The following is a 140,940-nucleotide window of genomic DNA, read 5'->3' as shown; positions in this document are numbered from 1 at the left end:
TTTTTAAATTGCCACTTTTTTCTTTGGTGGTAGGGATATCTAACATAAACAAAAAGAACAAAAAAGGGGAATGTGAAGTCCCACAACTAGTGTATGTGACTAGTAAAATTATTCTGCTGATACTGAGTTTATCTATCAGAACAAATCTCAAATTCATCTTTATAGAAACTAGTCAGGATCGAAAAATTTGCTAAATACCAGCCACTTGTGAGTTTAGAAGATGACTCAGCTGGACATGGTGTTGTGCCTGTGTACAAAATATTTTATGTGCGTGTAGTGGATAGCTGAGTTAACAGGCAGCTGAGCCTTGGGTTTCTGTAAAAGAAATAGAAGAGATTTGCCCTATCCTGTCTTCCTGTGGGTTTGGAAGAGCTTTGGGGAGTGCTGGGTTAAAATACCTGGGGGTCTTTGCTGAGCTTTGGGGTTTCAGTTTCTCTAGCAGGGGCAGAGGCTCTGCACAGTGCACTGCACTCTGCGGCCTTGTCTTCAGATATGGATGCACCAGAAAGCACATCCAGGCTCTCCCACAAACTGAGCTGCTGCCTTGCTGCTCCTGCTTGTCTCAGTTCTGGATCCTGGGTGTCCCTCTCCTTCCTGTCCTCCTCTGCTTCTGCCTTTTTTTATCCTTGTCTAAAAATCTGTGTAGCCATTTGCTCTTAACTTCTGCTTTGTCATTCCTGCACTCTACTGTGCCTGGTCTGTCCCCTTAAGTAAATGACTTAAATATCACTGTACTGAATAAAAGGGAGTAAGTCCTCTTATCTGCCTCTGCACTGACACTTGGACTTTTTCTTTGAGAGGGAAAAAAACCCATTTCAGGTAAGATATGAATCTTACAGGCAAGTACAGCTCATTACCTTTGTGAGATTTGCCTTGTGCCCTGATGTGCTGATGCTCTTGCAGCTTTGAAATGTGCACTGGTCTGTTTTCCCTTTGCTTTTCCTAGACTCCTCCAATAGTTGCAGTCCTCCTCTAGAGATGCTCAGTTTGCAGCTCCCCCAGTTTTCATGTCCTCCTGATTTTTCCTTTGCTTTCCTTTCTGTCCTTCACTACATATTTCAGGCTTCAGTCAGTCTTCTTCCAAGCATTAGGTTTCTACTTGGCTAGGTCTCAGGCCAGCAGTTTAGTCCAGCCAAGATCCCACTTTCCTAACCTACCTGAGGAAATTCTGCCCTTCTAATCCAGTTTAACATAATGGTAAAGACACCTGTGTGATACCAAGTAAGTCAGGAGATGGCTTTGGATAAATGGCACAGGCAGATATGGCTGGAGTGGCTGGAAAATCAGCATGGTTTGGTTAGTTCAAATCAAAGGGAGCAGTGGAAAAGGCATTTCACTTCAGTTTGCTTCCTCAAAAGGACTGCAGGGAAATGGCATGGAAAGCAGCAGGAAAGAAAGGAGGTGATGGGAAATGTCCCAGCTTTGTGTGTTTAGGGAGCGCCAGTGCAAACATCCTGGCATCTGTTGTGTCAGGTACTGCTGCTGGGGAAGGCACTGAGCCATGGCAGCCCACAGGTTTGGGTCTTGGCTAAAAATAAGCCAGAATGTGCCCATGGGAAGGGTCTAGGGAGAAGAGGTTCACCTCTGCAGTGAGCTGGTGCTGTGGAAGTGTTTGGTGCCAGGCTGATAAGCACAGCAGGTCACATAACTGAGGAGAAAGTGGGAGTTGTGCTTCTCCCCCAGCCACAGCAGAGAAGGCTCTGTCCTGGATAATGCAGCTGTGAGGGAAAGAAGGGCTTTGGTGAAGAATTGTCCCCATCACCACCCATTCTTCCAGTTAGTTTTATTTTCAGCATTTTAATGGCACCTGGCTGATTTAAAATCTGTTTGGGGTATTTAAGGCAAATAATTTACTAGGAGCCATCCAGTGCATAGCAAAACACCGTGTTCATCTCTCTTGTGTGTGTGTATGTAAAAGTCACTTCTCTCTATATGCAGAGATCAGCTTTTTCCTTCAGAGGAATCATTTTAAGGCCAAACAGTGTAGAAAAGAGTGCAGCCACAAGCAGTGAAGCAGTGCTGGAGCTCTCCAGTGTCACTGCTCTAGTTAATAGAGGTGACTTGGCCATCTACTGCTCTTAACATCTTGTTTCCTGACAGGTGCTGAGGTGTACGTTCAGTTATTCAGGTGCCAAAATACATAAACTCCTCTGCATCTTGTAAAAAGGGCTTGAAATTACACTGACACAGGCAGCTGCTTCACTTAGAGGTCTTAAGTAAATCCCATAAAATCAGATTTCAAGGTGTGGTCAGTGGTTACTGAAGTCATTTTGGAGGGAAAACCCAAGCAGTGGTATATAGCAGTGTATTCTTCACACACAACTCATGTCTGCACAGAAGTCCCTGGGCTTGTTTGGCTTGCAGGTATGTTTTTGTCTTGATGGATGTCACCCAAAGGACAAAGGGACTGCTCCTCCTTTTAGTGAGCTCCTGACAGAGCACTGCTAGAAACACCACCTGCTCAGGTAAAGCTCATTTTGGTAGTGCACCCTGGTTTTAGGGGTTATGAAATTACTTCCTATATATTTTGTAGGGTGAATGTCATGGGTTTTTTATATGCAAAACGTCTCACTTGTCCACATATGTTGTTTTTTAGAAACTATTTATCTATGATTTTGGAAAATAGGTGGCATCTAAAAAAGCAGCTCAGTAGTGCAGTATACAGAGGTGAGGTGTTTACTCTTTGCCCAGCCATGATCTGTTCAAGGTTGAATGTTCCCTAAATCAGTTTTTGGAAGGCTGCTTGTCATGGGGACTATAGACAATCAACCACTTTTCAGACATCTTTGACCAGGCCCTATCCAATGCAGTCTGAAATCAGATTCAAGTCAATCCCCTGGCATAAGGGACAATGGACATCGAGTGCTGTGAGTCAAATTCCTGTGTCATCTTACCCAAATAAGAGAAATGGAAGTGGAATGATCAACTTCCAGTGCAGTCTTTGGAGATGTTACTGCTTTTCATGGGATTCTCTGAGGTTTTTTTCCCCAGCCATGTGTGATGCCACTTGTTCAGTTAACTCCTCAGTCTTCCTTTTATTCTAGTACCTGAGGGTGAAGGAAAGAGCCTAGACTCCATAATTAAGTTTATTGAGGAATGCATTGTTGAAGTCTCGTGGCTCTGGCTCATTGCCTGCATAACAGGCTTGAATCCCAGTGTGGAAACCTGTAAATTGTACTGCTACCTCCCTGAAATTACTGTCTTGTTCTCTCTTTGCTTTCTTTGTGTGCTGCAGGACACTGCTAACCATCACCACTCCTTCCCTTGCCTAGTTTTAGGAATCTGGATGGGGTGGTTGTCAGAGTCGCAGTGTTTTGCTGTCCCTGGGTCATGGTCTGTCCATAGTGGACACATGGATCCTGGCCAGTATCTCAGACTGCTAACAACTCAAGCATAATCCTGGAGTTGAACAAATCCTAAAACTGCTTGAGAAAGTCCTGGTAGATCTAATGCTTGGGATTTAAGGTGCTGTTATACACTTGATGGGAATGGCATATGGCTTTTTTTACTATGAGTGGCAAATACTTGGGTATTAAGGCTAAGTATGAAGTAGTCAAAATATGGTGTAGTGAGCCCTCAGCTTGACTGTCCCAGCCTGTGTCACTCAGCCAACTAAAGCTTTGTGCCTGATTACTATTCCATCTTTTGTAGTAGCAGTAGTGGATGTATTTACTTTTTTTTCACCTTTTGCTTAGATTCATCTCTTCTGAGTAAATGAAGAAAGTGACTATGAAGGGACAGCATCTGCCTTCTGTTTTCATCAATGAAGAGAAGTTTGTAACCAGGTAAAATATTAAAACCCTGAATATTTAATGAGTTTGCTGCTTTCTTTCAAGTGATTCCACATGTATTCCTTGACAGGGGATCCTGTAGACAGCTGAGTCTGTAGCCACAGCAATCCCTACCACTTCGTTTAAGCTGTCTACAGAGTGGAGATGGCCTTCACATGGAATCAAAAGAACAGAGCATTAAGCCTTAGAGTCTGTGGAATTTGTTCCTTAAGGAGAACAGCCCCTCTAGAGGATTCTGAAATAAAATTACAAGTTAAGGAAGAAGACCTTCTTGTCTTGGCAATCTGTTGAAATTTATCCTAAGTTCCAGAGTTGAGCTCAGCTTGTCTGCAGCCTGGGTTTTGGCAGCCCTGGATGGCAGTGTATCTGTGCAGAAAGAATTTTGGGCTGCTAGCTCCCTGCTGTGGTCAGAGGAAGTGTCTCTTTCACCTACTTGTAGAAAAAGCTCAGAATTGCAGTCTAACTGTCATTTGTGGCATGCTTTTCCACAGTTCAGTCTCCCTGGGAGGAGTTTTTCCTACTGCTGGCCCAAACTCTGAGCTACCTGGCCTTTAGCTCCATCCTCTTTCTTAGGGAATTGTTTTTTGCCTAGTGACAAGAGTGCAGGAGCTGGAAGGAGCCTCTCTTCTCTCCCCCTTCTTCACTTCCATGGCTCTTAGTCCTCCCATGGGAAAGAAACTACCTGTGGATTCAGCCAGGGATGGGTCTGCAATGCAATTTATTGTGCTGCAGGAGAGATCTGTTCCTGACTCCTGATACTTTCCTGTGTGGCCTGGGCAATGCTGGTTTCTCCCTTTCCAAGGAAGGCTGTCAGGGATTTGCCCAGAGCACAAAGGCAGCAGATGCATCACTCCCTTTCTCTTCAAGAGTTGTTCCCTTTATGCTGCCGTTAGTTTGGGACACAGTGCTTTTGTGTCAGAGGTAATTCATGTGTGTAAACTTGGCATGCAGAAGCCTTTGGAAATGTACCAGGTGAACCAGAGTCTTTGGGGCTTTATTCCTCTATGTACTTGCCTGTTCCTGTGGTGAAATGTGCATCCCAGTTGAGACCTTTCTGCATGACAGCCATGGTTTAAACTTTCTTCACCTTGCATCAAGGGAAATAAGTGTTTCAAGAACCACTGACATTCCATATGCACTCAGGCTTGCTTCCAATGCAATTTCCAGGCTGTCATCCCTCATCTCTGCCTTGAATCTGCTGTTGCACTGCTTCTCTTCCAGGTCTATCCTGCAATCTTGCTGATGGGGCAAGCTTGCTGTTTGGGAATTGCACAATGGCTGGATCAAAAGGCTGACCAAAGGTTGTGGGATGATTTGGCTGGCTGAACTGCTGCCTCTCCAGCAAAACTGCCATAAATATTCAGGGATTGTGTGTAGGGCTTGGGCAGGAGAGAGCACAGGTGAGCTGTCCTGGTTTAGTGTTTCCAGAGAGCAGCCTGGGCTCTGTTGTGGTTCACCACTGGGGCACTTGACATTGCAGCTCCTTTGTATCCTGCATTTGCTACTATTGGATAAAGTGGTGAATCTGCAGTGCATGTTATGTTTTTGGGCTGAGTTGTTCTGCCAGTTACTTGGCTTTGGTTTCTGTTTATGGCTGTTTTTGGCTGTTGTCACAACAGCTGCTGATTTTCCAGACACCAAACTCAGCAGAGATGGCATCTGTCTCTAGGTTAGGGCAGCAGGAAGACGTGTTACAGTAAGGCCACTCCTGGAACTGGGCTGGTGTACAAATTCCCTTATAGGGCAAAAAGAAGGAAAATGTTTTTTTTCTCTTATGTTTCTACTACACAAGGACAAACAAGTCAGAGTGAGCTGCTGGTAGTCTCTCCCTCAGGGCTTTTCTAATTGCTTGTGTGGTTTGTCACTGTTGGTTGCACTAATGCAAGGCTGAAACCTGAAAGACCTACTTATGCAAACTCCTGAGGAAGGTAATGGCAAGTTTTTCTAGAGAAGGCAAGAAACTCTGTGGAAATCTTGAGGGCTTGCTCTGAGAAACAGAACCTGTTTCAGAGATGACCCTTACCAGACCACTAACTGCTGTTAGTCTATGATTTTATTTTCCTTTGCATTCACCGTGGACTGAGAGTAATAGGTGAACCTCAGAGTGTGCCCCAAGTCCTTAAGTATTTCTAATCCATCTTCAGGGAGCTCACCTTCCCAACTTCCTACTTGGAAAAAACCTGTGAGATAACAGCTGTCAATAAATGATTGCCAAATGCTGTGAAGTGCAGAGACTTGAGTTTGAAGCACCTCTGGAGCAGGACCAGCAGGTCTGTCACAACATCTGTCAGACAGAACTGCAGATCTATCTCCTACTTGCCTGGTAATCCTGAGCTGCATCTGGAGCTTGCCCGTGTACAAGGCCAAGGCGTGCTTCATCTTGCTTTCATTTGTCTGTAGCCAGTTCTGTGATGAGAGCTGGGCTTGCTTCTGATTCACATCCAAACCTCCTTGCATTCCCTTTTGGTGGGATGGCCTGAATGTGGTCCCTCACAGAGACACAAAGAACCTGGAATGAGCTATCTCAACCCAGTGCAAAGAAGGACTTTTGCCACCAGTATTATGAGGATTAAAGAACAAAGTAAGTTAATGTTGAGAATCCTTGTTTAGAATCCAGTTAATAAAACTAGTTAAAAATATTTTTTGTGTGTGGGATTGCAATAATGTAAAATAAATAATTTACATCCACAAAATTAGCAGGGATTGCAATGAACCTTGAGTTTAGTGCTGCAGCCCCTGTCTTCGTGTTACCTGCTAGGTAAAAGCCCAGTTGATCTTTTCCCTTCTCACCATGGGAAAAGGCTGTCTGAAGCAATAGGACACTGTCCTGTTTATTAAGTGGAGAGGGAGGGATAGGTGTGCCAGGGAAAGCTCTCCACGTTCATCTCTGCTTGGCCATGTGCCCCAAGCACAGCCTGGACGTGTTACCTGCCCTCCTGGCTGTCCTTGGTTCCTCTCTGGTGTGTGCACACCTGGGCCCTGGGGAAAGCCACATTCCTGGGGCCTGTCCCCATGCTGAGCTGTCAGTTCTCTGAGGCACTTCTTTATTTAAAATTTGTGGAGGAATTTTAATAATGTTTCTGATGGTACATGAGTTGTGAACAGCTCCAGCAGCTCTCTAAGGAACGTGTGCTGCAGAGTTTGCAGGTGCTGTGTGTTCCATCTGTGGGCCTGCTGTTCCAACAGCTCCCACAAACATGGAAATAACAGGCAGTATTTGGAAACAAACTCAGTGTCCTCACACCTCACTGCGAGGCAGGACATGAAACCATTGTAATCCTTAGTCCACAAGGAAGGATTTGTACAGTTCAATGCAGTTGTTCCCCATGGTTAACCACCTCTGCTGCTGGGAATTGCTTGCCTGAATTACAGTCTGAGCCATCTTTAAATGGTGTGGGGAAGAGTGTTTCATTCTCATGGCCTCTAAATGCATTTCAATAATTCTGTCATTGCTCAGCCCTCCACAGCCTGAGCTGCAGCTGGCTTTGTCTCCATGGCTCCTTGTTCTTGGCAGAGGTTCTCCTCATCTCCTTCCTTTCTCCTCTCAGCAAAGACATGGTGCAAAGCTGTTTTGTTTCAGACAGAGGGAAATAGAAATGTTAGACACCCTGTAGATGTTTGGAGATAGGAAAAGTATCTGCAGCAGTATGAGGACTGAATGGAAGCCAGCATGTAAGGAAAACAAAGTGCAGCCTAGTTAAAGCAACGTGCAGCACTGGTGCATGGGGATGTTGTTCTGTTTGCTTCCTCCTCATGACTGCTACAGAGGTGCAAAGTACAAGCTATGCTGGGGCAGCATTATTAATGTCATGTGAGGCTGACTAATTAATTTCCTCTGGGTCATTAAAGGAGCAACTTATGAGCAACCCAGTAACCTGGCAAAACTTTTCTCTCAGAAAATGATGTATGGATCATTAATAAACCTATACAAGGGTGCAGAGGGTAGCACAGTTACGGGGTGTTACCCTGCCATGTACCACCTGCATTTTACAGAGATGTTAAAAACATTTCTTTTTCATTGTGATCTTCATTCTAGAGAGCAGCTCAGTTCTCTTCTGAGGAATTATAACTCTTACTATTCAGATCAAGAGAATCTGCAACTGTCATACAAGCAGGTAAGGATTTAGGGGTGAGAAACTCCACTAATCTGGATATCACAAATTAGTGCTCCCTTCTCGTCACAGCACTGGACTCCAGCTCCACTCGCTGTGGTGTTGTTATTGCACGACAGGTTCCATCTAATGTAATAAACCAGAACTGGTTTCCTGAACTGATCAGGTCAGCCTGCAGCTTTGGCTGTTTTGGAAATTGCTCAAAACTGAGGTTACACATTCTCCAGGTAATCTGTTCCAGGGCTGTGCCAGCCTCAGAGATTTCATTTTAGTCCTGTTACTTTGAGGGGAGACAGGTTATTATTAGTTGATTATTTTTACTCCATTATTATGCAGCACTGAGTATTTCCCTGTTTTTCTCCAGCAGGAAGGAAGCACCCCCTTCATTGAAGGAATCCTGTCGATATTCTGGGGCGTGCAGCATCCTATCAGATTAAAGATTCAAGATGAGAAGCAAATACCCTCTTTTGTAACCCTGAAGTCAACAGAGAATGTGGGCTTTTTCCCCAGTAAAAGGTAATGGATGGACTTCCCTAGGGAGGCTAGCATGCAAGATAGCTTGTATTGTGGCTTCAATGGCTGTGGCTGGCTGCCCTGGATATCCCAGATTCCCCAAGGCCGTGGTGGTTGCTGGACAGCAGAGCCTTTGAGCAGCCTCTGCTGGGCTGGAAGGTGTGTGTTTGTAGCACCTTTGTTTGGCCCTCAGCCTGAGGATCTGGAAGGAGGCTGCTCTTTTTCATGGGAACTGACAATTCCTATACAAGGACTGGGAAATTGGTGTATATAAATGTATAGGAAAAGAGCCAAACAATTCCCCTGTGTTTCCATGTGCACCTGATACTGGTAGCCCCTGAGAGGCCTCATGTTGGTGCACACACTAGAGCATGAAGCCAGAATCTGGTGGGTAGTGCTGAGGGATTGTCTGTCCCAGCTTACAGGTATGTGAGGTCTGCAACCATTGCTGCTCAGGTGAAGTTCAAGTGAGGGAATGGATACTGGCTTTGTCTGTGCAAAATTTGGTCTAAAAACCCCTTAAAATACTCACAGACCAGCTGTTCCATAAAATGACATTTTATATCCCAGTGTGTTGTGCTCAGCTGATACAGGTACTCCGTGTACTTTTCCCTTGTTTTGTACGCTGTTTCCCCAGCCTTGGTTGGTGAATTTGATGAGCTGAATCTGAATCTTGTGATACAGAGACAGAGCCAATGTTCACCCTGAATGACTCCCTGATAAATTGAGTACTGCAGAGTTTATTTTTCTTATGACTTATTGTCTTAGGTTGCATGTGAGGCATGTTGGAACTGAACTGGGGATTTAATTCTGCCACCTTTGAAGCTACAGAGTTCCAGTAAAGTCTTCTTCCCCATCTCTGGCTGCTGAAATTCAGGGATGAATTTTGACAGGAGTAACTAGGAAAGAACCTGAGTTTTAGGCAAATCTGGCTCTCAGTTTACCTCAACCAGGTCTGCTGGTGTGGGGTGCACATGGCCTGCAGGGCAATTCTTAAAAATCTTCTGGCTGGTGGAAATCTGTATGCTAAAGTAAACATTCACTCATGATCCCAGAAACGTGGGGCTGCCCTGACATGCTTTAAGGTGTGCAGAGCAGCTTGGCTGTCTGATCTTAAAGGAACTTGGTAAATGTGTGCAATACAACCAAGATCTTGTTTGGCATGTAAGTTGGGGCTAGCTGAGTATTGTTGGGAATACATACATATATATATATATATATATATATATATATATATATATATATATATATATACATATGAAATTAATTTTTAATATTGCACTACAATCTGGTTTATTCTCAATCAGAGCAATAACTGGATGAAGACCTTATGCTGAAGAGTTTGGGCATAAGTTTGAGTTAGCGTTTGAGTTAGCATGATTTAATATTGACATCTGAAAGACTGGATGGAACTTCCTGCTCTCATACATAGCTGGTTTGGACAGCATAAGTGTAACCTGTGTAACTCTGTTCTGTAATTATTAAACCACAATATGTGTGTTTTGTGTGCTTGCCTGGTAGTCTGAGTGTGATTAATCCAGGATGTTGCTGTAAAACAGATCAGGAATTACTGCAAGTTGTTTAGGTTGTGTCCTGGTTGATGTTCAACAGGTTTTACATTGGATGTGTTACATTTGGGATCCCTGGTCATACCATATTTTAATATGAAGTTGTTATGACTTAAACTAAAATTACCATGCTGAAGTCTGTATGTTGAGCAGGGATAGGAATATATGACATGACCCCCGGGCACAGGATAAACTGCAGTCACTGAGTTACTGAGGAGCAGTCAATGGTAACTCTGTGTTTGTCTTTCAGGGGAATGACTCGCTGGGGAGAGTTTGATGACCTCCATCACATTAGTGGGGACACACTGAAATCTACCGAGGAGCAGCCAGACCTCAAGCAAAGTTAGTGTCGGTGCTCTCAGGTTAACCAGGTTAAAATTCTGTGTTCTGTGACAGTGCAAAAGGCCCCTCACACACATCAGCCCTTCCCTGCCAGCTAAGGGAAATCTCTTTGCTGTGTGTCACATGCCCTGCAAGCTGGGGAAACACCCACCTAGGGCTGCTTAGGGCTGTGCAGGTGACTTGGTGAACAGCCAGTGGCAATGAGCTGTGCTTTCATCCAAGAAATCATTCCCAAGGGAGCAAATCAGCAAACTGCAACCCCTGCAAGCAGCCTGTTCTTCATCGTATGCCTCTGCCTTGTTCCTTTCCTGCTCCACCCCCCCAAAAATAATAAATAGTAAACAGTAAATGAAGCCCCTCACTGAGAGCCTCCCTCCTCTGGGGTGCTGGCAGCTGCACAGGACGCGTGGTTCTCTTCTGTCCAGGTTATCCATGCTATGAAAGTCACACTCTCAGGTCCAGGAGGGAGCAGGAGCTCGACTGTGCCACCCTGCCCCGCACCAACAGCGATGCCACGGCCGTGCGCAGGAGGACCAAGCTCCCCACCATCGCCAGGACAGAAGTAGAAACTCACAGGTTCTCTATCAATGGCCACTTCTACAACCACGAGGTAGGAAATTTTAGGCTTGGCTTTGTCACCTGAGGGACAGGGAGCCCTGCCCAGTGAGGTGTGCCTCAGGCTCAGGCCGTGGTGTGGCTGCTTTTGTTCCCAGACGTCCGTTTTCACTCCGGCTTTTGGGTCAGAAACCAAAATAAGAATCAACAGCCAGATGAGAACCAGACAAGTGATAGAGCAGTTGCTTCGGAAGTTTAAGGTAAGTCTGCTGGCAGGAGGAAGCGTGGCCGTGTTCTGGAAGCGTTCATTCCCATGTGCACTCCCCCCAGCACTGCGGGAAAGATGTGGAATAGCTGGGCGAGGACAGTGCATGGAGCGGAGTGTAAAAAAACCCAGATGGACAATTTTAACCCTGGCGGTGCTGCCCTCCCGCGGACAGCCCCGGAACTGCGGCTCGCCTGAAACAGCAGCGATTATCCCAGCGCCGGTCTGGGACCGGCTCTCCCTGGGAGCCGGGCATGTGGGAAGATGGGAAGGTTACAGCTGTAAGTACTGCTCGAGGCCAGTGCCATGCTGCCTGAAACTACTTTTTTTTTTTAAATTTCCTTGGAACCATCTCCCACCAACAATGTCGTATGTGGTCAGAAGTAGCTTTGCCCTTACTGCTGATATTTCTCAAATATCTTGATTTTTCATGGCTGCTTAGTGTTTAATTTATACTTTAATGGTCTTGAACTTCCCTTTTAACTTGTCTGGAGACTTCACTATTGCAGAATTACTTTGTGTGGTTAGTAAGACTTGTGAGTGTCTTGGAAGGAAAACAACTTCTAGGAGTAGCAAGGAAGGGAATTACAGAGCAGGGAGTAGAGTTGTAGGGAATACATTGCAAAGAAGGTGTTCAAAAGCTGTGCTGTTCTCTGAATGTGGCTGTCAGGCACGAGGGTAGGTCACAGAGGTTTACCTTGATGGCAGCACAAACAGCAGATCTACGTGTGAGGGGAGAATAAGCTCTAGGAAGCAGTTAAGGATGCTGCAAGGAAAGCAGGCAGGACAGATCTGGGTTTGCAGTGTGTTACTGGTTTGGGCACATGGGAACACAATGGTTAGGGCTGGCCCAGGGACAGTGAACGTGGCAGCACAGCTTTCGGCCTTATGCAGATCCACTATCTTTAGCTCTTGTACAGACAGGATCCCTGTCTCAGGCTTTGATCCAAATCTCTGAGCTGAGACACACAGGGAAAATGTGCTGAGAGGGAAGTGCTGGGAAGGTCTGTGAGTCTGAATGGAATTTCTTTTTTTTTCACAGATAGAAAACAGCCCCCATGAATTTGCACTTTACGTTATCCATGCATCTGGAGGTAAGCCAGCCACTGTGCCTGAGCACTTCAGCTCTGATCATTGTCTGTGTGTGTGGAATGTGTCCCTTGGAGTAACAGGACTTGTGCCAGGCCTCTGTCCTTGTTTGTGCACTGTGTGTGTGCTGTGGCATTTTGCCTTCTCAGGGACCCTTCAGAGATGTCTCCTCTGGAGAGAAAAAGCTGAATAATTGTGTGTATTTCAGCTGACAGTTTGCATTGCATATGCTGAGTTCAATGTACTCACTGGTCAGTGGAAAAAGGTTACTTCCATAGCAGTTTACTTTTCCAGGAAAAGGGAGATTTGATCTTTATTAAAGGGAACACTTGAGAGAATAGGAGGGAACTGGGGGAGAAGGTATTTTAAATGGCACAACATCAGGGACCTGTTGGGTATCTGGTCATTGCACTCAAGTCAGTATGGGATCCTCGTCAGGTAAAAAGGCTCGTGACTGCAGGTGGTAGATGGAGCCCCTGTGGCTGGTTCTGTGTTTTGTGACACTGCTTATACATTCCAGAAAAGAAGCAGCTGAGGAGTAGAGATGTTCCCTTGCTGCACAGGCTGCTGCAGGGGCCCTCTGAGAAGGTTGCCAAGTTCTTTCTCATGGATAGGGACGTGGAAGAGATCAGCAGTGATGTATGTATATCCTCACTTCTCATAGCTCGTGGAGTTTTCCTCGGTGACCACAGTCAGCAGTGCCTTTCTTGTCTTCTCCTTGGTAGGTGGCTCAGTACATTTCATTCCATCTTCCCTTCTTGGAATCCATTCTGCACAGAATAAATGAAGAGGAGAAGCAGGAGATTCAACAGACAACTGCAAGGTAAACAGACACAGAATGAGGTGTCACAGAGTCCAGGGCAATCTGTACAATTGGCTCATGAGGAGAAGATATGAATGTAGCAGAGTACAGGTGGAACACTGTGACGGGAAGGCTGGAGGGATTGGGAGGGTTTGTAATCCTTTCCCTATCCTGCTGCTCTTAAAGATTCCATAATTAACATTGACTACACACAGAGTAGGGTCTTCAGAAAATTTGGACCTTCAGGTAACTTCTCTTTATTTTGTTTGCTGTTTGCTTTCTGGGCTTTCAACTGTCTCGGTCGGTACTTGCTGCTGTTCCCTTGGAAAGGGTAAATGCAGTACCACACGTAGTACCATTTTGGTTCTGTAGCATTTCAGCCGCATCACTGCCTGATGTCGCCTTAAAACTTGAGGTGAGTGATGGAAATGCCCCTGGCAAAAAGGGAGATTGTCCCACAGGTACAAGCCAGAGGAGTGCCATATTTGTAAGCCTCTCCTGAGTCCAGGAGCACCAAGAGGCTGCAGCAGCCACAGATCTGTTACTGCACGATGGGCTGATAATCACCTTGAATCCAAGTGTCAGGAAACATTTAGAAAATACCAGACTTGCCTGCATTGGGAAAGTGGGACAGGGCCACAAAGGTTGGGAATGGACCCACATGTGAGCAGCTGGTTGGAATTTGTGCTGAAGGTTTGCAGAGGTTGTTTCAATGCCTTCTCCCTCTCAGGTACACACGAGAGAAGAGGCTGATCCAGCAGCACCTGCGCAGTCGGAGCGTTCAGAAAACAGAGACCACGGTGTGAGGGGACGGCCCTGGAGAGCACTGGGAATGTCCCTGGAACGCCTGGGCTGCTGAAGGACAGTCCTGCTGCCTTCTGGGCTGGGACTGAGCAGTGACAGTGCCCCGTGGGAGAAGTGTCCCCTCACCATTAACCCCTGCAGCGCTGGGGTGCGGGCTGCAAGCGCCCACGGAGATGCACATTGCCCAAACTGCAGATGCTGGCTCTGACTTGGAACTTGGGCAAAAACTCCCCTGAAAAGCCCAAGGCTTTAAATCCTGCTGACGTGTGACCTGGCACCAAGAGGCTGGCATAGAAAATTGCTGCAATAACCAATGTGCTGATAGAAAATGTGCAAACTAGGAATGTGGTTATCCCTCTGTTAAAGAAATGTTGTGTTATATCAGCAGAAAGCTTTTCAGTAGAGCCAAGTGGCAGAAGATATTTATGTATTTAAGACTGCAGGTAGGATTTCCATTTAAGTTATAAAACATCCATGCAAGATGCCTGAAATCCACGGGCTTCAGGCTGGTGGATGCTGAAACTGCTTAAGCTTTGAGCTGCTGTTAGAAAAACATAACTGGAAACCCTCCCACTGAGGAGCTGCTGAGCTCTTAGCAATGACAGGGAATTTATTGCTGAAATACCTCGTGCACTGCAAAGTAAGAACTGACTGAACACTGTGGGGTCCTGAAAGGCACCTCAGTGGTTTCTGTAGTTGGAATTGCTGATTGTGTTCCTTCCTGAGTGTACTGTTTGACAGGGAATGGAGGTGCTCAGTGAGAGGCCGCGTGTCACAGCCAGGGAGGGCTGGGCCCACGGCCGCCCCAGGGATGCAGTTTGGCTCCAGCCCAGCCCCACGCAGGGCACTGCAGCCCCTGCCAGGTCCTTCCTGGCTGAGCTGTGCTCCATCTTAGAGCTCCAGTTACAGAGATGTAAATAAAATAAAGCTGTGCACAGCTCCTTGTCCTCCTGCACTACCTGGTTGTCTTTACCTGGTGTCTGTGCCTTACCTCACTGCCTTTGTCTCATGCAGGTAACAAATGCTTGTGAGGGAGGAAAGGGATGTGCAGAATATGTGGCCTCGAAATTGTATGGAGTAAATCAAATTGTAAAACTTTACACTGCCCAAAATCCTGTTACTGGGATGAGAATTCAGAAAATGAAGGTCAAGGTGCTGATATTGAAGCTCCTCAGGTTGCAGCAAGTGTGTTATTTCAAAGTAAAGTTTATAATCCTGCCCAGGAGAATGGGTAGGGACAAGGGAGCACAAAGGGCAGAAATAACAATAACTCATGGTTAAGAGGTAGGAATTAAATAGGCCGTTTTTGTCACCATCTGATGTTCAAGACTTGAATACTTTTCAATTCTCTTGTCTTGCTGAATTGGGACTGAAAACTTTGGGCAGACAGAAGTGTGGGAATAGGGCACAGAGCTGGTGCTGTTGGCCAGGATTTCAGGGTGAGGGCAATGGTGCTGTGACTCCTGCGGGGCTGGTTCTTTGTGAGTGCTGTGCTGTCTAAATGAAACATTTCTGCCAAAAGCAGGCAGGAGCAGGGGAAGAATCTCTTCCAAAGTATTCTGGGACACTCAAGGAAACACAGCAAGGACACCCAGGTGACAGAGGAGAGGGAGGTCACTCAGGTTCGAACATGAACCATTAACCACAGAAACAGTGATTACAGTCCATATCTTACCTGAATTTGTGCATTTGATCTCATTTGCACTTAGACTTCATAAGCTTAGGATTTAAAATGCCTCTCTTTATCTTGTTCTGTGACTATTTGGGATAAGATGATAACATTTCATACCACAGCCAAATCCTGAATTTCCATCACTTAGCTTATTGTTCAGTGGATTTCCTTACAGGAATTCAGCCTCTCTCAGACCTAAAGGTGGCTTTTTGTCACTTGGTTTGCTTTAAATGCTCCCTGTGCCCTTTGTGTCACTTGTCCAGCGAGGACCTTGCCAAGAACTGTGCAGCTCCTTATGCCGACAGCATTTTCTCACTCCTTTGGGTGAGTTCTGGACCCTGGAAAAAGGAAAATCCCTGGGAGCATCAGTGTCAGGAGGGTGGCTGGTGTGTCTGTGACACGTTCAGTGCTCATTAGGCTGTGGCTGCACTCGCGCTAATTAATGGGCACGAGAGCAGCAGGCCGGGTTCGGCCGAGCTCGGCTCGGTTCGGCTGAACTCGGAGCCGCTCGCTGCATTTGGAGCTCAGCTCGGTTCGGTTCGACCGACCCCGTAATGTTCAGGACGGTTCCGCTGATCTCGCCTTGGTTCGGCTTACCTAGTTCGGTTCCGCTTATCTAGCTCCGTTCGGCTGAACGCGGTTCCGTCCCGTTCCGTTCAGTTCACCTCAGCTAAACTCGGATCGATTCGGCAAATCGCGGCCAGAGTCGGCCCTTCGGGTACGCTCTGCTGTTCTCGGCCGCACTCGGCTGTTGTCGGCTCCACTCGGCCCCACTCGGCTCTTCGGCCGTCCCTGACTCTGCTCCGCGGTGCAATGGCGGCCGGTGGCGGGGCCCCGCTCCCCGGCCTGAGCCCCGTGAGGGGACAGAGCGCTGGCACAGCCGCCTCAGCCCGGGTCACCCTGTCCCTGCCCGGGCCCGCGTTCCCCGGAGCGCGCCCTGCAGCGCAGAACGCGGCCTCAGAGCCAGGAGCGGGGCCAATGCCCTCGGCTCGGCAGCGGCGCCGGGAGGCGGCGGGCGGTGCCCTCAGGTGAGCGGCCGGAGCGGAGGGAGCGGGGCCGGGGGCACCGGGGCCGGGCACCCACAGCGGGACGGGGCTGCTTCGGGCGCTGCTGCTGCGGGGGTCCCGCTGTGGGTGGGACGGGGCTGTCCCGGGCCTTGCGGCTCTCTGGGATCGCGTTCCGTGGGATAAAGCTGGGGCTCGTCCCGGCTGCGGGGGCAGCGCTTTGTTGTGTGAGAAACAAAGTTCACTCTTTAGAATTTGTACACGTTTGTTAAGGGATAAAAGGCAGCGCTGGGGTGCTTGGCTGTTTGCCAGGAGCACCCGGTCACCTTAAACCGTGTTCTCTAGGTTCTGTTCCATTGCAGTGGTGTGTGCATATTCATTAGAGTTTATACATGTTCAAACAGTCCTTGGAGTTTAGATGTTCTTTTGCTTGGTTTTAACCTTCGTGCCATCTTGTGGATTAAACCAATATACTTTATTTCTTCCTGTGGTGCCATCCTGTTTTATTTTCACTCCCTCGTTATTTGATAACGAGGATCAATAATATTTTTTTTCTCGGTGCTCTGGTTTCTGTTTCTGTTATCTTGTGTTTCAGATAAGATTGTCCCCAGATGTGGGAAATCACCTAATTACCTTACACCATTTTCTGAGTTCCTTACATGTAAAAGCATTTTAACATTTCACAGTCTCTATTATGCTACAGTCTAAAATAGTATCTCTTACACTGCTGTTTACAAAAGCTCTGCAGTGCATACACGAACTGACAGATGATACTTTAACAGGAGCAGTAGTTACAGATTGTACTCTCTCAGGAGTTCTGTGGTCAATAACACTGTGCCAGAGCTAATACACGAATGGCAGAGGCAATAACTGCATTTGTTATGTTTCATTCTGGGCTGGGCTGGGCTCTGTGTCCCGGGAAGCAGCGGGATGGGGGTCCCTGTGCCCCCCCTGGGTCCCAGAGAGAAGCTGCTCCTGTGGCTGCAGCTGAGGGGCAGTGGGAGCCCTGAACAGTCCTGATGGAAACCGATGGCAAACCAGGTTTTGTTGGTTTTGGGACTTGCCATTTTCCCCTGCTCCATGTGTTTTGCCTTACAAAACAGGAGCTGGGCACCGAGACATTTTGTTACCCTAGAAGGGATGAGTTTATTTGTATTTATTTCCTGAGGCACTGGAACGATCTGGGTCTCAGCTGGCACCTGAGAGCCTCCTCCTGTGTCCTGGGTGGGGTGGTGGCAATCAAAGGGGTGAAAGCTGGGGCAGGAGGGTGGGCAGAGAGGAGAGCAGTGGTTCTTTGGGTATTGCATCTGGAAAGGGCCCTCAGGTTCCTGCTGGGAGTCCTGGAAACAGAGCTGGGAGTGGCTGAGCAGTGAGGGCAGTGCAGCTGGAGTGCTGAGAGTACAGAGGCTGCAGTGGGTGTTGTCTGCTGCTCTCCTGGTGTCCCATATCCAGTGCTGGGCTGGCACCCTCGGGGCAGAGGTGGCTTTTAAATGTTTTAAATGCTGCAGCAGCTCCCTCAGATTGGATGGGTGTGAGGATATCCAGCTCTTCCTTAGGGCTGGGAGCATGGCAAGGGTGCAGAGCTCATGGTCAGTCTTGTTTAAACACTTGGAATAGCAAAATACATTAAAACAGAGACTTTGAGGAAATAACATAGGCGAGTCTGTTGCAAGGATAGGTACAAGCTGTCTTTATTACAGATCCACACTGCTGGATGTTTTGTCAAACCCCTCTGGGGACAGACATGTCCCCAAAGGTCCATGAACCCCTTGTTTCCTGCTGCAGGGCAGGGTGTGAGCCCAGTCTCGGGGCTGTGTGGCTCCTCCTGCCTGGAGCAGGGACAGCCTGAGCTGAGTCACAGAGGTTCAGTTGTTGGAGCAGCTGGGGATCTCTCTGTGCCTGGGAATTGTTGTTGCTGCATTGCTGTCACAGCTGCAGGGCTCCCTCAGAGCCTGGGCCTGCAGCAGCACTTGGAGCTGCTGTGCTGGGCAGGGAGAAGCAGCTCTGGGCTGGGGCTCTCAGTGCCATCAGTGCCCATGGAAATGCAGCGTTGGTTTCACTTCCAGCAGCCTCTCTGCTGTGCCACCCTCGGTGCCAGGGCACAGAGCTGTGGGAAGGCTTTATCCCATCTGTGCCAGGGGCTGCCAGCGCTTCCAGCAGCAGTGCTGGGGCACCAGGGGCTGCCTTTGGAGCCTGGCTTTCACACAGGGTCACACACTCTGCCCTGCAGCATCCAGCTGGATCCTACAGCTGGACAGTTCAGCCAGCAGGGATTGGAGTCAGCTCTGGGGCCCAGAGCAGGTTTGTCCCACAGAGAGGGACTGAGCTCCCTGGGACAGCTCAGAGATGGGCACTGGCCTTTGGGGCTGATGGTGAGTGCTGCCAGGTGATTGTGGTAAGGGGGAACTGAAGCTTTCTTAGAAAAGCCATCAGCTGTGAGGAGAATCTGTGGAAAACAGGTGCTTGGTGCACTGGCTGGTAGCAGGTCCTGGGCTTTTCTTCTTCTTTCCTTTAACCTGTTCTTAAGAGGACCCCAAAACTGCAAAATCTAAAGGAAGGGAGATGTGGGGGTGAAAGTTGCTTTTCATTTTTTGAAGTGTTGCTGTGGATTTTGGTGTGTCAAGTGGCACTACCAAAACAGCATTGGAATAACCAAACTTCAGGGCTCTGCACTTCATTCCTTTAATGTGTTTGTGTGGGTGCAGGAAATGCCAAATCCCAAAGCAATTCCATGTCTGTAACTTCAAGTGCAACATCTTTAAAACCAAGTGCTCAGTGTGGGCTTTGCACATGGATGCAAATGGTCAAAGGCTTTCTTGTGTCCCAAAAGCAAAAATCCTTTCTCTGTGAGGTTTTGAAGGGGATTCTCTTTGGGATTTCTTGTGGTGCAGCATCTCAGGTGTCCCTTCCTTTGTGGCAAGTCCAGTGGTAAAGGATGGAATGGCTGACACGTGGGTCTGGGATAAAAATGGTTCTGTTCAAATTAGACAGAGAATGCAATATGAAAAATGAGCATCCTTTTATTGTCTGAAATAGTCAGGAATAAAAATGCTGTTTGTGTTTGAATTGGTGTCACCTGTCATGGGTAAAACCCCATAGGGAGCAATCAGAGCAGAAGTATGAGAGCTGGGATCCTTTGACTTCCACAGTGGACTTAATTTTCTTTTTCTCCTCTCTTTCAGGGCAGGAAAAATCATCAAACTCCTCCCATCTTTGCCAAAAGCTTTGGTGTTTGGGCAGCCAAAGGCAAGAGGCTTCAGCACCAGGGCTCTGCTGGAGGGCTCTGGTCCTGCCCACGCTGTGGGGTAAGTCAGAGGGACACAGGGCTCCCCTTTTCCTCTCTGCTGGGACTAACTGCCATGGGAATGCCATTCCTGACAGCCCAGCCCCAGCTGTGTTTGCTGGACAAGGGCAGAGGTGAAGGGACAAATGCCAGAGTTCCCTGGGGATGATGGAGCTGTGGTGTTGGCTGTGCCCTGAGGGGCAGCTTGGGCACTGCCTGTGCCCCCAGGGCTGCTGTGCCCTGAGGGGCAGCTTGGGCACTGCCTGTGCCCCCAGGGCTGCTGTGCCCTGAGGGGTAGCTTGGGCACTGCCTGTGCCCCCAGGGCTGCTGTGCCCTGAGGGGCAGCTTGGGCACTGCCTGTGCCCCCAGGGCTGCTCTGGGGTCAGGAGCTCTCGGTGCATTCCCAGCCCTGCCAGGGGGGGCAGCTGCTGCAGGGCTGGGTGACAGCCTCTGCTGGGGCTGGGGCAGGGCCTGGCACAGGGGCAGGGCTGGGATGGTTTGGGAGCACTGGGAGGAGAATGAGGGATGGTGTGGGCACAGAGCTCAGCCTGTGCTCTGTCAGCACAGCCCTGCAGGGCCCTGGGATCTGGGAACAGCTCCAGCTCTCCTGGTGCCCAGGGATGGGCTCTGAGGGACTGGGCTCACCTGTGGCCTCCCAGGTCAGCAGGGACAAGGGGAATGTGGTGCCAGAGCTGGGGTCCATCAGGCTCTGTTTCCCTCTGGGAAAGCACAACAGTCTCTGGGCTGAGGTGAGTTTCCTGCAAGTGCTTAGAAGAGCAATCCAGGGAAAAGGGAGTTCAGGAATTGCATCTGCTGCTGGGAACAATGCCTCAGGCTTGCTCAGTTTGTGTCTGTGAGAAGTGGGCTTTGGGCTGGAGACTGAGTGGGAGGGAAGGGGAGTATTTAGAAATGATGTCAGCATTTCTCCCAAAACTGGGGTGGAGCAGTGATGGGGGTGGTTGGGTTTGCTCTGGGCCTTGTTATTCCTTGTGCAGTTTTTCAATTCTGTTGCATGATTTACTGTCCAGTATCTTTCTAACAAAAACTGACAGGAATTTAGGTTCGGGATTAGAACTTAGGTTCATTCACTGCAAATCTTGCCAAGGCTGGGGGACTGGGGTGATGGCTGCTCTCAGCAAAGATTATTTATAATGCTGTGTCAGATTTCCCTCAGTGCTGGGCAGGAAAGGTGAGGGTTTGGAGCAGGAATTCTGCAAACAAGGCCTGTGTGATGGTTGATTTGTTTTGTTTTTCAGTGAGCCAGGGCTGGCACAGGGAATGGTGCAGGTGCTGGTCTGGCAGTGGAGCTGCTGCCCTTTGGAGCCATTTTAAAGGTGTGATCATGGAACATTTTGGGGGCTGTTTTCAGCAATCTGGGTTTAGAGCTCCTGTCCCCAGCCCGTTGCTGACCCTGACACATCTGCTCTGGTTTCAGGCTGTCCTTGCTGGAGCACCCTGGTCCCTGCCATCCCCTGAGACACAGAGGGAGCCCTGTCCCAAGTGGCTTTGGTACCTTGACAGGAATGTGGCAGCAGCCCCAGAGCAGCTGGAGGTGAGAGCTGGGTGTGTGAAACTGAGCAGTGCTTACCTGGGGCTGGGGGAAGGGGAGGAGTTTCCATCCCCCCTGGAGCTTTCCTGCTGGGATGGGGCAGCACAGGGAGCAGCATTAATTGTGCCCCTCCCTGGGCACTGCTGCCCTTGGTGTCTCTGCTGTGCCACCAGACCGTGGCACTTTGCTGCTGTCACTGCCACTGCCACCCCACTGGGGCTGTGCCCTCCTGCCAGCCCCACCCAGGAGCTCCAGGGGGGCCTCTGTGCTCTGTTGGGAGCGTTGGCTGGGAATGTGCCTCATCCCTGGCAGTGTCCCTTTGTCCCTGGGCTGCCAGCCAGAGCTTTGGGCTGCTCAGGCTCAGGGCTGGATTGCCCAGGGCACTGAGAGGGAGCAGCACAGGGAGGGTGACAGAGAGGGGCTGGCAGAGCCCAGCTGGCAGCCTGTGCTGGTGCTGCAGGTGGGCTGGGGGCACTGCAGGGAGTGCATGTCCCCTTCCCTAAGCAGCTCTGCAGATCCCAGGGGCTCCTAGAGCAGGATTTTATTCCTTACTTCCTTTGTGGAAATTCATTCTCCCAATTGCCATGAGCAATTCTTTGATTTCTCTAGGAGAAAACCTCCCAGCAGAGACAGATTGCAATGGAGGCCAGAGTTGTGTTTGGAGCAGGGAGTGCTGAGAGCTGCATCTGCCTGTGCTGCCACAGTCTGAGCACAGCCTGGGAAAGGGACTGGGGCAATTTCTGATGCCCCAGTGAGGAGAACACAAACTCAGCCATTCAGCCTGACAGGCCCCTCCACCCAGAGGTCAGCACTGTGAAGCTGTTGGCATTAATGCCATTCGCTCTAATGCCTCCTCAATGGTCCAATTTGCCCCTAAAGTAGCTAACACTCTTTGTGTTGCTGGATTGCTATTTTGTAATGCACACTGCTTTAATAGTGCCCCTTTCATGTAGTCCGCAACACCAGCCCGATCTATGGCAGCAGCTGCCCTATCGATAAAACTTCCAAAAAATGATTCTTCTCTACCCTGTTTAATACCCATTTAAGCCGGTAACCCTCCTGGCTCTTTAACCATGTCTATTGCAGCACGCACTAATCGCATAGACTCTCTAAGCTTATCTGCTCCCGATATCATCTGTGCCTCTGTACGCAAATATGCCCCTAAGCCCATAAGCTCCTCTACTGTTACTCCATGTAATGGATCTCCCTGAGCTCGTTGTACAGCAACCGACTCATTAACCATAGCTTGCCAATGTGCATTAAACAATAACTGCTGGTGCTGAGTGAATATCAAACACACTATTCCTCTTAAATCATTTGGGCATAAAACCTGAGTATTAAAAAGGTAATCTAGCATTTGCCTAACAGGTTCACTTTTTACTCCAAACTGACTAACCGTAGAATGTAACTGGGCTAACAACTTCCAATCTAAGGGAGTATATTCCGCTATATTATGCGTAAGGTTCCCCTGTGCATCATACTGTGGTGTGTATGTGACCAGACATGCAAGACTAGAAGCTACTTCCACCGCCTTGCCATCCCCCATTTGCATTACTTCTTTTGCCAAAGCAGCCCAAGCTTCCCTCCTCTGTTTAGCCATTTCCCCCCATAGGTAACTGTGTATCTCTGGGATAGGGTCTGACTTTTTAAGGGTGCTATGCTGCTGGCACTTCGGTACAGACACCGAGCTTTCCGGCGGGGGGGGCGGTGAAACCGGAGCTGGCTCGCGCGGGGGAAGCGGCCCCCCCGCCGGAGCTGGCTTGCTCGGGGGGAGTGGCGGAGGCAAAGCTGGCGGCGGAGGCGAAGCTGGCTTGCTCCCACCCCCACCATCCAACCCGCCTGAAGCTGGCGGCGGAGGCAAAGCTGGCTTGCTCTTACCTCCACCATCCAACTCGCCCTCCCCCCCTAACAGGAAGGGTGCAGACGGTTCCACTGTGTCTATAGGAAAATCCTCCACACCACTTTGCTGGGGACTCTTAGGCATAAGTATCTTAGTTACAGAAGGTGCCAGGGGATCATCCTCACGACCATACCCTATATTCCTCTTATGAGCTTCTGTCGCCCTTTCTGCTGCCTTTCTCTCAGAGACATGCTGAAGCAACATGTTATACACCATCCGCCATAGCTTGCCTAATTTCTTTGCTGACTTATCATCGTCTAACACTGTATCCCACAGGATATCCCCAAACTTTGTCCACTCTGCTAGCTCACGAACTGTATGTGGGTTAGCGAAAATCCCTTTAGCATGGCTGTAAGCCAGTAACCCTGGTAATTCCTTTTTAAAATCTATCCCCTTTACTCCTCGCTGTTCTAAATACAGGGCGAAAAGATCGTATGCTGCTTGCCTATCCATACCTATTCGTCAGCGCGCGCTGTTGCAGCTCTCCAGGCTCCTGCAGTATGTATTGGCACGAGTCACCATTGAACCTCGAGGGTGCTTCAAATTCCGGCACTGTCCCGGCTGCAAGAACCCAAACCCAACTTCCTCGACCGTGGTGCGTTCCCCCCTTTTGTCGATGGAAGGAGACCCGGACACCAATTGGTTCATCGCAGGTCCAATTTATTGATCAATACAGCGGGTTAAATACAGTTCATCATAAGCTTCATACATATTGCAAAAGCTGAGCTCAGGATTGGTTAGTTACATATCAGCAACTACGCCTACTTCTGCATTTTTTTGGATATTCTTTTGATACCTTCTGCATATTTTCAGCAAGAATCTCTCTTCCCTATCCTCATGTTGCGGCAAGGGCATCATGTCCTTGCCTGTCATTGGTCACTGACTGCTGGCTTCCCTTTCAAGCTTAACCAGCGGCATTATGTCGATATGGCCTTTCTCAGCTAACCAACTGTTAACAAAACTCTCCACGTGAGGGGATGTCAGGGGGAGTGAGGTGGCGTTTGTGAGGGAATTGCTGAGGTCATTGAAGGGAGCCCAGCAGACAATTCCCCTAGGAAATCCGAGGCTCCTCGGGCCCACAGCCAGGACTCTCCAGGGCTGAGGGGTCAGCCCTGGGACTCACTGTGTCCTCCTTCCTTGGCAGCAGCCAGCAGGGAAGGGACAAGAGGATCCCTGTGGGATGAGGCTGGAGAGAGCGAGCAGAGGAGCAGCCTCGGGCTGGAGAAGGGCAAAGGGACCAACATGGTGTCACCAGGGCACCTGTGAGGAGCAGAATGGACACCTGGAAGCCACGTGGAGGTGAGGAGTGGATGGTTTGGGGCCAAGTCTGATTAATCTACAGGGAAATAAGTAGGGGATATTTAGGAGGGAAAAGCTGAGGTGATGAGCTCACCCACCCTGGCACAAGGTGTGTTTGCACAGGCTGGGACCAGAGGTGAAGGTCAATCCAAAGCCAGCCCTGCTCAACCTCTAAATCCCAGGATAAGTTGTACAGGCTGCCCACTGAGGGATTAAAACTACATAAAAATGAAACCAAGAGCATTGATGAGATTGCTGGGAATCCCATTAACTTGTTGTCAGAACTCCTAACACAGTTTTGAGCTTTGATGACAAGAATGCAAGCTTTGATGACAAGATGCAAGAATGCAAGTTTTCACCTTATGAGAACAGAGACTAAATATTGCATTTTTTGGGCCTTGAAACCAAGGGGGATGATTTTGAGTCCCAGCAGCACAGCCCAATGTTTGTGAAGCTCAGAAAAAGTAAAGTAAGTCTTGCATTTTCTTTTCTTGAAAATGCAGGTCTAGTCCAGTGTTTCTGGGACTCAGAAAAATGACCAAGGGGCACTTCCCAGAAACATGGAAACAGCAGCTCAGCTGGCTGCTTTCAGCCCCCAGAGCAGAGGCTGGGGAGGGCCTTTGGGGGGGAGGGCTGGGAATGAGGCCCCTTCTCTGGAGGAGGGGTCCGGTCGCCTTGGTCCCCAAACGTAGGGACACCGGCACGGCCCAGGCTGTTTCAGGGGTCTGAGACAGTCTCGGGAAAGAAAAGCACTTTTCAGCCCCTTTTCCACATGCAACTGTTTATTGTGCACAACCACTACAACAGTTATGACTTCTATTTAAACAATAACTTTATGACAATAAATAGTTAACAGTTATAACAAAGTTAATAGTTATATGTAATTGATGACAGTGAGTCATGTACAACTTGGCCAAAAGCCCAGATAACTGCAATTAGCTGGAGCTTTAAAGTGGCTTGTAACAAAAAGCAGCAGTTATTAAGGCAGAGCTGGAAGGAACTGGAGCAGCCATCACCTGCAGCATCTCAGTTCCAGAGCTGGAATGAAGAACACACCACAGCCAGAGCTGGAGGTTCAGCAAGCTGCACTGGGTAACACCTGCAAGTGAAACAAGCAGAAGGAACAGACATCACCTGGGCCCTCAGATATCCTGAGCAATAAGTCAGCAGGGGTCCATCAGCAGGAGCTGTGAGCACCAGGAACAGCTCTCGTCCGGTGTCCATCAGCTGGAGCTGTCACAGGCACAGGCGTCCCTGAGGGAGAGCTGAGCTCACCTGCAGCTGCAGCAGGAACCTCTCGTGGCTGGGTCTGGAACTGGTGCACCCCGGATTCCCAGCCAGGCGCAGGCGTGGATGTCCCTAATCAGGAGCTCTGAGCAGCCTCTTCCCTCGGGGAGTGAAGCCAGACCAGGGGCCGCTCTCTGTCTGCACGGAGGTGGCTCCCAGTCCCAGCCCTGAGAGCAGAAGGGAGGGGGGCTCTGCAGGGACGTGGTGCAGCAGCGTCTCCTCTGTCTGTGCACAAAGGGGGTCAGTCAGCATCCCCGGGGTGCACAGCACAGCCCCACACGAGATGCCTGTCCCCCCTCCCAGGCAGGGGCAGCCCTTCCCTCCCTGCTGCCCCTGCTTTGGGCACAGACCATGCACCGAGGACAGGGAGGCAGAAATCTCAACGGGAGAGCTCAGGGCTCAGCCCCAAAAATGCACGTTTCTGCCCAGAGGAGCAGAGGAGGAGGCACAGATTGCTGCAAGCCCTCTGCTCAGTGAGGGCCACTGTGGGAACCAGCCACCAAACAACACTGGGGCTGAACCTGGCCTGGCCCAGCACCTTCCCCCAGCCACCCTCACCCTGCCCCAGAGCAGGACTGGGGAGCCACAGACTGTGCTGCCCATCCTGACAAACACCACTGGGCCAGGCACAGCACAACCCTGATCCCAGCCTGAACACGCCACAGGGCACGTCCCTCAAACAACGCTGAGCCAAGGCCAGCACTAAGGAGCAAATGCCACCGGCCACCAAGGGTCCAGAACAACGAGAAGCCCCCCGGGAGGGAGAGCGGGGCAGGATCGTCCCCAGCCCATCTGGGACCAGAAGCCAAAGCAGCAGCAGCCCTGGGTGGCTGCTGATGGTGTGAGGAGAAGCCACCCCCGGGCAGCTCTGGTGCAGCCCCTTCTCCCAGCTCCCTTCACAGTGACGGCTCCCACCATTGTCAGGCACAGCTGAATCCCAGCCCCAGTTCCTGTCCCAGCCCCCCTGCAGCCAGGGCCCTGTCCAGGAGCACTGCCAGTGCAGCCCCAAACCATGGCAGGACAGGACAGGCCACACAACCAGAAACCACAGCACAACCATGTTCTTCCCAAGGAACAGCCAAGCACAGTGCAGAGGCACAGCCGTGACCCTGGCCCTGCTGCAGCCTGCTGCCAGCCCCAAATGGGCCCCCAGCGGGGCCAGCACCAGAACCAGCACAGCGCATTCCCCTCAGCCATAGCCCGGCACAACTTCCTCAGGTCATGTGTGTCGGGGCATTCCTTCCTTCCTGCCTGATCCCGCAACCTTCCCCAAAGCTGCCCAGGTCAGAGCACTCACCTGGGCTCATCCTCCTGTGCCAGCCTCTCTTGGTGCCACGCTGGGGCCGTGCTCCTCACCTGGGCTCATCCTCCTGTGCCAGTGTGCCCAGGGCTGCTCCTGCTGGGGCCGTGCCCAGGCTGAGCCCCTCGGCCAGTCCCCTGTGCTGCTTCCTGTATGGAGGCAGTCCCTGGTGAGGAAGAGGCTGCAGCTTTGCCCCTTGGAAGACAAAGCTTTTGCCCCAGCAGGAGCTCCCAATGCACACCACAGGTCCCTGCAGGCAGCACAATGCAGTGGTGAAAGCAGACCCTGCTTCTAAGGACTGCAGCCGACCCCTGTGCACCCTCACCTGCCCCCTTTCCTTTTCCCGGGGCACCCCCCTGAGCCTCCCTGGAGCTCCTGAGCTTTCTGGACAAACACGAGCCCCCGCTGCCTCTCAGAAGCTTCTCCTGGGCCCAGGGCGGGTGCAGAGGCTTTGCCTCCTCTCCCTCCTCCTGCCGTGGCTGCAGGCCGCACCTGCCCCTTCCTTTGGTGGCTCTGCCTCCCTCCGGTGAGCCTGGGAGCAGGGACCCAGCTGTGCCGAGCCGGCTGCCCAGGCAGGGCCGCTGGACAAGGCACAGCTGGCTCGGACACAGGGACAGTCAGGAAAGCCTTCCCCAGACTGACCGAATTTCACAGCAATGACCGGGTGGCTGCAATTGCTCCATCCTCTGCGAGACCCCATTCGGGGAGGGTCCATTTTTTTCACAGCAATGACCGGGTGGCTGCAATTGCTCCATCCTCTGCGAGACCCCATTCGGGGAGGGTCCATTTTGGGGAGCAGTGCCGGGCAGCCTTCTCTGCAGCTTCCCCGGAGCTGAACCCCTGCGAGTATGTTTGGAAAACACTGGTGTAGGTTCCAAGTTCCAGAGCACCCTTGACTCCCTTCTCTGCCATGTCACACTTTGCCGCGGGATAGGCCCAGGCCGGGGCAGCCCTGAGCTCCCGGCACAGCCCCGGCACGGCTGCTCCTGCCCTCGGCTGGGAACCGCAGTTCGGGACAGCCCCGAGGTGGGAGAGCACGTACTCACCCTGGGCCCGAGCTCCGGAACGCCCCGTCCATGCCCGCAGACACCCAAAGGTCTCCCCAAGCGCACAGCGCAGCCCGGAAAGGGCGGGGACCCCGGCCCCTTTGCCAGCAGCCAGCCCCGACCTCACGGCCGGGCAGCGTCCGGCTCCCCGTTACAGCCCAGTCACGGCCGCGGGGACCGTGCCCGTCTCCCCGAGGCGCTGCCAAACCACAGCCCCGCCAGGGCCCCGCCGCCCTCCCAGAAAAGGCCGCGGGGCGCGCACGGCTCCGGCCCCGGGCGGGGCTCGCCCCCGGCGCTCCGCCCCGGCCCCGCCCCGCAGCCCCCGCCGAGGCGCCCCCTGCGGGACGCGCCCCGGTACTGCAGGCAGCGGCCCCCGAGCGCATCCCAACGCAGCCGAGCCGGTGCTGCGGCCCCACGGCGGCGCTTCCCGAGCTACGGCTCCCTGTGTCCCTGTAGGGCCCTGCCCGCTCCCGGAACGGGACCCGTGTCACCCACACGGCAGCCAGGTTTGGTCCCTGATCATTCCCGGTGAGAAGCGATCCCAGCTCTTCCCCGTTCCCGAACGGCCGCTGCTGTCAGAGGCCCGGCGTGGAGAGGGGGCAGCCGAGCCGCATTTCACACCAGACCAGTTCGTGGTCCGAAGCTCAGCCGAACTGAGCCGAATCGAATCGAGCTCGGCCGAACCCAGCCTCCTGCTCTCGTGCCCGTTAATGAGCGCCTGTGATGGACTTTTGGATCAAAGCACTTTCCCTGTTGATTTCCCTGCCTCTGTTTGCCTCTTGCCCTCCCTGTGCTGTCTCAGCCTGCTGAACTTCTTACCCCAAAACTGTCTTGGCTCCCCTTTACCCTCCAGTAAATCCCATCTTTCCTACTTCTCTCACGTCCCTCCCTTTACTGCATTCCTTAACAAACCATCCCTGACCCGTAAGCTTTGTTTTCGGTTAGATTCGGCTCGGTTCGGCTGAAGTCGGAGCCACTCGCTGCCTTCGGCTGAGCTTGTTTTGGTTCGGCTCAACTCGGTTCGGTTCGGCCCAATTCGGAGCTGCTCGTGCCTTCGGCAGAACTCGGCTCAGTTCGGTCCAATTCGGAGCTGCTCGTGCCTTCGGCTGAACTCGGCTCAGTTCGGCCGAACTCGGCTCGGTTCGGCCGAATTCGGAGTCGCTCTCTCCGTTCGGCTCTGTTCGGCTCGGCTCCCTGAGGGCGGGAAACGGCGCCGCCTCACGTTAAACTCGCCCAGCTCGGGGCTCTCCTGCTGCCGCGTCCCGCGGGCGGCCCGGCCATGGCATGGACACGGACGGCAGAGCGGGGTCGGGCAGGAGCTCATAGGCTGTGACCGCACTCGCGCTAATTAGCGGGCATGAGAGCAGCAGGCCAGGTTCGGCCGAACTCGGTGCCACTTGCCGGGTTCGGCCAAGCTCGGTTCGGCCGAATTCGGTTCGGTTCTGCTGTGCTCGGTTCACTCACGATTCCTTATGAGATGCATCACTGCTCTTCCCTGCTGCTCCGGGAATGGAGCGTCAGCTGGGCACAAGCCTTGGAAAAAGCCTCGGGAACAAGTCTCCCTCTGAGACGGTCGTCAGGTGCTGGGAGCAAGAACCGTCACAGCGGGGTGGTTACATCTTGTGGGGACAAGAGTTACCCCAGGCAAAGCCTCACCGTCACGCCCCCGGGGTAAGGGAGCTTGACCACAGCACATCTGGGGACACAGGGATGGACCTCATCCCTTAAACTCCCAGAGTGGGGATCCCCTAGGGACCTGCACTGCAGAAACTGCAACAGGAGCTAAAGCAATCACCAAGCTAACACTAACAAGCCTAGAAATACAAGCAAACAGACAAACCCAAACCAAAATTAAAAAAGGCTGGAGGAAAACCCAAATGTCCCGGCAGGCACAGACCAAACTGGCAGGTCTGAGTTTCCCACATCACAGTGCCCTGGGCTGTGCCAGCTTCACAGGGAGGGCAGCGTGCCAGGGCTGCCTGCAAGGAGCCTTCTGCAGCGGGCACCAGGACAGAGGGGCAGGCAGGGCACCTGTCATCGCGGAGACGTGGGAAGCACGGCCCCACCAGGCAACAACTATGAGCTGGGAATAACCTTCCTCCTGGAGGATCAAAGGTTTTCTGGAAAAAATTGAGCTAATCCAGAGCAATCTGTTCCTCCAGGAGATAAGGAGGAGTGGGCACCTACCCAGGAAATGGGGAGCGAGTGGGAAGTCTGTGTGGGTCAGCTCCTGCCTCGGTCACAGGCTTGTCCTGGCAGTGGCAGTGTCACAGACAGAGGAAGAAATGTGGCTGACAAAGTCCTGCTGTCCACAGCAGCTGCCTACGGCTCACTGCAACAACTGAGAGTGGAAGCTCGGAGCCCAAGGGAAGAAGTCCTGTGTGAAGGACTGTGTGCCCTGCACATCTCCAGGAAGCCACTCACCAGCTGCCGGAGCACCCCTGGCTCTGTCGGACAGCTTCCCAGCCAGCACAGCAGAAAGGAACTCGGCGTGGCTGTGCCAGGGCTGTATGTGCATCTCCACAGCCTGCAAAGAAATCAGAAACAGGAGAGAACATATCACAATTCCAGCCCTGGACAAGAACATATCACAATTCTGGCCCTGGAAGAGAACATATCACAATTCTGGCCCTCAGTCATGTGATTGAGGGACAGCCACTTAGTCCTGGAGGGTGCAAGTGCTTTAATTCCAGCTGTGCACATTTAGTATTCCGTGTAGCTGAGACTTGGGTGGTTCTCTCTGGCTCAGCCCCAAAGTCCAGCTGGAAGCAGGGCCACATCCCTGCCACGGGTAAGGAGGCCGATGCCTGAGCATCAGCTGGAGCATCACCCTCCTCACTGCAGTGCTCATTGCAGGGCACTACAAAGCAGAAATTCACCTTTCTAATGACAGCTGTAGCTGTGGACCAGTTTGGGCTGATGGATATGGTGCTGGGGGATTTTAAGAACTTGTTGGCAAGAAGCTGCCGTTGGCGTTAAAAAAACCTCAATACGGACATGGTTACCTGAAACCCGGGTGATTTTACCATCTTGCCGAGGTGGTGTGTTGCACCCAGTCACAGGAAACCTCTGTTTCTCTGACCATTCTCTGAGACAGGCAGTCCCTAAATCTCTGGCAGTCAGAAAGCGCAGGCTGGGAAGGAGCTGCCAGGGCCCAGTGGCCGTGTGCGGTGTCTGTTTCCCCTTGTCCCAGCCTGTCGGAGAGCTGAAAAGCATCTTCTAGCCGGGCGTGCTGTCAGCTGTCAGCCAGGTCTGCATCAGCTCCCCCAAGCTCTGCAAACGTAAAGGTGCCTGTGACCAAGGGCTCCCTGGCTGACACGAGCCTGAGCTTTATTTCAGTCCCCGAAGCGCGGCAGGACCGTCCCGCTGGCCACGCCGCGTCCAGGGAGCCGCTGTCTGACCCGAGCGGTCCCTGCCCCGCGCAGCCCCGCTTTGCCACCCAAGGACGCGTGTCCGCTGCCGCCTTCCTTCCTTCCTTCCTTCCTTCCTTCCTTCCTTCCTTCCTTCCTTCCTTCCTTCCTTCCTTCCTTCCTTCCTTCCTTCCTTCCTTCCTTCCTTCCTCTTCCTTCCTTCCTTCCTTCCTTCCTTCCTTCCTTCCTTCCTTCCTTCCTTCCTTCCTTCCTTCCTCTTCCTTCCTTCCTTCCTTCCTTCCTTCCTTCCTTCCTTCCTTCCTTCCTTCCTTCCTTCCTTCCTTCCTTCCTTCCTTCCTTCCTTCCTTCCTTCCTTCCTTCCTTCCTTCCTTCCTTCCTTCCTTCCTTCCTTCCTTCCTTCCTTCCTTCCTTCCTTCCTTCCTTCCTTCCTTCCTTCCTTCCTTCCTTCCTTCCTTCCTTCCTTCCTTCCTTCCTTCCTTTCCTTCGCTCCCGGCTCCTTTCCTTCGCTGCTGCCTCCCTTCCTTCACGGCCGGCTCCTTTCCTTTCGCTCCCGGCTCCCGTCCATCCCGGCCGGCTCGCTGCCGAGCACCTGCTCCCGGTGGGAGGGGCCCGTCCGCCTTGGGCGCGCCCTCCCGCCCGCGGTGCCGCCGCTCCGAGACACCCCGGCTCGGGCGGGTTTTAGTGCTGTTAAAACCGATGCGCTCGCCGCTTCATCTCGGTGATGCTAAGCTGCGGTGATTAGGTCGGGTTGCCATGTACGAGACGGCAACGACTTCCCCCGCTCCAAACTCTCTGCAAGCTCTGCAGCATCAGGAGCGTTGGCTTTGTTGCCCCGTTCGACCGCCCGGCAAAGCCACAGCCCCCGTTTCTGCTCTCCTCTGCAGCGTCTGCCGAGGGAGACCCCGAAGGAAACAGTCTTGAGGATTAAATGTCCGTGCCTGTACACAAATCATCGGTCTCTGCACCAGGACCCCCGTGCAGCCAAGGGAGGGAAGGCAGCGCTGCTGCCTGCCCATCCCCTATGACTGAGCAGAGATTTGAGACAGCCAAAGCTGACAGGCAGCAACAGAAGTCTCACTGTGTGTGCTAGAAATCTTTCAGTGCTGAATGCACACCGAACCAGCCTACTTGTCATGTTTCTTCTCGTGAAGCATTAGCATTAGTGTCAAAGCTTGTTAATGCGATACAGACATCATCCAGTGAATATGTGTATGTATTCCAGCTCAGTTTGGGTGTGTTGCTGTACTGAATAACGTGGGAGGGAATGGTGGCTGTCACTTCTCCTTATGTTGCTGCTAAACACGATCACTGCAGGGCCTGGGCTGGCCTACCTTGCTAGGAGAACTCTGGGGGGAGTGACAGAATATTCAAAGCAATGAAATACTGGCATGACAGTATTATTTCCAAGTATCTATTTCTGACACACTTGTTGGGGTAATTACTCTGTGTAGTATTTTTTACTTCAGGCAGTAAGTTAGGTGTATCAGCTTCATCCTGAGCTGGTGTCAGCACGTTCCCAGAAGGAATGTTAGCTGCTGTCCAACCCGCTACAGAGGCCAGTGGGAACAAGGCTGGTGCACATCTGAAATGAAGCACACTTTTACTCAGACTGCTTTGGGAAATTTTTGTTGAGATGTTTCTGCACACCTTCTTGTCACATGTTGAATTTAGAGATGAGCTGATAAAGGTGAAGCCATTTATTATAATGGTTAATAGCTTCTGAAAAATAAAAGAATTAAAAGACACTCAAAAATATATTAAGGGAATTACAGCAGTTAATAAATAACCTAAAATACAGGAATAACTTTGATCAGATACTTAGATAAGGCAATGTAAAATACACTCACAATATTTGGATAGGTAATCTAAAATAAACTCACAGAAGAGACTTTGGAATTAGAATATTTGAAGAAGAAGAAGTGGAAGCCAATAAGTTAAAGTGACCTGCCAACCCATTAGGATCAAGCCAAGTACAACAGCTACTTCAGCTAAGTCATGGAAAAACATGCCAAGGATAACAGGAAGAAGACCAAATTAGGAAAAGCTTAAAATTTAACTGAGGAAGACCAAGAATTCCCAGAAGACTCCGCCTGCCTATGAATATGCATGTAATAAATGATGTAATCCTTGTTTAAAATTGTATAAAAACCCGCTTTTGCTGTACATAATTCAGAAATCCATTTTGTGATTTCTCCGACGCGTCGTAATAAAATACCTCCTGCTTATCTGACTTAGGCTGAGTCTCTTAAGCAGTTATTCTCGCCTTTTGGGGCAAAATTCGGCATCAAAGGCAGGAACAGTGTTCTGTCATCACTATCTGAGTTTTTGAAGATTTCAAATCCCTGCATATTAAGTCCTAAAATTTTGACCATTACTTATGACATGGATGACACCACATCAATTTCTTTAAGGAAGCCCATGATGCACAGATGCTGCAGACCCACTTCACACACTGATGAAGTATTCAAGTCCCCTTCTTCCCTCAGGAGTTTGGCATCATTGCATTTATTCCAAGTGCTGTAAACTCACATCAGGATTTATTTGGATATTCTGCAAATTATATGTACATGTGTACATAAGCAGCTTTTATGTTAGCTACAAATATCCTCCAATGAAACTCTCCATCATGAATCACATTTCCTTAAGGAAGTTGGCTCTGCTAAAATAATGAAGCTAAATTCAGATGGCCTGGGGCAAACCCTTTGGCAGATATGTGTTTTTATTCCTGTAGTCTAAATGAGAATCTTTTCAGGGTAATCTAAAATATCCCTGGACCCAGCTTCCTTAGAAGAGAAATTGCACTTGGTATACCATAATGACCTTAGGAAACAAAGCTTCATTTAAACTTAAAAGCGTCAGCCACAATTAAAGCACTGCTTCATTTTGCTAGGATCTGTTTAAACCACTGCCAGTTAAACCATAACAGGGGCCACTGACCTTACGTTTCTTAACAAGCAATTAACTCTAGCATGCTTCCTAAAAAATTTAGTCCTTTAGTAAATTAGAAAAAAATCCACCAAAACAAAACAAAAAACCCCCCAAAACAACAGAGAAAACCCCAACCCCTAAACAATCAATCAATCAATCAAACAAACAAACAACCCCCCCCCCCAAAATACACAAAACAAAAAAAAAAAACACCCACCCTCCAATAGGTGAGTCTGAGCAGGTTCGTTCTAGAGCACCATCTTTCATTATTATGAATTCCACTGAACTAATTGCAATCATCTTCTACCCAACTCTCATCCCCCAAACCCAAGAACTTTGGTGTTGTTGTTTTGTTTTTTTTTTTTAAAGCAAGTATCTCTACCTCCACACATCAATTTTTTGGTCAAAAAATCAAAAAACCGAGGGGTTCCAGGTTAACAGCAGCAAAACCTGATGTTTAGAACAACAGCTGTTGTTGCAGTACCTGGCAGAAATGCCCCCCAGGCTTTACTGTGGGGTGGTTCCACTTGTTCTCCCTCTGGGGCAGTCGCACTCTTCTGAGCTGCACAAGCTCTAAGGAGGCACCTGAAGGCAAGCTCTAAATAAACACAAGACTTACATTACCCCAGTTTGCTGTCATTTGCCTTGAAGAGCGCTTAAATGTTTCAGTAAGTGCAAAATTGCAACACTCTAACAGCTGTCTCATTAAGCATCAGAATAAACAGCTGCTTATTTTAATGGCTTTCTTCAGGCAGTTGCTAACAGTTCTTTTGCCACACGCTGTGGTCTGTGCTTAAACATTATCAGAGGCTGATTCTGCCAAATGCAGTCTGTGGCTGCCTGCAAGGTAAAAGCATCTCTGAAAGCACCACCAGCCCTACAGCAGCTGTATGGCAGTAAAGAAATGTGACATAACTTTGGAGCCACTGAAATGGTACAGTTGCCTCCAATCCCAATTTTCTAGCTGAGTTTTGCCAGCAAACAGCCTAGACCTTGGATTACTCTCCAAGAAATCCACAGATATCCGAGTATGACATTTTGTTTCTGCTTGCTTATGTGTTTGCTTCATGCTAGGAAGTGCCAGTCACATTTCACTAGTCCTGGAGACCCAGTTGGACATTTAAAGACAAGTTTCCAGATTGTCCCAATACCTATTATCAGAGCAAAAAGAGATGCCAAACCTTACAGAGAGATTGTGAAAATGCAGGTAGAAGTCATAACAAGCTGGCAAGCAAATGGCAATGCATTGCTCTATCCAACATAAATCAATAGACCATGGAAATGTAGTAAAACTGCCCACAATTCTGTCTTTGCTCACAGAGCAGCTCCCCAGGACCCAGCTGATGATGAGGGCAGGTGTTTGTTTCTCTCATGTGGACTGTCCTCTGCATGGTCACTTCTACTTCAGCTTGGGTGTTTATGCTCACAAAAATTCTCTAGAAACAACAATAGTTTTCAGAGCTTCTTCATTGCCTGTTTTTATAGCAAGCTTGAGTGTCTGTTTCTGATTTTATGCCTCACTGTTATTTAAGTTGCTGCTACACTGATTGCTTTTTCTAGCAGTTAAGGATGTAGCCTATAAAGGAGGACTTTCTGACAATGTGTTCCAGAAAACCCCTAAATCTACTGGGCCACCACAAAAGGGAAATACCTGTTACTGTGGTGGGAGGGCGTGAGAGTTGCGGGGTTTTTTCTGTTGTTGTTGTTGTTGATGTTTTGTTATGGGGGTTTTGTTTGGGTTTTTTTGTTGTTTTGTTTGTTTTGTTTTGTTTTTGTTAGTGGGCTTTTACGTTTGGTTGTTTGGGTTTTGTTTTGTTTTGTTTTGTTTTAATCTTTTACAGTTGCCAGAAAAAGTCATGAAGTCTTCCACCCCTTCCCCTTTCTCCCCACCCCTTGGCATGATTTTATATCTCTGGGATTAGGAGACAGTTGTCTCCCATTTGCTGGTGACCTTATGACCTTCTACAAAGTACCAGGCCAGGCGCAGAGCACAGGAGTACTTGCTTTCTCATCTCCCAGCTGCCAAATCTGGTCAGGATTTCCTGAAGGCACTCAGCACACATAAAGCCATACTCTGTGTGCAGCCTTGCCACCCAGTCATGGACCCACTGCTAAGAGAAACTCGAGTCCTTGATGCCTGAATTTCCCTGTCCCAGCTTTAGAGCACTGCCAGCACAGGCTCTCAGCAGGTGCCTGTGTCCAGGGAGAGAAGGAGGCAGCTCTGCAGGCTGGCACCAGGTGGTGTCACCTCCCCAGCAGAAACATGCTGGGAATGGAACACGAGGCACTGCATTGCATGGGACAAACAGCTGCCTGCCAAGCTCCACAATACTCCTAGATCCAGGCTCCAGTTTCTTTCCCAGGGGAGCTGCTGCCACCAACATGTGCCCACCCTTGACCATAGAAGCCAGTTACAGAGCTCATGCCTACCACACCAGATAAGGAAAGGGATCAGCACTGCTGTGACTCCTAAAGCAACGCAAAACCAAAGCACTTACCTAGAAACACAGGCAGTAGAAGCTTGTCTAACCATTTTCTCAATGAAAGGCTGCTTAGGGAACTTCCATCACCTTCCCAGCTCTGCCTAGGCAGCACAGTTTTCCTGGTAGTCGTGGTTTTCCAGCAGAGCTGGGGTGCTCAGGGTTGCACAGATGTTACTTGGGTTACTCTGATGTGTCCCCAAGGTGCTGCTGGCAGGTCCTGTAAGCTCCTCTTGAACATAAAGAGCAGCAGGGCACCAGCCATGACATTCTGGACACGTGGGGCCCTTACAAGTGCAGGCTGCTTGCAGGCACGCAGCTGCGAAGACCCTCACAACATTCCATAAAATATTCCCAGCAGGAGCCAGGAAAGCCTTGCTGGGGCAGGTACCTGTTTGGGCCAGAAAACTGCTGTCACAGGATGAGACATTGATGGCCACACTGGCCAGTGCAGGGCTCAATCCACACCCTCCTGTTACAGCATTCACCTTGCTCCATGGGGTGGCCTTTCAATTAAATGTTGGCATCCTTCCAGATGCTTTTTATTGAAAGCCATCTCCACTAAGTTCTCTACAGACCAGGTCTGTAAAACTATTATCTTCCCTTGTAGCAAGGGCTCCTGTATTTAACTCTGCACAAGATTTAATAATACAAAATAAGCCACTGAAAAATCAGTGACTGGTCTGGCTTCCTTGACAAAAATCCTTCCATACAGGGAATAGATTAAAAGTAACCACTGGGTAGAAATTGGCTGAAATCTATAGACAACAGGTGGGAAGATAAATTAACACACTGCCTGCATTTTCCTGGGGCAACTTGTTGGTTTTAGTGCAACAGAGATATCATTTCCACAGTCTGAGTGTGATTTGGATTTCTCCCTATGTGCATTCCCTATTGGGGCAATAGCTTTGGCTACCAGTATTGCAATTAACTTCAGCTCACAGAACTCAAGATAACAATGCTCATAAAAGAGCCATGAAAGGCAGTATGCACTGAGCTGCACAGAAACCAAGAGGTCTACAGCAAGTCTCAGACTATTTAAAAAACCTTCCACTCCTGCTGCTTTATTGCCTATGCCCCTAAATGTTCACCAACAGCTGTCTTTTGAGCAGTGTTCTTCCAGCAACACAGGTCCATATACTTCCATGTTTTCTATAGCAAGCTCCACTTAGAACCAGCTGCAAATGCACTGCCAAAGAAGCAGTTACCTGGATTATCAGGGCACCAGGATGCAGCACCCAGTTTCACTCCTGAACAGACTCAGTCTTACAGCATTTACAACTGTGTAAACATCAACGGAATGCACTCATGGAATGATCTAGAGTGAAAGTCAAGTGCTGTAGAAAGATTATAGATGAAGAATCATGCTGGCTAGCCTGCTTCAGGGTAAAAAGGAGCTTCCTTAACAATTAGATATGATATTCTCCAAGCAAATAAATTCTCCAATATTACCCAAGCAAATAAGTCCCAAATCTTCCCCCCATCCCTTAAGCACTTGACTGCTGACAGCCTCTCACAGCAAATGCTCTCTCACAGCAAATCACCCCAGCTTGTGTCCTGCTTAGTGAATACACCAGATTTCAAGAAACTTTGGCCTGTGAGGTAAAATTAATCCAAATTCCCCCTTTCGAATCCTTGGCAAAAACAAAGCTTGATGCCATTACTGGGTGCCTGTCAGCAACTTGTATAAGTGAGCTCTTTAATAAGATGCAGAGCTTCCTGCTACTGTTCAGCATAGTGTGTTCTGTTCTCACAAGGTGAGGGGAATCTTGTGAATTTATCAGAGAAAAAAAGGGGAATTATTCTGCTTAGTAAATACTTTTGCTCCCTGTAGCCTAACATCTGGATTGTATTATCACTGAAGCCAAACCCCTTCACAGATTAGGCCTAGAAGAACATAAGGGAGCTACCAGATGGATGTGTTTTGCAATCCTCTGCTATGGTGTCAGCTTCAGAATTTGTGCAAATCATGTTTTCTGAATGTCACAGACTACCTTTACGTAGATAATATCCATCATTTTCCACAAATTTTCTTTCCATAAGTCATCTGCTGTTTATAGCTCATGCTAAGGGACATAGAGCCTATCAATAAACAGAACAACCCACCAGCTATTGCTCTGATTCTCACCATGTTGCTCAACCACATGACTCATCAGGCTCATGTGTACAGCTTTAAATGAAATAAATCAAGGGACTAAGTGAAAAAAACTAATATTGCACCAAACAGAACTGTGAATTAAAAAGTTTTCAATATGTAAGAAGCAACAGAATAGCTAAGTCCTCTGCAGTGAGGAGACTCATGTTGGATTACAGACTCATGTTGGATGTAGCCGTCACCAAAGTGTGATGACAATTTACGGAGCAATCAAAACCTGCCTTGGAGCTGACCCTAGGCGTGCAGTGTGTTGGTACATACAGAGGTACCTGGCACTTGGTGCCCAGGACACCCTGGCTCTCAGTGTTTTACTGAAGCCCTCTGCTGTTAGCCCTTGCAGGGAGGATGGCAGGTCAGCACTCAGCACGCCTGCCCAAAGGAGCAGCAGCAGCAGGGGAGCTGGGATGTCCAGCTCCCCATCCACAGGTGTGCCCCAGGCATGAGCACAGCGCACAGGGGGCCAGAGAGCAGGCCCAGGGCACAGCAGCCTTGTGAAGGCAGCTGTGGCACTCAAATGCGCCAGCCATTCCACAGCAGTCAGACAAACCCTGAGGTACAGCCAGGACAAGGACTAAGAACACTGAACCAACTGCACAGCACCTACAGGAGAAGGCAATGCCTGAACCAAAGTAGGATTGCTGGGCCTATGGGCAGAGGGTTAGGGAACCGGGGGTACCTGGTGCCCTCAGTGCTCTGAGAGCTTTCATGTCAGTGTTCTAATGCCAATTGTTATTTTACTTATGAATAGGAAAGGAAATACGGAGATGTGAACTTGAATCAAACCACCTGACCCAGACAAACGCTTCCTGTACCTTAACAGTGCTCTGCAGAACTCTGATGTGCCATTCTCCATGCTTCCTTTGGGAAGGCAGCCCCAAAGTACAGCAGATATACTGCCCTAGCCCTATAATTTAGCCATGCTTCAGGAAAGAAACAACAGGGCTACTGAGCTGCAGTCCAGAAGAATAGAGTAATATTTGCCTCTGTGGAGTTTGTGATGTTCTTTAATGTCTGTCAAGTTTTCACTGTGTGGAAGTAGCCCTTGATTTTTCACTAAAAAGAGATGAAAATGTCTTTATGTATCTTTATATCATCATTAAGCTGCTACATTTAGCAAGAGATTTTCCCAAAGCACCTCAGAGGATTGGGAGATTCAGTTTCTCTTGGTTTAATTGAGTAGTCAAATCCCCAGCCACCTTTCAAATATGTGTCTTTAAAGCTCCGATCATGCATAGGTGACTCAGCTAAAGAAATGTAACACTTTCTGAACTTAGGAAAAGAAATTACTCTATTCAAACCTCACTGGCAATCCCCTGGGATGAGAAAGGAAGCACAACCTTGTCTAAGTATGAAAAGAGAAAAGGTCTGTGTAAAGAACACCAAAAAGCTACCCGCGGCAGAGCACAGCAATCACAGATTTCTCTTTAAAATCCACAAGTGTAATGCATTTCCATACAGCTCAGACTTCATTCATGAACCTCCTCTTCAGATTCTGTCTCAAAAACAGAGCAAAACCATTTATGGAGCTTCTCTTTTATATTCTTGCTTTAGACATGCAGTGGGTGTTCTTGCTTTTTCACCAGGGAAAGGAAGGTTTGCCTAATATCCCAAATAAGAAAGACATAATAACATCAGCAATTAAATAAAACAGACACACAGTGTTCTGTTCCAGGATTTACAGAATGAAAAAGAATGAAAAGAATGTGTCCTTTCCTCTTCTGTCTTAAAAGCAAAATGAAAATGACAGGGGTGAGATTCCCCTGTGCATGAGACAAGGCACCAGAAAGACAAAAAAGTGGAGGCTGGAATCATTTGACTTTTCAGGCCCTGAGATCTCTCTCCTCAGAAGCAGCCAGCACAGCAGCGATGGATGTCCTTTTAGCTCCGGCATTTATCTGACTAGAACATGCCATGACCTCAAGCTAACCACATTCTCAGTAACAGGGAACACAAATATCTCCTTGAGCACGGGAACACCTTCTAGGTGGCTCCAGGAACTGCCTATAAGGCCAACCTAGGTGAGTGGTGTTCTGTGCACCATGCTGGCTGCACCTCCCTTTTGGGCTCAGACAGCAGCCATAACCAAGCTGTACCTTTTGCTGGGGAAAGTCATCTCTCTTACACACAAGTGGGAACACTCAGGTAGTTCTGTTCCTAGGTGAAAGTTAGCGTGCACAGACTTCCTCTAGGCCTTGCTGACATGCAGGCCCTGGACAGAAGCTAAAAGCTATCTGAAGTGCCCAACGTGGCAGTGCTGTGCTCTCGGCTCTCACTGGCTCCCCAGAATCCCCTTCAGATCTCTTCTTACACAGGGGAAGTTTTCTGTGACTCACATCATGTTCTTTCATTTCCTTTTTTCTAAAGGAAATCCTTACTGTCAGTATTTAAGCAGTTTGATAGGGCTCTGCTCCACTCAGGAGAGCTGACAACTTTACAACAAAGTATTTATTAATTGGAAGTCACAGATTAATGGAAGGAAAATTTTGTGCAGGAGGGTTTCTGTGACGAGAAGGATTTGTTCATCACCAGAAGAAAATGTTTCCATCTTGTATTTGCCAACCTGCTCTTTGATCACAAATGAGAGGGTATTACAAAAGCAGAGCATGGTCAGGATATTTCAGTGTTGATAAAACATGGGGTTTTAGTAGTCTTCAAAGTGCTTTCTACCCCCTGCCCTAAGCCAGCTGCTAAAGGAGCCAGCTGTGCACTGCCTGCCCTGCTCCCTTGGCTGCCTACCCTTGCACAGTGTGAATGCCCTTTCCTCACTGTCCCCCAGCCTGCTTGGTTCTGTTTGGCCTGGGTGTCTTACTGGGTGCCTTTAGTGTCATTCTGTAGCTACCTTGTGGCAGTGGTTCTCTTCTCCAATACCAAATCATTGCCCCATAGCTCTGGGAAAGAAATAACTGGGTTTAGGGGAAATAATAATAAATAACTGGGTTTAGCTTCCTAAAAGCTCGGAAGTCACCAGCAGTGTGAGTTCTCTTCCCATGTGAAGAGTTCTTCACATGGGAAGAACTCTTTAGCAGTGGATCCTGTTCTGCCAGTGCAGAGTCACTTGTCAAGGACAATAGCTCTTGGCTGAGCATTAATATGACAGAGTTGGGCGTGCTGCCAAGGAAAACACTCCTTTGTGGTCTACGCAATGTTTCGCTGGCCTGTCATTTTGAGATCACCACTGACAGCGAACTGAAAACTGCCTTTCACCATTATTAGAAAGAAAAAGAAGACTACTCAGCAAAATGGATAACAGGCTTTGCTGAAGCCCCAGAGCAACAAAAGCAGTTTGGGTAGATGATGTGTGTGTGTACGTGTGTGTCTGGGCATGTGTGAGCCTTGCAGCAGCTGCCCTCTGTGCTGGAGGAGCCCTGCACAGGAGGGAAGAAAGCTTTAGCCTCTACAGAACGGAAGCTGGAGGGAGCCTCCTTTACACTGGCTTCTGAGAAAACTCAGAGATGATGCTGGGTGCACAACACAAAGAGTCTTTCAGCTGCAGAGATGTTGACCACAGGGCTATCTTTGTACTCTGAAATTGTGCCTGTTTGTTGTGCCATGGATCATGGGATTATCTAAATTGGCTTTAAGAGGCTGACTTGCTTTTGCACAAGAGGCGTCCTGGCATTTAACAAACTAAGTGGGAAGTTACAACTGAAGTCCACGAGGTTTCAATTATTTCTTGAGATGTCAGAATTAGGAGGAACAGTGCTCATTGATTCTCATCCTGTCATTCATGGAGAGTACCTTCAAATGCTCAGAGAAAGGCTGTCTGAGGGCATAAAGACTGTCATTCACAGGAGGAAGGAGCTGTGTGGCTGCCACCATGCAGGGCATTAGTGGTATCTGTGACTTACCTGCCACCACAACCTGATATACAAACATTGTTTTGTATGTAGACACTTCTGGCCTTTTCTTACTGCTCACACTTTCCTTCTCCTAGCCCTTAAAAAGGAGTCTGCTTCCTCTCTAGTTACACAGGCTCTAAAATGAGGTAAAGCAGATGAGCAGTACATTATTTCTAATTGGGACTGTTCAGAGAAGTTCACGTGATCCCATTGATTCATTTTCTCTTAAAACCTATACATCAGAAGACTTTCTGAGAGTCCTGGGGAAACTAATATGCTGATGAAGTGAAGTGTTGCTGAGGCCTTTGAGGCTGCTGCTGAACCACATTCCCTGGTGTGGGATCCTGACAGCCAAAAATAGACTGGGAATGATGCTGCAAGATGTAGCTGTCTGGTCACCAGACAAGCTGCTTCTAAAGTAGAAGAGCACGTGCTACTGAAGGATTATTAGCATGCCTCACCTACTTCTAGAAACCACCTGAAAGGACACAAGCAGCGGGCACACATGAAATGGAAGTGTCTGTGTTCAGGCTGCTCCTTGGCAGCCTGGTTCCTCTCTCCAGCTGCTTGAACAGGGACAGGGACAAAGGGACAACAGCCTGTGTGTGGCAGCGTGTGAGCTTCAGACTGCTGAATCTGCAGAAAGCTGCTTTTCTTTCGCCTCTCTACAGCTGCATGAAGGTTCATAGCAAAATGTTTTTAAGATAGCATTGAAGCATTTCCTCTTCAGCAGGAACTTCCTGTTTTGCCTACGTGGTCTGTCTCCATGCTTCTCACTGCCCCCTCCTTTCCCTTCCCTGTCTGGAATGGATCTTGCTTTTTGCACCTGTGGTGCCCATGTGCTCAGTGCATGAAGGGAAATGCAACTTCCTCTCTGTCATCCCCCCAAAAAAGCCTCTCTCAAACACTGCATGGTTAAATATCAAGGTGGTTTCAAAGGATGAAAATAAAAATTTTCTGTAGCTTCCAGCAGATTTTAAGATTTTGTTGTCAAGCCATTTCCCCCAGATATTTGATTAGATTATGTATCAATATGAAGAGGATGTATCAATATGAAGAGGACTTATTGAGATAAGCAGGTGTTTGTGTCTCTCAGTGCATGTGTACAGAGAGACTCTGAGTTCAGAAAGCATGAGACATCCTTCACCCATGCTTAACTGGGAAACTCTGCTTTCAGAGTAAGTCAAAACACCACTGGATGAGACATAACATGCTACCATGTGTAACCAGAAGACTGCCAGTTTGTTTAGCCATGTTCTGTCCAGAAAACATATCAAGACCTTAGAAGTGAAGATTGTATCACAGTCACAAAGAAAGCTTTGCTACTCCAATCCACACTATGGCTCAAGAAAGGTGGCTCCCTACGGGATGGAGCCCCAGGTCTGGGGAGGAATCATTTAACTTTGGCTACAGATGCCTGTTCTTTAGTCCAAGCACCCTGCACCCAGTAACCTTTACACAACAGCACTTGGGACATCCAACAAACTGTTATGGAGGGATGAAAGATAAGGATTTTGTACTGAGAGCCAAGAGCTCCAGGAATGAGAGCAGCTGGGACTACCAGTTATACAAGTGTGTTGCACTAGGGAGGCTCAGTGATGTGATAAGTTCAGATTTGTTCTAAATCATTAAAAAGAATGCTATTCTCCAGAGAAGAACTCATTTGGGGGGGCACTGCACCTCGAGACTAGTGAGGTGACACACCAGCCAGGGGCTGGGTGACTTGTACTTCCCAGCAGGCTGGCTGTTCATGCTTAGAAGAGATTATGGCATGCTGTTCCCTCCAGGCTGCAGGTAGGACTTTGCTGTAACTTTTCTCTGGCAGAGGGACAGCCAGACTGCGCCTAACACTCGAGGTAGAGATTTCCCTGAAGGACTTATGTAAGTGGCGAGCAAATGACTTGCTCTTCAAAGTAACAATGCTTCAGGGACAAAGCTAAAGGAGCTCAGAGAGGCAATTGGAGAGTAATCACACCTTTGATGTATCCTTATCTTATCAGGATATGCCGATATAAGGCCTCTGAGAGGCTGGCCAAGTGGTAAATTTTTGGTTGTAAACACTGAGTCGATGGGCCTTGGTTCCTTAAGGTGAGCAAGTCCTGGAGGACTTTAATCCTGAGCAATAAAAAATTAACATGACGTTTCAAACTATGAACTGTTAGTTAACTCCCCCATAAAGCAGCAGACACAAGCAGAGGGGACTAAGGCTTGGGATACACACATGTTGCATCCTTGGGGATATTTCAAGTCCTCCCAGCTTCTGAGGTTCAATGTCACTGTTTCCAAACTCAAGTGGCTGCTCTCTGTACACAAGATCCTGATCCACTTGCTTCAGTTCCTATGGGAGAGCCAGTACTGGGGCTGCTTGCCTGCATTATACTATGCTGGAATTCAGCAAAGCACTTTTTCAGTACAGGGAGGCTTGTCTTGTGGTGTCAGGAGGCATGAGCCCTTGCATCTGTTTGCTTGTTTCAGCCCTCCCAGGAAGAAGTGTTTAATGGGGAGATAACCACTGGAAGGCTTGAAGGCTTTACTCTTTTTTTTTCATTCCTTCTAAATTATCTGCTTAGCAGCTGAAACCAGGAGGTGCTGTCTACCTTTGTAGCTTGGAGATGTTGCCACTTAATCCGAGCCCAGAGATGGGCATTGTAAGCTTTACTGCCACAGAAGCCATCTGCCAAAAGTATAATTTGGACAAATATTGAGGGTTTGGCAGCTTCATGTGCAAGGTGCTATCACTTGCTCTCAGACATCCTACTTGAGGAAAAGAAAGGATGACTGAGCAGAGCACATGTGAAAAGAGAATGTCCTGGTTGTCTGCATTCTTTCAGATCACCTTAATTTTCCAAGCACCCTGCAAAGACAGCCCAAGTGACTCTTAAAACAACTGTGTGATCAAGTCCTGAGAGCATACAGTGCTTTCTTCAGCTTCCTTGACCCTTGGCAGCTGAACTGGACCAGCAGCTATCAGTTCTCCTGGGCACTGTGTTCTTGGCAAATCACTAAGCCCAACCAGTTATGGTTATATGGGGAGCTGAGAGCAGAGGGAAAGGCTCGATTCCTGTTGCAGTGCAAGATTCAGAGCCCCTGTCTCACAGCCTCTAATTTCATTAAAGATTTCTGTTAGCTCAGGCTACCAATGAGCTTCACTAATTTAATTTCACCCCTTTAAATGATAAGGGAAAAGGCCTTTCCTTCCAGTTTGCTGGAGTGGTACAGGCCGAATGGGTGCCGTGGCACATGGGTGGTTAACTGACTTGTTTTCCCATCTGCAGGGGAAAATGGCTGTTCCTCTAAAGCTATTGCTGTGTGCAACAGGCTGCTGTCCTTCCTGACTCTGCATCCAGCAGCAACTTCCTCCCTTCAGATAAAGTGAAGTTTATCTACAGAATTCTTAGCAACTGGAGGAACAAACGAGAGGGGCAATCATGAGATGTGCTGATAGGAAGCTGAGCATGCCCACAAGAACAACTTCCCCTTCTGAATGGCAAATCAGTGTTCTAGCACACAAGGCTGGCATGCAAAGGAGGTTAAAGCAGCCCATTAAATGCAGTACAGCAGAAATGTTAACAGGGTACTCAGCCTTGGCTTGTGTACTGATGGTGGGATAAACAAATTAAGAACTTTGGGGCTTATGATCTGCTTATTACATTTGAATTTTGTGACACATTGTATAGTACTTGAACTGCATTAGTTTAACTACATATACAAACTACATACACATGAACCGTGCACCCAGTGTCCAGGCCCACTCTTTGGTCAGGAGTCAAAGATGAGGGTTCTGAATGATGGGACAAATTTAGCTTTTAATTATGTTTTTAAAGACTTTCCTCTGTGTGTGTCTCTATTCAGAGGCATTTCAGCACTAGGTAAAGAACAATGGCCTTTTTCCCTTCCCTCAGAAAGGAAAAAACTGAAATGGAAACCAGTTTTGAAATGCTACATAAGTAGGATAAATTGGAAAATGGATTAGAGAGTTTCTGAATCCACCTTTCTGACTGAACAGTGAAGCTAGCAAGCACCTGTTCATGTGGAGTTCATATGACACTGATGTCTTTAGGAGTAAGACTTTAAGCCTCGCTAAGCCAGGAATTTCAGTTTGGTTCTGTATTTCTAGAATCACTGTGTTCTCTTTGCAGATCTTTAACCTATCTTATGTCACTTAGCACCAAACTGATTCTGCCACCCTGTGAAGACTTGAGATGACAGTCCTTGAGACAGCTGTTTCTTCTGCTCTGCTAGAGCCTCAATGTCCTTCTAAAGTAGTAGTATAAGTTGTCTTGAAAAAGGTAACATAATTTACTTGATGGAAAGAGGATTTAAATCCAGCACTTAGTGGCATTCTGGCCTTACTTTGTCTGTCTAACAGAAGATGAGTGGCTTTGTTCTGACAATAGAGTGCTCTGATACTCATTTTCTCAGACTGGGATCAAGAGTTGTACATGACATTGCTGTTGTGCAGTGGGCAATCAGTCTCTGCTGCATCAGGTGCTACACAAGGCAAAAAAGTAATTAGGTAGTAAATAGCTCTGAGATTCCTGTGGCTGTGCTCCAACACTATCAAGTGTCTGCTGTTCAGTGGCTGGCAAGCTGAGAGCACTTGGTGGGGACTGTGAAAGGGTCACTCTTCACTGCTCCTAACTGTAACATAAGTGCAGGACCCTAAGGTCTTTGGAACACCTGGAGATGTGAGTTCAGCTTTTGAGCCATGTTTCATAAGGACCCTACCTCTGCTGCCAGTCGGAGAAGGGACCCTGAGCAGGCCAGTGTCAATTCAAAGTGGGAAGGAATCTAACAAGGAGCTTAGCGCTTGTTCTTTCTGTCCCTAGGTAGGATGGATTCGTGAGTTATGGGAGAGGGAGGGGGAGGAGGTAAGACATGCAAGCAGCTCTAACCAGCTGGAACTAGATCTCTTTTAGCTGGACAGTTACAATTTGTCAAACAGAAACAATGCCCAACTGTTCACCCTGTGAGTAAACAGGACTGGAACAAAGCCTCAGCTGTATGTGTGTGTGCTTGTGAACCTCCTTGCACTTACTTTGCTGGCTGTCCACGTGCTGGTCAGTCAGTGTGTGGCTTGTACCTTTAATCAAGGACAAAAGGAGAGGGATGGGCAGGCAGCGACAGGCAAACATAACCCTTCCATACACCGAGGGATCTGCAGTTTGTTTGTGCCAGGCCTATGGTCTGTGAAAGATATGTATATGTATATGTATATGTATATGTATATGTATATGTATATGTACATGTATATGTATATGTATGTATGTATATGAAAGATCTCAGTCTGTAGTTCCACATGTTCATAAAAGCAGAGTTGGAAAGCAAGTTCACATGAGCCAGGACAAGCTACAATTACCTCATGGAGCTCTCCAAACAAAACATCTATAAGTGAGGCTTATAAGCACAGCTAATTTGGTTTACTAATATGGTCATTAGGACTGCATGGTAAGAGAGGGTGAAATGAGCAGCTTGGTGCTCCCCACACAGCTTAAGTGCACCACAACACTGGTCAGCTGCACTGTGTCACCTGGCACCCTCCCTGAAGAGTCACCCTGCTGCCCCAGTACTCTGAAATTCCCCTTCCCCGTACAAGGGAACCTCTCAACTACTTATCTTCAGCCAGCAAGGCATGGAGCTGGGCTTGCTGATAGGCAATCCACTCCTGTGCTCTTGGATCACAAGACAGCTCCTCTGTTCAGATTGTGAAAGCTGGAAACAGTGAGGTTGATGCTTTATTTTCCAATGTCCTTTTCCACTGTGGAGTCTCAGAAGAGCAACAAGATGTAACTCATTTGTCATTGCTCCTAGCGATGGGAAGGAAAAATGAGGGGAATGTGTCCCATGGTGCCGGAGTGAATTGGAAATGGAACGGTGAAATTAAATACATTAGTCTAATTAGCCTGTCCACTTAATTAAAATTATTTTCTTTGTGTCAGTTTTTCTGTGTTAAATGATATGGAGGGGGAGAGCTGATATGTGTCTGTTTAAGAGCATCTGGAAATCTCTGACATTACGAGGGAAAAGAGGTAGGATGGTGAAGTATCGGACCGAGAAAAGGAATGCTGGAATTAGTAAAAGTATTGGAGTGATAGGGATTGGACACTCAGTTTAATTTACTTGCAGACAGTGAAGGATTTCTCATCCAGGTAGAGAAAGGATGGTTCAGTCTGGATGCAGCACTGAGAATAACAAGCAAAGGAATTGCCCTCCCCACAGGCACAGGGACACGCTGTGTCATTAAGTCCCCGCAAAGAGCACATTAAAATCCCTGCTCATTCTCTGTCTGCTTTCCAAGGTCCTCGAGGAAGCTGAAGTGCTGCGTTCTCTAGTTACACCCTGGCCACACTGTTGTGTTGGAGCCTTTCAGCACCGAGGTCTCTGTCACAGCAGCAGTCTCCTCCTCAGCTGCCACCTTTCAGTTTGTTCTGACCACGGAAGATGATGCCAAATGGCAGCATAAACTGATCCTTGGCTCACAATATTTGGCAAACCAACCCTGGAACTGATTAACCTTTAACTTCACTTATCTGTTTAGCAGCCTGGCTCTCTGAAGCAAGAGACTGGCACTGGCAGCAGCAGACTTGGGAAGGTGACGCTGTATTGGCCCATACTGAGTCTGTACTCAAAAGGTTTCCTTAGGGGTGTAAGGGAAGTGCCTCAGGAAGGCTGAAGAATGTTGCTTCATTGGCTTCTTTTCTGATGTGCATGGGACTAAGTTTGCCAGTATCCAAAGGCAAAAGAGGTTTCTGAGGCCCTATATGATCAAAAACACTCTGGGAACATTTAAATAGCCAAGGGCATGCTTTAATGGACTACAGAAAGTTCCCAGCACAAGTGAGACTAAACGAAACTTGCATACCCTAACCAGGCATCCAAACTTAATACCCTGGACTTGATACTTGGACTTAATACCAAGGTGCTCATGCAGCAAACAAGTGGTCATCACCATGCAAATCCCCCTTTAGATCAGCCCTACCCTCTAAGGCACTCGTGTCCCTTTTCCAGCCTGTGTGTCGCAAGCCTGGAGTTGTGCAGACTGGGGATTTTGCTCAGTTAATCACTGCAGAGAAACCAAAAAGCTTTTGAAAACTTTCAAATTAAAATAAGTTATTGTGTCAGAACTGAGAAACAGAGCACTGCCAGGCTTCTGTTATTGGAGAGAGCAAGAGCAGGACGGGGAGGAGGGGGACACAAAGAGACAGCACAATGGCAGCCAGTGGCGAGTCCTCCTGTGGAGCAAGACCGTTTCCTGGCAACGTGTGGCAATTGGTGGATGGAGCAAAAGGAGCCTGAATGAGGTGCCAGGGTCCATTTCAAGTGTTTTGGAGAAATTTGCTATTTACTTATTGCAGACCTGCCTAGCTTATTAATAATGCCTTCTTCTGCTGTAACCCTGGCTGCTACAGAAGCGCTGACAAGATGGGTATGCAGGGCACAGATCTGCCCGTGGAAGAGCTGGGCAGTGCTTTTTGCTTGGCCCTCTTCTGGACCCATTCCTTGGCCTTTTGTTGCCAAGTATTTGGTTGCCATGCCAACTTTTTAGCATTAAATCATAATCTAAGCACAGCAGGAGGCCAAAAGCCTTCTCAGGTCTAGCTCCTGTCCTCTCCCCTCTGACTGTACAACTGGTTGTGTGAGCAGGACTGGCTAAATGCTTTGATGGCTTGTCAGCAACAGCCTGGATGAAAACTTACCAGCAGGGAAATGACAGTTCCCTTTGGAAACGGGTACAGAGGTTAATGGGAGTTATGCTGGGAAGATTTCTGTCTTCCCAGCTCCGCCACCTGTCTGAAACCAAGCCCTGTGTGTCACTCAGCTTGCAGTGCTCTGCTGGCACAAGGTGCTGGTGAGCTGGAGCAGGCTTTCGTGTCTCAGGCTTGCTTTGCACTGCCTCATTCCCCTCACAGCAGGACTGTTTCTGCGCTATTAAAGACATACTTCAGACTGTCAGGATCAAGGTATTAAAACAAGAAATATGATGTTGGTAACAATGTGTATTAGCTCATTAAAGTGGTGAAATATGTTGAGTGCACAGACCATGTGTATTATCCTCCCTTAACAGGTCAAAACCAAAGCATATACTGATGCTGAAATGGCTCTAAATAAAAAGTATGATTAGTTAGGCTGTGTTCTGCAGAGAAGAGATGAGGCCTGAGCTCTCCCTCCCAGCTGCTTAAACTGTTTTGCAGCAGAAAGCTTTTTGTTTGTCCTTTAGTAAAGCTGAATATCCACAGCTTGCAAATTATCATTACATGAGAACACAGGCCAGAAAAATGGAAACAGAGTTTTGGACCAGTTTTGTCAGGAGAAGCAACTTGACTGATCCTGCCTAAGCCTTAGGATTCCCATCTGGGATGTCAAACATCACTGGGGAGCAGCACTGCTTACAAAGTCTATATTCTTTAAACACTTCAAATCTCACCCTTAATGTTGGTGGATGTTTTCCATAGTTTCAAAAATAAATGGAAAACTTCTCTTTCCCTCCCTCTGGCACTGCAACACTGATGTGAAGAGCATCCCAACAATACAATTACATTAAGTTTTAAATTTTGCTGTAGAGGTTCCTGCTAGTCAAATATGGCTTGGGCTGTTCTTTACCTGCAGCATGGGGTGAAAGAGCAGGTCTGCTTGCTGCTTTCCTGTGTGCTGCTATGCAGTTCAGTAACAAACAACATGATCCCCAAGTCACTCTGCTGCAGAGTTTACCTGATTTATCATTTCAATTACTTTGCTAAAACTGTATTTGGATCCAAAGACACTGCTAGGCACTGCCTGGGCAAGAAAGAGCACTTGGGCTGCTCTGTGCTCCTCTTGAGCCACAGTGAAGACAACTGTCTTTCCCTGGCGTGGTGGAAAGCAATGGAAAATCTGGCCCTTGTGCTGCAGAGAATAATGATCTTTTCTTCAGCTCTCTTGTCCAAACTGTCATCTTAGATGTAAACTGAGAACAAGAGAAGGAAAAGGACTGATGACTATGCAGGACAGAAGGGTTAAGTGAGTGCATGTTACCACTTTGATCTGGATAAACCTTCTCGTCTCTGTGCGCTGGTATAAATGACTGTTCCAAGAATAAAATACACCACTAGGGGACAAACCTGTTAAATAGACACACTTGTGGAAGCCCAATATTTAAGGTCAAATGCAAACTGATAACTTTTTGCCCTGGTCTGCTGCCCCTGGCCACTGAATTCATGCCATGTTTACAATTAATACTGGACGTGCTCCCACATTCCAATTCTGTTCCAGAATACTCCAGCAACTGCTTCATAGAAACATGGAGCTGTGTTGCAGGTCCCAAAGGAAAGGGAGCCCAGCAATGGGTCTTTTCTAAATGGCACCTTTTATCTAAAGTACTGGTAATGCAAGGGTTCCATCTGCCCCTAAAAAGGACATAATCCAGAGCTGTGTAAAATGCAGGATTCTCTGCATAATTCCCACAGCAGTAGATGACAGTGCAGCAGTTGGTTTTCTTTAAAAGACAAACATCATGTCAGTTTACAGGAGCTCTGGTTGTCAACCAAGACCTGTTCTACCGGCTGCTACACTAACACAGAATACAGGCAGTGCTTTGAGTGTCCAATTTCTGTTTGGTTTTGATTCTATAAATACCTAATCAAAGGTTCCAAAGATGCTCCCACTTTAAAACACATGTTTTTAAAGAAAGTACTAATTTTGTGGTGGATGTTAACTGTAAAGGCACATGTCAGGAAGCTCTGATTTCATGCTTTCTAGATAAGTTCAGTTCAGCAGCTTGGACACAGCTTGCTCCTTTCAGAAACAGAAGCAGTCCAGTGAAGCATAAACAGCAAAAGGATTTGGTAGTTTGATCATAATTGGAAGCAAAAGCTTGCATGCTAGCTGTATCTATATTTTTATCTCCCTCAGCTTTAATCCGATGTACAGAGGGTCTCAAGTAAAACAGTAATTTCTGTTTGATTCTGTATTCCACCTGTACTTTTATACTGTTAATCCTGACACATGAGAAACACTCCTGAATTTTTATTAATGTTGTCTGACAAATGTCTTCAATGATAGTGTTCTGAAAGGTATGTGAATGTACTGGCAGTACATGAATACCAGTCCCTGGAAGAGACAGCCTGGAGTTTTGCCACAGCTTTTGGCATTGCCAAGTCAGCTCTTGCCAATGGGTGACTCCTCAGGACCAGGTTTCCTACCTGACTTCATTAATTATTTTTCAGTTATTGAGCAGTACAATATGGTACTGGAAATGTAGTGAGAAATCAAGAAAATACCTGTAACATGGGTAATTGCTGCAATACAAAGGTAGAGACTGTAGAGAAGGAGGTGCAAGGCTTTTCTTACTGTACAGAAATAGAAGCCAGCAAGCAAAACTTCCATCAGAGGAAAAAAGCAAGTGAGAGAGATCACCTTTACGCAACAGCTCTGTTTTGCAGAGATGTTGGCATGATTACACAAGTGTAAGGAGGATCAAAGAGGCAGTCTCGCAGATGACAGCAGCTCTTGCCAAATACTACTTCTTTATAGCCTCTGCTTTAGGGAATTCTGACAGCCATGCTAAAGCTCTCTACTTATCAGGTGGTAGGCTAAAGGAAAACTTGTCTTGCAGGCTTCACATGGTAAATGCAAGTGCTTTCTTTGCATGGGGAGTACGCTGTCTGCCTTAAAGATTATACACTATTGTACACCTGATTACAGGGACAACTTAAATAGATTTTCCTAGAGGATTAGAGCTCCTGGTACATGGGACCTTCAGGAGAAACAAATGACAAGTGAGAGACTAGAGGAAGCAGAAAAACCCTGTGGGACTGGGATATTTGAATGGTCAGTCACTGATAATGCATCACCAACATTAGCTTCAAGAAAAACTTCCATATATTCTGGGGCCAGAGCCAGGCAGACCTGGCATGAGCTTTAGGTATAAATTATCATAATCCTCCATGTGTGAATGGAAGCATGAACAGAAATGCCACGTCAGTAAGGAATCATGGCTAACCTGGCTCTCCCTGTCTTGGTGAGTGGAGAGGACTGTAACTGGTTAGCTTCTCACCCATCCTGGAATGGGTCAGAAGGCCTTGGTCAAACAGGCCCCAGGAGCTGAGCAGCAGCATTACACCTTGCATTGATAACAAGGGTCTGTTACCAGTTGGAGGGATGGGGGTTTTGCTGAAACATCCGCTGTTATCAAACAGTTGGACTACGTGGAGAGGGGATGATTTTTGTTTTGTCAGGCAATGTGGCTGAAAAAAGACTGTCTCTAGCTGGGTACAAAGTGCTCGCTGTGCATTAAGCTCCAGTAGGCTTTTTGGATAGCAGCTGTTGGAACATGCACCCATTTTTTCTTTTGTGCTTCCCACTGCGTTTGGTAGCAGCTGTCAGTAAAGCCATCATCAGGCACTGGACACAGCCAGACCACAGAACACTAAAAAGGGGCAGCTTCCAGGGCAGGAAACAGACACACTGAAAACCACCAACAGACAGTCAGCAATGCTCACTTAGCAAAGAGGAAGCTGTCCTTGGGCAAGGCTGTGTACTCAGGCTCTGGCTGACGAGCTGGGATTCTAGTCTGGTTTTCAGCCCTTGCAGAATGCTGTGTGCACTTGTCCTAATCAAATCAGGTGGGAGCAGGAGGGCAGCGCTGGTGTTGCTGGTTTAGGTTCTTGGCAAGCCATGTGATGTGGAGCAGGCTGCACCTTTATTAGGTGAACTACTATCAGTGGACAGGTAATATTTCAGTGGTAAGGCACGCAAGGTTGTGTTCCAATCCTACACAGAAGCAGTAAATTCCAAACCCAAGCAAGTTGCCCAGAATTGCACAGGATGTGTAACCTGTCAGGCCCTCTGAAGGTAGCTAGCGTAGGTGGGGTGCTGACAAAGTAGTTAAATCCACAGGGAATCAGTGGGAGAGCCCTGGGAAAAGAGACTGCCTGGAGAATAACTAAAAAGGAATACGCTTGCTCTTGAGCACCTTTTGTCTAGGCTGTTCCTCATTGTGCTGGAAACACCACCATCTGCCCTGGCCACTCATTCAATGCTTAATTGTCCTTGCAGCTACACAACTTGTCCATGATGTTTGACCTAAATTTCATTTGGTATGATTCAGGTACCCCATCTCTGCCCTGGTTAAAGGGAAGGTGACTGTGCAGACTTCCCATTTGCTATTTTTTGTCACTAATAGGCTGACTCTTTTCTGGGACAAACAACTCCTCCCACTTCATGTTCAGTCACAGGCCATGCGGTTTCCAGACATCTGATGGTTCTTACTGATACCACCTCATTTTGAAGGGCAGTGTGCCCCTCAAACACAGCACCCCTTTGGATATGGAATGGAAGGGTTACCTCACATCTCTTGGATCCTCTGTGTTTTCAAGCCGCACTCAAACCTAGTTCTGCTATTCTGTGGTACAAGCAGGCCTTCTGGCCAGCGTCAGGAGTTAGAAGCATGACCTCTAATTTTCTTTTTCCCCAGGAAGCTGTGACTTTTGCCACACAGTTGTTAAATCAAGTGCATTATAATGTAGTAGACATTTTCTGGTAGACAGAGGTGCCTTCTGTAGCAAGCCTACATTAAGATAATCTAGGCTCTGTATTCTCCCATGTCTTAAAGCATTTTATGTGCAAAGCAGAGAGTTCACAAATGCAAGCAGAATCTTCTCAGAAGGAGTTAAGGCTGGCAGAAGCCCAGCTAGAGATTTTGTTACCTTATCTATGGAATTATGTATTCCCAGCTGAACACACATTACAAAAAAAGATATTTAAGCACAGATCCTACTGTCAGTAAGGACCTCTTGCTGATGGAAACAACCAGGAGGGAATGTAGGAAGGTCCTGCTTTCTTAGGTCACAGCCAGTGTTTTTCATTTCCAGATAACTCCAGAGTTATTAACTGCAAAGTGTCTGGCTTCATTATGACAGCGAGGCTTGAAAACACTTTTGGAAATGACATTTACTGAATCAACAAATTCAAACTAAATGAAGCACAACTGATACATTTTTTCCTCATTTCCCAAAGTGTATCAAACATGAGAAAACTAAGAAAAAAAAACATTATTTCCCTCAACAGAAGACAACAGATATTGCTTTTAAATAAATGGACTGGATTTTTTTGAAAAAATGTTTACATCTTAATACTGCTTAAAAATTCTAGCACACACGGATATGTGTTCTGCTGACAGATGAGCTCTTAGGTAAACCACAGGATTTACATAACAATATCAGACTATACTGCCATGTGAAGTATAATTTGGTAACTGACGCTGACTCATCCAGGCTTTGAACATGCATCACACCAGATGCCAGAAAGGAAAAGGTATACAGCAGATATCGAAATAATAAGGACACCTTTTCCATCACCTGGAATGAAGCACTAAAGTTAATACTGCACTTTAATGACTGAATAATTAATCAGCCTGCTTGAGGTAATTGTGAGTCTTGTTGTTATCAAAGTAGATGTCTCCTTTGCATCTACCTGAGCTATTAAGCTCCATGACCTTAGTGGAAAAGGGTTCTACAGGTTAGTCCAGTATTACATACATAGATAAAACTGTTCCTATGTATATTTATGTGTATCTGCTGTTGTATAGTTATATCTTTTTCCCAGAGGCAGTTCAAATTGTCTTTTGGGTTTAATTAGCCATCTTTTTTTTGAATAAAAATACAGAGCAGACTAAATAAATAATTTTATCTTATTCATGTTTTACATGTCAATATCAGGGTCATGGCCTTATCAACATTGTCCAGTCCAATCTTTACCAGATTTCCTCCTCCAGCCTTTTACTGGGGTTTCATATAGCAATGCTAACAGATAGTAGCTTAACAGATAAGGTTGCCTTAGATCTGTAAGTGGGACTTGGATGATTTTTTTTCTAAACAGTCAAGTCTGATACAGGGCAGGATAGCAACAAATAAACATGAATGCCCTGCTACACTCCATGGATACCCAGGGCACACAGGCAGCAGGGAGAAATGATCTCTTTGATCACAGATGAAGCACTTGAGCAGAAGTTTGAATAAAGACTCTGCCCTGGTGGATTTAATTACATCAGTTTAGAAACTGCTTGAGCGGTGTGCACACAGCAGTGATTTAATTAAGCTACGTCTGAACCTGTCCTGCTACGCTGGAGTGAACGTGAGCCCCCAGAGTTTAATCACTACAGGCAGTGGCAAATGTCTGAGGCATCAGCTGATGCGTACCGTGTTCTCATCTCTGCCAGAACTCACTGCCAAACCTGGACTTGGCACGGTGCACAGCTGGGCTGAGCCTCAAACTGTGCCCTTGCTCCCACAGGACAATCAGCTCTACCAAACCTCCACCGACTCTCTCCTTCCCTTCTGTCTGTGCTGATGTCCCTCTGGTGGTGCACTTGGACTGGGAGTCTGTAGGAATCACTCATGAATGATGAACCCCTCACCCTGGACAGCCAGGCCTGCTGGGTGCAGCATCAAGTGCTCCTGCCTTGGCAGCACCAACTGCATTTACAGGGGCAGTGCCCAGGTTTTGTTCAAGGATCACTGGATTGCTTTTACTCATCTCCTCTCAAGGACACTGCAAGTCTGAATCCATAAAGATTATGGCATTACTATGGTTTGTGACAGCTCTGTTTAAACAGAAGTGACTAGGTGTAGGCATTTCCTAGACACTAATCAAAGGCTAGAAGGAAGTGATAGGCCAGAGTCCTGCAGGGAAATTGTTACTGCAATTGCAAACTGAGAAAAAAACCAGGAAAAATGCAGAAAGGATCTTTTTAAAACCGATTACACAATTTTATAGGCAAAACCAATACAATTGGAAAGCCAATGCATGCTCTGAAAAAAAAAGTAGATCTTGAAGGCTTGTCAGATTGTTTCAATCATCTTTCAGCTTCCTAGTCAACTTAAAAAGTGATCTTGGAAAACATTTTACAGTCTTGCTGGGTTTAGTTCACAGTCGCTTTTCCCAAATATATCCTGCCACAAATCCAGATTAATGGCCCTATGCAGGTCCTTCTGCCACACAAGTAGTTTTTTCTTTTACTATTAAATCTAGTTTTCATGTGCTTTGTAAGCTAACCTGTACTGTTTTATTGACTTTGCAACAAAACTTGAAATAATGTCTACAGTAAATTCCACATTATAGCAGCTTGAAGGCCCATTCCAATCAAGCACAGATGAACAGGAGAGTAAAAGAAAGCAGCCAGCACATTGTGGGCTGGAACTATTAGATCTAAAGCTCATAACATCTCTGTTACAGGTTACATCAAGTTCCACTGAGTCACAGCATTTCCTTGTTATGAATGCATATGTATAAATACTGAGTTCAGATGAACATACTCAGCTCCACTATGTGCACCTACAATTCAACTTCAACCTGCTCTGAACAAACACTTATCTATCAAGCCTTTAAAGAGAATCAATAGAACACGGAAAAATTTAAAGCTTTCACCACCTTTTTGATGGGGATACTGCATTTAATGAGTTTTCTTCTATTGATTCCTTACACTCTAATTACAGGAAAGGTTTTCTCACTGTCTAGTTTAAATTTTCTCTCCTGTAGATTAGGACTAATTATTCCTGTCTTCCTAGTAGTAAACACTGACAAACACTGACCAATTTCTCCTATGTAACAGCCCTTACATCAAAAGAAATGAACAGACATCCAGCATAGTTCTTCTCCTCAGGACCATCTCTCCTATCCAGGACAGAAAGTTACTTCCATCTTGTGCCTGAGACTCCCTCATGCCATTTAATGTGCACTTGGGCCCAAGTATTTATAACTGTATTTATAAGTGGGACTTTAAAGGTAGAAGTCAGCCAGCAGTGACATCTGTAGTCAGTGTGGTTTCACGTGCAGCAGCACACAGTGTTCACTTGTGACCCAAAAGTCATTTTTTCTTTCCAGACTCTCAGTTCCAGGGAGCTTGTTCCCCTTTCTGGAAGCTTGTAAGACTATATCAAGAACTAAGAATTTTTAGTGTAAGGACTAATGACCAGAGATATTACTGCAGTTGTCTACAACTCAAAAAATACATGGAGGGAGGGAGGGAGTGAGAGAGGGAAAAGGCCATTGTTCATTTTATAGAACAATTCTCAACAGTAAAATCTACCTCTGCAAACAGTAAAAGGATTTGCAATAAAATTATTTCTTGAACCTCAATGCCTGTGGCTCTTCCAAGACTTTTCACTGCTGCAAGTAATTCTGGGATGTATCAATGCCTCTGGGGGGTTTCAGTGACACTTGTATACTTTTTACGAAGTAATGCATTTAGTTCTCAAAAGTACTTAAACAAAGGATGCTACAGTGAAATTTGTATGCTGCTGGAAGTAGGATACCATTCAGGCTAATCACTTGTGCTTGACCTTCACCTTTTGTCCTTTTTATCTCAAAAGCAGTTGTAGAAGCAGCAAAGCAGTATTAGTGTTGGCATTTGGGCACTTTAGTTTTCTTGTAACAAAGTTTAGCTTTCAGGAAGGGAACACTCTGCCCCGCCCCAGATCTCTGAGTACTGTCAGCAGGCCTTTTGTGCAGTGTAAACCACGATTAGGAACTGCTGAGAAAGGCCACGTGTTCTAGTCACGTGAGTAACTTTTTCAAGGAAGAGAACAACTTTGTAAGACTTACTCATTGAATTAGCTGGGATGGCAGCCTTCCTTAAAAAAGGCCACACTGCATTTCTATAAAATAAACTCCTTAGACATTTTTAGGACTGCAAAAGTAAGTAGGGGGAAGATCAGGCCTTACTTCTAAGTAAGAGTGAAAGTAACTAGGCTGATGGTGAGCTGGGAATGACCAGGAACCTGGACAAGGGAAGGCAAAGAGCTCAACTGCAGGAGGCCAAATCCAGGGATCTCAGAAGGCTCTCACACAGTGAGCAGGAACATGTTACCATATAAAATGAAGCCAGAGCCTGGTCATCAGCACAAACACAGGAGACTGCTCTGTTCCAGAAAGGAAACAGACTATTATTAATGTAAAGCAATTTACCAGGTCAGATGCAAACATTTCTGAGCCCCTCAGAAGCTCTTTGCAATTCCTTCCCTTCAGATTTCTACCAAGGACTCTTACCAGCACATTTGCCTTTGTTTTCCCCACTTTGCCTCACTGAATGGGCCAGGGGTTGTCATCTCAACAAGGAATTTATATTTTGTTTGGTACCAACGCTGGCTGCAGTACAGATGACTGAATCTCGTGTTGCAATAAAAGACTCTTGACCTCAGTGTCAATGAGAGCTGTGCTGGGTGTCACTCACCACAGCTGATGTCAGCTATTTGCACCTTGAATATTTTCACCAGCTGGCTCCTCAGTTTGTTTCCATTTTAAAGATGGAAATCAGCAGCTTAGTTTTTTCCACAGCTCCATTTGTTTCTGTCCTGATTAGAAGAGATGATAGAAACTGAAAGGAATGAAAATTTGTCTCTCTTCACAAGGTCACCGCAAAGCCTGCAGGGCTGCTCAGACCCTCTGAACCAAAGCAGCCTTCAGAGGATGCACTTGCTTTCTGACTGATTTGTGCCACCCCTCTGCTCCAAGTGATTCCACTCCTTTTCTTTGCTTTTTATTTCCCCACACATCCATATTTTCCATGCCAAGATATTTCACAACATGCCAAACTCTTTCTGCAATTTTGTATATATAATTTTATATTTATAATAAAGCAAAGCAAAAGAGCCTTTCATTACTACTCCTAGCTTTAAGATGTGGAGCTGGGATATGACTTCATCCTAGAAAAAATGCAAACCCAAGCCCAAACCAGTTGTCTCCTGGGGTTTTCTTAGCTTTTAGCTAATCATAAACATTTTGTGTGGTTTCAGTAACTGTGCCTAAACCAGACTGCATGAAGGTCAGCAGTACAAAACTAAGACACAGGATTCACTGAGATAGAAAGTTTGCACAGCTACTTAAATGTGTAAAATGATGTTTCTCACAGCTGTCAGGGAACCAGAAGCAAAACAGCAGAACAATGAAGCAGTAAGAGGGGAAAATGAATTAGAAGAGCTTATTGGGCAAACCCCCTCTCTGACAGTGTTTTGCTCGCACTGACTGAATTATTACAAAATAGGAAATAACCCTCACATACCCACATAAGACAAAAAGCCAATTTGCTGCAATAATTGCTGAACACTTGATATCCCCTATTACCAATTTCTTTCAATGTTTTAATACATAAAGGACATCTTTCTATAAAATTAGATTTTTTTCCATTTGTCTCTGACACTCAGTTTGGGTATACAGAATGAAAAAAGTTTATCCAGAAGCAGCAAGAGACATTTCCAAAACAACACCCACACAAAGGAAATTTTCTACTTCTCTTTTGCCTTAATAAATACTTTCTGTAATGGATTTTCAATATTTTTGCAGGAAGTTGTTTTATCCTCATGGGATTGATTTAAAACAAATTCATGTACTGTACAGAGGAAAGAGTTATGAGAAGGGAGAGATGTGAGGAAAGAAATGCTCGATAAACAGTAATCAAGGTGCCAGCATTTGAACTATTCAGTTTAAAGAGGATTAAACCGTCACGTTTCACACTCTGAGCGCACGTGAAATATCTGGTGTTTCATGTTCACACAGTGTTCTCAGCTAGAGCTTTCCTCCACAAACCCTTAAAGGTTTTACAGCGGTCTAGCTAAACACAGCACCGTTTTATAGATGGCAAAGTGCTTCACACAGGGAGGTGAGTCCCTCTGCTCCAAGCTGCCTCACTGCGCTCCCAGGGGCAGGACAGCTGTCCGAGCTCTGAGGCGAGGCAGGTGCCCACGGCTGGGAACCGAGCTTTCCAGAGCTGGGAAATAAACACAGTTATGGATATGCTCTCTGACACAAGCAGTGCCTCTCGCAGTCTGCACATGGAGAGCAGTTACTGCTGTACTAAAATCCCCTCCAGACCTGCTCCTGTGACACTAAGTGGGACAGAACCTTTGTGCCAAACAGGGCCAGGAAGTGGGTCATTTATATGCCACACAGATCTGCCGCCACACAACTACTGAAAGTGAAGGAATGTATCTACATTTTAGACCCCAAGCAGTAAAAAGAAGGAAGAAGGAAAACTTTCCAATATTGTGATGGAGACATACACAGCAGGTGACCAGCACTTAGTTTTCATGCAGTGAAAGTTCAGTATTGGCTCCACTGTCATATTGTTTTGGGTTTTTTTTAAGGAAATCTGAGTACCTCCTATGATTTCATGATTCATCAAGTTGACAGTTTAAGAAAAAAAACCATTACACAGGCCATCCCCCCCCCCCCCCCCCCCAAATGATCTCTCCTAAATTCAGGATTTGTATTTCTGATTTTTGTTCTTTATCACCAGATTTTTCTTCAGACCATGTACTGTTTTACACCAATCAGAAAATATCTGCTTGTGAGTGCTTTCAAGGTATTAAAACTTGTTTTGTTTGTTTTTTAAGTAGTGCAAACACCTTTCTGATCCGTTTGTCTTACTGCCAAACGTGTTGCAATAAGTAGGTGGGGTTTGCTGCACACTTTGCAGATGCAGGAGGCCAAAGCATTCCTGCTGTGACTGAACCAAAGGAGAGGTTTCACCTCAGTACAGAGGGAGCAAAGTTTACCTTGGGTTTCATACCTTCAGTGAAAGACAACTCACAACTCCTCCTTTCTGGACATTAATATAGCTTCTAGAAATGTCACCATGTTGCTCTGCTCAGGTGAGGATTTAAACAAAAGAGAGGGGGCCTATTCACATTTGTAAAATTATCACTCAGTTACCTGCTTGGAGGGCCTGTATTTTTAAGTGAGTTGTCAAAATCCTCCCTATTATTGAACTTCCTTGCTCTACACTTAAAAGGGACTCCTTAACATGAAGACATGCTGGCATCTCACAGGAAAAACCCATTTGGTGCTAAGGCTGAGGCAAAAGGTGCTGTGGAACACTGTGAGGCAGTAGAGATTCCTGGAGACTCCTGCCAGGAGACCAGCCAGCCCTGCAGCCACTACAGGCTCAGCAGTGCAGCTCAGTGTGCACTGCTAACACACTAATTTGCCAGCTATGTCCAGGAGGAGACCTCTGTGTTCTCCAGGATGCCAAGACAGAGATTAGCAGTGTTAATCCCAGTGTAACAAGAGGGCTCATTTTCTCTGGCCCATAAATAACTCCTGCAATAATTCAGCCTCTTACTTTAAAAAAAACAAGAACACATGGATGGGGATGGGGACACCAAAGCCAAATAAAACCTTACCAGGTAACCTAAAAGCCAGTTGTACTCTCAAAGTCACAGTGGCTTTTAGCAAATACATTATTTTTACTGAGCACCACCAAAATCACAGCGGTCAGTGGCACCAAATGTACATGCTCGTAACCTGGCTGCATTTTTTTCTCAAAGAGATCATTAAATGTTTAAGAGGCATAGCCATATCTCACTGTAGGAATGCCCTTAGTAACACAACACTCCTGCTTATGTCATCTCACAGAACTCTGCTCCTTTCATCCACTGAAAATTCCTTTCTCTCCCAGGGAAAACTGCAAATTAATCTCTGTATGCTGTTGAAAAACAGATCTGCTGTTACTGAGAGGACAGCAGCGACCTCAGAAAGGGGACTGCCCATGCAAACAGCTTATCAGTGCTTTCCATACGTGACAGGTTGTCCCTTCAATACAGACACATTGTTGTTTTCTTACCCACTAAGATTGTGGCAACATGGTTAAGTTGAAACTAATTTGGTTACCAAAACATCATCCCAAAGATTTGTACTTCAGACCTCTCCGTTTTTACTGAACCAGTGGCGGTAAGTGATATCCATCCAAAACTTACCTGTTCAGCAGGAAAGATTGTTTTGTTAAATTACCACTGCCAACCCCAAAAATCCAGCTTCATTTATTCCTATGAGAGACTGACTGTGGAGGGATAGAATGTAAGAAAATAGTGCCGAAGGTAGTCTCACACCTGACGAGTTGCAGCTGTACTAATCACCAAACATTAGGAACTGGCCTGCCCTTAATGGGCCACAGCTGTGTCCAATAAGAAGACAAGTGCTACAGAAGAGTGAGTTAGGAGAGAGCTGGAGTTTGCTGGCTGTGCAGGAGTCAGTGCTGTGAGGAGCTGTCCATGAGAAATCACTAAGAAGGTATGAGAGATTTGAAATAAGATGGCAACAACTGATAGAGCGTTCTTTACCAGTTTTGGTCTTACTGTGTATGTTTTCATTTGGTTAGGAAAAAAAACAACCACACAAGTACTACATTTTTATTTGTATGGGGTGGGGGAGGGACTCCTGTGTGAAATCAGCCTGTGAATCAGTGGTGGTAAATTCCCTGGTTTGTTTTGTCAATGTCAGTATACTTCAACAGAGGGGAAATGTTCGTATTAAATTTCATTGCTGATGGCTACCTGTACAGACCCATCATTTCAGCCCTGTCCCACCCCTTCTTTTCAGTCACCCTCACACCTTTGCACAGAGTATATGCGTAGGCACACCACTGGAATTTATACCCATCATCAACGCTTTTCGCACATATTTCCCAGATGAAGAGATTTTTAGGTTAGGTTTGTGAGGGACCTCTGGAGATCATCCAGTCAAGCTCCCCTGCCAGGGCCAGGTCACCTTGAGCAGGTGACACAGAAAGCAGCCAGGTGAGGAGAGAACGGGACTCCACCACCCCCCTGAGGTTTCTCTTCGAAGCGCTCCACAGGCCCGGGCGTGGGAAACCATTTTTACCACGGCGATCATTACCACACCGCTTTGCTTCCCACACACTCTTCCCGAGGGCACGTCCGGGCTGGGTCGGCGGAGCACGACGGACATCGTGAGGGTGGGTTTTGCGCGGTGCGTGTCCCCCCCCCGGGGCGCGTCCCCCTTAGCGCCTCCCGCCATTTCCCCTGAGGGAGCGCGCGGGGCCCCGCGAGCGGGAAACCGCGGTGGGGGGGGGGGGGGGCTCGCGCCTCGCTCCCGCGGCACGTGCAGCGCCGGCCGCACTTCCGGCCGGGCGGGTACTTTCGTGAGGGGCAGGACCGCGCCTGCGCCGTCAGGCCGCGCGCCGGCGGGGCGGCCGCTCCCGGCACAGCGCGCGGCGTCCCCTCAGCCGCCCCGGCCGCCCGGAGCTGTGGCTGCTCCTTCCTCCTTCCCCCTCCTCCTCCTTCCTCCTCCCCTTTGGGAGCCGGCGGCGGGCGAGGAGAAGCGAGTGCTGCGGCCGGCATGTGAAGCGGGGCACCCCCTGGCCGCCGCTTGCCTCAGGTTCCTGCCCGGTTCTTCCTGGGGCTCCGCTCGCCATGAAGAAGTTTTCTCGCATGCCCAAGTCCGAGGGGAGCGGCGGCGGGACGGCGTGCAGTGGCTCCGGGAGCGGCGTGGCCCTGGGCAGGGCGCTGGCGGTGGGGCGGTACCAAGTGACCCCCGAGGAGCCGCTTGCCGAAGGTAAGAGCGGGCCGGGGGCGGCGCGGACGGGCCGGAGCCGGGCCCTCCCGGCCCCGGGGAGTCGCTCGGCCGCGGGGAGCGGCTTGCGGGGCTTTGGGCTGAGCTGCTTCGGCCGCTCCCTGGGCCGGGGGCTCGTTGGGGCGCTCGGGGTTCCCCGGCTCGGTGCCTTGGGTGAGTGAGGCGCGGTGAGGTGTCAGCGGCGCCTCCTTCAGCTGCGTGTTTTGCTTTTGCCCCCTACGGTGAGGGAAGAGAACGCAAACAAACCCGACAAAATAAAATTCTTGGTCTTTCTTGGTGTAAGGCAGCAGATTGGTGTCACGGGTGGAAGTGCAGTGCTGGCAGGTTGTGCTGTGGAGCCTCTCCCCTCGCTGCAGGGTTCTCGGCTTGTGCTTCTTGTGGTGAACTTGCACTTGGTGTCGTCGGACTTGCACTGGGACCGAAGGAAGAGTTGTAGGGTTTTTGTAGCCATGGGGTTGGCTGGACTTTCTCAGCTGTATTACTTCACTAGGTGCTGGCATGGGACACCATCAGAAGAGCCATTTTTGAGTTTTGCACTGAGTTTTGCACAGTTTTTCACACTGTGGGAAACAGTGTGGTGTTTGTCTTCCAGAGCTGGTAATTGATGTGATGTGTAAAGTCATTTGCTTCCCAGGTCACTGAGTTTAGGGCTAGTTCTGTATATTTCATAGTTACTGAATGTTTACAATGCAATGCTTAGGATGTTGTGGGTGAAATAATATATCTCTGTCGATTTCATCAGTGTGTCGCTTAGACTTTGTAAATATATTTATGTGTAAGTACACTAGTTAACTTTCGCTGATTTTATGCATTTCTTGGTGGAGATTTAAGATGTGGTTTTAGCAAGTGCATGTAGATAATATCACTAATTGGCATGGGAGCACAAAAGTGGCACTTAGCTTTTCATTGCTGTCTAGGAATGATTTTCATAGAAAAGTGGATTTGGTATGCAATATTTGGAATGCAGTGTTTTGTATTTGGGCTATGAAGATGGTGTCAGGAATTAGCCACCTGCATACCTGGTTGGCCTTGCTGGGAGCTACTTCCAAGTCACTGCAAGAAGGTCTGACAGCAGGTCATGTCTTGGCTGGGCTGATAGCAACATGGAGATTAAAAAAAAAAGGCAATAGACTCTTTAACAAATTGAGGTGGTGTCACAGAAAATGTATGTAGTGGAGAGGAGAGAAATTTTATAGTGCTTTGTTCAGTGTAGCAGATTGTTAAAAGTTTTCTCACAATGTTCTGTGTTTAGAGTCACTACAGATTATGGGTTTTTTTTTCTTTTCTGTAGCTGGCAGAAACAAATTGACAGCCCTTGGGGGCCAGGGGAAGTCCAAATTTACCATGTGACTGTTGTGTGAATTAACTTCCTACTTTCGAGTCTGAAAGATGTTTTCTACTGCTTTTTTTATTCTTCAGGTTTTATGTGGTGTTTTGAGTCTAGATGCTTAGGATGAGAACTGATAAGGGTCGGGGCAGTGGAAATTTGCTGCATCCTGAGAAAAGTCTCCAAGCTGTCCCTGGAGCGGGTCAGTAGGGAGGAGCCGAAGGGGCCTGGAGGATCAGAAAGGAACAGGTGGCACAAGCGCAGGGTTGGGGAAATAGGAGGGGCCGGGCTCTCCCAGCTCCTCTGCCTGCCGGGGAGCAGCTGGGCTGTGACAGGGGGTGTGTGTGTGCCGCAGGTGTGTGCCGGGGGAAGGGCTCTCTGATTGAGTGTCCCGGTGGCGCTCGGGTGCTCCGAACTGACACCAGGCTTTATGGCTCAGGAGATAGCGTTGTATCTGGGAATAACTCGTTGACAATCAATCCCTTGCCTCAGTAGCAATTAATAGTAAGAATTGTGTGTTACTGCTGCTACATTAGTCATACTGCTACCTGTAACTAATGCTGAATGCTTTACAAATCCCCTGGTTAATAATCTTTCTCATGGGAGGGCAGTGGAGAAAAGTTTTTTCCTGTCCTCTTTGCACAAGGCATTTTTTTCTTTCAGTTTCTGAAACTGAGTTTAAGTGAAGCTTGTGAACTTGTCAGGTAGTTCCTATTACTCATGCTGATGAAATAGCTTTTAAGATGCTAATAGCCATCCAAGTTAGAGCTTGTGTTATGAGGCATTAATGATTGATCTAGTTAACAAATCTAAAGATCTTAACAAATCTATTTAATAGGAGATACAGCTCTGTTCTGTTAGCAGAGCTGTGGTATATTGTGTTTTTATTAGCTATTAGAATTAATAGCATGATATGTCTGTTTTATGCAAGCTGTTAAACCCCCACCCTCTTTCCAGCTTTTGCTCTGAGTAATCTTAGGAAGGCAGCTCCTGGCATTGTGGAGGATGGAGGCTCCTGGGAACTGGAGGACTGGCAGTGGTCATACTGAGAAGCTGGGGTTGTAATGACCTTCCTGGGTTGCAGGGCTGGATCTTGGTGCAGATTTCCCATGTTGATGCAGGTGTTGCCCTCCAGATGTTTTTCTGTAGTCTTTGACAAAATGGTTTTGTTGCAAAGTTCTAAAGGCAGAAGTGTGGAGCATTATTATCCAGTTGTTCTGAATAAAGTATAATGCTATCTAAAGGAAAAGCATCTTTTTGACTGAAGAGGGTGTGAAGTTGAAGAGCTGTAGTCTTCAGCTGTAGTTAGGCTGTTAGATGGTTTGTTTTGTTCCAAACTCACCTGATCTGTGATGACTTCTTGGCCTCCATAGCCTAGTGGTCAGTATGCTTTTTGATGGAGGTATGTGTTTTTACGTTTTATTTCTCAGAGATGGGAAAAGCAGTTAATTTGACTGAAGGTTTGATGTAGAAAATTAATTCCTATCCATTTTGAGGGCAAGGTAGAAATATGTGGAATAAATGTCTGATAGAGTTGAAGGCTTTGTCTTTTTATTGAAGCAGAGTATTTGCAACGCAGCTCAAGTTGGGAAAGTGAAATCTAATGAAAATAGGGGGAGTTCTCTGTTCAAAGTTTGAGGTGGTGTTTGGGGAACTGAAGTTATGGGAACTCCAGTATTGAAAAAGACTTTATACCTCAGAAATTGCAGCAAACTGGAAATGGTGAGGTATGAAACATGCTTAAAAATGTCAATGCAGAACAGCTTATGTTGTGAAGAGTGAAAATGAAACTTAAAATTAGCAAGTTGTCAAAATATTGTCTTACATGGGGAGGAGATGGAAAGTTGTGGCTTGACATAGTGATACTACTTACTTGTTTGTCTTGACTTGGACTTCACTAAGTCCTTTTTGCTTAATAACTGCAGTAAAAGTGATTTTTCTGCCTGTTATGAAGGTAGGCATTGCAAGATGCTCATTTCTGTCTTGATTGCTTGGCAGGGCTTGAGATGGTGAAACTGAATTCTCTAAGTTGGCTCTAAGTTGTCTTTGCACCAGGAGCAGACCAAAGAGGTTTTGGGAAGTGTTGTAATTGAATATATGGGTATGTTTTTAACAAGTGCAGATGAAGCAAGGAAGAGGCAGTTACAGCTGTTAAAGAAAAGGCTGGAGGACTCTCCAGCTTCTTCCTTCTCAAAATTGACTAGATTGGTTTGGAAGCTGATTTGTGGATGGGGAAAGATGGTCATCATCTGCTTTTTGTTTTCATTCAGAATTGGTTAATGGAGCTGTGGGGCATATGCTGTTGTATCTTAGCAAAATAAAGCAGTGCTGTGTAGTGTTCCCCCGCAGCGGTTTGCACTCTGTCCAGCCAGTGCACCGCTGAGGAGCGTGGAGGTGAGATGCCAGGCTCCTTGAAGGAGGCCTGGGTAGTTCTGCGTGCCCCAACTCTCAGAAGTACCTAGAGGGGATGCAAAGCAGCTGTTCTGCTCTGGACAGCAAAGAGTGAGCATGACACTTGGCTGGTCTTGTGCTCTGACTTTGCTGTGCCCTGGGGTGTGTGGAAAGAAGTGGTGTGCTAGTGGACACAGTGGTTTATTTTTGTCGTCCAGGCTGATAAAGCAGTGAGTCCGGGGCTGTGTGGGGCTGGGCCTCTGCTGCTGTGGCTTGGGGGTGAGTTGCTTTTCCAAGTGACCTTGTGTCTAGGGCTAGAGAGGCAGGGGAAAGGCCACTCAAGTGGTATGAAGTTCATCTGTTAGGTACTTTAAGTATTTATAAGTTGATTAGTTCATCTTTGTGTAGTAGAATGCTTGCTTTTTTTAGTAGATATGGTGGTTAAAGCACATCTGTGAAAAGGGGCCTCTCAATAGCAAAGGTAGCTTGGTTCCTTCTAGGTGGTGTGCAGAGAAACAACCAAATTCCCAGGAGGTTCAGTAACAAACTGCTCATCAACCCACAGAGGGTCAGCAGCTCTCTCCCCATCTACCTGCTCTGGGGGTCAGCTTGCCTTTCTCCCAGACAAAAGCTTTCAGCAGGTCTGAGTTGCTGCAGGCCCTGGGTCAGTCACCGCCATTTTGGGTGCGGCTGTGGGTCAGTTGCCGCCATTTTGGGGCAGGGAGGGAGTCAGTGAAACCATTATAGTGTGGGGCAGGGGAGGAGCAGTGGCTGTCTGACTCTGCAGAGCTCACCCTGTTAGCCCACACAGTTCCCACCTGGTTATTTTGAGCCAGTCAACTGTTCCTCCAGTGTCTTACACCAGTGAAGGAATGAGCTGCTTGTGAGTTCTACTGTCCTACTTGGTATGTAGTGTTTGTAAGTACTTGATCACTTGTGATTTGGTTTGCCTCTTACATTCATACTGTTATAGCTGAGGCCTAAGAAAAATGTAGCCTTAATTGAGAGGAATCCAGGTCCTGTTTTGTGAGCTCTTGTGCTGTGTGTTTGTAGGTAGTCATGCTGTTTATTTAAGTTTTTCCAAACCGCTTTTGAAATTGAGCTTGTCTTGAATGTTCTGTTGTGGTTGTTGTTTTTTCTACCTTATGTCTCAGCAACAGCAGTTCAGTTGGTAATCCAAGTCAACGAACTTTGTGTTGTGCAGGATAAGTTACTATTGGCCTTTGTTTACCCCCACCTCAATTAACCTCTTAAGCCGTCATTTTTGGTCCCCAGAGCACGGCATTGTGAGGATTTGCAGCTCCAGCAGCTTCTGTAAATTTGGAAGCAGGCTGCAGTATGGCTGACACTGCTTCATCTCCTCTCAAGGTGGAGCTTGTTTGTTGTTTTTTTTTCTGGAGAGGTAAATAGAGAGAGATGCCGTTGTAATGGATCTGTGGACTTTAGTACTTCGAAGTGTTTCCACGAGGTGTGGCCCCTGTTTTTAACTCTGGGAGAGCTTATTTCTCTGGCAGGTGTTATGAATGTAGTATACCTGGTGCAGGGTTACTTCTGCTGGGGTGTGCTGTTGTTCTCCTATGAGACAAAAGTGACATGTACAGTACTGGTCTTGGTTAGTTTGGTTATTGCATGTGACTTGCTGCTCTGTAGAAGCTGCTCTTTTATTTTCAGTTGTAATCTAGTTCGGTTGTTTAGGTGGATTATGAGCTGGAAGGCTGTCTGGAAGGCTAACTTGTGGCATTTGAGTTGGTTTGGTCATGTCGATTTTTTTCCAGAGTGAAACATTTCTGAATCTGTTTGCACATAACTGTAAAGGTCAAGCCTGTTATTCTGTCTCAAACAGTTCTGCTTTGCTAATAATGGAGTAGCAGATATGGTTTATTCCAGTTCAAGATGGAAGGGAGAAAAAGCAGAGTGAGTGCTTGAAACTGACTTTTGTTTTGGCTGAAAGCATAACACAATACACATGAAGCTCTTCTACACTCCCCAAAATAGTCACAGCTGCCTTACATCAAGTGTATCTGCAGACTGGCAGGTGCTGAGATCCTAGACCAGCTTTTGATTTCTGCGTGGTGAAAGATGGGGGAGTCTGTGTTGTGTGTGGGGGGATTTTCTTGGGACCTCCTGAGCCTCATGAAGGCAGCTCACATGGAAAAAAGTGTTGTTTGGCTAGCACAGCATGGAGCTGTGCTCTTTGTAATGAGCAGGCAAACCAAAAGCAATCTGGGGATTTGGATGTGATCCTTGTGTTACACATTCCCTTGTCATGCAGGTAAATGTCTGTTTTCATATAATGTAGCACACAGAATCAAGCTCCAACTCAGTCAGTCACACATCTGGTGTGCTGGGCACTGTGGTGGCACTTGGGCAGAGCACTTGCTCTTGCTGTGCTCTTCAGAGCTGCTGTGTGCTTCTGGGACACAGGTGGAGAAAGGAACAGGTTGGGAAACATCTGTAGGCTGACAAAGGCATCTATTGTACAGCCAGGGCCAAGTTCAGCTTTTAGGGCACGTGGTCTAATGCTCTTTGATTATCCAGTTATTAGTGCTTGCATGCCCTGCGGACACTCCTTCCTGCATCGTGTATGTGTGGACGGGTGGTGTTACACCTTTAACTGCACACAATTATGGTCTTTTTTGAGGATGTTATCCCTTTAATTTTTGTGTGGCCTGCAGTAGTTAAGTGAAGAGGAAGTAGTAATTCCAAGCTAAGTTTTCAGGCTAGTGGCTGAGAGTCAGATGGTTACAGGAGAAGGAATTTGGTTTGTAGCAGTGTCATGTTAATATCACTGTTAATATCACTTTCCTGTGCCAAATTTTGAGGGAAAACAGATGTGACAATGCGTGTGCCATCTACTTGCCTTCTTCCTTGCAGATGCATTTTGATAAAGAATGTTAATGTTACAGTATTCCTAAGGAGAGGGTATGTGTGCAGATGTGCTGCTGGAGAAAGCTCTTGGACACCCTCACAGGATAAGGCAGCATGGGAGAATGGAGGCTGTGTTAGCTGTGTCTGAGAAGGACATGGCATAGCTTTTAAAAAGGCTATGCAGGATCTTAAATTTTTTTGGGGTGTGTTTTACTGTTTTAACAGACTTTTTTAGAAATTAAATCTGTGTCTGGTGTGTCAGCGTGGAAAAGAAAAATGGTTGGATAAAAGCAGTAGAACTCCTTTTCAGACCTAGGTTAGCTAGGACCCAGTAATTGTTGGAAGAGAGTATGTGTTTCTCTGGGCTGTTGTCAGTGTGGTAGCAGAGCTGTCAGTCAGTAACCCTTATGTTACCCACAGGGAAGGGTTCCTGAAGTGGTTCTGTGCATGGAGAACAGAAGTTAATACCAGGGATGGGCTCAGTGTCCAGGGAGCAGCACAGTCACTGGCACACTTGGCTTTGGCAGTAGGGAAAAAAGAATGAGCATGTCGTGTTGCATAAGCTTGTTAACCGAGTGAGCTCAGCTGCCCTTCCAGCTGTGGCAGTTGGTTGGCTCTGTAAATGTGCACATATGCTCTTTGGATGCCGCCTCTGGTTCAGAGGGGAGGTGTTGGAGGTGCTCAGTTGGGTCGTGCTGCTTGTCTCTGGCAGCTTTGGTTTGGTTTACAGTGTTTTGTTTGTCTTCCTTCTCCTAATTCCTTAACCTTGTGCTATATTTTGCTTGCTGTAGCTATTTTTTGCCTCTGTGATGTTCTAGCTAAGCTGGCTGCCGCAGTTGAAGGAATTGGTGTTTGTAAGCTGAGCTGTGTTAACTGACACTATGAATGCTCTGTGCCTGCCAAAGGGCAGTGTGAGAGTTGGGTGGTGCCTTGGGGACTAACCCAGAGCACAGGCAGGGTCAGTCACTGGCCTGATTGTAACTTGATTGCATCAGATGCCGTCCTTTTCCTAAGAAACCGTTATATTTACAAGCATCTGTTAGGGAATGCAAGCTTTTCCTCATTTGTGTTTGTGGACTTAGTTTAAAATCTGTTCATGTGCTGGATGAGCAGCTGCTTCCTGATGTGTTTGGGATATTTGCCTGTTGGTGATGCCTGGAGCTGACAGTGTGAGGGTGGTGGCAGGTCCCAGTGGTGCCAAGCAGCAGTGCCCTGGTGCAGGTCACGTCATCGCTGCTCGGTTGTTGTGCTGAGGCAGAGATGGCTTGTCCTGCGTGTTCTCCTCTGGTGGATGGGGGCGTGTGGCGATCCTGAAACCCCTGCTCTCCTCCAAGAGGAGTCTGTGTTTCTCTGCATCACTGTCTAGCTGCTGATGAGAAAGGAGCATGAATTGCTCTGCTCCTGCTTCCCTGGTTGTCTTGGGAATGGATTTCAGTCTCCTTCAGTGTTTGTCTCCTGGTTAAGGAGGTAGGAACCTTTCCCTTCCCCTCTACATTTGCGTGTTCCTTGCTCACGCTTGTCTGGGTTGGTTACATTTTTCTGTTTCCAGTGGGATTGTCTTGGGTATGGGTGGGTTCATCTGTGAAACTGGGTCTCTGAACAGAGGCAGGGTGGAAGAAAGTAGACAAATGAAGGTTGCCAACTGGAAATAAAAAAACCCCCAGCTTTGATCCTAGGTGACTGTCGTAATGAAATAAGGAATGTTTATTTTGGTTTGATAGCAGAAAACATGCTGCTTTGTCCTTGAGCATCACGTGTTAAAGCACTCTTGTCTAGTGGAACTGAAAATTGGCACACTTGGGACTGGTCTCCCTGTAAAGGTAGAGGAGTCTTCCCTTAGTCTTGCTGATCATTAGGTCTGCTTTGCTTGTGAGGCTAGTGGGGAAAGTACTGAACAACTGATTATAGAGACTCAGGTGCAGGTGAACGTCTCTGAGCAGTCTTTATCTTGGTCTTCAAGAGCTATCAAAGCTGGAATTGCTGCAAAGAGCATCACATGGCTCTTGGAGAGCCATTACTCCAGAGATGGAGAAACAAAGATGAAGGGGTTTGCCCCGAGTCATATGAGTCTGTACAAGAGATAGAGGTAGAGTTTGGAACGTCCTGGCTCTGTGATGGCTTCTTCCTCATCCCTTCTGTAACATGCTGTGCCTTAATTGCCACATGCAAAACTAAGATAGGAATTCTGATGTTACAGGCTTGAGGAGATTTTATTCAGAGTCATGGGTATGTTTGGCTTCCTTCCAAACTTGCATGTTATTTAAATGGGTGGATTTGTTCCTGTGGTGCCTAGAAACTTCAATAGGCAAGTCTCTACCAATCATGTGCCCAAACATAGGGATGGTCCAGTTCCTGGTTTGTTTCAGTTCTGTTGAACTGACTCATTTAAAAAAATTTGTTACTCTGGTTGTGATTGCTATCTGTGCATCTTGTCTTAGCAGTTGTAATGAGTAATTGTTGCAGCTTCTTATGAAACAAAAAATAGCTTTGGAAGTGAGTGATTAATATGACATTTTCTTATGTTCTTTTGCAATTCCTGCAGGTTGAAAAACTGAATGTGCTTTTATTCAGAGAAATTGTTGCTGAACAAGTTTTTTCTTGTTCTGGATGATTAACTTGCATATAACGATGAGAGTGGTGCAGAGCAAATAGATCATTAAAGAATGTAAGGCACTAAATTCTACTCTGCTGATGGGTCTGTATAAGAACCTGACCTGAATACAATCTGTGTTGATGTGACTAGAACAGGAAGAGTGAATGAAATTTAGTGTGTCAGCATTAGACATGGGGGGCAGGTCTGGTTTGTGTGATGTGCAGTAAAATTAATTATTTGGAGAAAAGCAAATGAAATAATGGTTTTCTTTGGGCCTTGCTGTTGTGTCTCGGTAGAGATCAGTAGCACAGTCTGCATCTATGGAGTTGAGACCTTTAACTTGCCATGAGTTTAGGTGAATTGTCACTTGGCTTTTACATTGTGAGAACTTGTATAGGCAACAGGAGGAGGATTTGATCCCAGAAAGAACTATCCAGAGTTGTCTTAGGCAATCTGAAGATAGAAAAGCAAATTTATGTTGTTTTGGCAACTCAAAAGAAGTAGTTTGCTGCATTTTATTTGGTCTAGTCTTGTAGTCTTAGAGTTCCATCCATCTTGGTGTGACTTTACAGTATTATCCTTCCAGCTTTGTGCTTTTCTTCAAATATTTGATTTCTCCATTAAACATTTTGTGCTTTTCTCATGATTTGCTGTTTTGTTAAACTGACATCAAATTGTATGGCTGTGTTTCCCCAAACCTATGAATTTCCAGATTAGTCCATTTAATAAATATCTGTGCTATTCTGAGTTACCACTGTTGACTGGCTTCTTGAAACATGGGAGTTGTATGAGAGATATGAAATGATTTTGATCATCTTGATTCTGCTATTTGTAATCCTGTTGCCATTGCAGCCTAGCTTGTTTATTTAAAATTATCAAGCTGCTTAGACTGTTATGAAATTTAAGTGTGTTGTTTTTTTTAAATTGTCAAATATTACAGTGTGAAGTTTGAAATCCCAAGCACAGAAGTGCTGCAAGGTCTTGAGAGATGCTTTATATGCAATTTGGAGTGTTCAAATATATTCAGCATGTACCAGGTAGACGTTCAAGAACTGCCTGTCCCCATGCAGGTGCTAAGCAAGTATTATTGCCTGAAATGGCTTATAATTCTGTTCATTGTTGTAAGCAGGTCAGATCTCAGATATTGTGCTGTTGTTACAGGTTACTGGTCCCCTGTTGATCTTAGACTGGCTAAGTCTGTATCTCAGCATCCACCTTTGGTATGCTGGAGTTTAAACATGCACCAGTATTTGCAAACAGCTAAAGACTTGTGAGGTAAGATAATGAAAATCCTTCTTAATTATCCATATTGGGTGTTTTAGCTCTAATTCTAGTCATGCTCCTGGAAGAAATGGTCAGTGAATTATGCTCTGATGTGAGGGTGAGTGAGACTGTAGGCTCTTGCTAGCGGGGAAGAGATGGGCTTCATCTTGCTCATTTGTATGTGTGAGATGCCTTGAAAAAGGAGGAAAGCAGAGACTCTTGCAGTGACATCTGCCTCAGCCTGAAGTGCCGCAGGCGTTACAAACGGCTTGGTTTGTGTCTGCGTGGCCTGGTGGCTCTTGTCTTTGTGTGGCAGCCAGAGGTGGCACTGCTCCAGGGCGCCGCGAACCAGGCGCTGGGCCGGAGCCGGGCTCTGTGTGCCGGCCTTTGTTCCCGTGCCGCGGCTCGGGGGCATTCAGTGCGCTCTTAGGCTTGGGGAGCCCTGCTTGGCTGGGCGTTCCTAGCCCTCCGCATGGAAATCACAATCCCAGCAGTGATGGCAAGGAAAATGAAAGGCCAGCTAGAGAGCAAGTTAGTGTTTGGTAGAGATAAGGTGTTTGTTTTCTTAACAAACTTTAAGTTACTGGTTGGTAACTATATGGTATGGCAATTAAGTTCAGTTCCCAAAAAGTCATGCATATTGTATTTGCATATTGGCTATGGATTATCTACCTGCTGATTTAAGTAACTTGTAACTATATTTGATTTTTTGATTTTACTGGACGTAAAATCAAGCTTTATAAAAAAAATTAGCGAATGACATTTGAAATTCATCTAGGAAACAAAATGAGTTCATGCTCGTAACCTCACCATTGTAGAATGGTGAATTCTGTCGAGCCTGTATGCACGGATCATGTCCTTGTGGTTTTTCAGCTCACTCTGTTTTCAGGTCAGACTAAACTACAGCTGGAGCTGAGTTCAGTGAGCAAAGACAGGAGATGGGGAAGACATGCAAAAGATAAAACTGCTGTTCAAATTTTTCAGATTTTGTGATTTTTTTTTTTGTAAACTGTGCTAGTGGATGCTCATTGTAGGTGTCTTATCAAGGTCTTGGGTGAGTTGAAAAGCTTTCTCATGACGAGCACAGGTAAGTAAGTAGATGTTAACAGTAATTTTCATAGTAAATAAATTGAACTGTTGGTGATCTGCTGGCAACCTTCCTTGGTCTTTTCCTTATAGACAGGAAGTATTACTTGACTTAAATACAGACTTCTGTTAAACACAGTTGCAGAGTTAAATGCATTAGTTGTTTGGTTTTTTCCCAGTGAACAGAAGGTGGTGAGGGTGTAATACATCAAAGTAGTGCAGTGGTTGTGACTAAATCTCAAGCAGCTTGATTGAAGATGGAAATATGGGGAAGTTTTTGGTCTTTTTCCAGCCAGGTATGAGAAGGCATCAGCTTTACTCTAAGAAATAAAATATTTTGTCTTGAGTGCATAAGATGCATTCCTTGCAGGGTGTAGCAAATGCATGGATTTTTTGGTTTTGTTTATTTTTTAAAAGTGTGCATTAAGTGAGCTTTGCAGTCCATCTACTTTCATCTTCCTTAAACTTAGGTTATTGCAGGTGTGTTAGGGAATTTATCTGCTTTAGGAAATGGATGGTTTTTGTTTCTCTAGCAGCCAAGTAGCTGAGGCTGTCCAGCAGGGGATGCCATGGAAGCAGTAGTCAGACATGCTAGCAAGTCACCTGGATGTGGAGAAGCAGGTGGGGTGGTGATGGGCTGTACTGCAGGGCACAGAGCTCTGTTCCTTTTGCTGTTTGCTGTGCTGAATCTTAAGCATCTCAGGGTTGGCCCTGGGGCATGGGTGCTAATAAATACAGAAACTTTTCACAAAAGTCTGTAGCAGACCTTAATTCAGCTTTCCCGTCTTGCTCAGTCACTTAAGTGTCTTGGATCCCCCAGGCAGTCGCTGGTGCTTCTGTCAGAGCTTTTTTGTGAGGTTGGCCTCCAGCTGATGCTGGGAGAAGTGGAATCCAGACGTGCAAGCCTGGGGCGGGGTAGCAGTGTCATTAGCAGAGGTGTGCGTGGCAGACCTGCCTGCTGTGGCTGCACGGTGTTGTCCTGCTGGGATGTGATTCACAGCTGCTGTTTTCCCAGTGCTGCTGGAGGAGCGGATGCAGATTTGTGAAAAACAGTGCTACTTGTCTAAACTGGCCCTGATAGTCAGCTTGTTACATGGTGGGAATTTGTGTGGGCAGTGGGAAAGGGAGCAGTGGTATGGCCCTTGGAATGCATTGTCTGCATGCTTAAAATAAAGTGGAGAAATACTGAACTCTGAAATGTGTGTGTAGAAATGGAGTATTTTAGAAGTAGGGAGCTATTTCTGTTCTTGGTTTGGCAAATGCTGAGCTCTTGAGCTTGGGAGCAACATCTGTCAAATCTTCAGGGTGGAGCTGTGTCTCAGAGCCTTGTGTTCAAGGCTGAGGCTCGTGGGGTAAGCTTCACTGAGAATACTCATGCCCATGTTCATGCTCACGAAATTTACAGATGTACATGTAGGGAAAGGTGGATGTGTGTCTATGATTAGTGTTTGTTAACGCTGTCTTTATTGAGCTGCTTTCAGCCTCATCCTCTCATGCAGAGGTGCTTCAGCAATGGGCAGACAGAACTGTTGCCTCCTTCTCTGGTGGAACTTGTGACAAAACCTAAATGTTTCATCAGAACTTTCTCATAAGGCTTGAAAAAGGCATTTTAAGTTTCTGTTAAAGGTTACTCCCTCAACAATCACATGTTGTTTGGAATCTGATGAGAAATTCGGATGTTGGAGCTCTGTGCGTTTTTAAAGGTTTCGCCGTCAAAAACAGATGGAAAGCTGCACAGCTTCAAGAATTAATATTTTCTATGCAAAACTCAGGTGGTTTTTGTGTCTGCTTTTAGTCTGCCACTCCTGCAAGCGCCTGCAGTGCACCATCTGTGCTGACTGACAGCAGGCAGCGCCTCTGGAGGGAAGGACTGCCATCCTTGTGGGGAGGAGAGAGGTTCTGGGAATTGATGCAAGTGAACCTACCCCAGTAGGGTCCAGTGGACATACAGAGTTATGGATGTTGTGGCAGCACCAGGGAAATGGAGCAGCAGCATGGAAGAGGGGGCTCTGTGGCTCCAGAGCAGTCGTGGAAGGACACTTGAGAGCCTCAGTGCTGATGTGTGTTTCACACACCTTGAAGGTGGGAATCAAAACTGAGCTGCAGGGAACAGCTCTTGGCATGGGTTTGTCTGCAACTCTGGCAGAAAGGAGCAGACTCCAAATTCCTGGTAGAATAGCACATGGTTATATTGTTTGATGTAGGTTGAAAAAGGGCTTTTTTTGAGTCTTCCATACAAAAGGGGATGGGATATGAAGAGCTGTTTTTCTTGAGGTTGTGCTTTTTTTTTGTGGAGAAAAACTAGTTCTTTTTAGACTTTGTAATGTCCTTTGATTTTTGGACACTGATTTCTTTTGTGTTGGAGTACCACAGAAGCTATAGAGGTTAGAGTTGGAGGGGAAGGGAGGATGCTTGGGGTTTTTTTGTTTGGTTTGGTGGTTTTTTAAGATTTGGTTTTTTGCTTTATTTTTGGTGGGAGTCTTCATGGGTTTTTTTGTTTTGGTTTTGTGGGGTATTTTTCTCTTGTGGAAGAAAGATGCTTAAAACATTTAATAAAGTCATACTGTTCTCTGTCATTGCAGACTTGCAGTAAAGGTTTTATTAGTTTGTATTGCTGGGAGCCTGTTTCAAGGCATTTGTCCTTGAACTGGTCTTGTTCTGTATTTTGAGTAGATTCCTAGTCCATAAAATGGTTCTTTCCAGTCTGTTGGGCTTGCAGCTCCAGTACTTGGAAGGCTATGCAGTCCTGGGAGGTGTCACTTCTGGAGTGAGTTGGCTCAGGCTGCAGGTCAGCCTGATCTTGAAAATGTGTCTCTGCAACTAACAGGGAGCAAACATGCACAAGTGGCCCAGGCATCAAGTGATTGTCCCAGTAAGTTAGTGGAAGTGTTGAGTGAAGAAATTTATTCAGGACACAGATAAATGTACTGAAATAATCATTGGAGGGAGGAGTATCTGGAATGCCAAAGAGACAGACCTGGTATTTTAAAGGAAATTAGCATGTAGATGGGTAGCTTCTTCTTCCAAAATTGGGGAAGAAGAGGGTATGTGTGGGTAGATGGGTCACAGGGAGATAATTGCACTCGAACCTGTTTCTCTGGCTTTGTGGAGAGGCACACAAGGCTGTCTCCTTGACCAAGGTCGTGTGAGGCCGAGGGCCTGTCTTGGCAGTGGGTTTCAAATTAGAAATAACCTATCCTTTTGGTTGTTGTTGGGCTTTGTTAGCAACAGCTTTACACTCAACTTTATTAAGAACAGCTTTCCACAGAGAATGTAAAGCCAGTGTACAACTGTGCTGTGATAGAGGCAGTCAGGTTGGCCTTGGAACCCCTCTTAGGGCTCACACCTCCAAGGCTTCGTGTCCTCAAAAACTGTCCTCCTGAACCCAAGATCATACTGAGTTGTTGAGGAAGTTCCTAAATACCTGTCTGCATTGCATAGGCACATGAAAACAATTAGGATCTGTTGGTGTACACATCTATTGCTTCTTTAATTTCAGGTTTTGAAATGTACAGAAAAAACATGTGTAACTGAAAATATACTTTTGTATACTCATTAGCTTTATCAAAACTTTTATTTTTGAGGATTTGCTTGTCTGAATAGAGATGGATGTTAAAAACTCAGTCACCTCTCCAAAACATCCAAGTTTTAATGGATTTGTAAGGAACCATTTACAGTGTATAGCTGCCATTCCTGCTTCAACTTTTACAGATGTGGTTAGTGGCTGCTGTTTGTTACTGTAGAGGTAAAATCCCTCTGTGCCAGAATTTCTGTACTGTTTGTCTGAGATTTGAATACATAGTCAAGGGTTTCACTACTTGGAGAAACAACATTTGATGCTTTTGTGTGTTTCAAAAAAATCTGTATGATGTAAAAAAAGGTGTTGTCTATATATACACATAATGTGTAACAGTCTGAAAGATGGTAAAGTCGCTGGAAGATTTTTCAGCCTTATTTTGTTCTACCTGAATAAGCAAATAGGGTGCTTAGAATTCTGACAGCTCCACTGTTTCCTGGTTCGAGTTTCAGGAATGTAACATGATAAAGTGTAAATGGCATGTTGAGGCCTGTGAAATTACTCAAGGTTGACCTTAAATATACATAGAAAAAAAACCAAACACATGTGGCTGATGTAGAATTTCATTAAAAACAAACAAACAAAATAACTAGCCCAGAAAAAAGCACCAATCATTGCTGGCTAGCTGATAAGGTGATCCCAAAAGTGCATCGTTAAGGTGACACAAAGATAGTTCAAGTAAAGAAAGGTAAGAAAGATGTGTGAGCTTTTTAAAGAGTTTAATTGTGCTAAGTGTCTATTGGCTTATGTAACTATACATTCTTTAGAAAGGCTTCTTATGAGGCATTCCAGGGAAAAGTGCAATGTGGCTGTCCTTGGGAGGATTTAAACTTCGAGTGACTTTGGAGGAAATCCGACTGAAAGAGATGAAGCTCCTTGTTGTGTTGAGCCCGCCCCGGTGGGAGGGGAGAGAGAACAGGAAGGGGAGCAGTGAGGAAACCTGTGAGCTGGGGCAGGACAGGTCACCCAGCCTTGCCCAGGGTTGTACCCCTTGACTCTTGCAGGAAAGGGTTTTTATAGCGGCGCTATTCACTGATGGCAGACCATTCAAGGTCAGGGATCTGCTTCTTGCCAAACCAGGACCAGGTCTGCTTTTTCAGTCCCTCGGGTTCAACTGCTGGCTGATATCGCCACCTGATGGCAAGAGCAGCCTTAGGCTCGGCCTTTAGGGTTCTGCTGCTTTCCACTGATGGTTTCTACCTGGGCCTGTCTGCTTCGGCTACATCGGAACACTTGTCAGGGAGGCTTGAAAATACGGAGTTCTTTTTTGTCCTCCTGATAGGCAGAGAGAATTTCAAGGCTGTAAAACTGGCTTAAAAAGTCAAGAAGTGATTATTACCTTCTAATCATGAGTCTTTTGCTTTACCTGATTACTGCTTTATATTTTTGGTCAGATATTGGTGCTTAAAAACCAGGTAGTTTTATTGTGAGGATAGTACAAAAATTCTTCTGCTAATGAAGGTCTTGCACATCACTCTGGCAGAGCTCCAGGCTGGAGCCCTCTAGGATCATTTCAGTGCCAGCTGGAGTTGAGTGTTGAGAACTTGAACTGTTAAGAGTGGGTGTCCTGTGAATTTTTTAGGAAGGCCCTGTGTGAACTAGGATGAGGTTGTTGAATTAAACTTGTGGTAATTCTGCTTTGACAGCCTACCATCTCATTTGGCTAAATGAGAATTAGGTTAAAGAATAAATACTTAATCTTCAAGAGGAATTGATATAACTTAGCTTCTTGAGTGGCAGTGGTTATGTGCTTGTTTGCTCAAGAGCATGAGACTTGCATCAAATGAGGTGCACTGTACTTAAGCAACATGACTTGCAGATGCTACTGGGTACCATGAAATGTGTGCATTTCAAGTGGCTGCCTGATTATTGGAGTAGTTACTTGTTTTAATTTAGTTATTTGTGTCCTGGTGGTGTTCCCAAGCTCCTGCCCTAGTACAGAGTTCCTGTGGTGCTGCTTGGCTTTGGATCAGACAGCACTTCAGGAAAGCAGAGCTTGACATGGGCTCTGCTGTGAGGTGGGTCTCCTCTAAGTGTGGGAAAGCTGTGTGTGTGAGCCTTGAGGTGATGCCAGTGTGCCTCCTTGAGCAGCAGGCAGGACTAACAGGAGGCAGCTAAAACAGCCTGCTGGGTTTCACTTTGGTGTCCTGAGCACTGGGAAGTACTTCCTGTGTAGGTTGTTTCACTTGTGTATTTCCTGCCTCTGTGATTATTCTCTACCAGTGAAGAGCGAAAAAAAACCTCAAAAAACCCTTCTGGGAACGGGCTCGACTCTGTGGGGCCCAGTTCATGCTCTTGTTGGATAAGAATGTTTCCAGTGGGAGTGGTTTTAAGAAAATGCTTAATTCCAGTGCACACATTGAGTGTGATAAATAAAAATGCTTCTCTAGGGCTGGCTGCTTGTGCTGTCTGGGACTCCAGGGAGGCTGTTGAGGCTAGCCTAAAAAGTCACATCACTTCTTCAGTGTCTCTCAAGATTTTTGCTAAATATTTTTATGTATTAGAATGTGGATTTAGGGAATTAATGTACCTTGACTCGATTCAGGTTTTTGAATGATTAAGTACTGCAGGGTTGATGTCTCAAAACATCGTGGTTCTGTGCTTTATGAATTCATTTGAATGTGAAAGTGCTTTTCTAATGCTTTCATGTAATGTTGTAAGACAGTAGTGAGGCTTCAATGGTTTTGCTTTTGTCATGAGTATTTGATTTAAAAGAAATGGGTTGAGGTAACAAATATTTAACTTGGAAAGTGTTTGTTACTAGTCACTCAATGACCGATATAGTCTTTGTTGCTCATCCTTAGGATATAGTGATGTTGGGTAGATGTGTACAAGAAGCTCAAGCAGCTGCTTTTGTCACTTGTGTTCTCCAGGTGGCTTCTCCACGGTGTTCCTGGTGCGCACGCCCAGTGGGACGCGCTGCGCACTGAAGAGGATGTGTGTGAATAATGTGCCAGACCTCAACATCTGCAAGAGGGAAATCACCATCATGGTAAGACAGCCATTGCTTGGAACTGGAGAAAGTGTCAGTTTCTAGTGTACACTCAGCAAATGCCTCTCCAGTGTTTCTAGGCACCTTTTGCTTTTGGTGCTTGCTCCTGATTTTCCACCAGTACTTACAGAAACTAATGCTGGCTTTAGGGTTGCTGCATGATTAATTTCTCAATTATTTGAGTATGCATTTGATACCTCACGTGAATGTGTATATTCCGTTTGGTCAGTATGTCTGGTTCCCAAGTAAAAGGATTTTCTTCCAGTGCTGTAGTGGCAACTGAAAATTGCTCTTTGTTTTCTCAGTACTGAAGTGTAATATCCATTTTCTCTTTCAGAAAGAGTTATCTGGGCACAAGAACATAGTGAGTTATTTGGATTGTGCTGTAAACTCACTAAGTGATAACGTGTGGGAGGTGCTCATCCTCATGGAGTACTGTCGAGGTAAGGGTCATCACCTAGGTATACTGAGGATAAGGTTTGTACTATCACCTGTGATTTTGATTAAAACTGTTCCCTTGATGTAGGGGGTTAACATGTATGTGTCTCAGCTGGAATCCAAGTAGTTAGTTTTACTTTTCTGCTGGCATTGCTGCCTAGGCACTGGCCAAAATGTAAAAGTTTCGCAAAGCTTTGTAATTAGATATGGTTACAAACAGGGAAATTAATTCTCTATGTATGAAGTGCAGTTGTGCTGTTCTGCTGGTGTTGCTAAGCAACGGGTGTCTGGAATGTAACTCAGTAGGAAAGATTAGCAAATTTTCACCACTTTGCTCCCTCTGCTATTTTTGTTCTAGATGACAACATTGAAGAAGCTTCACCTGACAGGTGATTTCCTACAAATAGGTGTAGTAAAGTTCAGGTTGATAGTGCTGTCCAAAAAGATGTCAGCCGTGTGTTCCTGCTTGACAATGTAACTTTGTTTGAAACAATACCTAAGTCAGAGACTGGCTGTTCCTCTCAGTTCACATATGTAGGGTATATAAACTTGCCAATGAGTTTAACTTGTGAAGTTTGTCTAAAATCTAGGGAGACTGAGTGCAGACCTCCTAGTATGAGATGGTGGTTAACCCAAGTAATTGGTGATACTCTGCCCCAAGTGCTGCAGCACAAAGTAAATACTCCTGGAAAGAAGCCTCCCATGGTCTGTACTGCTTGACCAGTACTTTGAGCTGAGGTGTATGTGGGTTATATTTGCAGTATAAGCAGTGAGCCTTACAGTTTGTGCAATCTGTACCATAAGGAGCCAAAGACCATGTAGATTAATGTAGATTTTGGGGAATGGATTAAAGAGAACTTGAAAACTAATGGCCACATTTTTGGCCCTTTACCCTGCTTGTATGGATGAACTTCTGTACCATTCTGGGAGCTCAGTTCTGACTCACTGTTTGTAGTACTGTTTCCCTAATGGCCCTGGTAAATAACCCTGTGGATGTCAGCTGTCAGACAACTTGACAGTGGTAGGCTTCCCGTGCTGTAAGCATCCTTGTTTGACAGAATGCCCACCAAGGGCCTGCTGTCTCTGCAAGAATCCTTCTTCATCCCTGTGTGCAGCGAGCATTGTGGTAGGAAGAGCTTAGTGGTGTCTGGTACAATTACTGCAAGGAACAGGGAAGTATTGATTGCCAGTCTTAAAAGAAACCTATGAAAAGGGAAAGGGAGGTCTTCTTCCTTGGAGGATGAGTTCAGGGCTTTGTTTCCCTCCTTCCCTGCTTCCCCTTTCTTCCTCCTTTTTCTCCCAGAAAGACAGGGTGTTCAGAGAATGAATTCATGAACTCACTTGGCATTTGGGTTATGGATCCTAATGCAAGAGATAGTTTTTAGGTGACATATTGGTGTGATGCGTTCTTTTTTTGTGTTTGCCACTGTTGGTGTCAAACACATTTCAGCCTCAGGGACTGGATTGTTTTCATTTGTGCCAATAATTTTTCTCTTTAGGGTAATACAAGAGTGTATGGTTGGGAAACAAGGTTTATTTTGTTCAAATACAGTAACTGAGGAAAACTTTCTTGCATCATATTTGTGGACTTAATGCATATAACTCTACTTCTGTACCTGATAGGAATTGCTTGAAAGATATTTCTCCTGGTCTTTTAGCTGGGCAAGTTGTGAACCAGATGAACCAGCGTCTGCAGACAGGCTTCACGGAGCCAGAAGTAATGAGGATATTTTGTGACACCTGTGAAGCTGTTGCCCGGTTGCATCAGTGCAAAACACCTATAGTTCACCGGGATCTCAAGGTATGACCTTCACTGTAAGGAAATCCAGGCTAAAATCAGGGATCTGCTTGAAGAGGGTTGAGGATATGGGAGAGCTTTCTGTAAGACCAGTTTCTAGTTGGGAGCTTGCTGTTGGTGAAGCTATAAACAGACATTAACTATAGGACATCACCTATTGCCAAAACAAAGTTTAGCAGTTGATACTATTTTTCAAACTATGGAGGATTTTTGTAAAATGACGTGGTAGGTTGGCTGTTCTATTGAGCATTTGTGCAAGTGTGCTTCTCTTTGCTCATCAAAAGTGAGAAGTTGAATTTTCATAGTGTTCATTTACTTCATAGCAGCATTTACTTCCAGTTTGTGTGTGAGAACATGTAGTAACGCTTAACCTGGAAGTTCATGCTTTTATGTTAACCTACCTGTTGTGTGTTGGTTTTCTTTGAAGGTGGAGAATCTGTTGTTAAATGATAATGGGAACTACGTTCTCTGTGACTTTGGCAGTGCCACTAACAAGTACCTGAACCCTCAAAAAGATGGTGTTAATATGGTTGAAGAAGAAATAAAAAAGTACGTTCACTTTCAGGTGATCTGTCATAAGCAATGACTGTGCTGCCAGGAAACTCCATATATTATAATGTGGTGTGCATGTATCACTAATGAATTGAAATTAATAGCTGATCTTGAATTCATTTTGGCATAAATACAATAAAAGACTGCAAGTATTTGATAATATTTCCTCTGTTTATTGACAGATTGTTTTTCAAAACTGTGATTCTTAAAAATAAAGTTGTTAGCAAAAAGCATGCTGTTGTGAAAGTAAATTGTTCATAAATATAGGTCTGGCTCCTGGCCATTTTAGGAGTTGGATATTTTTCATTTGTGCTTTTTTAGTACTACTAAGCAAATACTTGCTAAGATACCAATAACTGATGTAAAGAAGCCCTGCAGTGCATTTATGCTGAGTCTCATTTGCAGAGTATGGTCTGTGTCCATTCTCCTGAGACTGATCAGAAAAATATTTCAACTTTTCTTAGACACACTTGTGAAAACATGTATTATTTTGATTTTGCCCTTCTGGCCTAACTGTGTCAGAGGGGTAAATACAGACTGCTTGTTTTCAAGTCATGAAGTGATTAGAGGCTTTTTCCATCTTCGAGGTATTTGAGCTACCAGCTGAGTTGTTTTGGGGTGTTACTGTTCTGAAGCCTGCATTCTGCGTTTTTCAGTGTGGGATAGGGAGGGCCCTTGTAGGACTCAGCATTTGTTCCCCTCAGGTGACTGGCTGTGTATGCACAGGCACTCTGGCAAAAGTCTGCTTTGGGGCGATAACGCTAAAAGCCAACTTAACCTGACCTAATGTTTATTTTTGTGTATGATAGTTCATACTGCTGCTCCAGATATTATTTGTGATGCTGCAATGCGCTAATGATGTGCATCATGTAAGACAATTCCAGGCACATGTTTGAAACTTTGTGCTTGGTGTGTGCATGGTGGATCAGGAAAACACCCTCTTGCCTGTGATGCTAGATTTTTAGCTATGTCCTCTCTATTTTATGTTTCTAGGTACACTACACTATCATACAGAGCTCCTGAGATGATCAATCTATATGGAGGAAAACCCATTACTACCAAGGCAGATATCTGGGTAAGCAAAAAATTGGATAGTATGATCTATGGGACTGGTAAAGGAAGGGGGAATTAAAACCAGTATTGACTGAAAAACTAATTACTGGAAAATGAAACACATTGGGCAGCTATAGAACACAGAACAGTTGAAGTGTCTTGGCTACTTAGATTTTTGTAAATAAAATGAATCCCATGTTTTTTGTTTTTTTTTTAACTTAAAGGAAGGGGGATGTGATTTAGAACATCTTCTCATATGTTGGCTCTGGTTTCTCCTTGATAGCCCCCAGTGAATTCTTATTGAAACCTGTTGCCAGCATGATCAAGAAAGGTATTTTTAGTAGTTGATGAGCAGACAAGGAATAAGATAGGAAATTTAGTGCAAAGAGTCATGATATGATGCTGAGAATGCAGCACTTGGTGTGCTCTGGTTTGTACTGGGTGTGCTGCAGGAATCAGAGCAAGAGCAAGTGTTGTTAGAGCAGCTTCAACCCATCAGCTGTCTTCCAAAGTGCAGCTCCCACACAGCATGTGAACATCTCTGTGGCCAGGGGCAGCATTGTTAGTGCTGCCTTGTGGTAGCAAGGGCTTGTTCTCATCCCCTGATAGGGCTTGTGTTTCTTTTACAGGCACTGGGCTGCTTGCTGTATAAGCTGTGCTTCTTTTCCCTTCCCTTTGGAGAAAGTCAGGTGGCCATTTGCGACGGGAGCTTCACTATCCCAGATGGCTCACGGTACTCGCACAGTGTGCACTGCTTGATCAGTAAGTACACAGGCACTGCAGCCGCCCCTCCAGCTCACCAAGCCAGCAAAGCACAGCTCTGAGCTGCTGCTCAGCACCTCTGCTGTCAAACCCTGCCACCTCCAGCTGTGCCTCTCAACTCCCCAAGAGCCCTTGAAGCTCAAGGGAACCCTTTGGTTTCTCTGGGACTCAGGGATGATTTTTTTTCTCTTTAGGTGTTGATAAATCCCAGAGGAATAGGGGGAATGCCAAGACTGCTTCTCTTTATTGTTTAGCTCTGTTTATTAATATTATTTATCCTTAAGTGTGTGTTTTCTGTGGAATGTCAGACTTTTCTGTCCAAGTTGTGCAGTTGTGCTTAGATAAATTTGAAGTGCTGCTTTAGCATAGCAACATCAGTGTGCTGAGATTAATTGCACTGGGGACAATTTTAATAGTAGTTGCATGGTTTATACTAGAACAAAAATCTGGGAAGTTTTGTGCAACCCCAAGTGTCAGATTTGAGCTCTCGCAACAGTTTGGAAGCACTAAGTGTGTTAAGGAAAATTTTGGACATGAAGCAGTTCTGAGGCTTGTGATTCATCCGTTACCCAGACACGGATGTGGGAACGAACATTTACAGTAATCATCAGTATTGTCCTTGTTTTCAGCTTAGAGTAGGCTCCCTTGAAAGAGATGGACAGCATATGAAAAATTCAAAAGGTTTGAATAGGAGCTCTTATAACCCTAAGCTATGGATGCGTTGACCACACAGGTTATGCTTTTATGTAATAAGCAATACCAAATCCAAACCACTTTTTTGAGTACACATTCATAATTGAGAAACAGCAGTAATGACAGTAAGCACTTGCCTTCTGCCAGTACTGACAAAATGAGATGAGTTTTCAAAGGACTTAAGTAGCTTTCTCTGTCGCTGTGTTACTTTTTTTTAAGAGAAGTACGGGTTTTAATCCTTTCTCCTAGGTATGAATGCAATTTTTTTAATTCAATGAATGACTGTGCCAAGATGAGCGGTACTGACATGGAATGTATCTGGGTGAGGCAGAATGTCCTTATGTAAGCTTCCCTTCTTTCCATGTGGAGTGGAAGTCATAAAAAGCTGCACTTGGTCATAAAAGGTATTTCAGGGACTGTGGCTTCATCTGAGCTTTTACAAGGCAGTGACTGGGGAGGAAGAAGCTCCTCATGCCCCACCCCATGAGTTAAACATTTCAGAATCCAGTGGCAGGAGTCACTTCAGTGAGTGTTCTGATTCCATGTCATGGTGCTGCAGCTGAGTGCTGGAATCTGTTATTTTGTAAAATCTCTTAAAAATTAAATTTGCAGTGAACTATACAGGACAGAAATAATAACTTTGTATAAAATTCTAGGATCTGTCTGATACTATTTTTCAACCTATGGAGGAGTTTTGTAAAATGACATGGTAGGTTGGCTGTTCTACTGTGCAAGTGTGCTTCTCTTTGCTCATCAAAAGTGAGAAGTTGAATTTTCATAGTGTTCATTTGCTTCATAGCAGAATATATTTTTAGAGGCCTAAGTTTTTTAGAAAGTGTATTTCACTGTTTATGTTTTCTGGTTATCTAGGCAAGATTGCTGGATTATATATACTGTGTTATATTTGATTTCTTGGGAAAGCAACAAACCTTTTAATTTGGGAAGCAAGTGTTTAAGAGGGAACATAAGGAATTTTGTCTTGTCAGGGAAAGGTCCTTTTATTCATGAAACAGTATTTTTTTTATATGCAGAATTGTTCATAGTCAATGAAACCTACAGAGAAAAGCCTGATGTAGTAAGATGTGTCAATCTTGTTTTAGCTACATTGAATTTTGTGTTAATCCTGGAAAATGTTAGTGCAGTGAGTTGGTTTTGTGCTGTTTCTCTCTGCAGTTACTAATTCCTACTTCAGTTAAGTTTCCTTTTGCACAGCTGCATCAGCTTATCGAGCAGCATGCATGTTCTGCAATTTTTTTGACCCTATAAACTATTTGACTGGACAAAAAGTATCTTGGGTGTGGGGAACTTGTTTTAATAACACTGCAAATGACTCTTGGTGGTAAGCTGATTTGGTGCAAATGCTGGATTTTTTCCTTGCTGGTAGCTGTCGCAACAGTTTTTTGTGTCTCAACAGGCTTTTTGTGATCTAGCCAGTGATAGGTCTTATCAATTTTTGCAGGATATATGCTTGAACCTGATCAAGAGAAGAGACCTGATATTTTTCAAGTATCTTACTTTGCCTTTAAAATTGCCAAAAAGGAGTGTCCAGTGTCTAATATAAATGTAAGTACTCTTGACTTTGCTTGTATTTTCAGTGTGTTATGTAGGTAATATTGAGAAGTCAGTGAGAGGAGCTGAGAGATCACATCAGTTCTGTCACATGCCTGGTTCCTCAGTGTAACACAGAGCAGAGAACACGTCAAGCTCCTGTTGTGTGCATGCAGTATGAGTAAATAAAATATAAATTAATCTCTATAAATAAAATGTTCTTAATTGTGAGGGTGTAGCTCTGTGGGCTGTATTGATACCATTCCAATACCTGGCTTAGGATTTTAGCCATTAGTAATCTCTTAACACAATCAGTATGAAATAGAGAGATATTACCTTGTTGACAGTAGAAGGCTGAATGCTGTAAGTGGAGTGTCAAGAGCATGTGTTTTTGCTCTTGGATAAACCCTTTGCTTAGGCGTCCTTAGCAATTGTGGTAGTCCATTGGAAGGACTCCAGGGAGCTGGAAAGCAAGCAGAGCAGTACTTGAGTCAGCCTGCCTTCTTAGCCTTGCTTTCTGTGGGGGTCTGAGCTTGGTCTCAAAGATGACTTGCTTCACAGATATAACTGTCTGTACTACAGTGGAATTTGGGGACTTTAGCTAATGTTGAATATTATAAAGTGGCTCTCAAGGCAAGCATCAGGAAAAATCCATCTCATAATTGAGTTTACAAGAAATATTGGTTGTAGCAATCTGTCTTCAGAGGCAGACCAGTGAATTTTCTGAGATCTCTTTGAATTCCTTTTTTCCTTTATCATTGTAGAAGGATGTCCTCAGTCAATTTGAGTTTTGCCTTTTGGCAACACAGATTAAAATAAACCAGGAAGTCTTGAAATACTTGATAATTAACTGTCTCTATTTGTGACCAGATTTAGATTTGTATTTATGTGCATTTGTCATGAGAGAGGATTGGTGTCATCCTTTGCCCCAAGCTGTCATATTTCTCATAAAACAGTCTAGGTGGTGTGGGATTAATTCAGGAATTTTTCAGGTGGGGGTAAGGTAAAAGCCCATTGAAGCTTTGGTGCTGTATGGTTTTCTGGAATTTGTGTTGTGGTGGAGGAGCAGCGTGTGCTAAAAACAGTTTCCTCCAAAGATTGGTCTTTGCTTTAGAGCATGAGGCTGAAGTGAGTCTCTGTGTAGTCACACAAAGTACTTGGAGACCATGTTGCACTTTATTGTTGGTAGCTGGCAGTGTACCTGAAGTGAAGCAGCTGACAAAAGAGTCAGACCAGTCAGGTCCTGCTTTACTTCTGCCACACACTGAGATGATGTAGAGATACTGATAAGGTAAACCCTTTTCAGGTACAGCTCTGAGTTCTGCATGAAGCCTTGGCATGTGGAGGTTTTGAATCCAAATATTCCTCTTGAATATGTATCAAATTTTTTTCTTTCAGGATTTTGGTTTTTTAATTTATTCAAATTTGTTTTTCCCAAGAATTCTCCTGTCCCCTCAAGTCTTCCTGAACCCATGACAGCTAGTGAGGCAGCTGCTAGAAAAAGCCAAATAAAAGCAAGGTGAGCAGGGGGATGTGACTTTTCTTTCTCTTAATGTTGTTAAGCTACATGTTTGTTTAAAATCTGTTTTCATACACTTGTGAAGAAATGAAGTATTACCTCAGTAGAAGTCATTAGATAAACTTGTGTTTCGAAGTGCTTCAAGTCTGTTTGGATTCCACACCTTTGCTTTTTTAATTATATTGAGAATCCATGGAGGGGAACTGATGTTTTGAAGGTAAATGGGTTTTGTTTTTGAGAAATAGAAATTTTTATGGAAAAATATTCACTTTTTTTGTCCTTGTTAATAACAACAAACCCCAAACCATGGGAATTCCTCTCCGTGCTTGTTTTCTGCTATGATCTAGTGCGTATGCATATAAGTCTGATGCTGGGTAAATCCTTTACCTTTCCTTTCCTTGTCAGTGGAAGTTATTTGGATTTGAATCTGCCAGCACGTGTGACTCGATATTTCTACATTCAATTATAATTATCAGCTTCGTTTGCAAAAAAAGAGGAACAAAACCTGAAGAAATTCGCAGCAGTAGAAATAATTTGACCTAACACATAATGCTTTCCTTTCTCTTATTTCTTGTACGTATGAACAGTAGTCCTGTTTCTAATGGTAGTGTTGTGGACTCAAGCACAGGACTGGAGTTTTATGGAATGAATTTTAAGGTACTTACACGCAGTGCTGAAGTAGAGTAGCACATTATTGAGACATAACTCAGCTGTTAAGAGATGTACTGTGTCAAATTTGAAGTAGAAATATTTGTGTTTTCATCAAGTATCTTACATGGGAAAATTGTCCCTTCAGAATAACAGATGCTGTTGGACCAACAGAAACCTCAATTGCACCACGACAAAGACCAAAGGCCAACTCGAGCACTGCCCCTTCCAGTGTGCTGGCGATCCAGAGCTCAGCAACTCCTGTCAAAGTACAAGTTCCTGGGGAATTTGCTAATCGTGGGCAAAAAGGTAACTTCAAGTCTGAGGATGGACCAAAATAAGGAAGCAATTGTGCCTTTCTTCCTCTTCTTGCTCTGCCAGAGATAACATTTACAACTCAGTTTTATCGGTCTTATTTTTTTGCATCCCAAAAACTGAATCTTCAGAAAGATTCTGACTGTATGAGCTGTAAACTTGAGGTGCTGCAAAAACTAAATTCAGACTGAGAAGTGCAAGTGTTTTTTCTTTGTGCTTAACACTGGTTTTTCAATGAACTTGCCCACTGCAGACAGAAGTTCACACTTGTTTTGACTTGTGAATAATTTGAAAAAAGTACAGAGCCCTTCTGAATCAAACTGGGTTTTTTTGTAGCAGCAACAAGATTCTCCTGTGCCTCAAGAAGTCATGAGATATCACCAACCTATTGGTGCTGTTTGAAGGCTGGAAACATGTCACTTCTCTCATGACTGACGGATTGATTCCATGTGACACTGTGGGTGCAGGAGGAGTTAGGGGAGACTCATTTGAGTGAAATGGGTTTTTGAAAAATCCTTGTGTTTTCTCATTCAGAAGGAGTTATGGCTGTGATAAATACTTACTGAAATAGTTGACCTTTATACCTAGGACACTTTCTAATTGCGTTTTATGCTGTTATGTGTCTGCTGCAGAAGAGGAAAGAGTAGTTTCAGGGATGGTTTTGGAAAAGTCTCAAAAGGCCTCCGAGAATGTTTTGTCCCAGGTATAAGTACTTTTTGCTAGGTGGGATCCATGTAACATCCAGCTTGAAAAGCTTTTTCTGTTATGACAAGGAACAGATCATTCCTGGGCACTTCAGAATGTAAAACACATTGTGATAGAGAAAAATTTATGGTACTGCCTGCCTCTTAAAAGGTGCAGAAGCAATTGAGTGGCAAAATTCATCAAGTGCTCTGTTTAAGGGAATTTGATGGATGAGCTAATAGTTTCCTTAGGGGGAAAAAAAAATCAAAGTATGCCTGTGTTGAATGCATACAAAGCTGCATGCTTTGAGATAAGGGTTTGAGATCCTGCAGTGTGTAAATTAAATGCTGGTAAAGCAAAAGTCTGGAACCCAGCTTGCTCTCATGAGACCAGGGGGAAGCTCCCAGCATCTTGCATGTAGACGTGGTTCATTTGCAGGCTTGGAATTACTTGTAAAGAAGTCAACTTGGTATTTACCGGGTGTCCTGCTTGTCAGACTGGGAAGAGAAGTTGAAAGAGTGTCAGCTTGAGGTGAAAAACAGCCAGGGACAGCTCTGGCTGAAGCTGGGGTGTCTGGATGTCATTAGTGTTGTCTGTCACAGGAACCACTCGACCAGGGAATGGACAAGACATCTCACAGTCCCAAGGGACCACCCCCCAGCAGCACAGGGTCCTCCAGCAGCTGCAGCAGGGAGACTGGAGACTGCAGCAGCTGCACCACTTGCAGCACCAGCCCGCCATGCAGGATGCTTATATCCAGCAGGTACAGTCAGATCTGTTAGGTGTTGGAGACTCATTGTATGTGTTCATAACCCTTGGGATCATTCAACAGTTCTGCTGGTGCTGCCTGTACTTTTCCAGCTAAAACAACTTCAGTTCCTTTTTGCTTTTGCTTTGTTCTTTCATTGGCCCTGTAGTGTCTGTCCTAGGAAGTTGCTTGCCTTGTGCTGTGTTCTTGCAGTTTGATCCTGAATTCCATCTTTCTTTGCATCACTGCTGTGTGATTTCAAAGCTTTACCCATGTGTAAAGGAGCTCTGGATACATGTTAGGAGTGATTATAGGTGATGTTGTGCTTGCAGTAGATGCATCAGTTGTGTGGCTGTACATGCACCAGTGCTGAATATGTTGTGAAGAATTGGCTGGGGAGTGGAGGAAGGAAAAAGCTTCCAAACAGAGTGGTTGAAGTGCAGTGACTGAATTGTGAACTGGCTCTTGATTATGAGATATCTTAATTAGAAAATGCTGTGGAGTCATAGATGTGATAGTCAGAAGAAGCATTAATTAGAATACCAGCTTTTTTCTGAGGGGACATCATTACTTTCTAAAGCTAGTTTTTGTCTTTCCAGTATCACCAAGCAGTGCACCAGCAGATGGTCCAGCAGCAGCTGTTGCTGCAATCTGTGTACCAGCAGCAGCCTGTCCAGTCACAATATCCTGCCATGGTAAGTAACAGATAGTACAGTCTTAAAATATGGCCTGTGCTTGTAAATCTACTCTTGTGTAGATGCAGTAAGAGAAGTTGCACTGAGCTGTGGACCTGATTAATAGCATGCAGTTTGGCATCTAAAATAATAATTAGTTGGTGGGAAGTTAATCCAAACCAGCTTGTCTGGAGTTGCACTTGTGTATTATTAATAGAATGGGATCTATCCCAAATTTCATAAGGTCTGTCTGTGCTAATTTGAAATGTATTTGGTTAATGTTTCCAGTACCAGCCACAGCAGCAAATACATGTTACACAACAGAGTGACTGAAGATGGTGACATGCAATTGTTACTTGAAAAGCAGGAGAGCTAACTGCCATAGCTTGTTTTGTAAAGATCAGGAGAAATTGTCCTGAAATCTTGTATTAAGATTTAAGAAGAGAGTATGATGAACCCACAATTAGCAGTGCTGCAGTGGCATATATTTGGGTTGCAATAATGACAGAAATATAAGTGGTAATAGGCTGGAGAAGAGAAGCTGTCTCCCTGAGCTGTTGGAGCAGTGTTTCTGTGCCCATGTGTTCTGGAGGGTGGAGGTGGCTGTAAGAGCAGCACTGATAGTTGGCAGAAGAGTTTCAGCCAGCCCATGCATTTTCTGGTAACACAGTCCTGATCTCCTCAGGTGCAGCAGTACCAGCAGGCTCTCCTGCAGCAACAGATGCTTGCTCAGCAGCAGGCACAGCAGGTGCAGTCCCCTGAGTATATCACTTCTCCACAAGACTTTGCACCAGCCTTAATCTCCTACCCCAGGTCGCTCCCAGTGCATGGTGGAACAGTGGCAGATCCTCCCTACCCTACAAACAGGTGAGAATTGTGGCTCAGCTGAGCCTGGGGGTTACTCCTGGCTTACATTTCTAGTTGTGGTGAACACTGCCAAATCCTTTTCTTAGAAGTTACTTGCTTTGGTAGTAAGAGATTACTTAGAGCAGTTGGACAGTGGGTGTTCAGTGGTAAAGGATATTTTGGGAGCAAAGTGAGACAGATTGTCAACAGATGAGCCTGGTATAATTTTTAAAACTATTTCTTCCAGTATTTCTTGTTCACAAATTTAATCCAGGAACTCAGTGCTAATCACTTCACTTGGGGTGGTCAGTGGTCTATGTTGAATGAGGTTATGTGCTTCTGAAATGAGTTTTGAACACCCTGTTGAGAGCAGCTTTGTAGTTGGCCTTGATGTGCTAGGGCTGCCAACTCCTGTGCTCAGAGGTGTGACCTGAATATGTAACACCAAGTACACCTCAGAAGAGATACAGTCCCTGAGGGGTGGCCCTCAGACCTGTCTTTGCATAATAAATGGTAATAAAGGATGACTTTTGCATTAATTCTTGTGCACGGTGGTGTATGTAATAAAAAATCCCCTTCCTTTGACTTAAAAGAACCTAAAGATCTGTCCAGTTTCACTGATGTTAGAAACCAGGTTATATATTTGTCTAGGTTCCTATTAGGCTTCTTTTAAATCAGCCTTCAGCTTTTTTTGGGATGAGCTCTTAATTGCTTGTGTGTAGGACTTGGCATTGTGAAGCATGTCTCAGATTTTGACCCTGATAACCAATCCTGTGTTTCTCTATTTGTTTCCTTGAACTGACTCTACAGGTCAGGCATTTCTGATGCTGAAGCAATTGCCAGTTACCCCAAGCAGAACATCAGTAACCCACCTGATATGTCAGGGTGGAACCCATTTGGAGAGGACAATTTTTCCAAGTTGACAGAGGAGGAGCTGCTGGACAGAGAGTTTGACCTGCTCAGATCAAGTAAGGGACGCTTGAAGGCTTACTTTGCTTCCCAGTAAATGAGGGCTCTGTGGTTGCTCAGCAGTTCCAACACCTGCCTGTCCAAGGACCGTGCAGGCTGTGTACAGAACATTCTTTCTGAGCATTTGAGGGCACAGTTGGGCCTGTCTTCCTTTCCTTTTCCTTTTTGAAAACACGTCCAATAGGAGCTCACCGTCTGAAACTGGTAGTTACTGGCTCAATTACTGCAAAAATGGTAGTATCTTAGCTCTTCTACACTGCTTGTGTCACCTGCATTGCCAAGAGGCTCTCAACAGCAGAGGTATGTTGTCAGATGGGAAGAGAATTTTGGCTGCTTGCTTTATTCCTTTCCAGCTTTTTTCTTGCACACCAGAGAAGAAGATTGTGTGGGTCTGATATGTCCTTTGAAAATGCCTGAAAGAAAATTGATCTATTACATTATGTTAATGTTTTGTACTGTCCTTTTTGAGTGGCTACATGTAAGGGCTGGTTTATTGTACTGATATGGCAATAGTTGAATAAACTTTTTCCTCGTGAAGTCAGTTATCTCCATGGTTTTTACTTGGAATTACCTTCTGTTCTTAATCGCTGAACACATGCTTGTTAGTTGCTCTTCCTATAACTGGCTTTGTTGAGATTAGATTTATTAGTGGGACTTGGAAGATGTGACAATGTTAAAAAACAGATTGTATATGCTTGGCTGTCTATCAGCAAGTTTCTTGCAATTAAAAGTACAGTAAAGTTGATTTTTGAGTAACTGGAAAAAATACCTTTGCCTTCAGTTAAGTGTTTTTTCCTATTGGATGTGCACTTTGCACTTTACCTGTTAATCCTTTAGGAAAGTGACTGGGTGGGTTTGTTTGTGAGGCTCTGATTTTAGTTTTCCTTTGTATCCTGTGTGGATTGAATCAGATTCCTGTTTTTGGGTTGGAAATGTAGCCTGCACACATTTTACAGTCAAATGTCTCTCTGGTAGCTGGGAAAAATGGCTTATGTACTAGCTGAAACTTAGCATTCCTTCCAAGTCCTAGTTAAGGATTGGATTCAGTAGTAGAATAGAATATCTGTAAGCAAGCTCCTTCCATGTGCGGCCCTTAGTTTTTTGCACTTGTGAATCTGGAGCAGGTCAGTTTGTACCGAAGCACAAGGCCACCCACTTTTGGCATCTGTATTCTGAATTCAGGACTGCTGGCGCTGCTTTTACAAGTTGGATGAGATTGATTTGGTTAAGCCACAAGTTTTGAACAAATGCAAGGACCAAAGGAGATGATAACAAAGGTACATTTTGGGCTCAGTTCTTCAAGTTAATTCAGTGCAAAAGAGAGCTGGATGTGATAACTTACCTGATATGCTGTATCTGAAAAGCAAATCAAACCCAACAGCACAGCTCTGCTCAGTAGTAACCAGCATTAGGGATTTTAGTTACTCACATAGAGAAAGTGCAGAAATGACCCCGAGTTGCTCCCTTGCCAGCAGCACACTAGATGGCAGCCTTGTCTGTAGGGATGGGCTACCTTACAGCTGCTCTGAGCTCATGGGGCTTGGTGTCCCTCGGGAGGGGGAGCACTGCTGGTTTGTGTCTGGCTGTGCATGCAGGTACACATGTCACAGCCTTCAGAGACCTTTTAACCTGGCTATTTGTTACTGAGGGTGTTGTGCCAAAGATCATGTGAGCATATGTGGCAGTGTTAATGCCTTTGCTGCAGTCAAAGCAGGAATAATTATGCTCCATGTTGTCTACTGGTGCTTTCTCAGACTTGGCTGGAATAATGGGAGATCAGGAGATTTATTGTAAAATTAAGTCTTGTACCTATAAAATTGTTTCAAATCATGTGAGACTTGGTGGAAGTTCCTTAGATATGCATTAAGGTTGAAGGCTGAGTTCTCTTTAGGTGTAGGTTATCTTATATGTGGGGAAAAGGCTGTTGAGTACTAAGTATCTTCTTTGCCATCCAGAGAAAAGAGAATTGTGGATGCAGAGTTGATCAGTGGTTCTGTTTTTCTTTTACTAAAGCCAGCTGCTGTCCTGTAGTTTATAACTCACATACAGTGGTGTGTAAGTTGGTGGTGCTCACTAGTGTTCAAAACATGAATCCTTTCTTTCTTTTCTCAGAAGCCTAGTTTGTATTGTTGAGCTGATGCTTTTTACATAAATTAAAGATCTTTCTAAATCTGACAAATATTTTTAAAGCTTGCATGTTTGACAGTAACACCTAACTAAATATGCAAAGCCTTTGTTAGAGGATGATGATGTTGCCACAATTTGTCAGGCTGGCATTACCATCAGATTTCATGTGTTGAGGGGCTTAATGTCAGTGTGTGCAGTGATGGGTACTGCTGGGGTGATTAATCACTTCTCTCATAAAAGGGGATCCAGTTCCCAGGACAGAACACATTGCTTATACTTGGTGAGGGTTTTCCTAGTAGAATGGTGCTGGTTACAGTAAGAGATAATGTGCAATTGGATGGATTTGTGAACTGAGCATCTTTGTGGAGAGCTGTGACACAGAGTGACAGCTTGGAGCTCCTGGCTCTTGTTGTTTCTCTGTTGTTGGTGTTGCTGTGATCATGGGTTAGTGATGGGCCAGAAGTGACATCTGATGCTGCATTTCTGACAGCACTGTGAAGAAGTAGATTTCTTCCTTAACTCTTGTAACCACTTAATCATCTGTGCAGAACTGGGAGCCAAGAAAGTGAGTCTGCTTCCTTGCTGAGAAAGAACCCCCAGCCCAGCTTCCATAGCATTGCACAAAGGCTTGGGATCACCCTGGTGCTCCTGCAGGGACAGGTGTGGGTGCAGGACCTCTCAGGCACTCTGCCTGTCTCCTGGCAGTAGGAAAGAGCTGCCCAGAGCAACTGTGCAGGCAAGAGCTGTGCTGCTTACAAGCATACAGGATACTCCTCCCTCACCCTGTACAGTGCATAGCTTTGCATAGGTGTAAGTCCTTCTGTTTTTATTTTATTTTACTTTATTTTTTGTTCTGTTCCATTTTGTTTTTTACAGACAGGCTGGTGGACAGGAGAGCATCTTCAGATAAGAGTGTGGAGCCACATGCTGCTCCACAGACAAGTCCTGCTGAAGATCCCTTTGGTTCTGTACCTTTCATTTCTCAGCAAGGCAAGTTCCATCTGTGACACGATTACCTCGTAGCTGTATGCATACATACCTGTAGGTGTATGTATCTGCTGAAGTATGCACAGCAGTTCAGGACCAAAGAATGGCCAAGGGCTCTGCTGCCTCCTAACAGCACTTGGTTGAAGGGATGTGTTGGTGCATTCTTTACCTCCAATTAAAGTCACCTGTGCATCCAGCTCCTGGTGCCTGCAGAGCCTTGGGACCAACTGTGTAGGGTGGGCTCTCTTGAGCCAGAGCAATGGGCATCACCTGGGCAGAACCACAAGGGCTTTTGCTGAAGGGAAATTGCTTGCTAAGGCCAAATTTTGCTACTTCCCTGTAGTCTGCTTCTGACTCAGTTTCTCTAGTTCAGTTGTCCAGCCAAGTGAAGACAGTTGGCATGCTTCTATGCATTTAATGCACAGTTTTGGTATAAGTTGAGTCAAATGCAAATATTTTACATTGTCTGTACATGGGGAGGGTGGGCATTCGTTGTTGCTTTTCAGTTCACCTTTGACTATGTTTACCTATATGGAAGTAAAAATAACGTGTTATGTGGGCATTGTGAGTGGGAAACTGCATCACTCTGCAACTTAAACAGCAGCAGTTTTAACATTTGGTTGATCAGCACTTTAGTATTCATTTTGGTACCTTTGACAAAGTAAAACCTGTGTGGTGGTTGAATGGTAAAAGGAGGATCAGTCACTTCTGCAGCCACTTGGATTTTGTTGTGAGTTCTTATGTGAGAAAGGTGCCTTAGTATGACATGTACAGACCGTTCTTATGGAACTTCAAAAGCTCAGGTAACATGCCTTAAAATAAATCAGCTGGGGTCAACCTAAGGTAGTATCTGTGTTTTCTTTCACTTCGGTCCTTCATTCTTGGAGATGCTCTGGTAGGGCTGCAAGTGCTTACAAGGGCACTGGTGCTCCACATGGTGAAGGGTGGGCAGGGTAATGCTCTTGTCTTGTGCAGAGCCTTCGGTGAAAATCCCTGTGCCTGCTCCTCTCCCTGGACCTGCATTCATTCTCCTTGCTGTAGGACTGTGTTCTTAGCTTGTACTGGTGTTTTGCGCTCTCAGGACAAGTTTGCGTTCTGTCACCTTGTTCATGGTCAGTAGTTCAGTGCCATGTGAAAGCCATTTAATGAAGAAGGGTTTGCTCTGCAGGTGCTATTGGGAAAGGTTTCTCTAGCATCTTCATTCCAGATGTTGCTTTGAGTTAGAGGTAAGCCTGAATTCACATGCAAAACAAACAGAAAATAGCTTATAATCCATTTAAGATGGGGGCCATCAATTATTTTGTATTCATACCCTTGTGTCCAGAGGTTATTGTATTGGCTTCCTCACCTGCCATCCTGGAAGTGCATTTGAATGTTTGCTGCCTTTTTTAGATGATTATAATATAGCTTTAGATTGTAACAAATGTCTTCACTGTGTTTTTTCATATGCTTTATTTTTGTTGCTTGGAATCCAAGCTCTAATTCTTGATACACTAAAAAAAAAGGAGTTGCTTCTATTAAGGGTAGGAAAAATCCCCTGAAATTCGGTCATGACTGAAAAAACAGGCTGTTTGAGACATGTTGAGCTGGTTGTATAATGTTAGCCGTGGCACTGGAAAAAAATTGTGCACTTTTCTATAGCCTTTTCTCCTGTGGACTTTTAACTGGCACTTAAACAAGACTGAATATTGGCTTGGTTTCAAGACAGGTACTGTTAATGATGTGTTAACTGTGAGTTGCACTTAGTAAACAAATCAGGTAGAAAAAATATTTAAATGTTAATATTGATCTTCTAAAAGCTTATGTTCTCCACTGAACTATTCTTGGTGATGTCTTGAGAAGAGGAGTTGCAAGACAGATAAGAAATGAAGAAAGCTGTTGACTTGGATATATTTAATTTCTAACTGAGGGCTTTCTGGGGCCAACTTGACAAATGTCCCTCCCTGATACTTTGATTTCTGCTTGTACTTAACACTGTTGTGTGAATGTTCTTTCTGGTTTGTTCCTTGTGATTGTGAAACGTGTAACTGAGCAGTAAACCACCTGTGTCCCTTTCTCAGGGCATCCAAGGGCAGGGGATTGCTTGGCAAGTGGAACAGAGGATTAATACCTTGAGTGCAATTCCTGTGTTTACAAGAGAGATTCTGGGATCTTGTTCAAGCACAAGTTTTATTTCCTTATTGTAATGTGTCTCAGGCCAAATGGGAGTTGTGCAACAGTGTTTGCCCTGGGCTCTGGCCACCCGAGTTCTGACTTGTTGAATAACAATGACATGAAATGGTGACCTTATCAACATGGTATCTTTAAAGTAAATAAAACTGACTTTCTTGAAGAATGACAGTTCTTACTGAAGTTGTGTTCTACTGTAGCTGCCACAGTTCCATCTCAGAGGTTGGGGTTTTTCTGCTTGGTTTTCCTTGCTCTGGCATAGGTCTGATGTATAAATCATGTGTGTGGTCTGTGGCTGAGTAGAGTCACTCAGAGGATCACTCCTGTTTTGGAGGCCTAAGGGTTCTCTGCTGAAAGCAGCTCTTCACTCAGTAATTAACTGACTTGGGTCACCTCCTGGGGGAGAGCAGCAAGATGGTGAATGTCATGTGTCATCTTTGGACCCACCAACATCAACTGCTGGTAATCTGGCTAAGCAGGTGTCACCAGGTATGTTCACCTCTGTCTGGCAAGGTGAGGCAAGGGAGCAGCAGAGGCTGAAACTGGAAGCCTTTGATCATCTGTGGGCTGCTGTGACTTGGGATATTTCCTGTGGAGCTGAGAGTGCATTTCAGGCTGGCACTGATGCAAGGGTCACCAGGAGAAGAAGCCTGCAACTGGATGGACTGTAGCTGCCTGTCTGTTAGACCTTCTGTGCTTATTTTTGTCCAGTGGGAATGGAGAGCCAGCAGCAACACTTCTGTCTCTTGGTGTGCACAGAGGGAAAAGGTTTGAGATGAGCTAACAGGTGTTGGGTGCCTCTTAGTTTGGGGAATAGGGAACCACTGTGGAAGCTCTTGGTGTCTCTCACCCTTGGTGTGTATCCTACTCAAAGTGTTCTCACGAGTAAACTTGCTACTCACACTACTTTATGCCTGGATTATTGTGGACAGTAGTAGTGCCTTAAGACCTGGCATGACTGGAAAAGAAACCTGGCCTGGGAAAGAATTCAATTCTTGATCTGATAGAAACAAACCCTGCATTGCTAACTTCTTAAAGAAAGAGAGAATTGACTAGCCAGCACTGGGGCACTTTATGCACTTCACATGTGGAAAACAGGTTCTGGTTCTGGAATGTCTGAACTGTATGGTGACGGTGCAAAAAACATCTCCTGTGGACAGCCTTTTTGAATGGAAATGTTTGATTCAAGTGTGTTAACCAGCTTGTGTTGTAATCCCCTTTGTTATTATCAAGTGTTTCAGAAGCTTGGGAGAAGGATGCTTTGTGGTACTCTCAAATGTAAGAAGGAAGTGTCATGAATATAGTACAGCTGGCTGGTGAGCTGTACTTGGTGCCTTTGGTCATCTTGCATTTATTCACACTAATGATTTGTGGGATGAAGATGGGCTAGGATGGCCTTTTGCTTCCCTCAGCTTAATACTGCAATTCCCAGAAGGAACACAAGAATTGAGGTAACACTCCAGGTTTCATAGATGGGCTGTGTGATAAGTGGAGATGTTGGGCAATGTTGCCTGAAGCTGTTTCAGGCATTTGGCTCCTGTGGAAGAATCTCCGTGAGCTGTCGCCTGGGATCTCAGGATGGAGTTCTGGTTCAGGTCATCTCGTTAACAGTTGTGCTGAATGTTATACAGCTCATGTGTGCTGTTGGTGTGATCAAGTCACTTGGTTTTTGTATCTCTGTGGTAACCCCTTCTTTGTGCAGGGACTGAATAAAAGTGAGTACAGTCCTGTAGCAGCTTCCTTCTGCCTTCCAGACTTCCCACACGTGGCAACCTGGTGATGTCTTCCAGTGGTGGCTGCAGGTGTCTGCCTTGGGATAAGAGGGGCTGTGTTGTGTGGCCTGTGTTGTCCCAGCTCTGTGGATCTTGCAGCAAACCAGCTGGCTGTGTGCCAGACGCAGTGCCATGGGAGTCATCCGGAGCCTTGGACAATCCCAGGGAATGCCCTGCTGCAGTAGATGCTGCTGGATGTGCACGGCATCACAGTGGACGTGTCATGTCCTGGCAGGAGCAGACATGGGGGATGATGATTCATTTAGTGGTTTTTTGTGTACTGCTTCCAACAGGGTTTCAAACCTCTGCAAGTTCTGTACCATGGCTGTGGAGCTCTTGGACCACTGTGCAGTCTGGGCCTTTCAGTGAGACACAGAACTTAAGAACTTAATAATACCAGACCAGAAGAAACAAAAAAGACTTGAACTGCTTTTAGAACTTGAAAAACTCAACTGGCAATAGCTCGTGTTTCTTTGGCACCTTTAAACTGATGGTTTAAAGGTGCCCAGCCCTGCGTGCAGTGATCTGGGTGTTGTAAAGTGTTTCAGGTTTAGGTAACTTGGCAGAGTAAGTTCTTGTCAATATCTGTGTTCATTGAAAGCTTCACTGATGTTATTCTGTACCTTCTTGGCTGTGGTTTCAGTTATTCATAGTGCTTGCTGATTGCAGGTTCAGGATATTTCCCTGTATCGAGATCATCTAAAACCTCAGCTATTCTAGATACCCCTTCCAAAGTAACCTGAAATTGTTCACCCATCAAAAGTATAAACGGTATGTCTAAGTTCTGCCAAGGGTCTGCCTTTTCTTTCCAAAATTCTTTACTGGGTTTTTTTTTTTTTTTTCAAGTTTTCTCAAATCTTGCAGCAGTCATGGGCACATTGCACTGTTTTTTTATATTGCTCTTTAATCTCTGGAGTAATTATTTAAAAGAATGTCAGCAATAGTGCCAGACACAAGCGTGGTATTCTTCCATTTTTGTTGCTCTTGAAAATAGAGGTGGTAAGACGTATAAATCCATTACAGTGTTGAGCAGCTGCTGCCCTGGCTGTTGTCGGAGAACTGGTGCAGATTTAGTTGCAGCCTGCTGCTAATCCTTGGGCTGACATGTGGCAAATTGTTATGAAATGATGGTGGCAGTATGTTCCCAATTCCAAGGGAGCTTAAAGCTCTTATGCCCCACTCTTGGGCTACCCCCATGATACCCTAAAAAGAAGAACCAGCAGAAGGCATGTAATTACTGCAGTTGTTAGAGGGAATTCATCCTCTTATAATCCCGTGTCTCGAAAAAGAACATCGGAACAGAAAATTTCCTTGAAGATTGGGATCTTCTTATATGATTAAAGATGTTCCACCTGGCTCGTATTTGAGGCAAGAACAATTGTTCCCTACAAGCTGCAAACCTGATTAGAAGTGTGGTAATCTGAACAGCACATTGCAAACAGATGTTGCCCCCAGTGTGCAGCAGTGCTGTATAAATATGTATCTGAATGTCTCTGCAGTGGTGCAGCCTGACAAGAGTGCATGAAATCAATGTGACACAACACTTGAGGCTGGAAATCTGTTTGGCCAGAGCATCCAATTGTCATTAAGCAGGGGCTTTTCCCTTTTGGGGGATTGCTTGTGTGTAGTGCTCTCTTTCATTTGCTGATTTCATTAGCAGTGAAACAGGGGCAACTGTAGTGTAGAAAACCAAACTATTCTATCTTGGTTTAAAATATGGTAGTTCTAGTGAGGGTATTTTTGTTTGTTTGGATTGGTTTTGGTTCTTGTCTGATGTGGTTTGATCCCTGTTCCTGGGACTAACATGAAGCCACTGCAGCTGCAAAGGTGGGTGCAGAGATGGTTTGTTCCCTCAGAGTTGGCCAGGTAGGGCTAAAAGTGTGCAATATGAGCATCTTAGAGTAGTTTCTGCTTGGAGCAGGTGGCTCTGGTTGTTTCTATCCTCAACACACATGGAAGGATAAAGGAAGATACTTGTTCTCTCCTGACATACTGCAGTGTGGGAGCAGTGATATCACTGTTCTGGAAATCCTCTTTGGAGTACAGGAGTTCTCTTCAAATCTACATATCAGGAGCAGTTGCTGTTCACAGCATCATCTGCGTGCCACTTGCCTTCCAGGTGACATGGTCCATGTAGGGTCATACCTGCTGGCTCTGCAACTCTGATAATAGTGAGCTCCTAGTGGGGATTTGAGTTTGTACTCACTGTTGGATAATTTCCAGTCTGTACCTAATACCTAGACACTGGATTTGTGCTGCAATAACCAAGTCACATTGTTAACTCCCACAAGGAGACTGGACAAGGAGCAATCTCAGTTGAAGAGGTAGAAATTTGGAAGCCTTCTTCAGAAACCACTGAGCTGAGATACAGTTATTGACTGTGCTGTGGTGCTGTTAGAACAGGAAAGTCTTCTTGCTGTGTCTTGGAGTGGCCTCAAAATTAAGATATTTTGGACTATGCTTTCTCATGTGCAGGGACATTTACCAGCCTGCACCTAAGGCTTCCCCTTTCCTGCCGACTGCCTCATTCCTGCCTGCACGAAGTCTGGTGTGTGCCATGGCATTGCCCTGAGTGCAGCAAGAGCCCGCAGAGCTGACCAGGGCCAGGACACACTGCTGTGGGCAAAGTAAAAATGAACATGTACATCAAACTTCCAGTGTTCTCATTGCCTTTCAAGCTCTTACCCTGTGTCTGCCTCTATCAGCCAGGAAGGTGCTCAGTATTTCCTTGAAGAGAGGTTCAGAGCTCCAAGTACAGGGGGAAAGCACCTGGCCACTGTGTTGCTGTGGATGCATGTCTCCAGCAAGAGGGATGGCTTGGTCAGTTGGTCTTGGCTTCATCAGAGTTCCTCTGGAGGTTGTGCTTGTTAGACTGAAGAGAGGAAACCTTAGGGTGAAAGGCTGGGTTGTCGTGATGCCCAATTCCCAAGATGATTTGCTGTGTGTTGCCAGCAAGAATCGCAGTTGTGAGTAGCAGGTGCGTGTGTTGGGATGCTGGAGCAGCTGGGGTGCCTGTGCGTGGTGTGTGCTGTGGGAAATGTCCTCTTTGCTGTGCTGTCTGTCTGGAGAGCTCTGGGGCTGGGAGCTGCACCTTGTGTGCCTGATGCAGCTCAGCTGCTTGGGGGAGAGGTTGTGCTCTGTCTCATCAGTGCCTGTTTCAGTGTGTTTTCTAGGGACTCTGACTGTGGCAGCACTTCACCAATTATACTTCAGCCTGCTGAGAAGTCAGGTGTGTTAGGTAACACTGTGATTCAGTTCTTCTTTGAAAAAAATGCTGTATTAGTTGTTTACTGCATATTGAGATGAAATGCAAAGGTCTAACCATTCTGTGGGACTATAAACTCTTGTGGATATGGACACAGAAAAGGTCTGGGCTTTTTGTTGTGGAAGTGGTATTAACATCTAACCTAGAAGTAGTCCCTTTTTCTTTTAAATCTATTTGCATTTATGCTAACATTAGTGTTCAGTAAATATTGAAAACAGCAGGATTTGGAGGCTAGGGGAGGGTTATTTAGTGCCATGTGAAGGCTGTACCTTTGGGAAATCTAAAGTAAGCAGCAGAATAATCCAGATTCTAATTTAGTGGGTAAAGCAAATATGTAGCATTTAAAATTACAGTAGATAAAAAGCAATCTGACACTAGAAAGCAAGAAGAAACAGCTCAAAGCCCTAATCACCTGATGGTTTTAGTCATTCTGGTCATCTTATTTTTAAATCCTTACATAAATTGTATTGCTGCTGAATTTTGATTATTTTATGTGTAGCTGGAAAGGAGTGAGGAAGCTGATGGATGAGGAAATTGCTGTTAATTTCCTTTTAAAATGGAAGAAGTGGTTCTTGTAAAACTGGAGCATAGAAAGTAAAGATTCTGACTTGACCTAGAAGTTGCACACTAGTTTCCCCATGAAAGAAGGAATTAGCTGAGAAAATAATTTGGTATATTGCAAGAACAAGAATTGTGAGGTGGATTCTGGCTGAAGATGACTTTTGGAGAAGTAGCAGATGCCTCTAGCCATCCCTGGCTTTTTCCATCCTTTGAGCACATGGAGTGGGTTAAATGTCAGTTTGTGTTACAAAGCCCTAAGTGAAAGTCATCGGTTTTGCTTGGGTGAGGTCAGGGGTGCAGTGCTGTGGGTAGAGCTCTCTAATAGCTGCTTCCACAGGAGCAGCCCTGTCCCCAGCTGCTGTCTGGTCCTGGAGACATGAGTGCCATGTCCCCAGTGCCAGGGTGCCTGGCAGCCTCTCTGGTCAGTGGCACACAGGCTGTAGGCAGTGGCTCTGGGCCTGCCAGGAGGTGAATTCTCACTGCTGTTGCTGGCATTACATCTGACATTATGCACCCTGTCTGTGGCCAAGAGGCTATTCCAAGGGGAAGTGTGCTTCACCTAGAAGAGACCTGAGTGGTTTGATTTTCCTCCTGCTCTTTCCTTTCCACTAGAAATCACAGTCAGTTACACTCCTGAAAACATCTCCCCACATCATGGGGCTTTTACACAGGGAGAAACTGGGTGTGCCTAGTGATGAGAGCAGTGCCACTGCCACTGTGCAGCCTCCCCTTCTCTGCCTGCTCTTGCCATCTTTTTTTTGTACCACTGCAAAATTTTAACTGTTTCCAGTGTTCCCAAGGTAACCACTCCACAAAAGACTCATCAGTGAGTTGTTCCTTCAGTTCTAGTTGTCAGTGAATAGTAGGGACAGAGGGAAACAAGTAGATAAATTTCCTTGCCATAGAGAAGCTGAGCTGACAGGTTGTATTTAAACACCAAGCAGAAAGTGTTGGTCTCAAACTTGAGGAAAAGCAAGAGCTTTTGTGCCTCAGTTTCTACAGAAGTTAGAAGGGACTGCTCTCATGACTAGAGCCTTGTGTGTCAGAGCAGACTATCAAAGCAGAAGCACATAAAAAAATAGCTTGTCTGCTTAAAAAATACAGAAAACTAGTGTGGAAGTTCTGCTGCCTCCCATTTCCCCAGAGGAGAGAGGCTGTGTAATGACTGGATTTGAAAAGCTGTCTCTAGAGATCTGTTTTATCCATTGGCCCCTTCTGTGTGCCCCCCAAATACTGGTACTGTATGTCCAGGCACCTTGTGCTTTAGAAGTAAAGCTGGCAGATCTGTCTATCGATTTTATGTGCATTGTTTGAAATGTCAGATGTGATTTTTAGCTTGTTTCACTCCCTAAGTACAGGATATATGTTTGCAACAGCTCCTGGAGTGTGTGGCTGTGGAGTGTGTGGAGAAAGTTTTGCCTTTCTGTGTTTTAAGTTTTCATTTGCTTTTTTCTTTGGACCCGCAGGTTCCCCTGGAAAACAAGTGGATAACTCAGCCAGCAATCAAGGAAATAACTTAGGGACCCCAACAAAGGCTGGAAAACTGAGCCATGCGTTTAGAGATCCTCGGGCAGGGAGGAAAAGTGCAGAGGGACACGTGACAAAAGGTGGTGAGGAGTCAGAGAGCGATTTTGAATCGGATCCTCCTTCTCCCAAGAGCAGTGAGGAAGAAGAAGAACAGGAGGATGAAGAAGTCTTGCACGGAGAGAATGGGGATTTCAATGATGACAACGATACAGAGCCAGAGAATTTAGGCCACCGACCTCTGCTCATGGATTCTGAGGAAGAGGTGGAAGAAGAGGAGGAAGAAAAGCAGAGCTCTGATTCTGATTGTGACCGAACCAAGCAAAAATGTGTGGAAGGGCTCCTGGGCACTTGGTTCAGAGATGGGGTGGACAGCAGTGAAATCACAGAGCCCACTTTGGTGCCTATGTCCCCGCCTGAGGTACCGAGCACTCTGATCAACTCTGGCCAAGAATTTGATGTGTTTGGAGCTGTGCCCTTTTTCACACTGCAGCCTCAGGCAAGAGAGAAAGTGGACAAAGATGTTTCTTCTCAGGTGGCTTTTCCCAGCCTAAGCCAAGAGCAGGATGACTTTGATGTTTTCATAAAAGCTCCCTTCAGCAAAAAGGTGCCACAGCGAGATGGGCAGGGGTCAGGGATGGAGCCTTTGCTCTCCCCCAGCTCTCCGCGGAGTGTGGATATCTTTGGTTGCACCCCATTTCAGCCGTCCCTCGTCCCCAAGTCTGCTGGGAGCAGACAGGACCTGTTTGGGCTGGTTCCGTTTGAGGAGATCACAGGCAGCCAGCAGCAGCAGAAGGTGAAGCAGCAGCGCAACCTGCAGAAGCTGTCCTCCCGCCAGAGGCGCATGAAGCAGGAGGTGCCCAAGAACAACGGGAAGCGCCACCACGGCACTCCCACCAGCACCAAGAAGGGGCTGAAGCCCAGCTACCGCACCCCGGAGCGCGCCCGCCGGCACAGGAAGGCCGGCCGCAGGGACTCGCAGAGCAGCAACGAGTTCCTGACCATCTCGGACTCCAAGGAGAACATCAGCGTGGCCCTGACCGACAGCAAGGATCGAGCCAACCTGCTGCAGCCCGACGAGGCGCTGCTGGATCCCTTTGGGGCCAAACCCTTCCACCCGCCGGAGCTGATGCGCCATGCCCAGCACCAGGGCTTTGGGGACAGCCGCGGGGACCACGGCGCGGTGGTGGTGGCTGGCAGGCCCAGGCAGAGCTCCTTGCACGGGGCCGTTCACGGCGGGGATGGGCTGAAAACAGATGACTTTGGTGCCGTGCCCTTCACAGAGCTGGTGGTGCAGAGCACACAGAGCCAACCACAGCAGGCACTGGAGTTAGATCCCTTTGGAGCAGCTCCGTTCCCTTCTAAACAGTAGAGGCTTCCAATGGGTTCCCCCCACTATACCTCTCCAAGTCCCTTAGTAAAGGTTTAGTGGAGTCATTTATGTGGTTGAAATGCTAGGAGCCTGGGTTGTACAGCTTGTTCAGGGTGAGGAGGCAGTGGCCTGCTTGCGTGGTGGAATTGCAAATAATGGCTAATTCTGAATTGGATCTTTTTGAGAAAGAAAAAAAATCAGAAGTGTTGTTTCCTTCTGGGAGATGGCTCTCAGAATGTAATGAGTAATTGGATATAAATCCCTGTCACTGACTTGGGGCCCTGGGACATACTGTTGTTTGTGCACTTTGGTCTTGCCTTTCCATCCCTGTGCCATGTGCCCCATTGGAGTGGAAGAGGCAGGGAGCACATGGAAAATGTTTCCTACATGTACAGGAGGCTGATGAACTGCGGTGCTTCTTTGTGTCTCTGCAGACCTAAGAACCAAGACATACTGATATCCAGATTATGTGCTGGAAATGGCCAGGTCTTTGCTTCCTAGGTGAAAACTACCTTTATTAATCATAAAAATAAAGCAGCCACATCCTCAAGGGGTTGTGGCCCAGAATTCCAGAGCACAGCTATGGCTTGGGACCTTGCAGACATCTATGCAGCTGCAGAGATGAAAGGCAGATGTTTTTTTTATGTGCCTAAATGGTCAATTTTGAATTATTTTTTTTAATAGTAAGTGCCGTTAATGTAAAGTAGCAAACTGGAATTGTAGAGTCAAAACTCAAGAAGCAGGTGATTGACTGATGTGTGAGAATGTGTGGGGGAGTGAGCCAGCAGGGGACATGGCTGGGATTGCAGCACTTTGGGAGACTCCTCCGCACACTGGAAGAGAGGGGCTGTCCTTGGGCACGTGGAGTGCTTCAGATGACTTGTGGAGTTGACTGTGAGGTACAACCATTGGATTGGTTTGATTACACCTTGGGATTTGTGTCTGTTTTCCTCTTGGATTTTGATTGAAAAGAAAATGTGTCCTCTCTGTTGGTTTTTTACCACAATAGTTTTATGAGATGACTGTAACCTGATGCTCTTTTAAGGGTCGCTAAATGCACTGAGCTTTGGAGATGCTTTCCACCCTGGCTGTGTTCCAGCAGGAGCTGCTGGCTGCTGGACCACCGAGCTACGTTTCACCCCTTGGAGCCTTTTGGGAGGGAGCCCTGTCCTGCTGCCCAGGAGTGCTGGGAGGCACCTTGGATGATGGTAGGAGGTGTGACCACTGCCGAGCACAGTGTGTGCTTCCTGTGGTGCAGGAGGTGCTGGTGTGTGCAGAGACAGTCCCTTGGGACAGCCCAGCCTGGGTTCCATGGCCATCCTCATGGGGACACAGAAGGAAGTGGCTCCTCGGCTTGTCCCACCTTTCTGTCCTGCTTCAGTGGAGGCTGAGGAGTTGGTAGCTGGGTGTTTGCACAGGGGGGACATCCCTGTTTGTGTCTGGGTGTCCTCACATGACCCCCTGTCACAGGTGAAGTGAAATATGCAGGGTTGTGAGCTTTTTTCCCCCCAATGCCTCCTGCTGGATATTCAGGAGATGATGGGGGCATTTGGTCCCTTTCAATATTCACTGAAAACACATTGAAAACAAATCATCAGACTTCTTTGGGATCAGTTGGATAAAATGCCCCCTAGGATATATGTGAGATTGCTTCCCTTAGCTCTGGAATCTGAATGTAGCTCATAGTGATGGTGTGCAGATAGCTACCTTCACCTTCCTCAGTTTCACTTCTCACAGGGTCTAAGTGGGGTATTCCAGCTGTGCCTGCTTCAGTGTGCCTTTTCCAGGCTTAGGAGATAAGCCCTTGGGAGATTGAGTAGAAATGTTTCAACACAGGACTTTCCAAGCTTTATTAATGCTCTTCTCACCTGTTTGGTGCCAAAGGCTGCAAGAAGCACATGCCAATTTTTGTAGCATTTCTGACACTCAGGTTAACAGTCTTTTTCCCTTTTTTTAATCTCTGTGCATGCTTATGAGCTGCCTTTCTCAATGTCTTTCAGAGCTGTTACCTGCCTGAAGAGCCCTTGGAACACAGCAAGATGACAAATGTGGCAGTGAGGTGGCTAGTCCTCACCAAAGCCAGGCTGTTGCTGTCTTCCCAGTGGGAAAGCAGTGGGAAGGGTTAACAATGCACAGGGCCCAGGAGGAGAGGTGGGGGCTGTTGTACATGCAGGGAGGAGGCTGGGCACCAGCAGACCCAGTGTGGGCAGAAGCCATCAGGTAAATTACAGATAGGAAATGTGTTCAGTACTGTTGGTTTACCCTGGGGCTCCAGGCTGAGGAGGGCTGCAGGGGGCTTGGGCAGAGGGTCTCTATGCACTTACACTGCAGCACAGCCAAGCTGGAGGGAGAGACAAGGCACAGGCAAACTGCAGACCCCACTGACTCTAGAGCTGGCTCAAGTTATGGCTCATGATATTTGCCTACTAATGGCCTTAACAAACCTGGTTCTTCACACTTGAGACACCAATCAGGTTTTTTATTAAATTTCACTTTTTTTTCTTTAGAGTTAGTTATTTTATTCTTTCTCATGGCCGATGTGAGATTGGTGCACCCTGCTAAGCTGACTTTTCCTGGTGTATGTAGTTTATACACAACTGAACCCAAGCTTGGGGTTGTTTTCAGCCACTATCCACTATTTAAAGGAGGTGAAATGTGTGACTGTCAGGGAATGGGGTATCCTTTGCCTTTTTTCAGGGTGTGTGGAGTGCAATGTGACCTTAGTAGAAATCAAAAAGGCCTTTTTGCAGTAGTCAAGTACATGCTGCCTGTGGTAGCAAAAGGGCAAGGTAAGGGGTTGACAGTTCCCTTCCCAGACAGAAATCCCAATGGGTTTTTACAGCTTCTCCCTCTGCATGCTGAGGGACTGAAGCACAGGCCTTGTAGGATCAGCTGCTGGAGAGAATGTCTGCCCCGAAGTGCTAAGAAGCACAACCTCTTTTAAGTGTTTGTGGTGATGGAAGGAAAAACCAGGTAGTTGTGTTTGCCTGTGGACTCAAAGGGCCCTTAGGTGTGTAATTAATGCTGTGGTGGGGGGCTCTGTGAGCACCAGTGTTGGAGGAAAAAGCTTATTATCATTCTGGGTGTCCCAGTTAGTAAAACCAAGTACTGTGAAAATAAGTTGATATATTTGCTACTGTGAGACAAAGAGTTTATCTGGAGTTTTTTATACTATATAGTGTATTTTTATATATCCAAGGAGTATATATAAAATATACACATGCTCGCACACATCATGTACCCCTTGGAGTTGCTGTAGTGTTGGTAACCCAGCAGCCACAATCATGTTTGTGACTTGAGTGAATATGAGTTAAGCACCAAGGGTGTCTGCTGTGCTGCTGTTCCATAGAGCTTATTTTGAAAGGAAATCAGGAAGATGGTGTGTATGGTAAAGTTGTGACTGAGGCATCACCTACTATTAAAGAGCATAAAAACTATTTTAAAGTTGCTGGCATTCAGCTTTTAAGTGCACTTGCCTGAACTACACTTCCACTTCTTGTTAGACTTGGAGTTTCTAAAGCTTTTTTGTGTACTACTAAAGCCAGAACTTTTAACTTTTTTTGTGAAGCTGATATATATCATAAAACCCTTGGAGTTGTTAAATAAAGAAACCTGGTAACAGTGCCTTTTCAGGTCTCTTCAACAGTGCATGGTGAAGTGTTTGTGTGTAGGCTTTCATTTACTCATTATAAGCGCTGCTGCTGAATGACTTTTTAGCTGCCATGTAAGTATCTGTGACTCTCATAAAACTGTTTTAAGTAGTTGTATTTGCTGCCCAATCATCCTGCTGTGTCCAACTGGTTGAAAATCCTTCAGTTCAGTGTTACTCCTTAAAGCCTTCCTGCAGAAAGGTCATGTGTGGGTCCCAATGGCACTGGACTGAGAACTGCACTTGTGGACAGAACTATAATGTGGTGTGAGCCCCTTCCTGCAATTGTTTACTGGAGCAGGGTGTTTGGATGCTCCTTGTATTGCTTTTTACTCTTGTGTGAGATGAAGTAAGAATGGAAACGGTCAAGAACAGATACAGCAGCAGCAGGACTCTATTAATAAAGAGTACTGGTAGTAGGCTGAAAAGCTGAGCTCATCAGCAAATTCAGCTAGAGAGTGTCCCACAAAAATCCCTGTTTGTGGCACAAGTTCCATGGCTGAGCCATTGGCATCGGCTGTTTTGCTGCATGAGGTGCAGGAATGACGTTAGTCTAAAGAAAAAGCCAATGAACTGGAATTTATTTATAAGTTCAATATGTACATCAAAGATCATCATGCAGCTTGATAAATTGTGTCAGGTAAAAATGCACAGCTTGGCAATCAGTTTTCTTATCTGGTGAAAACTGCTGGAGAAGTTGAGTTTCCATTATAAAAATACATTAGCAAATGATCAAGTCAGTAATATTACAGACACATTGAGATATTACTGTACACATAACACTGGAAACAGACTTCTACACTTGCAAGTTCATTGTCAGGCTTCAGTAGTAGTAATTAGTGCACTTGAAACTTGCTTGGCTGTCAAGTTAAAAAATTATAAAAAAAAACTCAGTGTTTACACTGAAAGGCTGAAAACTCTGGGAGCTGAATCATTAATGCAGAGTCAGTTTTGCCAATACTTCTTTCTGGCATTAAAGAAGATCAACAGAAAAGCACCACAACCACCCTCTGACCTAAACAGACAGCATCCCCGTCCAGCACATCAGGAGGAGTTCCCATCCTGCCTTCTCTGTGCCTGAGGTGTGCAGGTGCCTGTCTGTAACTTTCCACCTCCACTCCATGTCTCCTTGGCACGCCCTGACCAGAAACCAAGTCCTGCTCCTCTGCCTTAGCTCAGAGGGAGGCAACTTTGGGCAATCAACAGAGCCTGCCTGCCCTGGGCTAGTCACTGCACAGAGCCAGCCTCTCCCAGTGCATTGAGGGAAGCCCTCTCCACAAGGATGTAGCCACTTAGGATTTGTCCCAACAGCATCCTTGCCTCTAACCCAGAAGTCCAAAGGATTTTAATGCTGTTTGGAAGACTGGCACCCCTGGAGCTTAATGGTGCTGGGCAGCAGCTGTGTGCTAACCAGTGTATTCCATGGCTCCCTGGTGTTCATATTATAAGGGAAGGTTCTGCAATGCATCCTGAAACTCCAAGCAGCCTTGGCACGGTGGCAGGATTGTGAAAGCAAGTCATTTTGGACAGCAGTGTGAGTGCAGTATCATCCTGCACATAGGAAAAGGCCAAAAGTCAGGAATCTGCAGCCCCAGCAGGTTCCCTGATGGCAAAACAACAGCAAACATGGACACGCAGCCGTAGTGCTACTCCTGGAATACTGATTCCAGATTACTGAAGGGATCTAGAGAAATTTCTTCAAGCAATGGCACAATCATGCCCCTCCTTGGGGTGGGCTATTTTTAAGATCTGCAATGAAGATCTAGGTGTGCAGGCCGTCATATTATCTCCCAGGGAATGGGAAAGGGGTCATCTAGAGCAGGACAGAAATCCACTGAATTCCAGTTCATGCGTTCCTGTGCCAGTGCTGAAGCATAACACATCTTCCCTGTAAAGGCTGAAGGATGCACTACCCACAGGCCTGTGGTTCAGATCTAGGACCAGCTCCCACAGTTCCTACAATTTTACAGGCACACTGCCAAGAGTATTCTCCTAACTGTGCACACCAGCTGAAAACCTGGTGTCCAGGCCTGAGTACCCTTGGCTGAGCCATTCATGTCTGCCAAGCAACAGAACATCCTGCTGGGATCTGCGTGCCGAGTGAGCTCAGCCTCCTGCTGTCTGGCTCCAGGAGGAGCTGCTTGGTGCTTGACTGCAGGGCAGGAACTGGCTGAGAAGGAAATGCTCCTCCAACCCAGGCAGTGCTGCTATGTTTATCAAAGCTTGCAGTAACACTCTGTCCCAGCAAGGGGGTAAGATCCCAGGAGTCAGCAAAGGAACTGCCTCAGTCCTTAACAGCACAGCTCTTGACATGAGGCCCCCAGTCACCAATCCTCTCGTGCTGTCTCTGAAATAGAGCAGGGAAACGAGGTAAATCACTGTGCACATGTAATTGGCAACTCATCTGATTTCCACAACATCCAGATCAATGCTAAGCAGACTGAAAACCTGACAAAAGCCTGAGGAAAATGCTACTTAAGGACACGTACTGATGATGGTTTGAGACTACTCAGATTGTGACACAGAGCTGGAAGGGATCTGGCAGGACTAAGTCCAGCCTGCTCTAAAACTGCTCAAGGGCCCAGCAGCTCCCCAGAGCCTCATCCAATGCAGCAGCACAGGTGAGCAGAGTGCCTGGCATCACATCCCTGCTTTTTATAGGCACCAATCAGGACCCAGTCTGGGAACGGTGACCTGAGGTTCAGGCCAGCATTCCCAAAGCCTGTGGTTGGGGTATCCTGTTCCCCCGAGGATGGCAGCAGCCATACCTTGGCTCACAGGTCCGCGTTGTACTCAGGGCAGGGCTTGCTGTGTCGGTACTGCATGATGTACACTGTGGACTGGTGCCACCAGTACAGCATCACCACTGCCAGGATGTGCCACACTTGGTGGCTCGAGCCGAGGTAGTTCAGCTGGCCTGTGGGGGAGAACAGGGACATGGAGTTCAGCTGTTAAATTCCACCACTATTCCACATTGTGCAGTGCAATTGGTCTCTTGCAGAGCTCCGCCACACCCTGCCCTTGAGGGGTGACAGGGAAAGTTCTTTAACGAACTTGATGGAAGTTGTCTGCCTCTTCCCACTCTTTTACTCTGTATGGGAACACAGCATGGGGAACATGGTCAGCCTGTTCTCTCCCAGGAAGTTCAGGACCCACAGCAAGGACTGTGACACTGTAGGAAGCTTAACTGAAGAAAACAGCCAGAAGAGAATTTCCTACCTGGGAAGTATCTTTCTGGAACTTTGGAAATATAGAAGAGAAAAGCTACAGCAGCGATGAAGTACATGACAAATACCCGCGGAGCAAACTCCTGCAAAAGAAAAGCAAGCTCTCCTATTCTGTTAGAAGACAAAACCAGAAAAAAATGTCCCTAAAGATAAAAAAGGAAAAGGCATGACAGCACCGAATCTTCCTTCCCTGCCTGTGTTAGCTATGCACAGATCCAGTGGGGACGCACATGCCAAACTCTGGGAAAGCCTGAGTGGAAAAAAACCTCTTGTATTCCAGCTTCTTGCTTTTATATGCAAGATTCTCTGTTCAGCAGGCACAGCATGTGTCTGTGAAGGTCACCTGCCACTCCCCTGAGCCTGCACAGAGCAGCCAGGGTGAGGGACACTGCACTGCACATCCCACTTAGGCTGGGATCACAGTAGCTGCACACAGGACTGCTCACAGTGGGGGATCAACAACCAGCAACTCAGCCACCAGGTGCATCTTGTTAGCAGAATGTTTTGTTACCAAAAGTGGGCCCTTTCCCTGAAGTATGGAAACAAAATGTACCCTAGACACCATCCTGCTATGCCAGGGGAAGCCAGATGGGGAAGTGTGGGGGCACAACTGTTACTGATGATTTTTAGAGGGCCAGTGTGAAATGTCCTGTATAAAGGCCACGTCTTTTTCCAAGTGGTGCTCTGCCACATTCCACAGCAGCTCTGGACCTGGCTGAACCCTCACCCCATGGACAGCCATCCATACAGGCCAGCCCAGGTGTGTGCAGTTTGTGCTCACTATGAAAAGGAAATGTTTCTTTCAGCACCATCAGGTATTACTGGCTAACTGCACTGATTTCAGGGTGGTTCACACTGGGGCACACCAGACTGCCTTTGGCTGAACTGGGCTGCTGCTGTCACAATGTAATTCCAAGGAGTGAAACAAACAGGAAAATAGTAACATGAAAGAGCTGTTGGAGGAGGATTGCGTAGGAGACAGAGGGCTGAGCAGGTAAATGCTGATTTCTACTGCCATCCTAGGGAACAGAGGAGGAGACAAGTAATCATCCCAGTGTCTCCTGGTTGCCCTCTGGAGCTGTGGAGGTGGCCAGCCCTGAGCACTCCTACAGCCTGACAGGCTCCTTCCTGCTCCACAGGCACCTCAGCTCCTGCCCCCGGCCCTGGCGAGGGTGTGGTCTGCCTGCACAGGCTGCTCCGTGCCCAGGCACAGACACAGCTGGATCCTGCTCCCCTTCCCACCGTGCAGCTTTAGGGCAGCACAGCACAATGAAACTTCCCTCTCAACACAGTTCTCAGTGTTCCCATTTGGATTGTATTGACCAAAAGAATTCTGTCCTTAGAGGAATTGTAACTACTCCTGCTTCTCCATTGTTTCCCAAGTGTAAGAGAACTCAAGGAAGATGGCAAATGAAAAGCAAAAGGGAGTCTTATTTCTTTTTTTTTTTTTTGTTTACCTGTACAATGGATGCCCCAACGCCTCCATTGAGCCAAACCCAGTGGATGGTGGGAATGATTCCGTAGCCAGACACGGAGCAGAAGATGATGGAGCGCAGCCTGTGCCACTGCTGTGTGAGGTAACTGGGGTGGATCTGAGCAAAAAACACTGCCAGGATCATGGCCAGCACAGTGATCAAATACACCTGGCGCCAGTACTGAGGGTACAAAGAAACAAAGGCAAGTTTGTGGTGTGCAGAAGTCAGCTCTGGGCAGAAGGTTTCAGTGACTGAGCACAGCAGTGCTTCACCCTGTCCCTGCTGTGGGTCTGAGTGGAGGGCCCTGTGCCTGTCAGCTGGCACTGAGGGGAGGAGACTGCTCCTGGGGGGCACCTGGCACCACATCCTTCATTCCAAGCACTTCCTGCACCAAATGTTTTCAATACACCTGTGCCTCACCTGTCCAGCTCAGCTCCTGGACAGCCATGCCCAGGGCAGGCCTTGAGAGGGAACTCATTTAGTCATCCTCTGTTAGAAGGAGGGAAAACAAGGTTGTTTCTGCCTCACAGCAGCTATCTCGTGGGCAATACTGTTTGAATAAAGCACCTGTGATGGGACACATCCTATGACCAGCCTCAGGCACTGGATACAGGTAGGACCTGTAAAGTTTCCCTACCTTGAGAGAAATTTAAATATTTCCCTGAGGCTTGTGCAATCAACAGCTGGAAAGAAAAACCTGCATTTGCCTGTCTCAGCCAGCACAGTTCAGCTCAGGTCAGAGGGACATGTTCCAGTTCCCATCCCTGCCTCCTCGCTCCTGTTCTCTTTGGACACCTGCACAGAACCCCCTTCCTGCACACAGAAACTGCAATGAGAACACAGGAACCAAGCCCTGCAAGGACATTGCTCCCCACTCACATTACTGCAGTAGAAGGCGTAGAACACGCCTGACACGTAGCAGCCCAGGATCCCGATGGAAATGCCCGCGTAATCCAGCGCCATCCAGCGCCGGCTGGTCTTCTCGGAGCGGTGGCAGCAGAACAGGTGGTATCCTACTGAGCAAAGCATACACACCTACGCAGAGTGCCAGAGGAGGAGGGTTAGTTCCTTACAAAGGAGCAGGGAGCACAGCCAGTCCCAGCCCTGCAGCTGTGCTATGCAGTGCACCCCAGCGCAGGCACTTGTGATCCCTGGCAGCCGACCATAAAGCTTCTCTGGCACGGGGGAGGAGGAGCAGGACACTGCAAACCATGGTAACCAGTTGTACAAGTAGCAAAAGTGGGCCCCTGAGGCCAGAGAGCTGGCAGCGCTCCAGGGAGACACATCCGCACCAGTACAGGGGAGAGCCCAAAGCCCAGATCTGCCCTGACTGCCCAGCACTCACTGCGTGCCTTGACTGAGGGAACACACAGAAATTTAACTCTTAGGCACAGGCTGCATGTTTGCTCCTAGGCTGCCTTAATATCTTTTCCCTGAGAAGTGTTTGGTTCTCTGTGGCCTTCTGCAGGGGCAGGGAGGGGCACTAGAGCCACTTGTGGCTCTACAAAGGCATCCTGTACCCTGCAGAGAACACCAACAGTGCCTTGAGCTCTCTGTGCTCTCACAAGGTGCAGGGGCCCACCGGAGACAGGCTTCAAGTCTGTGCAAACACATTCCTCTGACAAGTAACAAGTGAGGCCACCAGCCCTCTGCCCTTCCCGACCATCGGGCCGCGGCTGATCCCTTGGATCCCAGGGTGTTCGGCCCTATCCAGCAGCACCTGGAGCCGCGTCAGGCCCCCTCAAGCTGCGGCAGCTCTGACACACGGCCCGGACAAACGCACTCGTTTATCACAGACTCTCTCCTGTGGCAGCTGCGTTCGGTTTTTACCCCGCGGAGCGACGCCGCCGGGCCCGCGCTGTGCCCGCACCGCGGAGGGCTCAGCGCCGCCGGCAGCTGGCGCCCACCTGGAAGCAGAAGAGGCAGACGGAGCAGATGACGAAGTCCTCGCGGGAGGCGCCAGCGGCCGGCAGCACGGCGGTCAGGTCGTAGATGCCGAGCGTGAAGAAGAGCAGGAAGCCGAGCAGGTGGCTCCAAATGTTGACGGTCTCGTTGGAGAGGATGAAGAGGCTGAGCGAGAGGAGGCACAAGGCGGGGCGGGAGTGAGCGGCGGCGGGGCCGGGGGGCGCCCGGGGCCGCGGGGCGCGCTCACCTCTTGATGCACAGGCGGGAGGGCAGGTACGCGCGGTATCCATCGGTGATGTAGGGGTTGTCCTTCAGGAACACCGGGATCTGCTCGTACGTGTAGAGCCGGATGCCGCGGGGTACCAGCACCGGCCAGTACTGGTAGCTGCCCAGCTCGATGTAGTGCGCGCTGCGCAGCAGCTTCTGGTGCATCCTGCCCGCCGCCGCATCGGACCGCCCCAAGCCGCCCTCACGGGCCGGGCCGGGATCGGGATGGGAATCGGGATCGGGAGTGGCGCCGGGAACGACCGTGATGACGTCATTGCGCGGCGCGCGCCGATGGCGTCAAGGCGCGGCTCCGCCCCGTCCTGCCCCGGCAGTGACCGCTAGGGAGCGCCCGAGAGCCGCCTCAGAGTCCTCCGATCTCCGGGACGCCTCAGCGGCCTCGGAGCCGCCGGAGCGCCCCGGGGCGCCTCATAGCACCCCTCCGAGCCGTTCGACTCCCGGGACCCCCGCAGGACCCCTCAGACCTCCGGGATTCTCCGAGGCGCCTTGGAGTCCCAGGTTCCCCGCAGTGCCTCAGAACCCTCACACCCCCGGGGCGCCTCAAAGCCCTCATGTCTCTTAAACCCCCCGGAACCCTTCAGGCCCCTGCCACCTCTCAGAGCCCTCAGACCCGCGGGACCCCCTGAGGTGCCTCAGACTCCTGGGACCCCTCAGAGCCCTCAGACCTGCTGGAACCCCCCAGGGCCCCTCAGACCTCCGGGACCCCCTGAGATGCCTTGGACGCCTCAGAGCCCTGGAGTGCCTCAGACCCCTCACACCTGCCAGGACTCCCCAGGGCATCTCAGACTCCTGTGGCCTCTCTGAACTCTCAGACCCTCACAACCCTCTGAGATCCTCAGACTTCCAGGATCCCTTGAGGCACCTTGGACTCCTGAGGTGCCTCAGACCTTCCGGAACCCTCCAGGACTCCTCAGAACCTGTGAACACACGGGGACTCCCTGGGGCCCCCTCACCCTTCAGCCGTCTGAAACAACAGAAATGTGCCTTTGGGCCAGTCAGGCATTCCTCTCAGGTAGGCCTGAGGCTGCAAATCTCAGTCAGGGAGGCCAGGAACACACCTGTCAGGTCAAACAACCCTGAGGGCTGTCATTCTCCTTGGGAATTGCAATTGCACTGTGCAAGAGCAACCCCTGGTTAATTGAGGTCATGGTTACTAACATTTTGGGGGCTTCCCTGTGTACTCTGGGAAGTAACAAAAAATCTTAGTAGTAAGAAAGACTTCCAAAAGTTTGTATGGCCTCAGTAAGAAAAGTTGTATGGTGTTTACCAGTTGCTTTTAATAGTTTTTTTTTTGTTGTTGTTTTTTTTTGCTAATTAAAAAAAAAAAAAAAAAAAAAAAGGTGAGAGAAAGGAAAAAATAAAGAAAAAAAAAAAAAAGAAGAAAAAGAAAGAAAAAAAAAGTAGTGGGGGTAAAGCACTGATTCCCCAGGTATAACAGTAAGAGTTTTGGTTTCAAAGGTGCAGGCAAGTGTGCTACAGGGGAATGCTGGTTCACTTGGCCCTCCCAGCCAGTCCTGTGCTGGGAAGGCTCCTGCAAAGGTCCTTGGTCTCATTAAACCAAACGGTGTGAAGAGTGTGTGGGGCTGTCCCGTGGCAGAGATGTGTCATGTGAAGTAAAAGATGGGGATGAAGGGAGGTTAAAATCCACCCTGACAGGGCCAGGTGTTCAGCAGAACCAGCTGTGCTGTGTCACTCCCAGATTTGTGTTATGCCATTTGGTTCCCCAAATTAAGTTGGATTGGGCCGGCAGCAGCTTTTGAATATTTGTACCGATCAATCACTCACTCAGATTTCTCCCTGTTAGTGCCCTTGGAGCGCTGTTGCTCCTGCCCCTGCAGTTCCTCCTCCCTCCTGCTCAGCTGCTCTGTATGCTAGGTACCTTTTCCCCTCATGTAACCCCAGGAGTTTCTCAGAGGAATCCTGTCCACAAAAATAATTGAGCAGGCTTAGCTTTAACATGCTTGCGTTTCAACTTCCCGGGATGTATTCGGAGCCTGGCTCGGAATGGTTCAGTCCTGTTTTACTTATTTCTGTTTCCTGTTCCATACTGCTGCTCTGGTTCAGGATTTCCCATCCACCCAAGCGTTCTATAATGAGGTTAGTAAGGCTAATTCAGGAGAGAAGCACACAGAGAAGGGGTTCTCTGGGGGGACCCTCAGCCGTAGCTGAGCCCCGGATCTCAGTGAGCTGAGGCCAGCTCCCGCTGACACACCCAGCGACTTCTTGTTTGCTCCAGCGCCAGACCACTTTCACCGAGCCAAAGGGCGGTCAGAAAGTTGATACCGAGTTAAAAACCTTAATTAATCTTAATTGTCCATTGTCTCATTAGCTTACAGGATACCTGCAAAAAGCACTTTGGTTCTAAGCCCAGTGCAATTTAAATGAACTCCCAAGTGCTTCAAGGGGCTCAGTCAGAAGAAATCGGCGCTGACAGCACTTTTTTTTTCCTAAAGAAGCTTTAATTGGCTGTTAAGTTAGAGCTTTGACACTTTGATAGGAGGAGTGTTATAGGTTAAACTAATAAGGGAAATTGAGAAACAATTAGGGCAGCTTTAAATTAATTACTTACACTATTTATTTCGGGTTTATTGAACAATTGTGTGGTATATGTAAGGGATTGAAATTAGCCATCTGTGTGCTGTAGCTTTGACCTAAATTGACCTTCCCGGGTAAGTAAGTAGCTTGCCCTAATTCCTGCATTGGATCTCGAATTGTTCTGGCAGATAAGATTAATTGGGAGGAAAGATGAAAGCGCTTAAGAGGCTCCATACTTTTGTGTTGGGACTGGAGTCAGCTGTGCAGACAGAGGTAGGGAAGGCTTCCAGAGAGGTGGCTGAGGAGATCACCCAGGAGCCGAACTGAGGAGCACATTGAGAGCAGGGAGCTCAGGGGCAGCTGCAGGTTGTGCCCGGGGCGGAGGAGCGGACAGCGCCCCCAGCAAGGAGCCGTGACCTGGCCCCGGGGCCTGGCCAAGGGCTCGGGGCTCCGCACGGTGACCAGGCGCTCCCAGGCAGGCTCCTCAGCAGGGAGCTCCCAGACTCGGGGCGCTCCGCCGGGGAGCTGACAAACGCCGGGGAATCCTTTGTCCCCGGAGCTTCCCGAGGCACCAGTCCAAGCTGATACTGTGTGCCTGCACCACATTTAAATTATTTAGGGAACAAGCGGTGTGGGGCTCTGCTGCTGGAAACCTAGAGCAGAGCCGGTAAGGAAGCCTGGTCAGCCTGTGTGGGATCCCAGGATCTGTTTGTGCCCTGCTCCACTTATGCTGTGGTTTTCCAGGGAGCAACCACGGGAAGAACAATGATCCCAGGACCAAATATCTCAAATGTTGATGGCAGAATGTGAGCAAATCCCAAAGTGGTTGGATTTTAAAACTGAAAGAGTGAAAATATTTTCGGTGCTGATTTTTGAGGCATTGAAACTGTTTTTTCCGCCCCGCTGCTGCCCAGCTCTCCCTGCAGGTGTCAGCCTTGCTCCACGTACCGCCCGTCCTGCCGCTGCACCTGGGCCTGCCTCCCGCCGGCTGCGCGACATCCTCACCCTCATTCCATAGAGTTCGGGGCTCTCCCGGTGGGGCCGGGCCTCTCCCCACCGGGATGGTGCTAATGTTCCTAAAGTTGCCGTGCCTCCCAGTTTGCCCTCTTCTGAAGTGCCCGGCAAAATGCCTCCTCCCGAGTTTCGTTCGGGGGCTTTCCACGTTACAAGTAAGGAAATGGGAAGTGCTCTGGGACTCCTTTCCCCACTGCTGGAATCCACTGTCCTGGGAGAATTCAGCTTACTCTGAGTTTTCCAGAAAAGACAGATTAGTGCCCAGGAATTAAACCTTGTATCAGGCTGCCTTAGTTAGGAAAACACACCTGGGAGTGTTGGCAGAAGGCACTGCATGTCTTCCTTCGCATTGTGCCTACAGCAGTGTTGGTGGATAGCTCAGGGTTTCTTTGCCTGTGATAAACACAGTTGTGTTTTCCCTGGGGGCAGGAAGCAGGAGGGATGTACTGGCATCCTGTGTGCAGCAATTTGGCAAAACTTGTGGATGAAGTACAGGCTCTGCTCTAGGGCCACAGAGACCACGTAGCTGTTTGTGTGCAGGGAGTGTCTGTGTGCACTGGGCCATGAGTGACATTGGGAGGGGAGGTGTTAGAGCCCCTTGTTATGTACAGCACAGGAATCCTGTCTCCAGTTCTTGGGAGCAGCCACAGCAGCTGTGCAGGCGATTCCTGACTGAGGAGTCACATATAAGGAACTAAGACTTGTAGCCTCATAGGAGTCAAAGAGGCTTTCACAGAGAAAGTGTCTGTGTGTGCAAGAATAGAAATCCCAGACAGCCCTGCTCCACCAATTCCCTTCATGAGACAACACTGGGAATGCAAGTATCTTGTGTTTGAGAATGACTTTAATACCAAGAAAGCTTGATTTCAAGGTCCTCTTCCCTGAAAGTCTTCTCTGCTCCCACTGCCCCCACTAGGAATTTTGTGGCCAAGTTCTCTGTGGTTTCCTGCTGCTCTTTGGTTTAGCACTGAGCAGCTTCCAGGAGTGCTGCAGACAGACCCGCAGACATCTGCGTGGGGGTTCAGCTCTCTCTTTCCTCTCCCCATGGAGAGATGCCATGTGATGTGTGCACTGAAGTGACTTGGTTTGGGAGGGCTCTTCCTATATATATATTTTTTTTTTTTCTTTCAAAGGGTGTTTTTGTTTTTTGAATCAATCCCTTTGGCTTTCAGCTCCAGCTTCTGAATCTCAGCATCTGTCAGTGGTGCGATAAATTCTCTTTGGTGATAAGAGAACAGCTGCCAATAGCAAGAGCAGGGATGGCATTTGGGGTTTTTCCTGCTGCATGAGCCCTTGCAGTCAGCAGAACCGCTCTGTGCACACAATGGAGAGGGCACCTCTCCTGCCCAGCCCACTGTTCCGCTGCCAATTTAGCAACATCTTTTCCTCCATGTTAAGCAGATGCACACAAACAATTATGCAGCATAATAGAGTCCTGAACTGAAAGAACTGGGGGTAGTTGACAAATGGCTTTTTTTCTGGATACATTCTGAAGGTGGAAGTGATATGGGGACAACAAAGAAATTTTTTTGAGAACTTAAGGGATTTTCAGGGAGAGAGAGAAGCTGCTTTGGAAAGATTCTTAATCATATGGGTGGTGTTTCCTAGCACAACAGTCTGTTTCCAGTGAAATTGATAGAGGAAAAAAAAATTGGTAGAGGAAAAAATGTTCTCCACTTGTGTGGAGTCCTGAATTTTAGACGCATCAGATTTGAGGTTTTTTGTTTTTCATATTTAAAGGTCTCTTTAACTCCAGTCTGCCTATAAAATTTTATCACAGCTGGAATTCATGCCACAACAGAAGGTATTTCTAGACCAATTATTTTGACTGAGATGTTTTGCTTCTCTAGCTGGGTATGTTTAGTTGATGTATTTATAGTGAGAGTGAATCTCCAGGAATTGTGGACAACTTTGTTCCATAAGGTAATTTTGGAGAAGTACATGGTTTGGGCCTTTGCTAAAGGAAGAACCAAACTGTTCCCTGTGGAAGTCTGTGGCTCCTCTCACCTGGTTGGAGTTTGGCAGCAAATTTACCGAAGAGGATTGTGTTTCTACGGCACTTAAAAGTCAAACCAGCCTTTTTGTAAAGTCATCCTGTGGGTTTTGCTGTAAAGCCTCACTGGTGCTGATGGATATCTCCAGGTATTTGAGTGTTGCTGTAAGCAGGACCACAGACACACGTTCTCATTTGCTTCTGATGAGGATTTCTATGCTGAAATCAATTGGGCCTTTTCCAAAAGTCCTTCCAAGCTTTTAGTGGGCATTTTAATCTGATCTATGAAGCACTGCTTTAATCCCAAACAAGGCCTGGGTATTGACATTTGGGATGATCTCAGTGCACTTCCTTTTGGCTTGTTTTTTCGTCATCTGCCAAGATGAACACATGCGCATCGTTTTTTTTCCTGTGTTGCTAAATGCCACAATCTCTGCTAAGCAGCAGTGGTGTAGTTTGAGAACTAGTAATATCAAAATGAAGATTTGCTTTGCATCCAAAAATGGTCCAGAAAGATCCAGGAAATGTGGAGGAAATGATTGTTTTGTTTGGCTCACTGCACCTTGGATGTTGTCACCTGCCTGCCAGATTAGGGTTTTGCCCTTGCCACTTAGTTTGTCTTTGGATAGGTTTTACTCAGTGGTTTTCATTACTAAAATTGGAATTCCATTATCTTCTGAAGATACTGAGGTCATTTTCCCTCTCTTATCCTCATCCTCTGTATAGCTTCATTAAATCATGGAGACCTTTAAGTGCTGAGGAGGAGGCTGTGTATTAGGAAGTGCTGGAAGTTGGTGAAGAGCCAAGTACAGTATAACAAGCCCTGCAATTGCTTTTAATCCCTCATTTGTAAGGTCATGTGTTTGTCCACCTTTCATGCTAGTAGATGCCCCAGTCCCATCTACTTGTGGGCCTGGAGACCTGGAATGCTCCTTTTTAGCTATTACTTGGACTAAAAACTCTCTGCAGAGAAGAGAGGGAAGGGAGTCACTAACCTGCTTTCCTACCTAATTTTTCCCTTTTGTCATAAAATTATTTGACCATTTCATCTATTACTTCCACATATTTAAGCTAATGCATTGATTTTTTAAAGTTGTCAAACATTAAGCAAGATCCACAGAAAATTGTTTCCCAGTCTTAGAAGCATCTGTTGGAATTTTCCTCTGTTCTCCACTTGCTCCCTCCTTGCCATTCCCTTTCACAAATCATGTGTGCTGTGTGTCATCAGTCATACAAAACTCACCAGCGTGTCCCACAAGTGGCTGCAGAGCACTTGGATTTGGCCAGCCTTGAGAATTCTGTTCTGCCTCTGCTCCTCCTTTCTCTGTGACCTCAGAATGACAGTAACCCCGTGTTCTGGGAGAAACGAGGCAGTGATTGAACTCCCTGTCTGTGCTGTGCACACTGAGCCGTGAGGAGTTAGAATTCTGCTACTCTTGCCCAAAGCCCCTCTTGACTCTGTTTCCTGTTTTCCTACAGTCTGCTGAGCTGATGGATGCCTTGTGACGGTGTTCTGCCGTCGGAGTGACTGTTGGAACGGGAGCTTTGTGCCTCGCTGAAGGCACGGTGCTGGAGCCGCAGTTGTGTCAGCCTGTGCTGTGTCACTGGGAACTGATCTTACCAACATGGGAAGTGTGCTCTTCCCCCGCTGAAATCTGATTCCCGCCGACGTGCTGAATGGCAGGAGTGACTCCTGAAAGCCTGCAGATGATCCATGCTGCCGGGGAGGGGTTTGGAGTGGGAATGCGAGAGCGGCGTGGGGATGTGGAGCTGTTCGCAGCTCCCTTGCCTGTGCTAGGGCCACGTGTCACGGAGAGCCATCGGGCTGGGCTGCTCCGGGTATTCCTGGCCACTGGGACTTTGTTCGGCAGGCTCGCAAGGAGCTGAATGGCCGCAGATGCTTCCTCCTGACTGGAGCTGGGAGTTTGAAGGGCAGCTGAATTTGCTAATGTTGGTGCTTTGATGCAGAATGTGAGAAATGGTGATGAGGCATGAGGCAGAACAGCTTGCTCGATTGCTGCTGGAGTGACTCCGCAGTGCTGACAGTAGTTAAAAACATGGCTTTGGTGCATAGGCTTAGTTAATATATAGAACTTGGAAGGCTGCTCGGAACAGCTACGGGCTCTCTCTGTCTGTCTCTTTTTTAATAGAGTTGCTTCCTGGCCCAGAGCTGCACTTTAATTTTCAGTCTCTTTAGGGTCATTAGAGAAGACTGACATTTTGGGAACATTTGTACAGTACAAGTATGAATAACAGTATCCATGCTTTTTCCTGCAAGGGGATGTGAAATGCAGTCAAGGGTTATTTTCCTGATTGTTAGCAGTGGTGGCATACTTGCAAGTATAAAAACATGGTGTTCTTTTTGCTGGAGAGTTAGTCCAAAGCAAAGACTCAGCTGGGACTTGAACCAGGACATACTGGACAGGCTGTGCTTCCTTGGGACCACAGGACATGATTGAGTTAACTTCCCAGAAGAATCTCTCCTGCAGTAGGAAAGTGACTTTAACAGCTTGGCCCTCTCTTCTGCACATGGAGTAGGAAGAGCAGGTAACTCTGGCACCTGTGAGGAGTCTGGCTGGGCCTGATGGGACAAAGACCTCACTGAACATGACTGACACCTCACATCCAAGGTGTGATCTTTCTTGTGCTGAGGCAGCCCAGTCTGCCCTCATCCTCACCTCCTTGGCTATCCAGAAGCTGTGTCAGTGGTTTGGGAAGAGAGACCTCGTAGTTCCTGCCTGGCCTTGTTGGTCCTGCTGCTGCAGGAAGCAAAATCCCAAAGGAAGCATGTCTTGCAGGCAGCTGGGAAGGGCTGTGGTTCCTCAGGTCACGGTGAGTCCTGCTGCTGCCAGCTGGAATGAGGGGGAGCTGCTGGATGGGCAGCAACAAGCCAGGAGAACAGATGACCTTGACTGCACATCCATCTCTCCATATCTGAGTCCTTTCCACTTTTTCAGAGCTTTTCAGATAATTTTCTCAATTAACAATTGAAATGCCAGCTGTTTCAGAGGTGGGATCAGGTGGGGAACTCGGTCACTCATGTTGGTGATCGGTCCCACCGTGGGTGATCCCGCTCACTCCAGTGGGAGTACTCACTGGGGAGGGAGATTCACCCTGGGCAAGGGGATCCTTGCTGTGCAGTGCCGGCAGCTCTCCTTGCAGACAGAGTAGAGGTGGGGAAATGCTCAGAGAGACAGCAATCTGGAGTTTTGTTTAGCCTCCAAGTATTCATCCTTGTGTTCTCCAGGTCAAGACAGGCATCAGCTCATGGAACTGGATGCCAAATGCCTCTGGAGTTGCTGAAAGAATATCAACATTTCTCTCTTCACCACATTTCATTAAAAAAAAAAAAAAAAACAACAACAACCCAAACCAAAAAACTGCAACAAAACCCAACTAAAACCTTCAGCCTCATTATTATTTCAGTGTAACTTGTGCCATGAGGAGATCAAGCAAGCATGTCAGTGTGTGACTGTCAGCGTGAAGAGACCAACTGTAGCTCTGTATGTGAGCGAGTTCTGGGCATGCTACTTCAGGGGCAGTGGTGAGTTTCTTTCAGGCTGCGGGAATGCTTTTTTTAGGGGTTTGTGTTTGAGGGGGTTTTTTGTTTGTTTCTTTGGGGTTTTTTTGATGGACTAGTTAGTTATTAGGATGTGGTCTTGTCAAACAGGCTTGCCAGGATTTCAGCAGTCATCCCAAGTGGACTGCCTAAAAAAGGGCTGGCACTGCATCACATGGAATGACCGATGATATGTCATATATTTTTAATGGGCAAAATGTTTTAATAAACATTCTCCCTCCTAAAATACTGGATTTTAAAATAGGTTTTAGCCTTGAGCCATGTAGCTACCCAGCTGTGAATTTTATAAGGCAACAATCTCCACACCATTAGATGTTATGACTGATATGCCAGTGATGGCAATAGCAAGTATTTCCACACATTAAAAAAGTTTCCAGTAGCAGTTAAAGGAAGTATGGCTCTACTTGGAAGATTTTCTCAGCTCAAAATTAAAGCAATTTAATAAAATTATGAAGTCAGCCATGTACTGTCTTCTAGTGAGCTGCAAGTTCTGTGTATTGAAGCCATGCTGTTTGCTGTGCCTGACAGCTCTAATCACATTGCCTGACGCTTTTGAACATCAACATTATTTTCTTTTTGTATGTGATTTCTACAGCCTTAGCTACTCAAAATTCAGCTGCAAGGCTGCACAATGGGGCAGATGAGAGCCCAGCGTGATCTACCACAGTTGTCTTGGTTTGTAGGAAATCCTGCTTGGGTTGTTTGGGTTTTTTTCTAGGTTGCAGCAGTTACCTTGCTTTAAAGTGTTTGAGACCACGTCTCAGATTGAAAGGTGATCCAGTGATCCCTCTTTGGGTAACCCAAGTCCCTCCTGTACAGTGACTTTTGTGCAGAGATCATTGAATCATGTAGCCTGTTGGAGATCTCTTCTCTTCAGCCTAAACCTACCAGCAAGTCAAATACTGTTCCTCTTGAACATGTCTCACCTCTTATCCACCACAGAGAGGGACATCTGAGTGTTTGTGTGTATCTGAAAGAGAGAGATTATAGTTGTGATCTTCTGGTCTTTGTTGTTCTTTCTTGCCTCCCCTGTGAGCTGCAGTGATCCTTTACTTACAGGATAGAAGAGTTTATAAAGTTGAAAACAAGCGTTGTCATTTATGGGCTCTTTGTTGTCTGGGGTGAGATAAAGCAGATATGGTTTTTGTGATTAATTTTAAGTTTGGCACTGGGGCATTTATTTACTTTGCAGAAAATCCTCTTTCTTTCAAACCAGAGTATTGGTTAAAATTCCAGTAGTCATTCAGAAATTCTGCACAAAGTCATTATTTTAGTAGTTTAGAATTAGTTTCAAGCTGTAGAAGGTGACAGCAGGCTTTCTGTCATGCTCCTGTAGGACAGAAATAGAAGCACAAACATGGCTTGAAAAATCTGATGAGAACTGATAGCAGGGTGGTGTTAATCCTTTGTAGCCTGCACAGCTCCATCCAGCATTGGTGCTGCCCGCTCTCTGGTGAGCTGATAGAGCTGTAGCAAACTGTCCAATGGCTCAGCTGTGTCCTGTCTGGTTTTTTTCTTCTGGTGTCACTAAAAGGTCCTCACATTTCTAGCAATGTAGGAAGGAACTTTTCATTGCTGCTCATGCAGAGATTTGTTTCACCAGCAAACAGGGATTCTATATCATTAGACTTTTCAGATTTGGTATGCCTCTGGTTTTGGTGGCTGAACCAGAAGACCCTTTAAGAGAAGTTTAAAAAGTGCCTGTGCAGTTTGACATGTTTTTTGCATTTAGGTAGATGGTGGCCTTCCTTGCACACAGGAATGAGTTGCTATTACTCCACAGCTTTGTCACTGTCTATTGGTGATGGCCATGGAGAAGAGAGCCCAGAGGTCCTGGGTGCTGGCTGCTGTAAGGGTAAATGACACCAAGCAGCCTCTGTCCCCCTGGGCTTTTTGGTCCAGAAGATCCATCACAACAAAGGAATTAAAATACCTCAGAGAAAGTCACTGAACCAGGTCCCCACTCAGGAGACTATTGGGTTCACCTGGTGGTCTTGTGGTGCTCTTAGCAAAGGAATGCAAATAAATTTGCCTGATGTTCTGGTATAGGATAAGGCTTTGGAAAGGCACATCCACATGCACCTTTTGGTGTCCATTTCTCTTGCAGGTAATTTCTGTTTCTCATTCCTCAGAGCAAGTGGCAGCATATCCCCAGCTCTGAAGTTCCTATGGTGCTTATAACTCTCCCAGGAATTTGTGCAGCCTTATCACCTGCACTCTTCAGCAGGCTTAGGGATCTGCAGGACAGGATTTGGCAGTGAGCAGGATAAAGCCTTCCTGCAGGTTATCTCTTGTGAGGGGATCTTGTTTCCTGACACTAGCCATGTGTCACTCACACCCATCCACTCCTCTCCCTGTTCCTCCCATGATGTCTGTAAGGAGCAGTTAGTTAAATGGCAAATAAATCTGATTCCTCTTGGATTAAAAATCGATTCAGGTAAGTTGCTGCTTGTTTTGCTTTGACTGCTGTGTCTATTAGGCAGTGATTTCTGGCACTTTCTCCTTGCTGCTGTCACCCCTCATAAACTCCATTCCCAGGGGCCTGACAAAGTTGTGTGGCACTGGAGAGCAGCACGGCCTCCCTGCCGAGGGAGGTGTGCCTGCCCCAGCTGCCCGGCTTCCCCCTGGAGCTTGGGGCCGGGGGAGAGCAGCAGAGCTGGGTGCTCTGCTCTGGCATCGCAGGGACGGCAACAGCAGGTGCTGGGGATCAGGGAGAGGCTGGGGCTCTGCCTCTGTCCCGTCAGTGCCCAGCCGGGGGTGGAGGTGGAGCAGGGGAGGCAGCGCAGTGACCTCACTCCATGTTTCTCTGTGCGCCAGGTGTCCCTGCGGGTTGGGAAGAGCCCTTTGGTCATGAGGACAGGGGCAGAGGGACCCCGCGTGTGTGGTAAGTGTCATCAACCCCCGTCTCCTCCTCCCCAGCAGGCTGGGAAGGGGCGGTAATTCGCTTCCTTCCCGGGGGAAGAGCAGCCCGTCCGTTCCGTGTGACAGCACACGGACCCCCAGTGTCCAGGTGCCCCCGGGCAGCGCCGCTGCGACAGCGGGAAGGCAGCGCCGCATGCCCAGCACAGCGCTGGCACGGCCTGCGCGGGGATCTGGTTAAGTCTTGAAAGACTTTGTGGGTTATGACATTCCCCTAAATGTGCTGAGCTTTCTTTAACCTTTCATAAAACATTGTGATCTTTATGGACTGTATCATATTGTGCAGTAATGTGCTTTATTGTCCACAGAATAAGCTTTTCTTAAAGATAATTGGAAAGCTGGAAATGGCTGCTATCGGCTGATTTTTTTTTAACACATTATTTCTGAAATGGGCCTGGTGTAATAATGACCCTATCTGTTCAAGATTTAAGATTTGTCTTGGCAGAGAAAATTGATCCATTTCACCTTTGTCTAATGGAAATTTTTATCTGGGATTATCTGTTTATGTAAATGAATGTTCCTCTGAAAAGAGAACTTGAGGGGGCTGTAAATCTCAGTGACACTTTAGTTTCATGGGGGGAAAATTGGAAAGGATTCTAGTATTTATCTGACTGAAATTGGTTATAAAAACAGAATTATCTTCGTGTACCTGCTGCATCTGATGTTTCCTGGAATTTCATTACCTTTTTGAATAATGCAGCATCACACTGTATACAGGATTCACTGTGATTAGCCCCGAAATTGTTGGGGGGTGTTTGCCAGCGCTGTAATTACCAGGAAAAGGCAGCGTGTTTGGGGCAGTGGGATTCTGATTCCTGCCCTAATGGGTACCAATTAGCACAGCCACATTATTCAGAGGCTCTGAGGAGAGCAGGGGATATATACCACATGACTGTTTTTCCTTACAAGTTATGTGGGGCTTTTTTAAACTGAGGAGTGAACCTAATTACAGAGGAAAATGTCTTCGGGTAATCAGCTTTTGTTTACAGTTTGCAGAACAGGACTGTGAATGTAGCATTTAAACTAATATTTTAAACATCATCTTTAAAAGCAGTTTTGCCATTAAAGAGACAGCCTAGGTTTTTTTTGCCAAGTTTCCTCTTGAGCTCTAGATGACACATCCTGGCCAGGCTAGATCATGGCTGGGATTGCCATACCAAACACAATGTTTGGCTTGTGCCTGCTAACCATTTAAATGCTTGTCTGAGATTGCTGCTGGAAGCACTGCCTCTTCTCTGGCACTCCATGGCACTGACCAGGAATGCACTGTGGGGGTGATGGACCTATTAGTCTGTTGAAAGAGCTGTTATGCAAGAAGATGCAACTTTTAGGATTATTTTAAAATTAACCAAGATGAAAACCCCATGTGTCTTCACATGAAGCAAGGCTGCTTTGTACACTTGACTACTTTGTGATCCTTGCCCTCTGTGGCAAACCAAAAAGGATTTTTTTCATAGGTATAATGACATGATGGTGTATTTTGTCTGTGCCCAGATGGAGCATGCACACACAGAAGAATACACATCAGACATAAACACACATTTAACAGGTGAAACTTTTGGTTGCTGTTGCTTAGCATGAAAATCCTGCTCATCTGGAGCAGAGGAAGAGTGATTTGCATCTAGGAGCCATCAAAGAATGCACTTCAAGGTACTGAACATTGCCTCATATTTGTACATCTAATTAAGTGGCCTAATTTTCAACCATCTTGCAAAGCTTCTGGCTGCTCACAGCTTTCTGAAGTCACCCCCCTGGCCTAGCTGCCCAAGTGGAGGATAGGAGCCTGATTTGGGGGCTGGATCATCCAAGTCTTCCTGGGCTGATTGCAATGGGAATTACACCTAAGGAGGATTTCCCCTCTGCAGTTAAAAATCACAGCTCCAACTGATGCTGTGCAGAGGTGTACCAAGACTTGTTCAGCCTAACACAACAGTAAGTGCTAAAAATATTTTTTAAGAACTATTGAAAACAGAAAATCAGCACTTAACCATGGCTTTCACTCTTTTATAGTTCCAGGTCTTAATGTTGCTCAATTTATTTCCGTAAAACTTCAGGCAGCAACATTCCCTGCCCAGGTTCTTTACTTTTGTGACTTTCTGCTCCACATTTCAGGCAGTCATTTCAGTTGGAATTATACATTATTACCAGCTCATTAAATCCAAAATAAATGAAGTGGAAAATTACAGAACTCCATGGATTACAGTGCACCCAACTCAAAATAGAAGTGTGTGATTAAAAACAAAATGGTCTGCATTTTAAAAATGGATTAATAGTTTTAGGCCCAGCTGGCAAAGTATCACATGAAATGTGTTTTCAGACTAGGAGTAATGTAAAATAAATGTCACTAACATTGCTCAAGGTGGGCCTGTTACAAGCACAGGACTTTGCAATAAACAGGCTCAAAATAAAAGGAAAAAAAAAAAAGAAATAGATATATTTGTAGTGTAAAGGACTGAAATGCAGGAAAGGCACTTGAACAACGTAGGGAGGAGGACAAGGCTTTGCTTTGCTTCAGCTGAAGTGTAAAAGCACTTGTAATTCATGCAGAACTGGAGCATGGTTAGGCTCTGCAGTCTTGCTTGTGTGCTTTGAAGGTAACAGTGGTGATAACTATGAAAAATAACCACAGTTACTCTCCTAGGTAAAAGAACAACCACAAATACATTCCTAGACAAAAGCCCTAGGGCTTGAGAACAGCTTGGTTGGCAGCTTCAACAGCCCAGCATTAGGTAGCATTGTACAGGTAAATTACCTCCTCCTTGCAGCACAGGCAGTTTGAAAGAGGTGGGTCTATGTACAAACAGTTGTGTCTTTACTCTCTGCTGTGTATTTCATTTCCACTGGTCTGGGTCCTGTTTCACTAGCGGCTAAGAGAAATGGGGCTAAATGAGTGGTGAAACAGCTCTTTTTTATCTCCTGTCGCTGTTTAGTAGTGAAGTATAAAATGAAGGAGGCAATGTGAGAAAAGACCAGTAGGTATTTTGCAGCAGAAATAAAAGTGGATTTCCTCATAGCATTTTCCCAGACTTTGGAACTATTCCCAGGTTGGGGTAAATCTTATTGTTCCTCATAAGGTGCAGAAGAAGAGAACACTTTGTAAAGTCTGGCATAAAGTATATTAAACACTAAAGGAAAAATCAAGTTTGCACAGTTAAAAACTCAGCAGGATTTTTTCCTGGTTTGTCCTATAACAGTGTTTAACTGCTGCTCTTGGGCTGTGCTTTGTGTGCGAGCCAGACCTGGAGAAAGGGACTTTTGGCTGCACAGTGGACAGTTTGCAGGTTCAGAATTGGGGTTTCCTTGCTTGTGTTGAATTTAATGTCTGTCTGGCTTGTGTGGCAGAGCACAGCAATTCTGCATCCCTGCCTCTGTTCTGCAGCCTCCAAGAGCTGCTCTACACAATGGAGAAGGGAGGAAGGGGGAAAAAAAAGGGCCATCTGTAGCTGCAGATGGGGATTTGTGGACGGGGTACAAGTTGCAGTCACTGAGTAAGCAGAGATGCCCAAAATATGTCACCTAAATTGACCAATCAGGCTGGGAAAGGGAGCATTAGCCTGTTTGGATGCGTGGTCGGACAGACCCACCCCAGCAACTGTGCAGCACACGCAGGCAGCCAGGCACTCCATCAGCTTCCCGCTGCGCTCCGCTGCCGGAGAGACGAGCTGCTTTTACCTGGCAGCTTGGCTCAGACCTCCTCCCACTAGCAGGTGGCATTGGGCTTGTTCAGAACATGTTGCAAGAAATCTTTTCCTTTTAATGGGTAGGGTTTTTAAAGGAATGAGGTGAGATCTTTTATACTGTTTGTGAGCTCTGAGATGCAGTTTGGTGACCAAGTATTGTGATGCTGCAGTTGGTGAATGGATTGTGTTTTGTTTGACCAGGTGACAGCTAGACTTGCTCCAATTACCTATGTTTCAGTTCTAGGAGATGACAAATCCCCTACAGTGCTGCATTTATTGGGGAGATTAATTCTAAGGAGAAAAGCTTCTCTGTCCTGTTCTTGGAGCAGGATTTTCTTAGGGTGGAAGCCATGTGCATTGCTGTACACCATATCTGCTCAATATTATTGCAAGCTGGTGAACCTTTTCTTTGCATTCCCTTCCAAAAGAGCTCATCAAACCCAGCCTGCTGTCCATAGAAGGGGTTTTTTAAATTCCTATTGAGTGTTCCAGGTTGCTGTTGTCCTGCTTCAGGAGAGGATAGTGCTGCACGGCTGGGAGGTGGTAGTTTGGCAGAGCTTTCTCTCAAAGCAGGCTGGCCAGTGCTGAAGGGACAGGTGGGTTCCCTGTACAGTGATGGACTGGTCTGGATAGGCAGATGGAAATTAGGTAAAAGGAGGAACTTAACTGCGGCAGTATGAGTTCTCTCTATGAGGAAAACCTCAGTGAGGGTGATGAGCTCATGGAGTGGTCTCTGAGGTGGAAATTTTGCAGCTAGGATCTTTTAAAGCCAGGGAACTTTCTTCCCATGAGGATCAGACATGTCTCCCTTAGCAGATCTTTCATGCTAATATGCTTGCCATAGCTTATACTTGTGTCACAAAGCCAAGCTGTGTTCCCTCAGAGAATGTTTTGAGGTGGCCATTGAGTGCTGTCCAGACTTGCTGGACTGGAGGTGCGACAAGGCTTGGAGGTGTGAAGAGCACTGTGTAGGCTTGTTGGTCGGTCACTGCATCAAAGTCTGTGTCAGCTGGTCATGTCTAGCCAAGCCTGATGGCAGCCCCGTCAGTTCTGCAGTGAGGGATCTGCATCTACTGAAATGAAGAAGCTCGAGACCCCCAGGAGCACAGCTGAGGTCACAGGTGCTCTTGGCAGGCCATAAAACACAGTAACTTGTCTGGCCAGTCCAATGCACTGCTCACTGCTCCTCCCCTGGAGGATTTTAGGATGTCAGTGTATGCTTCCTTTCCTAGTGACCTCTTGAGATCACTGTAAGAGTTGGTGTGGAGCAGAGAGGGGGAGAGCAGAGCAACTGCTTTGGCTGACTTTCCTTGAAAGCAGTGGCAGACAGGTGCCACATGCAGCTATAAAGCAGTAGCAAGGGGAGGTTCAGTCACAGGCTTGGGGTCTCTCAGAGCAGCTTTCCTTCAGCTAGGGGCTGAGAATCAAAGTGTCATGACTGCTGCTGAAGGTGCATTTGGGGTTCCAGACCTCAGCCAACCAGCTGTACTTTGGCACACTGCATTTGTTTGCCAAGGAACCAGAGCCAGGTTTTATTTCAGAGAGGGTAGTTGTGACTGTGGCAGTTCAGCCTCGCCAGCGTTTTCTTTGTCTGTATTTCATGACACTTGTTCTTTGATATGGGCCTGGTGTTTTGTGAGCTGTGAAGTGTGGTGAGCCTGCTTACTCAGGACCACAGAGCAACAAGCCTCCTTGCAATGCCTTTCAGGATGGCTCCATTATGAACAGTGTCACTGAAAATACTCCCTTTTACTTAGAGGAGAGTATAGTCTGCTATATATATATATATTCACAAATCATCCAGGTAAAAGCTGTATGCACAGGGGGAAGCATTCCCCTGTTACCTTTAAAATTAACACCTACCCACTCTTCCCTGTTTGGGGAGCTGACACAGGAGACTGGTGTGAGTTCCTGACTGGTCCCATGTTTGACAGCAGAAGTATCTGTGTTTCTGTGGTTAATACTGAAACTGTGTGACCTGGAGTCATTAAAACTTTATCCCTCAGTAATGTAGGAGCAGTGGAAAGAGAAACTCAGGTACCAGTGTGCTTGACAAAACAGGTCAGGGTGACAATACTTTCAGTCATGTTGGTGTTGCTGTCTGAACACAGAAAATAAGGGCCTTAACTGAAATGCATGTCAGGGTTGTCAGGCAGCTCTCACCTTCCCTTTCCTGGAGGCTTTCCTGTTTTCACAGGACCTGTAATTCCTGAGAGCTGGCACACAGCTGCCACCAAACTGTCTGCCTGCCCCAGCTATGTTTGGCCCCGCTGTCCATTCTTCACACGCTGACTGCAAGTGGAGGTTCTTCCTCCCAGCCCTGCTCTGACTCTGACTCCCTACAGTCACTACGTGTCTTTGCCTCTCTGCAGCCTTTGGCTGTGGGCCCTGTTCTGCATCAGCCAAAGGCTGCATCAGCTTCTGGGTGTTGCTGTCCCCTCCCACTCTTTCCTTTTCCTGTACTCCTTGCTCCAAGTTCCCCACACCTCCTCCAAAGTCCTCCTCCACTTTCTCCCCCCTCCTCTCCGTCACCCAACAAAGTCTTAGGTTCTTCCCGCTTGTAATTTGTCGCTAATCAGCTGTCAGTGTCGGAGCAATGATGAGAGGTTCATCTCTTGCTGAGGGTAATGGCCTTAAAAGTCACCGAGTCAATGTCAATGGGATCGCTCCAATTCAATCAGAGCCCTGGATGAGGAATGGCCCCCGCTGACATTAGCACTCATTTTGAGCCCAAGCATCTGGGCCCTAGTAAATAACCATCAGTGGGTGGGTCCGGGGGACAGGTCATTAGCCCCACGAAAAATAAATATCGTTTCCCCTGATGGCTGCGAGTAATTTAGCTCAGACGAGGAAATTTCACCCTAGATTAAGTATGATGAGCCAATATCAGTCAGAGGAGGCCAAACAGTGAGAGCTTGATGAGATAGAGGGAAATTTATATGCAGCTGGCTGAATGCAAGATGAGTTTAAAGAAATGATGTTCTCTTCCGCTCCTTGTCCATGGGCAATGCCAGGTACTGTGTTCCCGCGTCTGACACCTCCCCACGCCCTTGGGGTCCCCCAGCGCTCAGGCACACGTCTGTGGGCTGCCAGGCCCACCCACCCAGTGCCATCCCTGCCCTCCTCAGCAGCAGCAGCCCCTGCTCTTGAGGCTCTGATGTCGATGGCCCTGCCTGTTCCACGATACCCAGGGGCTCCATGGCGCCTGCTCCTTCCCTCCTGGCTCCCCCTGCATGTTTGCTGTGTGTGCTTTTTTTGTTTGTTACTTATTTAACCCATCAATCCTGCGCACGATATGCTCAGCAGCTATTAATTCCACCCCTCCAGCCCCTCTTTATTGGGAGCACACACTGGGAGTTGTGTTTTATGTCTGCTGGAAACAGTAAGCAGACAGCGTCTCTCCCTCATTGGCCCAGCTCTGTATCCTGGAGCTGTGGCTGGAGGCAGGCTGGGGTCTGTCCCCCAGCTGTGGCTCAGAATACAGATCAGGCACGCTGCAGTAACCCGTGCAGCTCTTCCTCTTTGCCAGGGGGGACTGGGACACGAGTGCAAGATGACCCGCCATGAGCTGGAATGCCAGAGGAAAACCAAAGCAGAACAAGAGCAGACAGACACCAACAGAAGGGACATGGAGAAGCAGGTTATTTTGCAGAGGCATGAAGAAGGGAATTAGGAGTGGAAGGAAGCAAGAGGCCTTCTACAGCTAGTGCAGGATTTGGCTGTCTCTTGGGGGCCAGTTTCTTTGTGTTAGAGCTCATTAACTGTACTAAGAACAGAATTCAGACTAATTATGTAATACAGTTTGGTATCTTTTTCCTTGATTTTCACCTACCTGGTGCCTTTCCTTGAGCCTGAACAGTCATCTGGTTTCACTTACGTTTTCTGTAGGCCTGGTGAAATATGTTAGTCAGGAAAGACCAAGTATTTAGCCTGTTTGAGAGAGAAAAAAACTTTTTTATATAGATTGGAAGTATTTAATTTTGGAAAATGTTCTGAGATCTAAGATTTTATCCCAAACCAGTATAAAAAGCTGTCCGTATCTCTGTTAATTTTTCTTTCTATCTGACTGTTAATATATTTAAATACTGGAAATTCCTGAGGCATGAAAAATCAGATTTTTTTTCCTGGTGATATGATGTTGTTAGCTGAAGAGTGAGGCTGCTCATTGTGGAGGGAGTGCAGATGATTTTTTTTCATGGAGGTGAAGCAGTAAAACCAACAAAAAGTAACTGCATTTACTGACCTGGCATCTGTTTTCAAAG

At 46.6% G+C, this 140,940-nt stretch overlaps 3 protein-coding genes across 7 annotated transcripts in view; 2 read left to right on the top strand and 1 right to left on the bottom strand.

The window, feature by feature from the left end:
* The window catches only part of LOC131556777 (ras association domain-containing protein 6-like), a 15,638-nt gene extending 738 nt beyond the window's left edge, over positions 1-14,900 (top strand). The window contains exons 2-11 of one of the 2 annotated variants that reach the window (XM_058803630.1): positions 3,696-3,785; positions 7,828-7,906; positions 8,271-8,419; positions 10,235-10,326; positions 10,752-10,936; positions 11,040-11,141; positions 12,189-12,240; positions 12,756-12,874; positions 12,961-13,058; positions 13,768-14,900. In XM_058803630.1, the coding sequence (XP_058659613.1) occupies positions 3,715-3,785; positions 7,828-7,906; positions 8,271-8,419; positions 10,235-10,326; positions 10,752-10,936; positions 11,040-11,141; positions 12,189-12,240; positions 12,756-12,874; positions 12,961-13,058; positions 13,768-13,843 (1,023 nt within the window). In that variant the 5' untranslated portion in view covers positions 3,696-3,714 and the 3' untranslated portion in view covers positions 13,844-14,900. Of the gene's footprint in view, positions 1-3,695; positions 3,786-7,827; positions 7,907-8,267; positions 8,420-10,234; positions 10,327-10,751; positions 10,937-11,039; positions 11,142-12,188; positions 12,241-12,755; positions 12,875-12,960; positions 13,059-13,767 lie in introns of both variants that reach the window. The other variant, XM_058803629.1, reaches the window with a different exon arrangement.
* A 50,021-nt stretch (positions 14,901-64,921) lies between these two features.
* BMP2K (BMP2 inducible kinase) lies at positions 64,922-114,037 on the top strand. 4 transcript variants are annotated; one of them, XR_009274656.1, is made up of 17 exons: positions 64,922-65,277; positions 83,274-83,392; positions 83,730-83,835; positions 85,489-85,631; positions 86,056-86,177; positions 87,174-87,255; positions 87,863-87,995; positions 90,148-90,251; positions 91,676-91,755; positions 92,552-92,712; positions 94,005-94,165; positions 94,750-94,845; positions 95,510-95,691; positions 96,481-96,638; positions 99,643-99,756; positions 108,987-111,624; positions 112,417-114,037. XR_009274656.1 is itself a non-coding variant. In XM_058803557.1 (16 exons), the coding sequence occupies exons 1-16, from the start codon at positions 65,136-65,138 to the stop codon at positions 110,414-110,416; spliced, it is 3,333 nt and encodes a 1,110-aa protein (XP_058659540.1). In that variant the 5' UTR covers positions 64,922-65,135; the 3' UTR covers positions 110,417-114,037. The 4 variants fall into 4 exon arrangements, 3 of the variants coding, with proteins under 3 accessions (XP_058659540.1, XP_058659541.1, XP_058659542.1); XM_058803557.1 differs by having other exon boundaries at positions 108,987-114,037; XM_058803558.1 differs by lacking the exon at positions 99,643-99,756 and having other exon boundaries at positions 108,987-114,037.
* Positions 114,038-114,466: 429 nt separating this feature from the next.
* Positions 114,467-121,145, bottom strand: PAQR3 (progestin and adipoQ receptor family member 3). Its single transcript, XM_058803778.1, has 7 exons — positions 120,920-121,145; positions 120,675-120,837; positions 119,647-119,802; positions 118,750-118,947; positions 117,285-117,375; positions 116,834-116,982; positions 114,467-116,412 (listed from the first exon to the last, which is right to left on the bottom strand). Exons 1-6 carry the CDS (start codon positions 121,102-121,104, stop codon positions 116,840-116,842), a joined length of 936 nt encoding a protein of 311 aa, XP_058659761.1. The 5' UTR covers positions 121,105-121,145; the 3' UTR covers positions 114,467-116,412; positions 116,834-116,839.
* Positions 121,146-140,940: the final 19,795 nt, after the last annotated feature.

The sequence above is a fragment of the Ammospiza caudacuta genome, chromosome 4 (genome assembly GCF_027887145.1).
Source record: "Ammospiza caudacuta isolate bAmmCau1 chromosome 4, bAmmCau1.pri, whole genome shotgun sequence".
Taxonomy (NCBI): Eukaryota; Metazoa; Chordata; class Aves; order Passeriformes; family Passerellidae; genus Ammospiza; species Ammospiza caudacuta.
The sequence above is the reverse complement of the archived record's forward strand: the minus strand, read 5'-3'. Positions and strand labels throughout refer to the sequence as shown.

Coding starts and splice junctions, on each gene's coding strand:
- PAQR3 (XM_058803778.1), bottom strand. CDS start 121,104: ATGCACCAGAAGCTGCTGCGCAGCGCGCACTACATCGAGCTGGGCAGC. Junction 119,803..120,674: donor TCTGCCTCTTCTGCTTCCAG/GTGGGCGCCAGC, acceptor CACTCTGCGTAG/GTGTGTATGCTTTGCTCAGT. Junction 118,948..119,646: donor ACGCCTTCTACTGCAGTAAT/GTGAGTGGGGAG, acceptor TTGTACCCTCAG/TACTGGCGCCAGGTGTATTT.
- BMP2K (XM_058803557.1), top strand. CDS start 65,136: ATGAAGAAGTTTTCTCGCATGCCCAAGTCCGAGGGGAGCGGCGGCGGG. Junction 87,256..87,862: donor CTACCAAGGCAGATATCTGG/GTAAGCAAAAAA, acceptor TTTCTTTTACAG/GCACTGGGCTGCTTGCTGTA. Junction 91,756..92,551: donor AAAAGCCAAATAAAAGCAAG/GTGAGCAGGGGG, acceptor TTGTCCCTTCAG/AATAACAGATGCTGTTGGAC.